The sequence below is a fragment of the Taudactylus pleione genome, unplaced genomic scaffold (assembly GCF_031769625.1).
Source record: "Taudactylus pleione unplaced genomic scaffold, aTauple2 ptg000579l, whole genome shotgun sequence".
NCBI lineage: Eukaryota > Metazoa > Chordata > Amphibia > Anura > Myobatrachidae > Taudactylus > Taudactylus pleione.
This window is the reverse complement of record NW_028284981.1, coordinates 1-141,007: the sequence shown is the minus strand read 5'-3', so window position 1 is coordinate 141,007 and position 141,007 is coordinate 1. Positions and strand designations below refer to the sequence as shown.

Sequence of the window (141,007 nt, the reverse complement as noted above, 5' to 3'; positions counted from 1 at the left end):
GCTATCCCTGCTAGAAAACTGTGCAATGTCATTGAGGAGGCTCAGCTAGCCCTGCTAGGATGCTGTGCAATATCGTGGGGAGGCTCAGCTAGCCCTGCTAGGAAGCTGCGCAATATGGTGGAGGCTCAGCTAACGCTGCTAGGATGCTGATCAATGGCATGGAGGAGGCTCAGCTAGCCCTGCTAGGAAGCTGCACAATATTATGGAGGAGGCTCAGCTAGCACTGCTAGCAAGCTGCTCAATATCGTGGAGGAGGCTCAGCTAGCCCTGCTGGGAAAAAGCCCAATATCGTGGAGGAGGCTCAGCTAGGCCTGCTAGGAAGCTGTGTAATATCGTGGAGAAGGCTCAGCTAGCCCTGCTAGGAAGCTGCGCAATATCATGGCAGAGGTTCAGCTAACGCTGCTAGGAAGCTGCACAATATCGTGGAGGAGGCTTAGCAATAACTGCTAGGAAATAGCGCAATATTGTGGAGTGTAGAGGAGGCTCAGCTAGGAAGCTGTGCAATATCATGGAGGAGTCTCAGCTGGCCTTGCTAGGGAGCTGCGCAATATTGTGTAGGAGGCTGAGATAGCCCTGCAAGGAAGCTGCACAATATCATGGAGAAGGCTTACCTAGCCCTGTTAGGAAGCTGCTCATTACCGTGGAGAAGGCTCACCTAGCCCTCCTAGGAAGCTGCTAATTACCGTGGAGGAGCCTCAGCTAGCCCTGCTAGGAAGCTGTCCAATGTCATTGAGGAAGATCAGCTAGCCCTGCTAGAATGCTATGCAATATTGTGTAAGAGGCTCAGCTAGCCCTGCTAGAAAGTTGCACAATATTGTGGAGGAGGCTCAAGTAGCCCTGCTCTGAATCTGTGAAAATCACGGAGGAGACTCAACTAGCCTTGCTAGGAACCTGAACAATATCGTGGAGAAGGATTACCTAGCCCTGCTAGGAAGATGCGCATTACCGTGGAGGAGTCTCAGCTAACCCTGCTAGGTAGCTGCTCATGATTGTGGAGTGTGAAGGAGGCTTAACTAGCCCTGCTAGGAAAATTCAAAACCCTTTTTAATTACCTTATGTATAGTATTGTATAAAGTAATTGAATCACAGTTTTAATAAACCTCAGCCTGAGGCTGTTCTATGGTCTGCCGTTATGGTAACACTGGAGAAATCTGGCTGACAGGAGACATTCGAATAAGGGAGAGCAGGAAACGCGGTCGCCACTAGACTCAGCTAGCCCTGCTAGGAATTTGCGCAATATTGTGGAGAAGGCTCAGCTAGCCCTGCAAGGAAGCTGAACAATATTATGGAGGAGGCTCAGCTAGACTTGCTGGGAAAAAGCCCAATATCATGGAGAAACCTCAGCTAGCCCTGTTAGGAAGCTGCAATATATTATGGAGGAAGCTCAGTTAGCACTGCTAGGAAGCTGTGCAATATCATGGAGGAGGCTCAACTAGTCCTGCTATGGAGTTGCGTAATATCGTGGGGAGGCTCAGCTAGCCCTGCTAGGAAGCTGCGCAATATGGCGGAGGCTCAGCTAACGCTGCTAGGATGCTGATCAATGGCATGGAGGAGGCTCAGCTAGCCCTGCTAGGAAGCTGCTCAATATCGTGGAGGAGGCTCAGCTAGCCCTGCTGGGAAAAAGCCCAATATCGTGGAGGAGGCTCAGCTAGGCCTGCTAGGAAGATGCGCAATATTGTGGAGGAGGCACAGCTATCCCTGCTAGGAAGCTGTGCTATATCGCGGAGGAGGCTTAGCTAGCACTGCTGGGAAAAAGCCCAACATCGTGGAGGAGGCTCAGCTAGCCCTGCTAGGAAGCTGTGCTATATCGTGGAGGAGACTCAGCTAGGCCTGCTAGGAAGATGCATAATATCATGGAGGAGGCTCAGCTAGCCCTGCTAGGAAGCTGTGCAATATCATAAAGAAGTTTAGCTATCCCTGCTAGAAAGCTGTGCAATATCGTGGAGGAGGCTCAGCTATCCCCACTAGGAAGCTGAGCAATATCTTTGGGGAGGCTCACCGAGCCCTGCTAGGAAGCTGTGCAATATCATGGAGGAGGCTCAGCTAGCCCTGCAATGAATCTGCACAATATTGTGGAGGAGGTTCAGCAAGCCTTGCTAGGAAGCTGTTCTACATCGTGGAGGAGGCTCAGCTAGCCCTGCTAGGAAGCTGCACAATACCGTGGGGCATGCTCAGATAGGCCTGCTAGGAAGCTGCGCAATATCATGGCAGAGGTTCAGCTAACGCTGCTAGGAAGCTGCACAATACCGTGGAGGATGCTCAGCTAGGCCTGCTAGGAAGCTGCACAATATCGTGGAGGAGGCTCAGCAACACCTGCTAGGAAATGGCGCAATATTGTGGAGTGTAGAGGAGGCACAGCTAGGAAGCTGTGCAATATCATGGTCTTCCTAGGGAGCTGCGCAATATTATGTAGGAGGCTGAGATAGCCCTGCAAGGAAGTTGAACAATACCATGGAGGAGGCACAGCTAAGCCTGCTTAGATGCTGCGAAATATCATGGAGAAAACTGTACTATCCCTGCTAGGAAGCTGCGCCATATTGAGGAGAAGGGTCAGGTAGCTAAGCTAGGAAGCTGCACAAAATCGTGGAGAAGGCTCAGCTAGCCCTGCTAGGAAGCTGCGCAATATCATGTGGGAGGCTAAGGTAGGCCTGCTAGGAAGCTACACAATATTGTGGAGGAGGCTCAGCTAGCCATGCTAGGAAGCTGCGTAATTTCATGCAGGAGGCTCACTTAGTCCTGCTAGAAAGTTGCACAATATAATGATGGAGGCTCAGTTAGGCCTGCTAGGATGCTGAGCAGTATCATGGAGGAGGCTCAGCTAGCCTTAATAGGAAGCTGCACAATATCATGGAGAAGGCTCACCAAGCCCTGTTAGGAAGCTGCTCATTACCGTGGAGAAGGCTCACCTAGCCCTGTTAGGAAGCTGCTCATTACCGTGGAGGAGGCTCACCTAGCCCTGCTAGGAAGCTGCTAATTACCGTGGAGGAGGCTCAGCTAGCCCTGCTAGGAAGCTGCACAATATTGTGGAGGAGGCTCAGCTAGCTCTGCTAGGAAGCTGCTCAATATCGTGGAGGAGGCTCAGCTAGCCCTGCTGGGAAAAAGCCCAATATCGTGGAGAAACCTCAGCTAGCCCTGTTAGGAAGCTGCAATATATTATGGAGGAAGCTCAGTTAGCACTGCTCGGAAGCTGTGCAATGTCATAGAGGAGGCTCAGCTAGCCCTGCTAGGATGCTATGCAATATTGTGTAAGAGGCTCAGCTAGCCCTGCTATGGAGCTACGTAAGATCGTGGGGAGGCTCAGCTAGCCCTGCTAGGAAGCTGCGCAATATCGTGGAGGAGGCTCAGCAATACCTGCTAGGAAATGGCACAATATTGTAGAGTGTAGAGGAGGCTCATCTAGGAAGCTGTGCAATATCATGGAGGAGTCTCAGCTGGCCTTGCTAGGGAGCTGCGCAATATTGTGTAAGAGGCTGAGATGGCCCTGCAAGGAAGCTGAACAATACCATGGAGGAGGCACAGCTAGGCCTGCTTAGATGCTGCAAAATATCATGGAGAAAACTGTACTATCCCTGCTAGGAAGCTGCGCCATATTGAGGAGAAGGGTCAGGTAGCTAAGCTAGGAAGCTGCACAAAACCGTGGAGAAGGCTCAGTTAGTCCTGCTAGAAAGTTGCACAATATAATGATGGAGGCTCAGTTAGGCCTGCTAGGATGCTGAGCAGTATCGTTGAGGAGGCTCAGCTAGCCTTTATAGGAAGCTGCACAATATCATGGAGAAGGCTCACCTAGCCCTGTTAGGAAGCTGCTCATTACATTGGAGAAGGCTCACCTAGCCCTGTTAGGAAGCTGCTCATTACCGTAGAGGAGGCTCACCTATCCCTGCTAGGAATCTGCTAATTACCGTGGAGGAGGCTCACCTAGCCCTGCTAGGAAGCTGCTAATTACCGTGGAGGAGGCTCAGCTAGCCCTGCTAGGAAGCTGCACAATATTGTGGAGGATGCTCAGCTAGGCCTGCTAGGAAGCTGCTCAATATCGTGGAGGAGGCTCAGCAACACCTGCTAGGAAATGGCGCAATATTGTGGAGTGTAGAGGAGGCACAGCTAGGAAGCTGTGCAATATCATGGTCTTCCTAGGGAGCTGCGCAATATTATGTAGGAGGCTGAGATAGCCCTGCAAGGAAGTTGAACAATACCATGGAGGAGGCACAGCTAAGCCTGCTTAGATGCTGCGAAATATCATGGAGAAAACTGTACTATCCCTGCTAGGAAGCTGCGCCATATTGAGAAGGGTCAGGTAGCTAAGCTAGGAAGCTGCACAAAATCGTGGAGAAGGCTCAGTTAGCCCTGCTAGGAAGCTGCACAATATCATGTGGGAGGCTAAGGTAGGCCTGCTAGGAAGCTACACAATATTGTGGAGGAGGCTCAGCTAGCCATGCTAGGAAGCTGCGTAATTTCATGCAGGAGGCTCACTTAGTCCTGCTAGAAAGTTGCACAATATAATGATGGAGGCTCAGTTAGGCCTGCTAGGATGCTGAGCAGTATCATGGAGGAGGCTCAGCTAGCCTTAATAGGAAGCTGCACAATATCATGGAGAAGGCTCACCTAGCCCTGTTAGGAAGCTGCTCATTACCGTGGAGAAGGCTCACCTAGCCCTGTTAGGAAGCTGCTCATTACCGTGGAGGAGGCTCACCTAGCCCTGCTAGGAAGCTGCTAATTACCGTGGAGGAGGCTCAGCTAGCCCTGCTAGGAAGCTGCACAATATTGTGGAGGAGGCTCAGCTAGCCCTGCTAGGAAGCTGCTCAATATCGTGGAGGAGGCTCAGCTAGCCCTGCTGGGAAAAAGCCCAATATCGTGGAGAAACCTCAGCTAGCCCTGTTAGGAAGCTGCAATATATTATGGAGGAAGCTCAGTTAGCACTGCTCGGAAGCTGTGCAATGTCATAGAGCAGGCTCAGCTAGCCCTGCTAGGATGCTATGCAATATTGTGTAAGAGGCTCAGCTAGCCCTGTTATGGAGCTACGTAAGATCGTGGGGAGGCTCAGCTAGCCCTGCTAGGAAGCTGCGCAATATGGCGGAGGCTCAGCTAACGCTGCTAGGATGCTGATCAATGGCATGGAGGAGGCTCAACTAGCCCTGCTAGGAAGCTGCACAATATTATGGAGGAGACTCAGCTAGCCCTGCTAGGAAGCAGCTCAATATCGTGAAGGAGGCTCAGCTAGCCCTGCTAGGAAGCTGCTCAATATCGTGGAGGAGGCTCAGCTAGGCCTGCTAGGAAGATGCGCAATATCGTGGAGGAGGCACAGCTATCCCTGCTAGGAAGCTGTGCTATATTGTGGAGGAGGCTTAGCTAACACTGCTGGGAAAAAGCCCAACATCGTGGAGGAGGCTCAGCTAGCCCTGCTAGGAAGCTGTGCAATATCGTGGAGGAGGCACAGCTAGGCCTGCTAGGAAGCTGTGCTATATCGTGGAGGAGACTCAGCTAGGCCTGCTAGGAAGATGCATAATATCATGGAGGAGGCTCAGCTAGCCCTGCTAGGAAGCTGTGCAATATCATAAAGAAGTTTAGCTATCCCTGCTAGGAAGCTGCACAATACCGTGGAGGATGCTCAGCTAGGCCTGCTAGGAAGCTGCACAATATCGTGGAGGAGGCTCAGCAATACCTGCTAGGAAATGGCGCAATATTGTGGAGTGTAGAGGAGGCACAGCTAGGAAGCTGTGCAATATCATGGTCTTCCTAGGGAGCTGCGCAATATTATGTAGGAGGCTGAGACATACTTGCCGACAATCAGCTCCAGCCTTCCGGGAGGGAGCTGATTGTCGGCTAATAGCAGGGGGCGGGGCCGGCCATTGGGGGCAGAAGCGGCCATTTGGTGGCACACTGGGGGCGGGGACGGGGGCGGGGACGCACAATCGTGTCATCGTGACTCCGCCCCCTCTTCACAATGCTGTTATTTTCAGCATTGTGAAGCGGGGGGCGGGGCCACGATGACGCGAATCTGCGCGAATCGCGTCACCGGGCCCCCCGCTGCGGGGGTTTCCGTTTTTGAAAGGGGGGAGGGTCTCAAGCTTCCGGGAGGCTTGCCTGCCTTTCCGGGGGGCCGGGAGCGGCACCCGAAAATCGGGAGGCTCCCGGCCAAATCGGGAGGGTAGGCAAGCCTGGGCTGAGATAGCCCTGCAAGGAAGTTGAACAATACCATGGAGGAGGCACAGCTAAGCCTGCTTAGATGCTGCGAAATATAATGGAGAAAACTGTACTGTAGCTAGGAAGCTGCACAAAATGGTGGAGAAGGCTCAGCTAGCCCTGCTAGGAAGCTGCGCAATATTGTGGAGGAGGCTCAGCTAGCCATGCTAGGAAGCTGCGTAATTTCATGCAGGAGGCTCACTTAGTCCTGCTAGAAAGTTGCACAATATAATGATGGAGGCTCAGTTAGGCCTGCTAGGATGCTGAGCAGTATCGTGGAGGAGGCTCAGCTAGCCTTAATAGGAAGCTGCACAATATCATGGAGAAGGCTCACCTAGCCCTGCTAGGAAGCTGCTAATTACCGTGGAGGAGGCTCAGCTAGCCCTGCTAGGAAGCTGCACAATATTGTGGAGGAGGCTCAGCTAGCCCTGCTAGGAAGCTGCTCAATATCGTGGAGGAGGCTCAGCTAGCCCTCCTGGGAAAAAGCCCAATATCGTGGAGAAACCTCAGCTAGCCCTGTTAGGAAGCTGTGCAATATCGTGGAGGAGGCACAGCTATCCTTGCTAGGAAGCTGTGCTATATCGTGGAGGAGGCTCAGCTAGGCCTGCTAGGAAGATGCGTAATATCATGGAGGAGGCTCAGCTAGCCCTGCTACGAAGCTGTGTAATATCGTGGAGAAGGCTCAGCTAGCCGTGCTACAAAGCTGTGCAATATCATAAAGAAGTTTAGCTATCCCTGCTAGAAAACTGCAATGTCATTGAGGAGGCTCAGCTAGCCCTGCTAGGATGCTGTGCAATATCGTGGGGAGGCTCAGCTAGCCCTGCTAGGAAGCTGCGCAATATGGTGGAGGCTCAGCTAACGCTGCTAGGATGCTGATCAATGGCATGGAGGAGGCTCAGCTAGCCCTGCTAGGAAGCTGCACAATATTATGGAGGAGGCTCAGCTAGCACTGCTAGCAAGCTGCTCAATATCGTGGAGGAGGCTCAGCTAGCCCTGCTGGGAAAAAGCCCAATATCGTGGAGGAGGCTCAGCTAGGCCTGCTAGGAAGCTGTGTAATATCGTGGAGAAGGCTCAGCTAGCCCTGCTAGGAAGCTGCGCAATATCATGGCAGAGGTTCAGCTAACGCTGCTAGGAAGCTGCACAATATCGTGGAGGAGGCTTAGCAATAACTGCTAGGAAATAGCGCAATATTGTGGAGTGTAGAGGAGGCTCAGCTAGGAAGCTGTGCAATATCATGGAGGAGTCTCAGCTGGCCTTGCTAGGGAGCTGCGCAATATTGTGTAGGAGGCTGAGATAGCCCTGCAAGGAAGCTGCACAATATCATGGAGAAGGCTTACCTAGCCCTGTTAGGAAGCTGCTCATTACCGTGGAGAAGGCTCACCTAGCCCTCCTAGGAAGCTGCTAATTACCGTGGAGGAGCCTCAGCTAGCCCTGCTAGGAAGCTGTCCAATGTCATTGAGGAAGATCAGCTAGCCCTGCTAGAATGCTATGCAATATTGTGTAAGAGGCTCAGCTAGCCCTGCTAGAAAGTTGCACAATATTGTGGAGGAGGCTCAAGTAGCCCTGCTCTGAATCTGTGAAAATCACGGAGGAGACTCAACTAGCCTTGCTAGGAACCTGAACAATATCGTGGAGAAGGATTACCTAGCCCTGCTAGGAAGATGCGCATTACCGTGGAGGAGTCTCAGCTAACCCTGCTAGGTAGCTGCTCATGATTGTGGAGTGTGAAGGAGGCTTAACTAGCCCTGCTAGGAAAATTCAAAACCCTTTTTAATTACCTTATGTATAGTATTGTATAAAGTAATTGAATCACAGTTTTAATAAACCTCAGCCTGAGGCTGTTCTATGGTCTGCCGTTATGGTAACACTGGAGAAATCTGGCTGACAGGAGACATTCGAATAAGGGAGAGCAGGAAACGCGGTCGCCACTAGACTCAGCTAGCCCTGCTAGGAATTTGCGCAATATTGTGGAGAAGGCTCAGCTAGCCCTGCAAGGAAGCTGAACAATATTATGGAGGAGGCTCAGCTAGACTTGCTAGCAAGCTGCTCAATATCGTGGAGGAGGCTCAGCTAGCACTGCTAGGATGCTGATCAATGGCATGGAGGAGGCTCAGCTAGCCCTGCTAGGAAGCTGCACAACATCGTGGAGAAGTCTCAGCTATACCTGATAGGAAACTGTGCAATATTGTGCAGTAGTATCAGCCAGCCCTGCTAGAAAGTTGCTCAATATTGTGGAGTGTGGAGGAGGCTTAGCTAGCCCTGCTAGAATGCTGCGCAATATTATGGAGGAGGCTCAGCGAGCCCTGCTGGGAAAAAGCCCAATATCGTGGAGGAGGCTCAGCTAGCCCTGCTATGAAGCTGCGCAATATCGTGGAGGAGGCTCAGCTAGCCCTGCTATGAAGCTGTGCAATATCGTGGAGGAGGCCCAGCTAGCCCTGCTAGAAAGCTGTGCAATATCGTGGAGGAGGCTCAGCTAGCCCTGCTATGAGTCTGTGCAAAATCATGGTGGAGGCTCAGCTATCCTTGCTAGGAAGCTGCACAATATCGTGCAGGAGGCTCAGCTATCCCTGCTAGGAAGCTGCATAATATCATAGTGGAGGCTCAGCTAGCCCTGCATGAATAAGCTGTGCAATATCGTGGAGGAGGCTCAACTAGTCTTGCTAGGAAGCTGCACACTATCATGTAGAAGGAACAGCAAGCCCTGCTAGGAAGTTGTGCAATATAGTAGAGGAGGCTTAGCTAGCCCTGCTAGGATGCTGCGAAAAATTATGGAGAAGGCTCAGCTAGCCCTGCTAGGAAGCTGCACAATATTATGGAGGAGGCTCAGCTAGCCCTGCTGGGAAAAAGCCCAATATCGTGGAGGAGGCTCAGCTAGGCCTGCTAAGAAGCTGTGTAATATCGTGGAGAAGGCTCAGCTAGCCCTGCTAAGAAGCTGTGCAATATCGTGTAGGAGGCTCAGCTAGCCCTGCTGGAAAGCTGTGCAATATCGTGGAGGAGGCTCAGCAATACCTGCTAGGAAATGGCGCAATATTGTGGAGTGTAGAGGAGGCTCAGCTAGGAAGCTGTGCAATATCATGGAGGAGTCTCAGCTGGCCTTGCTAGGGAGCTGCGCAATATTGTGTAGGAGGCTGAGACAGCCCTGCAAGGAAGCTGAACAATACTATGGAGGAGGCACAGCTAGGCCTGCTTAGATGCTGCGAAATATCATGGAGAAAACTGTACTATCCCTGCTAGGAAGCTGCGCCATATTGAGGAGAAGGGTCAGGTAGCTAAGCTAGGAAGCTGCACAAAATCGTGGAGAAGGCTCAGCTAGCCCTGCTAGGAAGCTGCGCAATATCATGTGGGAGGCTAAGGTAGGCCTGCTAGGAAGCTACACAATATTGTGGAGGAGGCTCAGCTAGCCATGCTAGGAAGCTGCGTAATTTCATGCAGGAGGCTCACTTAGTCCTGCTAGAAAGTTGCGTAATTTCATGCAGGAGGCTCCGTTAGTCCTGCTAGAAAGTTGCACAATATAATGATGGAGGCTCTGTTAGGCCTGCTAGGATGCTGAGCACTATCGTGGAGGAGGCTCAGCTAGCCTTAATAGGAAGCTGCACAATATCATAGAGATGGCTCACCTAGCCCTGTTAGGAAGCTGCTCATTACCGTGGAGGAGGCTCACCTAGCCCTGCTAGGAAGCTGCACAATATTGTAGAGGAGGCTCAGCTAGCCCTGCTAGGAAGCTGCTCAATATCGTGGAGGAGGCTCAGCTAGTCCTGCTGGGAAAAAGCCCAATATCATGGAGAAACCTCAGCTAGCCCTGTTAGGAAGCTGCAATATATTATGGAGGAAGCTCAGTTAGCACTGCTAGGAAGCTGTGCAATGTTATTGAGGAGGCTCAGCTAGCCCTGCTAGGATGCTGTGCAATATTGTGTAAGAGGCTCAGCTAGCACTGCTAGGAAGATGTGCAATATCATGGAGGAGGCTCAGCTAGCCCTGCTAGGAAGTTGCGTAATTTCATGCAGGAGGCTCCGTTAGTCCTGCTAGAAAGTTGCACAATATAATGATGGAGGCTCAGTTAGGCCTGCTAGGATGCTGAGCAGTATCGTGGAGGAGGCTCAGCTAGCCTTAATAGGAAGCTGCACAATATCATAGAGATGGCTCACCTAGCCCTGTTAGGAAGCTGCTCATTACCGTGGAGGAGGCTCAGCTAGCCCTGCTAGGAAGCTGCTCAATATCATGGAGGAGGCTCAGCTAGCCCTGCTGGGAAAAAGCCCAATATCATGGAGAAACCTCAGCTAGCCCTGTTAGGAAGCTGCAATATATTATGGAGGAAGCTCAGTTAGCACTGCTAGGAAGCTGTGCAATGTCATTGAGGAGGCTCAGCTAGCCCTGCTAGGATGCTGTGCAATATTGTGTAAGAGGCTCAGCTAGCCCTGCTAGGAAGATGTGCAATATCATGGAGGAGGCTCAACTAGTCCTGCTATGGAGTTGCGTAACATCGTGGGGAGGCTCAGCTAGCCCTGCTAGGAAGCTGCGCAATATGGCGGAGGCTCAGCTAACGCTGCTTGGATGCTGATCAATGGCATGGAGGAGGCTCAGCTAGCCCTGCTAGTAAGCTGCACAATATTATGGAGGAGGCTCAGCTAGCCCTGCTAGGAAGCTGCTCAATATCGTGGAGGAGGCTCAGCTAGCCCTGCTGGGAAAAAGCCCAATATCGTGGAGGAGGCTCAGCTAGGCCTGCTAGGAAGATGCGCAATATTGTGGAGGAGGCACAGCTATCCCTGCTAGGAAGCTGTGCTATATCATGGAGGAGGCTTAGCTAGCACTGCTGGGAAAAAGCCCAACATCGTGGAGGAGGCTCAGCTAGCCCTGCTAGGAAGCTGTGCAATATCATGGAGGAGTTTAGCTATCCCTGCTAGAAAGCTGTGCAATATCGTGGAGGAGGCACAGCTATCCCCACTAGGAAGCTGAGCAATATCTTTGGGGAGGCTCACCGAGCCCTGCTAGGAAGCTGTGCAATATCATGGAGGAGGCTCAGCTAGCCCTGCAATGAATCTGCACAATATTGTGGAGGAGGTTCAGCAAGCCTTGCTAGGAAGCTGTTCTACATCGTAGAGGAGGCTCAGCTAGCCCTGCTAGGAAGCTGCACAATACCGTGGGGCATGCTCAGTTAGGCCTGCTAGGAAGCTGCGCAATATCATGGCAGAGGTTCAGCTAACGCTGCTAGGAAGCTGCACAATACCGTGGAGGATGCTCAGCTAGGCCTGCTAGGAAGCTGCTCATTACCGTGGAGGAGGCTCACCTAGCCCTGCGAGGAAGCTGCGAATTACCGTGGAGGAGGCTCAGCTAGCCCTGTTAGTAAAGTTTAGCAATACTGTGGAGAAAGCTCAGCTAGCCCTGTTAGGAATCTGCAATATGTTATGGAGGAAGGTCAGCTAGCCCTGCTAGGAAGCTGTGCAATGTCATTGAGGAGGCTCAACTAGCCCTGCTATGGAGCTGATCAATGACGTGGAGGAGGCTCAGCTAGCCCTGCTTGGAAGCTGTGCAATATATTATGGAGGAAGCTCAGCTAGCCCTGCTAGGATGCTGTGCAATATTGTGTACGAGGCTCACCTAGCCCTACTAGGAAGCTGCGCAATATCATGGAGGAGGCTCAACTAGCCCTGCTATGGGGCTGATCAATGACGTGGAGGAGGCTCAGATAGCCCTGCTTGGAAGCTGCACAATATCGTGGGGAAGGCTCAGGTAAGCCTGCTAGGAAGCTGCACAATATTGTGGAGGAGGCTCAGCTAGCCCTACTAGGATGCTGCACAATTTTGTGGAGGATTCTCAGCTATCTCTACAATGAAACTGCGCAGTATCGTGGAGGAGGCTCAGCTAGCCCTGCTAGGAAGTTTCACAATACTGTAGAGAAAGCTCAGCTAGTCATGCTAGTAAGCTGCAATATATTATGGAGGAACCTCAGCCAGCCCTGCTAGGAAGCTGTGTAATATCGTGGAGCAGGCTCAGCTAGCCCTGCTATGGAGCTACGTAAGATCGTGGGGAGGCTCAGCTAGCCCTGCTAGGAAGCTGCGCAATATGGCGAAGGCTCAGCTAATGCTGCTAGGATGCTGATCAATGGCATGGAGGAGGCTCAACTAACCCTGCTAGGAAGCTGCACAATATTATGAAGGAGACTCAGCTAGCCCTGCTAGGAAGCTGCTCAATATCGTGGAGGAGGCTCAGCTAGCCCTGCTAGGAAGCTGCTCAATATTGTGGAGGAGGCACAGCTAGCCCTGCTGGGAAAAAGCCCAATATCGTGGAGGAGGCTCAGCTAGGCCTGCTAGGAAGATGAGCACTATCGTGGAGGAGGCACAGCTATCCCTGCTAGGAAGCTGTGCTATATCGTGGAGGAGGCTTAGCTAGCACTGCTGGGAAAAAGCCCAACATCATGGAGGAGGCTCAGCTAGCCCTGCTAGGAAGCTGTGCAATATCGTGGAGGAGGAACAGCTATCCCAGCTAGGAAGCTGTGCTATATCGTGGAGGAGGCTCAGCTAGGCCTGCTAGGAAGATGTGTAATATCATGGAGGAGGCTCAGCTAGCCCTGCTAGGAAGCTGTGTAATATCGTGGAGAAGGCTCAGCTCGCCGTGCTACGAAGCTGTGCAATATCATAAAGAAGTTTAGCTATCACTGCTAGAAAGCTGTGCAATATCGTGGAGGAGGCTCAGCTATCCCCACTAGGAAGCTGAGCAATATCTTTGGGGAGGCTCAGCTAGCCCTGCTAGGAAGCTGTGCAATATCATGGAGGAGGCTCAGCTAGCCCTGCAATGAATCTGCACAATATTGTGGAGGAGGCTCAGCAAGCCTTGCTAGGAAGCTGTTCTACATCGTGGAGGAGGCTCAGCTAGCCCTGCTAGGAAGCTGCACAATACCGTGGGGCATGCTCAGTTAGGCCTGCTAGGATGCTGTGCAATGTCATTGAGGAGGCTCAGCTAGCCCTGCTAGGATGCTGTGCAATATTGTTTAAGAGGCTCAGCTAGCCCTGCTAGGAAGCTGTGCAATATCATGGAGGAGGCTCAACTAGCCCTGCTATGGAGCTGCGTAATATCGTGGGGAGGCTCAGCTAGCCCTGCTAGGAAGCTACGCAATTTGGCGGAGGCTCAGCTAACGCTGATAGGATGCTGATCAATGGCATGGAGGAGGCTCAGCTAGCCCTGCTAGGAAGCTGCACAATATTATGGAGGAGGCTCAGCTAGCCTTGCTAGGAAGCTGCTCAATATCGTGGAGGAGGCTCAGCTAGCCCTGCTGGGAAAAAGCCCAATATCGTGGAGGAGGCTCAGCTAGGCCTGCTAGGAAGATGCGCAATATCGTGGAGGAGGCACAGCTATCCCTGCTAGGAAGCTGTGCTATATCGTGGAGGAGGCTTAGCTAGCATTTCTGGGAATAAGCCCAACATCATGGAGGAGGCTCAGCTAGCCCTGCTAGGAAGCTGTGCAATATCGTGGAGGAGGCACAGCTATCCCAGCTAGAAAGCTGTGCTATATCGTGGAGGAGGCTCAGCTAGGCCTGCTAGGAAGATGCGTAATATCATGGAGGAGGCTCAGCTAGCCCTGCTAGGAAGCTGTGTAATATCGTGGAGAAGGCTCAGCTAGCCTTGCTACGAAGCTTTGCAATATCATAAAGAAGATTAGCTATCCCTGCTAGAAAGCTGTGCAATATCGTGGAGGAGGCTCAGCTATCCCCACTAGGAAGCTGAGCAATATCTTTGGGGAGGCTCAGCTAGCCCTGCTAGGAAGCTGTGTAATATCGTGGAGAAGGCTCAGCTAGCCGTGCTACGAAGCTGTGCAATATCTTTGGGGAGCCTCAGCTAGCCCTGTTAGGAATCTGTTCTACATCGTGGAAGAGGCTCAGCTAGCCCTGCTAGGAAGCTGCACAATACCGTGGGGCATGCTCAGCTAGGCCTTCTAGGAAGCTGCGCAATATCATGGCAGAGGTTCAGCTAACGCTGCTAGGAAGCTGCACAATACCGTGGAGGATGCTCAGCTAGGTCTGCTAGGAAGCTGCACAATATCGTGGAGGAGGCTCAGCAATACCTGCTAGGAAATGGCACAATATTGTAGAGTGTAGAGGAGGCTCATCTAGGAAGCTGTGCAATATCATGGAGGAGTCTCAGCTGGCCTTGCTAGGGAGCTGCGCAATATTGTGTAGGAGGCTGAGATGGCCCTGCAAGGAAGCTGAACAATACCATGGAGGAGGCACAGCTAGGCCTGCTTAGATGCTGCAAAATATCATGGAGAAAACTGTACTATCCCTGCTAGGAAGCTGCGCCATATTGAGGAGAAGGGTCAGGTAGCTAAGCTAGGAAGCTGCACAAAACCGTGGAGAAGGCTCAGTTAGTCCTGCTAGAAAGTTGCACAATATAATGATGGAGGCTCAGTTAGGCCTGCTAGGATGCTGAGCAGTATCGTTGAGGAGGCTCAGCTAGCCTTTATAGGAAGCTGCACAATATCATGGAGAAGGCTCACCTAGCCCTGTTAGGAAGCTGCTCATTACATTGGAGAAGGCTCACCTAGCCCTGTTAGGAAGCTGCTCATTACCGTAGAGGAGGCTCACCTATCCCTGCTAGGAAGCTGCTAATTACCGTGGAGGAGGCTCAGCTAGCCCTGCTAGGAAGCTGCACAATATTGTGGAGGAGGCTCAGCTAGCCCTGCTGGGAAAAAGCCCAATATCGTGGAGAAACCTCAGCTAGCCCTGTTAGGAAGCTGCAATATATTTTGGAGGAAGCTCAGTTAGCACTGCTAGGAAGCTGTGCAATGTCATTGAGGAGGCTCAGCTAGCCCAGCTTGGATGCTGTGCAATATTGTGTAAGAGGCTCAGCTAGCCCTGCTAGGAAGCTGCACAATGTTGTGGAGGAGGCTCAGCTAGCCCTGCTAGGATGCTGCTCAAAATCGTGGAGGAGGCTCAGCTAGCCCTGCTGGGAAAAAGCCCAATATCGTGGAGAAACCTCAGCTAGCCCTGTTAGGAAGCTGCAATATATTTTGGAGGAAGCTCAGTTAGCACTGCTAGGAAGCTGTGCAATGTCATTCAGGAGGCTCAGCTAGCCCTGCTAGGATGCAGTGCAATATTGTGTAAGAGGCTCAGCTAGCCCTGCTAGGAAGCTGTGCAATATCATGGAGGAGGCTCAACTAGCCCTGCTATGGAGCTGCGTAATATCGTGGGGAAGCTCAGCTAGCCCTGCTAGGAAGCTGCGCAATATGGCGGAGGCTCAGCTAACGCTGCTAGGATGCTGATCAATGGCATGGAGGAGGCTCAGCTAGCCCTGCTAGGAAGCTGCACAATATTATGGAGGAGGCTCAGCTAGCCCTGCTAGGAAGATGCTCAATATCGTGGAGGAGGCTAAGCTAGCCCTGCTGGGAAAAAGCCCAATATCGTGGAGGAGGCTCAGCTAGGCCTGCTAGGAAGATGCGCAATATCGTGGAGGAGGCTCAGCTATCCCTGCTAGGAAGCTGTGCTATATCGTGGAGGAGGCTTAGCTAGCACTGCTGGGAAAAAGCCCAACATCGTGGAGGAGGCTCAGCTAGCCCTGCTAGGAAGCTGTGTAATATCGTGGAGAAGGCTCAGCTAGCCGTGCTACGAAGCTGTGCAATATCTTTGGGGAGGCTCAGCTAGCCCTGCTAGGAATCTGTTCTACATCGTGGAGGAGGCTCAGCTAGCCCTGCTAGGAAGCTGCACAATACCGTGGAGGAGGCTCAGAAATACCTGCTAGGAAATGGCGCAATATTGTGGAGTGTAGAGGAGGCTCATCTAGGAAGCTGTGCAATATCATGGAGGAGTCTCAGCTGGCCTTGCTAGGGAGCTGCGCAATATTGTGTAGGAGGCAGAGATAGCCCTGCAAGGAAGCTGAACAATACAAGGGAGGAGGCACAGCTAGGCCTGCTTAGATGCTGCGAAAAATCATGGAGAAAACTGTACTATCCCTGCTAGGAAGCTGCGCCATATTGAGGAGAAGGGTCAGGTAGCTAAGCTAGGAAGCTGCACAAAACCGTGGAGAAGGCTCAGCTAGCCCTGCTAGGAAGCTGCGCAATATCATGTGGGAGGCTAAGGTAGGCCTGCTAGGAAGCTACACATTATTGTGGAGGAGACTCAGCTAGCCATGCTAGGAAGCTGCGTAATTTCATGCAGGAGGCTCAGTTAGTCCTGCTAGAAAGTTGCACAATATAATGATGGAGGCTCAGTTAGGCCAGCTAGGATGCTGAGCAGTATCGTGGAGGAGGCTCAGTTATCCTTAATAGGAAGCTGCACAATATCATGTAGAAAGGCTCACCTAGCCCTGTTAGGAAGCTGCTCATTACCGTGGAGTAGGCTCACCTAGCCCTGTTAGGAAGCTGCTCATTACCGTGGAGAAGGCTCACCTAGCCCTGCTAGGAAGCTGTGCTATATTGTGGAGGAGGCTTAGCTAACACTGCTGGGAAAAAGCCCAACATCGTGGAGGAGGCTCAGCTAGCTCTGCTAGGAAGCTGTGCAATATCGTGGAGGAGGCACAGCTATCCCAGCTAGGAAGCTGTGCTATATCGTGGAGAAGGCTCAGCTAGGCCTGCTAGGAAGATGCGTAATATCATGGAGGAGGCTCAGCTAGCCCTGCTAGGAAGCCGAGTAGGCTCAGCTAGCCGTGCTACGAAGCTGTGCAATATCATAAAGAAGTTTGGCTATCCCTGCTAGAAAGCTGTGCAATATCGTGGAGGAGGCTCAGCTATCCCCACTAGGAAGCTGAGCAATATCTTTGGGGAGGCTCAGCTAGCCCTGCTAGGAAGCTGTGCAATATCATGGAGGAGGCTCAGCTAGCCCTGCAATGAATCTGCACAATATTGTGGAGGAGGCTCAGCAAGCCTTGCTAGGAAGCTGTTCTACATCGTGGAGGAGGCTCAGCTAGCCCTGCTAGGAAGCTGCACAATACCGTGGGGCATGCTCAGTTAGGCCTGCTAGGAAGCTGTGCAATGTCATTGAGGAGGCTCAGCTAGCCCTGCTAGGATGCTGTGCAATATTGTTTAAGAGGCTCAGCTAGCCCTGCTAGGAAGCTGTGCAATATCATGGAGGAGGCTCAACTAGCCCTGCTATGCAACTGCGTAATATCGTGGGGAGGCTCAGCTAGCCCTGCTAGGAAGCTACGCCATATGGCGGAGGCTCATCTAACGCTGATAGGATGCTGATCAATGGCATGGAGGAGGCTCAGCTAGCCCTGCTAGGAAGCTGCTCAATATCGTGGAGGAGGCTCAGCTAGCCCTGCTGGGAAAAAGCCCAATATCGTGGAGGAGGCTCAGCTAGGCCTGCTAGGAAGATGTGCAATATCGTGGAGGAGGCACAGCTATCCCTGCTAGGAAGCTGTGCTATATCGTGGAGGAGGCTTAGCTAGCATTTTTGGGAAAAAGCCCAACATCATGGAGGAGGCTCAGCTAGCCCTGCTAGGAAGCTGTGCAATATCGTGGAGGAGGCACAGCTATCCCAGCTAGAAAGCTGTGCTATATCGTGGAGGAGGCTCAGCTAGGCCTGCTAGGAAGATGCGTAATATCATGGAGGAGGCTCAGCTAGCCCTGCTAGGAAGCTGTGTAATATCGTGGAGAAGGCTCAGCTAGCCGTGCTACGAAGCTTTGCAATATCATAAAGAAGTTTAGCTATCCCTGCTAGAAAGCTGTGCAATATCGTGGAGGAGGCTCAGCTATCCCCACTAGGAAGCTGAGCAATATCTTTGGGGAGGCTCAGCTAGCCCTGCTAGGAAGCTGTGTAATATCGTGGAGAAGGCTCAGCTAGCCGTGCTACGAAGCTGTGCAATATCTTTGGGGAGCCTCAGCTAGCCCTGTTAGGAATCTGTTCTACATCGTGGAAGAGGCTCAGCTAGCCCTGCTAGGAAGCTGCACAATACCGTGGGGCATGCTCAGCTAGGCCTTCTAGGAAGCTGCGCAATATCATGGCAGAGGTTCAGCTAACGCTGCTAGGAAGCTGCACAATACCGTGGAGGATGCTCAGCTAGGTCTGCTAGGAAGCTGCACAATATCGTGGAGAAGGCTCAGCAATACCTGCTAGGAAATGGCACAATATTGTAGAGTGTAGAGGAGGCTCATCTAGGAAGCTGTGCAATATCATGGAGGAGTCTCAGCTGGCCTTGCTAGGGAGCTGCGCAATATTGTGAGGTAGGCTGAGATGGCCCTGCAAGGAAGCTGAACAATACCATGGAGGAGGCACAGCTAGGCCTGCTTAGATGCTGCAAAATATCATGGAGAAAACTGTACTATCCCTGCTAGGAAGCTGCGCCATATTGAGGAGAAGGGTCAGGTAGCTAAGCTAGGAAGCTGCACAAAACCGTGGAGAAGGCTCAGTTAGTCCTGCTAGAAAGTTGCACAATATAATGATGGAGGCTCAGTTAGGCCTGCTAGGATGCTGAGCAGTATCGTGTAGGAGGCTCAGCTAGCCTTTATAGGAAGCTGCACAATATCATGGAGAAGGCTCACCTAGCCCTGTTAGGAAGCTGCTCATTACATTGGAGAAGGCTCACCTAGCCCTGTTAGGAAGCTGCTCATTACCATGGAGGAGGCTCAGCTAGCCCTGCTAGGAAGCTGCTAATTACCGTGGAGGAGGCTCAGCTAGCCCTGCTAGGAAGCTGCACAATATTGTGGAGGAGGCTCAGCTAGCCCTGCTGGGAAAAAGCCCAATATCGTGGAGAAACCTCAGCTAGCCCTGTTAGGAAGCTGCAATATATTTTGGAGGAAGCTCAGTTAGCACTGCTAGGAAGCTGTGCAATGTCATTGAGGAGGCTCAGCTAGCCCTGCTAGGATGCTGTGCAATATTGTGTAAGAGGCTCAGCTAGCCCTGCTAGGAAGCTGTGCAATATCATGGAGGAGGCTCAACTAGCCGTGCTATGGAGCTGCGTAATATCGTGGGGAGGCTCAGCTAGCCCTGCTAGGAAGCTGCGCAATATGGCGGAGGCTCAGCTAACGCTGCTAGGATGCTGATCAATGGCATGGAGGAGGCTCAGCAAGCCCTGCTAGTAAGCTGCACAATATTATGGAGGAGGCTCAGCTAGCCCTGCTAGGAAGCTGCTCAATATCGTGGAGGAGGCTCAGCTAGCCCTGCTGGGAAAAAGCCCAATATCGTTGAGGAGGCTCAGCTAGGCCTGCTAGGAAGCTGTGCTATACCTTTGAGGAGGCTTAGCTAGCACTGCTGGGATAAAGCCCAACATCGTGGAGGAGGCTCAGCTAGCCCTGCTAGGAAGCTGTGCAATATCGTGGAGGAGGCATAGCTATCCCTGCTAGGAAGCTGTGCTATATCGTGGAGGAGGCTCAGCTAGGCTTGCTAGGAAGCTGTGTAATATCGTGAAGAAGGCTCAGCTAGACGTGCTACGAAGCTGTGCAATATCATAAAGAAGTTTAGCTATCCCTGCTAGAAAGCTGTGCAATATCGTGGAGGAGGCTCAGCTATCCCCACTAGGAACCTGAGCAATGTCTTTGGGGAGGCTCAGCTAGCCCTGCTAGGAAGCTGTGCAATATCATGGAAGAGGCTCAGCTAGCCCTGCAATGAATCTGCACAATATTGTGGAAGAGGCTCAGCAAGCTTTGCTAGGAAGCTGTTCTACATCGTGGAGGAGGCTCAGCTAGCCCTGCTAGGAAGCTGCACAATACCGTGGGGCATGCTCAGCTAGGCCTGCTAGGAAGCTGCACAATATCGTGGAGGAGGCTCAGCAATACCTGCTAGGAAATGGCACAATATTGTGGAGTGTAGAGGAGGCTCAGCTAGGAAGCTGTGTAATATCATGGAGGAGTCTCAGCTGGCCTTGCAAGGGAGCTGCGTAATATTGTGTAGGAGGCTGAGATAGCCCTGCAAGGAAGCTGAACAATACCATGGAGGAGGCACAGCTAGGCCTGCTTAGATGCTGCGAAATATCATGGAGAAAACTGTACTATCCCTTCTAGGAAGCTGCGCCATATTGAGGAGACGGGTCAGATAGCTAAGCTAGGAAGCTGCACAAAATCGTGGAGAAGGCTCAGCTAGCCCTGCTAGGAAGCTGCGCAATATCATGTGGGAGGCTAAGGTAGGCCTGCTAGGAAGCTACACAATATTGTGGAGGAGGCTCAGCTAGCCATGCTAGGAAGCTGCGTAATTTCATGCAGGAGGCTCAGTTAGTCCTGCTAGAAAGTTGCACAATATAATGATGGAGGCTCAGTTAGGCCTGCTAGGATGCTGAGCAGTATCATGGAGGAGGCTCAGCTAGCCTTAATAGGAAGCTGCACAATATCATGGAGAAGGCTCACCAAGCCCTGTTAGGAAGCTGCTCATTACCGTGGAGGAGGCTCACCTAGCTCTGCTAGGAAGCTGCTCATTACCGTGGAGGAGGCTCACCTAGCCCTGCTAGGAAGCTGCTAATTACCGTGGAGGAGGCTCAGCTAGCCCTGCTAGGAAGCTGCACAATATTGTGGAGGAGGCTCAGCTAGCTCTGCTAGGAAGCTGCTCAATATCGTGGAGGAGGCTCAGCTAGCCCTGCTGGGAAAAAGCCCAATATCGTGGAGAAACCTCAGCTAGCCCTGTTAGGAAGCTGCAATATATTATGGAGGAAGCTCAGTTAGCACTGCTCGGAAGCTGTGCAATGTCATAGAGGAGGCTCAGCTAGCCCTGCTAGGATGCTATGCAATATTGTGTAAGAGGCTCAGCTAGCCCTGCTATGGAGCTACGCAAGATCGTGGGGAGGCTCAGCTAGCCCTGCTAGGAAGCTGCGCAATATCGTGGAGGAGGCTCAGCAATACCTGCTAGGAAATGGCACAATATTGTAGAGTGTAGAGGAGGCTCATCTAGGAAGCTGTGCAATATCATGGAGGAGTCTCAGCTGGCCTTGCTAGGGAGCTGCGCAATATTGTGTAAGAGGCTGAGATGGCCCTGCAAGGAAGCTGAACAATACCATGGAGGAGGCACAGCTAGGCCTGCTTAGATGCTGCAAAATATCATGGAGAAAACTGTACTATCCCTGCTAGGAAGCTGCGCCATATTGAGGAGAAGGGTCAGGTAGCTAAGCTAGGAAGCTGCACAAAACCGTGGAGAAGGCTCAGTTAGTCCTGCTAGAAAGTTGCACAATATAATGATGGAGGCTCAGTTAGGCCTGCTAGGATGCTGAGCAGTATCGTTGAGGAGGCTCAGCTAGCCTTTATAGGAAGCTGCACAATATCATGGAGAAGGCTCACCTAGCCCTGTTAGGAAGCTGCTCATTACATTGGAGAAGGCTCACCTAGCCCTGTTAGGAAGCTGCTCATTACCGTAGAGGAGGCTCACCTATCCCTGCTAGGAATCTGCTAATTACCGTGGAGGAGCCTCACCTAGCCCTGCTAGGAAGCTGCTAATTACCGTGGAGGAGGCTCAGCTAGCCCTGCTAGGAAGCTGCACAATATTGTGGAGGATGCTCAGCTAGGCCTGCCAGGAAGCTGCACAATATCGTGGAGGAGGCTCAGCAACACCTGCTAGATAATGGCGCAATATTGTGGAGTGTAGAGGAGGCACAGCTAGGAAGCTGTGCAATATCATGGTCTTCCTAGGGAGCTGCGCAATATTATGTAGGAGGCTGAGATAGCCCTGCAAGGAAGTTGAACAATACCATGGAGGAGGCACAGCTAAGCCTGCTTAGATGCTGCGAAATATCATGGAGAAAACTGTACTATCCCTGCTAGGAAGCTGCGCCATATTGAGGAGAAGGGTCAGGTAGCTAAGCTAGGAAGCTGCACAAAATCGTGGAGAAGGCTCAGCTAGCCCTGCTAGGAAACTGCGCAATATCATGTGGGAGGCTAAGGTAGGCCTGCTAGGAAGCTACACAATATTGTGGAGGAGGCTCAGCTAGCCATGCTAGGAAGCTGCGTAATTTCATGCAGGAGGCTCACTTAGTCCTGCTAGAAAGTTGCACAATATAATGATGGAGGCTCAGTTAGGCCTGCTAGGATGCTGAGCAGTATCATGGAGGAGGCTCAGCTAGCCTTAATAGGAAGCTGCACAATATCATGGAGAAGGCTCACCTAGCCCTGTTAGGAAGCTGCTCATTACCGTGGAGAAGGCTCACCTAGCCCTGTTAGGAAGCTGCTCATTACCGTGGAGGAGGCTCACCTAGCCCTGCTAGGAAGCTGCTAATTACCGTGGAGGAGGCTCAGCTAGCCCTGCTAGGAAGCTGCACAATATTGTGGAGGAGGCTCAGCTAGCCCTGCTAGGAAGCTGCTCAATATCGTGGAGGAGGCTCAGCTAGCCCTGCTGGGAAAAAGCCCAATATCGTGGAGAAACCTCAGCTAGCCCTGTTAGGAAGCTGCAATATATTATGGAGGAAGCTCAGTTAGCACTGCTCGGAAGCTGTGCAATGTCATAGAGGAGGCTCAGCTAGCCCTGCTAGGATGCTATGCAATATTGCGTAAGAGGCTCAGCTAGCCCTGTTATGGAGCTACGTAAGATCATGGGGAGGCTCAGCTAGCCCTGCTAGGAAGCTGCGCAATATGGCGGAGGCTCAGCTAACGCTGCTAGGATGCTGATCAATGGCATGGAGGAGGCTCAACTAGCCCTGCTAGGAAGCTGCACAATATTATGGAGGAGACTCAGCTAGCCCTGCTAGGAAGCAGCTCAATATCGTGAAGGAGGCTCAGCTAGCCCTGCTAGGAAGCTGCTCAATATCGTGGAGGAGGCTCAGCTAGGCCTGCTAGGAAGATGCGCAATATCGTGGAGGAGGCACAGCTATCCCTGCTAGGAAGCTGTGCTATATTGTGGAGGAGGCTTAGCTAACACTGCTGGGAAAAAGCCCAACATCGTGGAGGAGGCTCAGCTAGCCCTGCTAGGAAGCTGTGCAATATCGTGGAGGAGGCACAGCTAGGCCTGCTAGGAAGATGCGCAATATTGTGGAGGAGGCACAGCTATCCCTGCTAGGAAGCTGTGCTATATCGTGGAGGAGGCTTAGCTAGCACTGCTAGGAAGCTGTGCAATATCATGGAGGAGGCACAGCTCTCCCTGCTAGGAAGCTGTGCTATATCGTGGAGGAGGCTCAGCTAGCCCTGCTAGGAAGCTTTGCAATATCATGGAGGAGGCACAGCTCTCCCTGCTAGGAAGCTGTGCTATATCGTGGAGGAGACTCAGCTAGGCCTGCTAGGAAGATGCATAATATCATGGAGGAGGCTCAGCTAGCCCTGCTAGGAAGCTGTGCAATATCATAAAGAAGTTTAGCTATCCCTGCTAGGAAGCTGCACAATACCGTGGAGGATGCTCAGCTAGGCCTGCTAGGAAGCTGCACAATATCGTGGAGGAGGCTCAGCAATACCTGCTAGGAAATGGCGCAATATTGTGGAGTGTAGAGGAGGCACAGCTAGGAAGCTGTGCAATATCATGGTCTTCCTAGGGAGCTGCGCAATATTATGTAGGAGGCTGAGATAGCCCTGCAAGGAAGTTGAACAATACTATGGAGGAGGCACAGCTAAGCCTGCTTAGATGCTGCGAAATATCATGGAGAAAACTGTACTATCCCTGCTAGGAAGCTGCGCCATATTGAGGAGAAGGGTCAGGTAGCTAAGCTAGGAAGCTGCACAAAATCGTGGAGAAGGCTCAGCTAGCCCTGCTAGGAAGCTGCGCAATATCATGTGGGAGGCTAAGGTAGGCCTGCTAGGAAGCTACACAATATTGTGGAGGAGGCTCAGCTAGCCATGCTAGGAAGCTGCGTAATTTCATGCAGGAGGCTCACTTAGTCCTGCTAGAAAGTTGCACAATATAATGATGGAGGCTCAGTTAGGCCTGCTAGGATGCTGAGCAGTATCATGGAGGAGGCTCAGCTAGCCTTAATAGGAAGCTGCACAATATCATGGAGAAGGCTCACCTAGCCCTGTTAGGAAGCTGCTCATTACCGTGGAGAAGGCTCACCTAGCCCTGTTAGGAAGCTGCTCATTACCGTGGAGGAGGCTCACCTAGCCCTGCTAGGAAGCTGCTAATTACCGTGGAGGAGGCTCAGCTAGCCCTGCTAGGAAGCTGCACAATATTGTGGAGGAGGCTCAGCTAGCCCTGCTAGGAAGCTGCTCAATATCGTGGAGGAGGCTCAGCTAGCCCTGCTGGGAAAAAGCCCAATATCGTGGAGAAACCTCAGCTAGCCCTGTTAGGAAGCTGCAATATATTATGGAGGAAGCTCAGTTAGCACTGCTCGGAAGCTGTGCAATGTCATAGAGGAGGCTCAGCTAGCCCTGCTAGGATGCTATGCAATATTGTGTAAGAGGCTCAGCTAGCCCTGTTATGGAGCTACGTAAGATCGTGGGGAGGCTCAGCTAGCCCTGCTAGGAAGCTGCGCAATATGGCGGAGGCTCAGCTAACGCTGCTAGGATGCTGATCAATGGCATGGAGGAGGCTCAACTAGCCCTGCTAGGAAGCTGCACAATATTATGGAGGAGACTAGGAAGCAGCTCAATATCGTGAAGGAGGCTCAGCTAGCCCTGCTAGGAAGCTGCTCAATATCGTGGAGGAGGCTCAGCTAGGCCTGCTAGGAAGATGCGCAATATCGTGGAGGAGGCACAGCTATCCCTGCTAGGAAGCTGTGCTATATTGTGGAGGAGGCTTAGCTAACACTGCTGGGAAAAAGCCCAACATCGTGGAGGAGGCTCAGCTAGCCCTGCTAGGAAGCTGTGCAATATCGTGGAGGAGGCACAGCTAGGCCTGCTAGGAAGATGCGCAATATTGTGGAGGAGGCACAGCTATCCCTGCTAGGAAGCTGTGCTATATCGTGGAGGAGGCTTAGCTAGGCCTGCTAGGAAGATGCATAATATCATGGAGGAGGCTCAGCTAGCCCTGCTAGGAAGCTGTGCAATATCATAAAGAAGTTTAGCTATCCCTGCTAGGAAGCTGCACAATACCGTGGAGGATGCTCAGCTAGGCCTGCTAGGAAGCTGCACAATATCGTGGAGGAGGCTCAGCAATACCTGCTAGGAAATGGCGCAATATTGTGGAGTGTAGAGGAGGCACAGCTAGGAAGCTGTGCAATATCATGGAGGAGTCTCAGCTGGCCTTGCTAGGGAGCTGCGCAATATTATGTAGGAGGCTGAGACATACTTGCCGACAATCAGCTCCAGCCTTCCGGGAGGGAGCTGATTGTCGGCTAATAGCAGGGGGCGGGGCCGGCCATTGGGGGCAGAGCCGGGAGTGGGGGCGGCCATTTGGTGGCACACTGGGGGCGGGGACGGGGGCGGGGACGCACAAACGTGTCATCGTGACTCCGCCCCCTCTTCACAATGCTGTTATTTTCAGCATTGTGAAGCGGGGGGCGGGGCCACGATGACGCGATTCTGCGCGAATCGCGTCACCGGGCCCCCCGCTCCGGGGGTTTCCGTTTTTGAAAGGGGGGAGGTGGGGAGGGTCTCAAGCTTCCGGGAGGCTTGCCTGCCTTTCCGGGGGGACGGGAGCGGCACCCGAAAATCGGGAGGCTCCCGGCCAAATCGGGAGGGTAGGCAAGCCTGGGCTGAGATAGCCCTGCAAGGAAGTTGAACAATACCATGGAGGAGGCACAGCTAAGCCTGCTTAGATGCTGCGAAATATAATGGAGAAAACTGTACTGTAACTAGGAAGCTGCACAAAATGGTGGAGAAGGCTCAGCTAGCCCTGCTAGGAAGCTGCGCAATATTGTGGAGGAGGCTCAGCTAGCCATGCTAGGAAGCTGCGTAATTTCATGCAGGAGGCTCACTTAGTCCTGCTAGAAAGTTGCACAATATAATGATGGAGGCTCAGTTAGGCCTGCTAGGATGCTGAGCAGTATCGTGGAGGAGGCTCAGCTAGCCTTAATAGGAAGCTGCACAATATCATGGAGAAGGCTCACCTAGCCCTGTTAGGAAGCTACTCATTACCGTGGAGAAGGCTCACCTAGCCCTGTTAGGAAGCTGCTCATTACCGTGGAGGAGGCTCAGCTAGCCCTGCTAGGAAGCTGCACAATATTGTGGAGGAGGCTCAGCTAGCCCTGCTAGGAAGCTGCTCAATATCGTGGAGGAGGCTCAGCTAGCCCTGCTGGGAAAAAGCCCAATATCGTGGAGAAACCTCAGCTAGCCCTGTTAAGAAGCTGTGCAATATCGTGGAGGAGGCTCAGCTATCCTTGCTAGGAAGCTGTGCTATATCGTGGAGGAGGCTCAGCTAGGCCTGCTAGGAAGATGCGTAATATCATGGAGGAGGCTCAGCTAGCCCTGCTACGAAGCTGTGTAATATCGTGGAGAAGGCTCAGCTAGCCGTGCTACAAAGCTGTGCAATATCATAAAGAAGTTTAGCTATCCCTGCTAGAAAACTGTGCAATGTCATTGAGGAGGCTCAGCTAGCCCTGCTAGGATGCTGTGCAATATCGTGGGGAGGCTCAGCTAGCCCTGCTAGGAAGCTGCGCAATATGGTGGAGGCTCAGCTAACGCTGCTAGGATGCTGATCAATGGCATGGAGGAGGCTCAGCTAGCCCTGCTAGGAAGCTGCACAATATTATGGAGGAGGCTCAGCTAGCACTGCTAGCAAGCTGCTCAATATCGTGGAGGAGGCTCAGCTAGCCCTGCTGGGAAAAAGCCCAATATCGTGGAGGAGGCTCAGCTAGGCCTGCTAGGAAGCTGTGTAATATCGTGGAGAAGGCTCAGCTAGCCCTGCTAGGAAGCTGCGCAATATCATGGCAGAGGTTCAGCTAACCCTGCTAGGAAGCTGCACAATATCGTGGAGGAGGCTTAGCAATAACTGCTAGGAAATAGCGCAATATTGTGGAGTGTAGAGGAGGCTCAGCTAGGAAGCTGTGCAATATCATGGAGGAGTGGCAGCTGGCCTTGCTAGGGAGCTGCGCAATATTGTGTAGGAGGCTGAGATAGCCCTGCAAGGAAGCTGCACAATATCATGGAGAAGGCTTACCTAGCCCTGTTAGGAAGCTGCTCATTACCGTGGAGAAGGCTCACCTAGCCCTCCTAGGAAGCTGCTAATTACCGTGGAGGAGCCTCAGCTAGCCCTGCTAGGAAGCTGTCCAATGTCATTGAGGAAGATCAGCTAGCCCTGCTAGAATGCTATGCAATATTGTGTAAGAGGCTCAGCTAGCCCTGCTAGAAAGTTGCACAATATTGTGGAGGAGGCTCAAGTAGCCCTGCTCTGAATCTGTGAAAATCACGGAGGAGACTCAACTAGCCTTGCTAGGAACCTGAACAATATCGTGGAGGAGTCTCAGCTAACCCTGCTAGGTAGCTGCTCATGATTGTGGAGTGTGAAGGAGGCTTAACTAGCCCTGCTAGGAAAATTCAAAACCCTTTTTAATTACCTTATGTATAGTATTGTATAAAGTAATTGAATCACAGTTTTAATAAACCTCAGCCTGAGGCTGTTCTATGGTCTGCCGTTATGGTAACACTGGAGAAATCTGGCTGACAGGAGACATTCGAATAAGGGAGAGCAGGAAACGCGGTCGCCACTAGACTCAGCTAGCCCTGCTAGGAATTTGCGCAATATTGTGGAGAAGGCTCAGCTAGCCCTGCAAGGAAGCTGAACAATATTATGGAGGAGGCTCAGCTAGACTTGCTAGCAAGCTGCTCAATATCGTGGAGGAGGCTCAGCTAGCACTGCTAGGATGCTGATCAATGGCATGGAGGAGGCTCAGCTAGCCCTGCTAGGAAGCTGCACAACATCGTGGAGAAGTCTCAGCTATACCTGATAGGAAACTGTGCAATATTGTGCAGTAGTATCAGCCAGCCCTGCTAGAAAGCTGCTCAATATTGTGGAGTGTGGAGGAGGCTTAGCTAGCCCTGCTAGAATGCTGCGCAATATTATGGAGGAGGCTCAGCTAGCCCTGCTGGGAAAAAGCCCAATATCGTGGAGGAGGCTCAGCTAGCCCTGCTATGAAGCTGCGCAATATCGTGGAGGAGGCTCAGCTAGCCCTGCTATGAAGCTGTGCAATATCGTGGAGGAGGCCCAGCTAGCCCTGCTAGAAAGCTGTGCAATATCGTGGAGGAGGCTCAGCTAGCCCTGCTATGAGTCTGTGCAAAATCATGGTGGAGGCTCAGCTATCCTTGCTAGGAAGCTGCACAATATCGTGCAGGAGGCTCAGCTATCCCTGCTAGGAAGCTGCGTAATATCATAGTGGAGGCTCAGCTAGCCCTGCATGAATAAGCTGTGCAATATCGTGGAGGAGGCTCAACTAGTCTTGCTAGGAAGCTGCACACTATCATGTAGAAGGAACAGCAAGCCCTGCTAGGAAGTTGTGCAATATAGTAGAGGAGGCTTAGCTAGCCCTGCTAGGAAGCTGCACAATATTATGGAGGAGGCTCAGCTAGCCCTGCTAGCAAGCTGCTCAATATCGTTGAGGAGGCTCAGCTAGGCCTGCTAAGAAGCTGTGTAATATCGTGGAGAAGGCTCAGCTAGCCCTGCTAAGAAGTTGTGCAATATCGTGTAGGAGGCTCAGCTAGCCCTGCTGGAAAGCTGTGCAATATCGTGGAGGAGGCTCAGCAATACCTGCTAGGAAATGGCGCAATATTGTGGAGTGTAGAGGAGGCTCAGCTAGGAAGCTGTGCAATATCATGGAGGAGTCTCAGCTGGCCTTGCTAGGGAGCTGCGCAATATTGTGTAGGAGGCTGAGACAGCCCTGCAAGGAAGCTGAACAATACTATGGAGGAGGCACAGCTAGGCCTGCTTAGATGCTGCGAAATATCATGGAGAAAACTGTACTATCCCTGCTAGGAAGCTGCGCCATATTGAGGAGAAGGGTCAGGTAGCTAAGCTAGGAAGCTGCAAAAATCGTGGAGAAGGCTCAGCTAGCCCTGCTAGGAAGCTGCGCAATATCATGTGGGAGGCTAAGGTAGGCCTGCTAGGAAGCTACACAATATTGTGGAGGAGGCTCAGCTAGCCATGCTAGGAAGCTGCGTAATTTCATGCAGGAGGCTCACTTAGTCCTGCTAGAAAGTTGCGTAATTTCATGCAGGAGGCTCCGTTAGTCCTGCTAGAAAGTTGCACAATATAATGATGGAGGCTCAGTTAGGCCTGCTAGGATGCTGAGCAGTATCGTGGAGGAGGCTCTGCTAGCCTTAATAGGAAGCTGCACAATATCATAGAGATGGCTCACCTAGCCCTGTTAGGAAGCTGCTCATTACCGTGGAGGAGGCTCAGCTAGCCCTGCTAGGAAGCTGCACAATATTGTAGAGGAGGCTCAGCTAGCCCTGCTAGGAAGCTGCTCAATATCGTGGAGGAGGCTCAGCTAGCCCTGCTGGGAAAAAGCCCAATATCATGGAGAAACCTCAGCTAGCCCTGTTAGGAAGCTGCAATATATTATGGAGGAAGCTCAGTTAGCACTGCTAGGAAGCTGTGCAATGTCATTGAGGAGGCTCAGCTAGCCCTGCTAGGATGCTGTGCAATATTGTGTAAGAGGCTCAGCTAGCCCTGCTAGGAAGATGTGCAATATCATGGAGGAGGCTCAACTAGTCCTGCTATGGAGTTGCGTAACATCGTGGGGAGGCTCAGCTAGCCCTGCTAGGAAGCTGCGCAATATGGCGGAGGCTCAGCTAACGCTGCTTGGATGCTGATCAATGGCATGGAGGAGGCTCAGCTAGCCCTGCTAGTAAGCTGCACAATATTATGGAGGAGGCTCAGCTAGCCCTGCTAGGAAGCTGCTCAATATCGTGGAGGAGGCTCAGCTAGCCCTGCTGGGAAAAAGCCCAATATCGTGGAGGAGGCTCAGCTAGGCCTGCTAGGAAGATGCGCAATATTGTGGAGGAGGCACAGCTATCCCTGCTAGGAAGCTGTGCTATATCATGGAAGAGGCTTAGCTAGCACTGCTGGGAAAAAGCCCAACATCGTGGAGGAGGCTCAGCTAGCCCTGCAATGAAGCTGTGCAATATCATGGAGGAGTTTAGCTATCCCTGCTAGAAAGCTGTGCAATATCGTGGAGGAGGCACAGCTATCCCCACTAGGAAGCTGAGCAATATCTTTGGGGAGGCTCACCGAGCCCTGCTAGGAAGCTGTGCAATATCATGGAGGAGGCTCAGCTAGCCCTGCAATGAATCTGCACAATATTGTGGAGGAGGTTCAGCAAGCCTTGCTAGGAAGCTGTTCTACATCGTAGAGGAGGCTCAGCTAGCCCTGCTAGGAAGCTGCACAATACCGTGGGGCATGCTCAGTTAGGCCTGCTAGGAAGCTGCGCAATATCATGGCAGAGGTTCAGCTAACGCTGCTAGGAAGCTGCACAATACCGTGGAGGATGCTCAGCTAGGCCTGCTAGGAAGCTGCTCATTACTGTGGAGGAGGCTCACCTAGCCCTGCGAGGAAGCTGCGAATTACCGTGGAGGAGGCTCAGCTAGCCCTGTTAGTAAAGTTTAGCAATACTGTGGAGAAAGCTCAGCTAGCCCTGTTAGGAATCTGCAATATGTTATGGAGGAAGGTCAGCTAGCCCTGCTAGGAAGCTGTGCAATGTCATTGAGGAGGCTCAACTAGCCCTGCTATGGAGCTGATCAATGACGTGGAGGAGGCTCAGCTAGCCCTGCTTGGAAGCTGTGCAATATATTATGGAGGAAGCTCAGCTAGCCCTGCTAGGATGCTGTGCAATATTGTGTACGAGGCTCACCTAGCCCTACTAGGAAGCTGCGCAATATCATGGAGGAGGCTCAACTAGCCCTGCTATGGGGCTGATCAATGACGTGGAGGAGGCTCAGATAGCCCTGCTTGGAAGCTGCACAATATCGTGGGGAAGGCTCAGGTAAGCCTGCTAGGAAGCTGCACAATATTGTGGAGGAGGCTCAGCTAGCCCTACTAGGATGCTGCACAATTTTGTGGAGGATTCTCAGCTATCTCTACAATGAAACTGCGCAGTATCGTGGAGGAGGCTCAGCTGGCCCTGCTAGGAAGTTTCACAATACTGTAGAGAAAGCTCAGCTAGTCATGCTAGTAAGCTGCAATATATTATGGAGGAACCTCAGCCAGCCCTGCTAGGAAGCTGTGTAATATCGTGGAGCAGGCTCAGCTAGCCCTGCTATGGAGCTACGTAAGATCGTGGGGAGGCTCAGCTAGCCCTGCTAGGAAGCTGCACAATATTATGAAGGAGACTCAGCTAGCCCTGCTAGGAAGCTGCTCAATATCGTGGAGGAGGCTCAGCTAGCCCTGCTAGGAAGCTGCTCAATATCGTGGAGGAGGCACAGCTAGCCCTGCTGGGAAAAAGCCCAATATCGTGGAGGAGGCTCAGCTAGGACTGCTAGGAAGATGAGCACTATCGTGGAGGAGGCACAGCTATCCCTGCTAGGAAGCTGTGCTATATCGTGGAGGAGGCTTAGCTAGCACTGCTGGGAAAAAGCCCAACATCATGGAGGAGGCTCAGCTAGCCCTGCTAGGAAGCTGTGCAATATCGTGGAGGAGGAACAGCTATCCCAGCTAGGAAGCTGTGCTATATCGTGGAGGAGGCTCAGCTAGGCCTGCTAGGAAGATGTGTAATATCATGGAGGAGGCTCAGCTAGCCCTGCTAGGAAGCTGTGTAATATCGTGGAGAAGGCTCAGCTCGCCGTGCTACGAAGCTGTGCAATATCATAAAGAAGTTTAGCTATCCCTGCTAGAAAGCTGTGCAATATCGTGGAGGAGGCTCAGCTATCCCCACTAGGAAGCTGAGCAATATCTTTGGGGAGGCTCAGCTAGCCCTGCTAGGAAGCTGTGCAATATCATGGAGGAGGCTCAGCTAGCCCTGCAATGAATCTGCACAATATTGTGGAGGAGGCTCAGCAAGCCTTGCTAGGAAGCTGTTCTACATCGTGGAGGAGGCTCAGATAGCCCTGCTAGGAAGCTGCACAATACCGTGGGGCATGCTCAGTTAGGCCTGCTAGGAAGCTGTGCAATGTCATTGAGGAGGCTCAGCTAGCCCTGCTAGGATGCTGTGCAATATTGTTTAAGAGGCTCAGCTAGCCCTGCTAGGTAGCTGTGCAATATCATGGAGGAGGCTCAACTAGCCCTGCTATGGAGCTGCGTAATATCGTGGGGAGGCTCAGCTAGCCCTGCTAGGAAGCTACGCAATTTGGCGGAGGCTCAGCTAACGCTGACAGGATGCTGATCAATGGCATGGAGGAGGCTCAGCTAGACCTGCTAGGAAGCTGCACAATATTATGGAGGAGGCTCAGCTAGCCTTGCTAGGAAGCTGCTCAATATCGTGGAGGAGGCTCAGCTATCCCTGCTGGGAAAAAGCCCAATATCGTGGAGGAGGCTCAGCTAGGCCTGCTAGGAAGATGCGCAATATCGTGGAGGAGGCACAGCTATCCCTGCTAGGAAGCTGTGCTATATCGTGGAGGAGGCTTAGCTAGCATTTCTGGGAAAAAGCCCAACATCATGGAGGAGGCTCAGCTAGCCCTGCTAGGAAGCTGTGCAATATCGTGGAGGAGGCACAGCTATCCCAGCTAGAAAGCTGTGCTATATCGTGGAGGAGGCTCAGCTAGGCCTGCTAGGAAGATGCGTAATATCATGGAGGAGGCTCAGCTAGCCCTGCTAGGAAGCTGTGTAATATCGTGGAGAAGGCTCAGCTAGCCGTGCTACGAAGCTGTGCAATATCTTTAGGGAGCCTCAGCTAGCCCTGTTAGGAATCTGTTCTACATCGTGGAAGAGGCTCAGCTAGCCCTGCTAGGAAGCTGCACAATACCGTGGGGCATGCTCAGCTAGGCCTTCTAGGAAGCTGCGCAATATCATGGCAGAGGTTCAGCTAACGCTGCTAGGAAGCTGCACAATACCGTGGAGGATGCTCAGCTAGGTCTGCTAGGAAGCTGCACAATATCGTGGAGGAGGCTCAGCAATACCTGCTAGGAAATGGCACAATATTGTAGAGTGTAGAGGAGGCTCATCTAGGAAGCTGTGCAATATCATGGAGGAGTCTCAGCTGGCCTTGCTAGGGAGCTGCGCAATATTGTGTAGGAGGCTGAGATGGCCCTGCAAGGAAGCTGAACAATACCATGGAGGAGGCACAGCTAGGCCTGCTTAGATGCTGCAAAATATCATGGAGAAAACTGTACTATCCCTGCTAGGAAGCTGCGCCATATTGAGGAGAAGGGTCAGGTAGCTAAGCTAGGAAGCTGCACAAAACCGTGGAGAAGGCTCAGTTAGTCCTGCTAGAAAGTTGCACAATATAATGATGGAGGCTCAGTTAGGCCTGCTAGGATGCTGAGCAGTATCGTGTAGGAGGCTCAGCTAGCCTTTATAGGAAGCTGCACAATATCATGGAGAAGGCTCACCTAGCCCTGTTAGGAAGCTGCTCATTACATTGGAGAAGGCTCACCTAGCCCTGTTAGGAAGCTGCTCATTACCGTAGAGGAGGCTCACCTATCCCTGCTAGGAAGCTGCTAATTACCGTGGAGGAGGCTCAGCTAGCCCTGCTAGGAAGCTGCACAATATTGTGGAAGAGGCTCAGCTAGCCCTGCTGGGAAAAAGCCCAATATCGTGGAGAAACCTCAGCTAGCCCTGTTAGGAAGCTGCAATATATTTTGGAGGAAGCTCAGTTAGCACTGCTAGGAAGCTGTGCAATGTCATTGAGGAGGCTCAGCTAGCCCAGCTTGGATGCTGTGCAATATTGTGTAAGAGGCTCAGCTAGCCCTGCTAGGAAGCTGCACAATGTTGTGGAGGAGGCTCAGCTAGCCCTGCTAGGATGCTGCTCAAAATCGTGGAGGAGGCTCAGCTAGCCCTGCTGGGAAAAAGCCCAATATCGTGGAGAAACCTCAGCTAGCCCTGTTAGGAAGCTGCAATATATTTTGGAGGAAGCTCAGTTAGCACTGCTAGGAAGCTGTGCAATGTCATTGAGGAGGCTCAGCTAGCCCTGCTAGGATGCAGTGCAATATTGTGTAAGAGGCTCAGCTAGCCCTGCTAGGAAGCTGTGCAATATCATGGAGGAGGCTCAACTAGCCCTGCTATGGAGCTGCGTAATATCGTGGGGAAGCTCAGCTAGCCCTGCTAGGAAGCTGCGCAATATGGCGGAGGCTCAGCTAACGCTGCTAGGATGCTGATCAATGGCATGGAGGAGGCTCAGCTAGCCCTGCTAGGAAGCTGCACAATATTATGGAGGAGGCTCAGCTAGCCCTGCTAGGAAGATGCTCAATATCGTGGAGGAGGCTAAGCTAGCCCTGCTGGGAAAAAGCCCAATATCGTGGAGGAGGCTCAGCTAGGCCTGCTAGGAAGATGCGCAATATCGTGGAGGAGGCTCAGCTATCCCTGCTAGGAAGCTGTGCTATATCGTGGAGGAGGCTTAGCTAGCACTGCTGGGAAAAAGCCCAACATCGTGGAGGAGGCTCAGCTAGCCCTGCTAGGAAGCTGTGTAATATCGTGGAGAAGGCTCAGCTAGCCGTGCTACGAAGCTGTGCAATATCTTTGGGGAGGCTCAGCTAGCCCTGCTAGGAATCTGTTCTACATCGTGGAGGAGGCTCAGCTAGCCCTGCTAGGAAGCTGCACAATACCGTGGAGGAGGCTCAGAAATACCTGCTAGGAAATGGCGCAATATTGTGGAGTGTAGAGGAGGCTCATCTAGGAAGCTGTGCAATATCATGGAGGAGTCTCAGCTGGCCTTGCTAGGGAGCTGCGCAATATTGTGTAGGAGGCAGAGATAGCCCTGCAAGGAAGCTGAACAATACAAGGGAGGAGGCACAGCTAGGCCTGCTTAGATGCTGCGAAATATCATGGAGAAAACTGTACTATCCCTGCTAGGAAGCTGCGCCATATTGAGGAGAAGGGTCAGGTAGCTAAGCTAGGAAGCTGCACAAAATCGTGGAGAAGGCTCAGCTAGCCCTGCTAGGAAGCTGCGCAATATCATGTGGGAGGCTAAGGTAGGCCTGCTAGGAAGCTACACATTATTGTGGAGGAGGCTCAGCTAGCCATGCTAGGAAGCTGCGTAATTTCATGCAGGAGGCTCAGTTAGTCCTGCTAGAAAGTTGCACAATATAATGATGGAGGCTCAGTTAGTCCAGCTAGGATGCTGAGCAGTATCGTGGAGGAGGCTCAGTTATCCTTAATAGGAAGCTGCACAATATCATGTAGAAAGGCTCACCTAGCCCTGTTAGGAAGCTGCTCATTACCGTGGAGTAGGCTCACCTAGCCCTGTTAGGAAGCTGCTCATTACCGTGGAGAAGGCTCACCTAGCCCTGCTAGGAAGCTGTGCTATATTGTGGAGGAGGCTTAGCTAACACTGCTGGGAAAAAGCCCAACATCGTGGAGGAGGCTCAGCTAGCTCTGCTAGGAAGCTGTGCAATATCGTGGAGGAGGCACAGCTATCCCAGCTAGGAAGCTGTGCTATATCGTGGAGAAGGCTCAGCTAGGCCTGCTAGGAAGATGCGTAATATCATGGAGGAGGCTCAGCTAGCCCTGCTAGGAAGCTGTGTAATATCGTGGAGAAGGCTCAGCTAGCCGTGCTACGAAGCTGTGCAATATCATAAAGAAGTTTGGCTATCCCTGCTAGAAAGCTGTGCAATATCGTGGAGGAGGCTCAGCTATCCCCACTAGGAAGCTGAGCAATATCTTTGGGGAGGCTCAGCTAGCCCTGCTAGGAAGCTGTGCAATATCATGGAGGAGGCTCAGCTAGCCCTGCAATGAATCTGCACAATATTGTGGAGGAGGCTCAGCAAGCCTTGCTAGGAAGCTGTTCTACATCGTGGAGGAGGCTCAGCTAGCCCTGCTAGGAAGCTGCACAATACCGTGGGGCATGCTCAGTTAGGCCTGCTAGGAAGCTGTGCAATGTCATTGAGGAGGCTCAGCTAGCCCTGCTAGGATGCTGTGCAATATTGTTTAAGAGGCTCAGCTAGCCCTGCTAGGAAGCTGTGCAATATCATGGAGGAGGCTCAACTAGCCCTGCTATGCAACTGCGTAATATCGTGGGGAGGCTCAGCTAGCCCTGCTAGGAAGCTACGCCATATGGCGGAGGCTCATCTAACGCTGATAGGATGCTGATCAATGGCATGGAGGAGGCTCAGCTAGCCCTGCTAGGAAGCTGCTCAATATCATGGAGGAGGCTCAGCTAGCCCTGCTGGGAAAAAGCCCAATATCGTGGAGGAGGCTCAGCTAGGCCTGCTAGGAAGATGTGCAATATCGTGGAGGAGGCACAGCTATCCCTGCTAGGAAGCTGTGCTATATCGTGGAGGAGGCTTAGCTAGCATTTTTGGGAAAAAGCCCAACATCATGGAGGAGGCTCAGCTAGCCCTGCTAGGAAGCTGTGCAATATCGTGGAGGAGGCACAGCTATCCCAGCTAGAAAGCTGTGCTATATCGTGGAGGAGGCTCAGCTAGGCCTGCTAGGAAGATCCGTAATATCATGGAGGAGGCTCAGCTAGCCCTGCTAGGAAGCTGTGTAATATCGTGGAGAAGGCTCAGCTAGCCGTGCTACGAAGCTTTGCAATATCATAAAGAAGTTTAGCTATCCCTGCTAGAAAGCTGTGCAATATCGTGGAGGAGGCTCAGCTATCCCCACTAGGAAGCTGAGCAATATCTTTGGGGAGGCTCAGCTAGCCCTGCTAGGAAGCTGTGTAATATCGTGGAGAAGGCTCAGCTAGCCGTGCTACGAAGCTGTGCAATATCTTTGGGGAGCCTCAGCTAGCCCTGTTAGGAATCTGTTCTACATCGTGGAAGAGGCTCAGCTAGCCCTGCTAGGAAGCTGCACAATACCGTGGGGCATGCTCAGCTAGGCCTTCTAGGAAGCTGCGCAATATCATGGCAGAGGTTCAGCTAACGCTGCTAGGAAGCTGCACAATACCGTGGAGGATGCTCAGCTAGGTCTGCTAGGAAGCTGCACAATATCGTGGAGAAGGCTCAGCAATACCTGCTAGGAAATGGCACAATATTGTAGAGTGTAGAGGAGGCTCATCTAGGAAGCTGTGCAATATCATGGAGGAGTCTCAGCTGGCCTTGCTAGGGAGCTGCGCAATATTGTGTAGTAGGCTGAGATGGCCCTGCAAGGAAGCTGAACAATACCATGGAGGAGGCACAGCTAGGCCTGCTTAGATGCTGCAAAATATCATGGAGAAAACTGTACTATCCCTGCTAGGAAGCTGCGCCATATTGAGGAGAAGGGTCAGGTAGCTAAGCTAGGAAGCTGCACAAAACCGTGGAGAAGGCTCAGTTAGTCCTGCTTGAAAGTTGCACAATATAATGATGGAGGCTCAGTTAGGCCTGCTAGGATGCTGAGCAGTATCGTGGAGGAGGTTCAGCTAGCCTTTATAGGAAGCTGCACAATATCATGGAGAAGGCTCACCTAGCCCTGTTAGGAAGCTGCTCATTACATTGGAGAAGGCTCACCTAGCCCTGTTAGGAAGCTGCTCATTACCATGGAGGAGGCTCAGCTAGCCCTGCTAGGAAGCTGCTAATTACCGTGGAGGAGGCTCAGCTAGCCCTGCTAGGAAGCTGCACAATATTGTGGAGGAGGCTCAGCTAGCCCTGCTGGGAAAAAGCCCAATATCGTGGAGAAACCTCAGCTAGCCCTGTTAGGAAGCTGCAATATATTTTGGAGGAAGCTCAGTTAGCACTGCTAGGAAGCTGTGCAATGTCATTGAGGAGGCTCAGCTAGCCCTGCTAGGATGCTGTGCAATATTGTGTAAGAGGCTCAGCTAGCCCTGCTAGGAAGCTGTGCAATATCATGGAGGAGGCTCTACTAGCCCTGCTATGGAGCTGCGTAATATCGTGAGGAGGCTCAGCTAGCCCTGCTGGGAAAAAGCCCAATATCGTTGAGGAGGCTCAGCTAGGCCTGCTAGGAAGCTGTGCAATATCGTGGAGGAGGCATAGCTATCCCTGCTAGGAAGCTGTGCTATATCGTGGAGGAGGCTCAGCTAGGCCTGCTAGGAAGATGCGTAATATCATGGAGGAGGCTCAGCTAGCCCTGCTAGGAAGCTGTGTAATATCGTGAAGAAGGCTCAGCTAGACGTGCTACGAAGCTGTGCAATATCATAAAGAAGTTTAGCTATCCCTGCTAGAAAGCTGTGCAATATCGTGGAGGAGGCTCAGCTATCCCCACTAGGAACCTGAGCAATGTCTTTGGGGAGGCTCAGCTAGCCCTGCTAGGAAGCTGTGCAATATCATGGAAGAGGCTCAGCTAGCCCTGCAATGAATCTGCACAATATTGTGGAAGAGGCTCAGCAAGCTTTGCTAGGAAGCTGTTCTACATCGTGGAGGAGGCTCAGCTAGCCCTGCTAGGAAGCTGCACAATACCGTGGGGCATGCTCAGCTAGGCCTGCTAGGAAGCTGCACAATATCGTGGAGGAGGCTCAGCAATACCTGCTAGGAAATGGCACAATATTGTGGAGTGTAGAGGAGGCTCAGCTAGGAAGCTGTGCAATATCATGGAGGAGTCTCAGCTGGCCTTGCAAGGGAGCTGCGTAATATTGTGTAGGAGGCTGAGATAGCCCTGCAAGGAAGCTGAACAATACCATGGAGGAGGCACAGCTAGGCCTGCTTAGATGCTGCGAAATATCATGGAGAAAACTGTACTATCCCTTCTAGGAAGCTGCGCCATATTGAGGAGACGGGTCAGATAGCTAGGCTAGGAAGCTGCACAAAATCGTGGAGAAGGCTCAGCTAGCCCTGTTAGGAAGCTGCGCAATATCATGTGGGAGGCTAAGGTAGGCCTGCTAGGAAGCTACACAATATTGTGGAGGAGGCTCAGCTAGCCATGCTAGGAAGCTGCGTAATTTCATGCAGGAGGCTCAGTTAGTCCTGCTAGAAAGTTGCACAATATAATGATGGAGGCTCAGTTAGGCCTGCTAGGATGCTGAGCAGTATCGTGGAGGAGGCTCAGCTAGCCTTAATAGGAAGCTGCACAATATCATGTAGAAAGGTTCACCTAGCCCTGTTAGGAAGCTGCTCATTACCGTGGAGGAGGCTCACCTAGCTCTGCTAGGAAGCTGCTAATTACCGTGGAGGAGGCTCAGCTAGCCCTGCTAGGAAGCTGCACAATATTGTGGAGGAGGCTCAGCTAGCCATGCAAGTAAGCAGCATAATCTCATGCAGGAGGCTCAGTTAGTCCTGCTAGAAAGTTGCACAATATAATGATGGAGGCTCAGTTAGGCCAGCTAGGATGCTGAGCAGTATCGTGGAGGAGGCGCAGCTAGCCTTAATAGGAAGCTGCACAATATCATGTAGAAAGGCTCACCTAGCCCTGTTAGGAAGCTGCTCATTACCGTGGAGAAGGCTCACCTAGCCCTGTTAGGAAGCTGCTCATTACCGTGGAGAAGGCTCACCTAGCCCTGCTAGGAAGCTGTGCTATATTGTGGAGGAGGCTTAGCTAGCACTGCTGGGAAAAAGCCCAACATCGTGGAGGAGGCTCAGCTAGCCCTGCTAGGAAGCTGTGCAATATCGTGGAGGAGGCACAGCTATCCCAGCTAGGAAGCTGTGCTATATCGTGGAGAAGGCTCAGCTAGGCCTGCTAGGAAGATGCGTAATATCATGGAGGAGGCTCAGCTAGCCCTGCTAGGAAGCTGTGTAATATTGTGGAGAAGGCTCAGCTAGCCATGCTACGAAGCTGTGCAATATCATAAAGAAGTTTAGCTATCCCTGCTAGAAAGCTGTGCAATATCGTGGAGGAGGCTCAGCTATCCCCACTAGGAAGCTGAGCAATATCTTTGGGGAGGCTCAGCTAGCCCTGCTAGGAAGCTGTGTAATATCGTGGAGAAGGCTCAGCTAGCCGTGCTACGAAGCTGTGCAATATCTTTGGGGAGGCTCAGCTAGCCCTGCTAGGAAGCTGCACAATATCGTGGAGGAGGCTCAGCAATACCTGCTAGGAAATGGCGCAATATTGTGGAGTGTAGAGGAGGCTCATCTAGGAAGCTGTGCAATATCATGGAGGAGTCTCAGCTGGCCTTGCTAGGGAGCTGCGCAATATTGTGTAGGAGGCTGAGATGGCCCTGCAAGGAAGCTGAACAATACCATGGAGGAGGCACAGCTAGGCCTGCTTAGATGCTGCAAAATATCATGGAGAAAACTGTACTATCTCTGCTAGGAAGCTGCGACATATTGAGGAGAAGGGTCAGGTAGCTAAGCTAGGAAGCTGCACAAAACCGTTGAGAAGGCTCAGTTAGTCCTGCTAGAAAGTTGCACAATATAATGATGGAGGCTCAGTTAGGCCTGCTAGGATGCTGAGCAGTATCGTGGAGGAGGCTCAGCTAGCCTTTATAGGAAGCTGCACAATATCATGGAGAAGACTCACCTAGCCCTGTTAGGAAGCTGCTCATTACATTGGAGAAGGCTCACCTAGCCCTGTTAGGAAGCTGCTCATTACCGTGGAGGAGGCTCACCTATCCCTGCTAGGAAGCTGCTAATTACCGTGGAGGAGGCTCAGCTAGCCCTGCTGGGAAAAAGCCCAATATCGTGGAGAAACCTCAGCTAGCCCTGTTAGGAAGCTGCAATATATTTTGGAGGAAGCTCAGTTACCACTGCTAGGAAGCTGTGCAATGTCATTGAGGAGGCTCAGCTAGCCCTGCTAGGATGCTGTGCAATATTGTGTAAGAGGCTCAGCTAGCCCTGCTAGGAAGTTGCACAATATTGTGGAGGAGGCTCAGCTAGCCCTGATAGGAAGCTGCTCAAAACCGTGGAGGAGGCTCAGCTAGCCCTGCTGGGAAAAAGCCCAATATCGTGGAGAAACCTCAGCTAGCCCTGTTAGGAAGCTGCAATATATTTTGGAGGAAGCTCAGCTAGCCCTGCTAGGAAGCTGTGCAATATCATGGAGGAGGCTCAACTAGCCCTGCTATGGAGCTGCGTAATATCGTGGGGAGGCTCAGCTAGCCCTGCTAGGAAGCTGCGCAATATGGCGGAGGCTCAGGTAACGCTGCTAGGATGCTGATCAATGGCATGGAGGAGGCTCAGCGAGCCCTGCTAGGAAGCTGCACAATATTATGGAGGAGGCTCAGCTAGCCCTGCTAGGAAGCTGCTCAATATCGTGGAGGAGGCTCAGCTAGCCCTGCTGGGAAAAAGCCCAATATCGTTGAGGAGGCTCAGCTAGGCCTGCTAGGAAGATGCGCAATATCGTGGAGGAGGCACAACTATCCCTGCTCGGAAGCTGTGCTATATCTTGGAGGAGGCTTAGCTAGCACTGCTTGGATAAAGCCCAACATCGTGGAGGAGGCTCAGCTAGCCCTGCTAGGAAGCTGTGCAATATCGTGGAGGAGGCACAGCTGTCCCTGCTAGGAAGCTGTGCTATATCGTGGAGGAGGCTCAGCTAGGCCTGCTAGAAAGATGCGTAATATCATGGAGGAGGCTCAGCTAGCCCTGCTAGGAAGCTGTGTAATATCGTGAAGAAGGCTCAGCTAGACGTGCTACGAAGCTGTGCAATATCATAAAGAAGTTTAGCTATCCCTGCTAGAAAGCTGTGCAATATCGTGGAGGAGGCTCAGCTATCCCCACTAGGAACCTGAGCAATGTCTTTGGGGAGGCTCAGCTAGCCCTGCTAGGAAGCTGTGCAATATCATGGAAGAGGCTCAGCTAGCCCTGCAATGAATCTGCACAATATTGTGGAAGAGGCTCAGCAAGCTTTGCTAGGAAGCTGTTCTACATCGTGGAGGAGGCTCAGCTAGCCCTGCTAGGAAGCTGCACAATACCGTGGGGCATGCTCAGCTAGGCCTGCTAGGAAGCTGCACAATATCGTGGAGGAGGCTCAGCAATACCTGCTAGGAAATGGCACAATATTGTGGAGTGTAGAGGAGGCTCAGCTAGGAAGCTGTGCAATATCATGGAGGAGTCTCAGCTAGCCTTGCAAGGGAGCTGCGTAATATTGTGTAGGAGGCTGAGATAGCCCTGCAAGGAAGCTGAACAATACCATGGAGGAGGCACAGCTAGGCCTGCTTAGATGCTGCGAAATATCATGGAGAAAACTGTACTATCCCTTCTAGGAAGCTGCGCCATATTGAGGAGAAGGGTCAGATAGCTAAGCTAGGAAGCTGCACAAAATCGTTGAGAAGGCTCAGCTAGCCCTGTTAGGAAGCTGCGCAATATCATGTGGGAGGCTAAGGTAGGCCTGCTAGGAAGCTACACAATATTGTGGAGGAGGCTCAGCTAGCCATGCTAGGATGCTGCGTAATTTCATTCAGGAGGCTCAGTTAGTCCTGCTAGAAAGTTACACAATATAATGATGGAGGCTCATTTAGGCCTGCTAGGATGCTGAGCAGTATCGTGGAGGAGGCTCAGCTAGCCTTAATAGGAAGCTGCACAATATCATGTAGAAAGGTTCACCTAGCCCTGTTAGGAAGCTGCTCATTACCGTGGAGGAGGCTCACCTAGCTCTGCTAGGAAGCTGCTAATTACCGTGGAGGAGGCTCAGCTAGCCCTGCTAGGAAGCTGCACAATATTGTGGAGGAGGCTCAGCTAGCCATGCTAGGAAGCAGCGTAATCTCATGCAGGAGGCTCAGTTAGTCCTGCTAGAAAGTTGCACAATATAATGATGGAGGCTCAGTTAAGCCAGCTAGGATGCTGAGCAGTATCGTGGAGGAGGCGCAGCTAGCCTTAATAGGAAGCTGCACAATATCATGTAGAAAGGCTCACCTAGCCCTGTTAGGAAGCTGCTCATTACCGTGGAGAAGGCTCACCTAGCCCTGTTAGGAAGCTGCTCATTACCGTGGAGAAGGCTCACCTAGCCCTGCTAGGAAGCTGTGCTATATTGTGGAGGAGGCTTAGCTAGCACTGCTGGGAAAAAGCCCAACATCGTGGAGGAGGCTCAGCTAGCCCTGCTAGGAAGCTGTGCAATATCGTGGAGGAGGCACAGCTATCCCAGCTAGGAAGCTGTGCTATATCGTGGAGAAGGCTCAGCTAGGCCTGCTAGGAAGATGCGTAATATCATGGAGGAGGCTCAGCTAGCCCTGCTAGGAAGCTGTGTAATATTGTGGAGAAGGCTCAGCTAGCCATGCTACGAAGCTGTGCAATATCATAAAGAAGTTTAGCTATCCCTGCTAGAAAGCTGTGCAATATCGTGGAGGAGGCTCAGCTATCCCCACTAGGAAGCTGAGCAATATCTTTGGGGAGGCTCAGCTAGCCCTGCTAGGAAGCTGTGTAATATCGTGGAGAAGGCTCAGCTAGCCGTGCTACGAAGCTGTGCAATATCTTTGGGGAGGCTCAGCTAGCCCTGTTAGGAAACTGTTCTACATCGTGGAGGAGGCTCAGCTAGCCCTGCTAGGAAGCTGCACAATATCGTGGAGGAGGCTCAGCAATACCTGCTAGGAAATGGCGCAATATTGTGGAGTGTAGAGGAGGCTCATCTAGGAAGCTGTGCAATATCATGGAGGAGTCTCAGCTGGCCTTGCTAGGGAGCTGCGCAATATTGTGTAGGAGGCTGAGATGGCCCTGCAAGGAAGCTGAACAATACCATGGAGGAGGCACAGATAGGCCTGCTTAGATGCTGCAAAATATCATGGAGAAAACTGTACTATCTCTGCTAGGAAGCTGCGACATATTGAGGAGAAGGGTCAGGTAGCTAAGCTAGGAAGCTGCACAAAACCGTGGAGAAGGCTCAGTTAGTCCTGCTAGAAAGTTGCACAATATAATGATGGAGGCTCAGTTAGGCCTGCTAGGATGCTGAGCAGTATCGTGGAGGAGGCTCAGCTAGCCTTTATAGGAAGCTGCACAATATCATGGAGAAGACTCACCTAGCCCTGTTAGGAAGCTGCTCATTACATTGGAGAAGGCTCACCTAGCCCTGTTAGGAAGCTGCTCATTACCGTGGAGGAGGCTCACCTATCCCTGCTAGGAAGCTGCTAATTACCGTGGAGGAGGCTCAGCTAGCCCTGCTGGGAAAAAGCCCAATATCGTGGAGAAACCTCAGCTAGCCCTGTTAGGAAGCTGCAATATATTTTGGACGAAGCTCAGTTAGCATTGCTAGGAAGCTGTGCAATGTCATTGAGGAGGCTCAGCTAGCCCTGCTAGGATGCTGTGCAATATTGTGTAAGAGGCTCAGCTAGCCCTGCTAGGAAGATGCACAATATTGTGGAGGAGGCTCAGCTAGCCCTGATAGGAAGCTGCTCAAAACCGTGGAGGAGGCTCAGCTAGCCCTGCTGGGAAAAAGCCCATTATCGTGGAGAAACCTCAGCTAGCCCTGTTAGGAAGCTGCAATATATTTTGGAGGAAGCTCAGCTAGCCCTGCTAGGAAGCTGTGCAATATCATGGAGGAGGCTCAGCTAGCCCTGCTAGGAAGCTGCGCAATATCATGGAGGAGGCTCAACTAGCCCGGCTATGGAGCTGCGTAATATCGTGGGGAGGCTCAGCTAGCCCTGCTAGGAAGCTGCGCAATATGGCGGAGGCTCAGCTAACGCTGCTAGGATGCTGATCAATGGCATGGAGGAGGCTCAGCTAGCCCTGCTAGGAAGCTGCACAATATTATGGAGGAGGTTCAGCTTGCCCTGCTAGGAAGCTGCTCAATATCGTGGAGGAGGCTCAGCTAGCCCTACTGGGAAAAAGCCCAATATCGTGGAGGAGGCGCAGCTAGGCCTGCTAGGAAGATGCACAATATCGTGGAGGAGGCACAGCTATCCCTGCTAGGAAGCTGTGCTATATCGTGAAGGAGGCTTAGCTAGCACTGCTGGGAAAAAGCCCAACATCATGGAGGAGGCTCAGCTAGCCCTGCTAGGAAGCTGTGCTATATCGTGGAGGAGGCTCAGCTAGGCCTGCTAGGAAGATGCGTAATATCATGGAGGAGGCTCAGCTAGCCCTGCTAGGAAGCTGTGTAATATCGTGGAGAAGGCTCAGCTAGCCGTGCTACGAAGCTGTGCAATATCATAAAGAAGTTTAGCTTTCCCTGCTAGAAAGCTGTGCAATATCGTGGAGGAGTCTCAGCTATCCCCACTATGAAGCTGAGCAATATCTTTGGGGAGGCTCAGCTAGCCCTGCTAGGAAGCTGTGCAATATCATGGAGGAGGCTCAGCTAGCCCTGCAATGAATCTGCACAATATTGTGGAGAAGGCTCAGCAAGCCTTGCTAGGAAGCTGTTCTACATCGTGGAGGAGGCTCAGCTAGCCCTGCTAGGAAGCTGCACAATATCGTGTGGCATGCTCAGCTAGGCCTGCTAGGAAGCAGCGCAACATCATGGCAGAGGTTCAGCTATTGCTGCTAGGAAGCTGCACAATACCGTAGAGGATGCTCAGCTAGGCCTGCTAGGAAGCTGCACAATATCGTGGAGGGGGCTCAGCAATACCTGCTAGGAAATTGCGCAATATTGTGGAGTGTAGAGGAGGCTCAGCTAGGAAGCTGTGCAATATCATGGAGGAGTCTCAGCTGGCCTTGCAAGGGAGCTGCGTAATATTGTGTAGGAGGCTGAGATAGCCCTGCAAGGATGCTGAACAATACCATGGAGGAGGCACAGCTAGGCCTACTTAGATGCTGCGAAATATCATAGAGAAAACTGTACTATCCCTGCTAGGAAGCTGCGCCATATTGAGGAGAAGGGTCAGGTAGCTAAGCTAGGAAGCTGCACAAAATCGTGGAGAAGGCTCAGCTAGCCCTGCTAGGAAGCTACACAATATTGTGGAGGAGGCTCAGCTAGCCATGCTAGGAAGCTGCGTAATTTAATGCAGGAGGCTCAGTTAGTCCTGCTAGAAAGTTGCACAATATAATGATGGAGGCTCAGTTAGGCCTGCTAGGATGCTGAGCAGTATCGTGGAGGAGGCTCAGCTAGCCTTAATAGGAAGCTGCACAATATCATGTAGAAAGGTTCACCTAGCCCTGTTAGGAAGCTGTTCATTACCGTGGAGGAGGCTCACCTAGCCCTTCTAGGAAGCTGCTAATTACCATGGAGGAGGCTCAGCTAGCCCTGCTAGTAAGCTGCACAATATTGTGGAGGAGGCTCAGCTAGCCCTGCTAGGAAGCTGCTCAATATCGTGGAGGAGGCTCAGCTAACCCTGCTGGGAAAAAGCCCAATATCATGGAGAAACCTCAGCTAGCCCTGTTAGGAAGCTGTAATATATTATGGAGGAAGCTCAGTTAGCACTGCTTGGAAGCTGTGCAATGTCATTGAGGAGGCTCAGCTAGCCCTGCTAGGAAGCTGCCCAATATCGTGGAGAAGGCTCAGCTAACCCTGCTGGGAAAAAGCCCAATATCGTGGAGAAACCTCAGCTAGCCCTGTTAGGAAACTGTGCAATATCATGGAGGAGGCTCAACTAGCCCTGCTAGGATGCTGTGCAATACTATGGAGGAGTTTCAGCTAGACCTGCTAGGAAGCTGCGCAAAATAATGGAGAACGTTCAGCTAACCCTGCTAGGAAGCTCCAATATTGTGGAGGAGTCTCAGCTACCCCTGATAGGAAGCTGGAGGAACCTGGACGCTTATCTGGCCCTGCTAGGAAGCTGTTCTGTATCGTGTATGATGCTCAGCTAGCCCTGATAGGAAGTAGAGCAATATTATGTAGGAGACCCAGCTACCCCTGATAGGAAGCTGGAGGAACCTGGACGCTTATCTGGCCCTGCTAGGAAGCTGTGCTGTATCGTGTTTGATGCTCAGCTAGCCCTGCTAGGAAGCTGCACAATATCATGTAGGAGGCTCAGCTAGCCCTGTTAGGAAGCAGCTAAATGTTGTTAAGGAGGCTCAGCTGGCGCTGCGCATTACCTTGGAGGAGGCTCAGCTAGCCCTGCTGGGAAGCTGCGCAATACTGTGGTGGAGTCTCAGTTAGGCCTGCTAGAAAGTTGCGCAAAATAATTGAGAAGGATCAGCTAACCCTGCTAGGAAGCTCCAATATTGTGGAGGAGGCTCAGCTAGCCCTGCTGTGAAAATGCGCAATATTGTGGAGGAGGCTCAGCTAGCCCTGCTAGGAAGCTGAACAATATTATGGAGGAGGCTCAGCTAGCCCTGCTAGGAAATTTTGCAATGTTGTGGAGTGTGGAGGAGGCTTAGCTAGCCCTGCTAGGAAGCTGCACAATATCGTGGAGGAGGCTCAGCTAACCCTGCTGGGAAAAAGCCCAATATCGTGGAGAAACCTCAGCTAGCCCTGTTAGGAAGCTGTAATATATTATGGAGGAAGCTCAGTTAGCACTGCTTGGAAGCTGTGCAATGTCATTGAGGAGGCTCAGCTAGCCCTGCTAGGATGCTGCCCAATATCGTGGAGGAGGCTCAGCTAACCCTGCTGGGAAAAAGCCCAATATCGTGGAGAAACCTCAGCTAGCCCTGTTAGGAAACTGTGCAATATCATGGAGGAGGCTCAACTAGCCCTGCTAGGATGCTGTGCAATACTATGGAGGAGTTTCAGCTAGACCTGCTAGGAAGCTGCGCAAAATAATGGAGAACGTTCAGCTAACCCTGCTAGGAAGCTCCAATATTGTGGAGGAGTCTCAGCTACCCCTGATAGGAAGCTGGAGGAATCTGGACGCTTATCTGGCCCTGCTAGGAAGCTGTTCTGTATCGTGTATGATGCTCAGCTAGCCCTGATAGGAAGTAGAGCAATATTATGGAGGAGACCCAGCTACCCCTGATAGGAAGCTGGAGGAACCTGGACGCTTATCTGGCCCTGCTAGGAAGCTGTGCTGTATCGTGTTTGATGCTCAGCTAGCCCTGCTAGGAAGCTGCACAATATCATGTAGGAGGCTCAGCTAGCCCTGTTAGGAAGCAGCTAAATGTTGTTAAGGAGGCTCAGCTGGCGCTGCGCATTACCTTGGAGGAGGCTCAGCTAGCCCTGCTGGGAAGCTGCGCAATACTGTGGTGGAGTCTCAGTTAGGCCTGCTAGAAAGTTGCGCAAAATAATTGAGAAGGATCAGCTAACCCTGCTAGGAAGCTCCAATATTGTGGAGGAGGCTCAGCTAGCCCTGCTGTGAAAATGCGCAATATTGTGGAGGAGGCTCAGCTAGCCCTGCTAGGAAGCTGAACAATATTATGGAGGAGGCTCAGTTAGCCCTGCTAGGAAATTTTGCAATGTTGTGGAGTGTGGAGGAGGCTTAGCTAGCCCTGCTAGGAAGCTGCACAATATCGTGGAGGAGGCTCAGCTAGCCCTGCTAGGGAGCTGCGCAATATTGTGTAGGAGGCAGAGATAGCCCTGCAAGGAAGTTGAACAATATCGTGGGGGAGGCACAGCTAGGCCTGCTTAGATGCTGCGAAATATCATGGAGAAAACTGTACTATCCCTGCTAGGAAGCTGCGCCATATTGAGGAGAAGGGCCAGATAGCTAAGCTAGGAAGCTGCCCAAAATCGTGGAGGAGGCTCAGCTAGCCCTGCTAGGAAGCTTTGCAATATCATAGGGGAGGCTCAGGTAGGCCTGCTAGTAAGCTACACAATATTGTGGAGGAGGCTCAGCTAGCCATGCTAGGAAGCTGCGTAATTTCATGCAGGAGGCTCAGTTAGTCCTGCTAGAAAGTTGCACAATATCATGATGGAGACTCAGTTAGGCCTGCTAGGATGCTGAGCAATATCGTGGAGGAGGCTCAGCTAGCCTTAATAGGAAGCTGCACAATATCATGGAGAAAGCTCACCTAGCCCTGTTAGGAAGCTGCTCATTACCGTGGAGGAGGCTCACCTAGCCCTGCGAGGAAGCTGCGAATTACCGTGGAGGAGGCTCAGCTAGCCCTGTTAGTAAAGTTTAGCAATATTGTGGAGAAAGCTCAGCTAGCCCTGTTAGGAATCTGCAATATGTTATGGAGGAAGGTCAGCTAGCCCTGCTAGGAAGCTGTGCAATGTCATTGAGGAGGCTCAACTAGCCCTGCTATGGAGCTGATCAATGACGTGGAGGAGGCTCAGCTAGCCCTGCTTGGAAGCTGTGCAATATATTATGGAGGAAGCTCAGCTAGCCCTGCTAGGATGCTGTGCAATATTGTGCACGAGGCTCACCTAGCCCTTCTAGGAAGCTGCGCAATATCATGGAGGAGGCTCAACTAGCCCTGCTATGGGGCTGATCAATGACGTGGAGGAGGCTCAGATAGCCCTGCTTGGAAGCTGCACAATATCGTGGGGAAGGCTCAGCTAAGCCTGCTAGGAAGCTGCACAATATTGTGGAGGAGGCTCAGCTAGCCCTACTAGGATGCAGCACAATTTTGTGGAGGATTCTCAGCTATCTCTACAATGAATCTGCGCAGTATCGTGGAGGAGGCTCAGCTAGTCCTGCTAGGAAGTTTCACAATACTGTAGAGAAAGCTCAGCTAGTCCTGCTAGTAAGCTGCAATATATTATGGAGGAACCTCAGCCAGCCCTGCTAGGAAGCTGTGTAATATCGTGGAGCAGGCACAACTAGCCCTGCTAGGAAGCTGTGTAATATCGTTGTGGAGGCTCAGCTAGCCCTGTAAGGAAGCTGTGGAATATTGTTGTGGAGGCTCAGCTAGCCCTGTAAGGAAGCTGTGCAATATCGTTGAGGAGGATCAGCTAGCCCTGCTAGGAAGCTGCGCTATTTTGTGGAGGATTCTCAGCTAGCCCTGTAAGGAAGCTGTGCTATATCGTGTAGGAGGCTCAGCTAGCCCTGCTAGGAAGTTTCACAATATTGTTGAGAAAGCTCAGCTAGCTTTGGTAAGAAGCTGCACAATGTTATGGAAGAGGCTCAGCTAGACCTGCTAGGAAGCTTCGCAATATTGTGGAGTGTGGAGGAGGCTATGAAGTTTCACAATATTGTGGAGAAAGCTCAGCTAGCCCTGATAGGAATCTGTGCAATATAGTGGAGGAGGCCCTGCAGGAAGCTTCTCAATATTGTTGAGTGTGGAGGATGCTCAGCTAGCCCTGCTAGGAAGTTGCACAATATTGTGGAGAAGGCTCTGCTATCCCTGCTAGGAAGTTTTGCAATTTTGTGGCGTAGGCTCAGCTAGCCCTGCTGGGAATCTGCGCAATATCGTTGTGGAGGCTCAGCTACCCTGTTACAAATCTGTACAATATCGTGGAGGAGGCTCAGCTAGCATTGCTAGGAAGCTGCACAATATCGTGGAGGAGGCTCAGCTAGCCCTGCTAGAAAGCTGCGCAATATCGTGGAGGAGGCTCAGCTAGCCCTGCTAAGAAGCTGCGCAATATCGTGTAGGAGGCTCAGCTAGTCCTGATAGGAAGCTGCTCAATATTGTGTAGTGTGGAGATTGCTCATCTAGCCCAGGTACGAATAAGCTGTGCAACATCGTGGAGGAAGCTAAGCTAGCCTTGCTAGGAAGCTGCACACTATAATGTAGAAGGCTTAGCAAGCCCTGCTAGGTAGCTGTGCAATATAGTAGAGGAGTTTCAGCTATCCCTACTTGGATGCTGCGCAAAATTATGGAGGAGGCTCAGCTAGCCCTGCTTGAAATCTGCACAATATCGTGGAGGAGACTCAGCTAACCCTGCTAGGAAGCTGCGCATTACTGTGGAGGAGATGCAGCTAGCTCTGCTAGGATGCTGTGCAGTATTGTGGAGGAGGCTCAGCTAGCCCTGCTAGAAAGCTGCACAATATTGTGGGGGAGGCTCAGCTATGCCTGCTAGGATGCTGCGCAATGTTGTGGAGGAGGCTTATCTAGTCCTGCTAGGAAGCTTCGCAATTTTGTGGAGGAGGATCAGCTAGCCATGCTAGGAAGCTGCACAATATTATGGAGAAGGCTCAGCTAGCCCTGCTAGGAAGCTGCACAATATTATGGAGAAGGCTCAGCTAGCCTTGCTATAAAGCTGCACAATATCGTGGAGGAGTCTCAGCTAGCCCTTCTATGAATCTGTGCAAAATCATGGAGGAGGCTCAGCTAGCCTTGCTAGGAAGCTGCACAATATCGCGGAGAAGGCTCAGCTAGCCCTACTAGGAAGCTGTGCAATATCGTGGAGGAGGCACAGCTACCCCTTCTATAAAGCTGTGCAGTGTCATTGAGGAGGCACAGCTAGACCTGCTAGGAAGCTGTGCAATATCGTGGAGAAGGCTCAGCTAGCCCTGCTAGGAAGCTGCGCAATTTTGTGGAGGATTCTCAGCTAGCCCTACAATGAATCTGCGCAATACTATGGAGGAGTCTCAGCTAGACTTTCTAGGAAGCTGCGCAAAATAATGGAGAACGCTCAGCTAACCCTGCTAGGAAGCTCCAATATTATGGAGGAGGCTCAGCTACCCCTGATAGGAAGCTGGAGGAACCTGGACACTTATCTGGCCCTGCTAGGTAGCTGTTCTGTATTGTGTATGAAGCTCAGCTAGCCCTGATAGGAAGTAGAGCAATATTATGGAGGAGACCCAGCTACCCCTAATAGGAATCTAGAGGAATCTGGAGGCTTATCTGGCCCTGCTAGGAAGCTGTGCTGTATAGTGTTTGATGCTCAGCTAGCCCTGCTAGGAAGCTGCACAATATCATGTAGGAGGCTCAGCTAGCCCTGTTAGGAAGCAGCTAAATATTGTTGAGGAGGCTCAGCTAGCCCTGCTAGGAAGCTGCGTAATACTGTGGAGGAGTCCCAGTTAGGCCTGCTAGAAAGTTGCGCAAAATAATGGAGAAGGATCAGCTAACCCTGCTAGGAAGCTCCAATATTGTGGAGGATGCTCAGCTAGGCCTGCTAGGAAGCTGCACAATATCGTGGAGGAGGCTCAGCTAGACCTGCTAGGAAATGGCGCAATATTGTGGAGTGTAGAGGAGGCTCAGCTAGGAAGCTGTGCAATATCATGGAGGAGTCTCAGCTAGCCTTGCTAGGGAGCTGCACAATATTGTGTAGGAGGCTGAGATAGCCCTGCAAGGAAGCTGAACAATATCGTGGGGGAGGCACAGCTAGGCCTGCTTAGATGCTGCGAAATATCATGGAGAATGCTGTGCTATCCCTGCTAGGAAGCTGCGCCATTTTGAGGAGGAGCGTCACAAAGCTAAGCTAGGAAGCTGCACAAAATCGTGGAGGAGGCTCAGCTAGCCCTGCTAGGAAGCTCCAATATTGTGGAGGATGCTCAGCTAGGCCTGCTAGGAAGCTGCACAATATCGTGGAGGAGGCTCAGCTAGACCTGCTAGGAAATGGCGCAATATTGTGGAGTGTAGAGGAGGCTCAGCTAGGAAGCTGTGCAATATCATGGAGGAGTCTCAGCTAGCCTTGCTAGGGAGCTGCACAATATTGTGTAGGAGGCTGAGATAGCCCTGCAAGGAAGCTGAACAATATCGTGGGGGAGGCACAGCTAGGCCTGCTTAGATGCTGCGAAATATCATGGAGAATGCTGTGCTATCCCTGCTAGGAAGCTGCGCCATTTTGAGGAGGAGCGTCACAAAGCTAAGCTAGGAAGCTGCACAAAATCGTGGAGGAGGCTCAGCTAGCCCTGCTAGGAAGCTGCGCAATATCATAGGGAAGGCTCAGGTAGGCCTGCTAGGAAGCTACACAATATTGTGGAGTAGGGTCAGCTAGCCCTGCGAGGAAGCTGCGAATTACCGTGGAGGAGGCTCACCTAGCCCTGCGAGCAAGCTGCGAATTACCATGGAGGAGGCTCAGCTAGCCCTGTTAGTAAAGTTTAGCAATATTGTGGAGAAAGCTCAGCTAGCCCTGTTAGGAAGCTGCAATATATTATGGAGGAAGGTCAGCTAGCCCTGCTAGGAAGCTGTGCAATGTCATTGAGGAGGCTCAGCTAGCCCTGCTAGGGAGCTGTGCAATATCATGGAGTAGGCTCAACTAGCCCTGCTAGGGAGCTGATCAATGACGTGGAGGAGGCTCAGCTAGCCCTGCATGGAAGCTGTGCAATATATTATGGAGGAAGCTCAGCTAGCCCTGCTAGGATGCTGTGCAATATTGTGTACGAGGCTCAGCTAGCCCTGCTAGGAAGCTGCGCAATATCATGGAGGAGGCTCAACTAGCCCTGCTATGGAGCTCATCAATGACGTGGAGGAGGAGGCTCAGCTAGCCCTGCTTGGAAGCTGCACAATATCGTGGGGAAGGCTCAGCTAAGCCTGCTAGGAAGCTCCACAATATTGTGGAGGAGGCTCAGCTAGCCCTACTAGGAAGCTGCACAATTTTGTGGAGGATTCTCAGCTAGCCCTACAATTAATCTGCGCAGTATCGTGGAGGAGGCTCAGCTAGCTTTGCTAGGAAGCTGTGCTATATCGCGGAGGAGGCTCAGCTAGCCCTGTAAGGAAGTTTCACAATACTGTAGAGAAAGCTCAGATAGCCCTGCTAGTAAGCTGCAATATATTATGGAGGAACCTCAGCCAGCCCTGCTAGGAAGCTGTGTAATATCATTGAGGAGGCTCAGCTAGCCCTGCTAGGAAGCTGCGCAATTTTGTGGAGGATTCTCAGCTTGCCCTACAATTAATCTGCGCAATATCATGGAGGAGGCTCAGCTAGCCTTGCTAGGAGGCTGTGCTATATCGTGTAGGAGGCTCAGCTAGCCCTGCTAGGAAGTTTCACAATATTGTCGAGAAAGCTCAGCTAGCTTTGCTAGGAAGCTGCACAATATTATGGAAGAGGCTCAGCTAGACCTGCTAGGAAGCTTCGCAATATTGTGGAGTGTGGAGGAGGCTATGAAGTTTCACAATATTGTGGAGAAAGCTCAGCTAGCCCTGATAGGAATCTGTGCAATATAGTGGAAGAGGCTTATCTAGCCCTCCTAGGAAGCTGCACAATATTATGGAGGAGGCTAAGCTAGCCCTGCTAGGAAGCGTCTCAATATTGTTGAGTGTGGAGGATGCTCACCTAGCCCTGCTAGGAAGTTGCACAATATTGTGGAGGAGGCTCAGCTAGCCCTGCTTGGAAGTTGCGCAATATTGTGGAGAAGGCTCAGCTAGCCCTGCTTGGAAGTTGCGCAATATTGTGGAGAAGGCTCAGCTAGCCCTGCTAGGAAGCTGCTCAATATTGTGGAGTAGGCTCAGCTAGCCCATCTAGAAAGCTGCGCAATATCTCGGAGGATGCTCAGCTAACCCTGCTAGGAAGTTTTGCAATTTTGTGGAGGAGGCTCAGCTAGCCCTGCTAGGAAGCTGCACAGTATCATGGAGGAGGCTCAGATAGCCCTGCTAGGAAGCTGCTCAATATTGTAGAGTAGGCTGAGCTAGCCCTGCTGGGAATCTGCGCAATATCGTTGTGGAGGCTCAGCTAGCCCTGTTACGAATCTGTACAATATCGTGGAGGAGGCTCAGCTAGTCTTGCTAAGAAGCTGCGCAATTTTGTGGAGGAGGCTCAGCTAGCCCTGCTAGGAAGCTGCACAATATCGTGGAGGAGGATTAGCTAGTCCTGATAGGAAGCTGCTCAATATTGTGGAGTGTGGAGAATGCTCATCTAGCCCTGCTACGAATAAGCTGTGCAATATCGTGGGGGAGGCTCAGCTACGCCTGCCAGGATGCAGCGCAATGTCATGGAGGAGGCTTATCTAGTCCTGCTAGGAAGCTGTGCAATATTGTGAAGGATGCTCAGCTAGCCCTGCTAGGAAGCTGAACAATATCGTGGGGGAGGCTCAGCTACGCCACGCAATGTTGTGGAGGAGGCTTATCTAGTCCTGCTAGGAAGCTTCGCAATTTTGTGGAGAAGGCTCAGCTAGCCCTGCTAGGAACCTGCGCATTACTGAGGAGGAGGCTCAGCTAGCTCTACTAGGAAGCTGAGCAATACTACAGAGGAGTCTCAGCTAGCTCTGCTAGGAAGCTGCACAATATTGTGGAGGAGGTTTAGCAAGCCCTGCTGGGAAGTTGGACAGTATTGTGGAGAAGGCTCAGCTAGCCCTGCTAGGAAGCTGCACAATATTATGGAGGAGGCTCTGCTAGCCCTGCTATAAAGCTGCACAATATTGTGGAGGAGGAACAGCTAGTCCTTCTATGAATCTGTGCAAAATCATGGAGGAGGCTCAGCTAGCCTTGCTAGGAAGCTGCACAATATCGCGGAGAAGGATCACCTAGCTCTGCTAGGAAGCTGCGCATTACCGTGGAGAAGGCTCAGCTAGCCCTACTAGGAAGTTGTGCAATATTGTGGAGGAGGCTCAGCTAGCCCTGCTAGGAAGCTGAACAATATTATGGAGGAGGCTCAGCTAGCCCTGCTAGTAAGCTGCAATATATTATGGAGGAACCTCAGCCAGCCCTGCTAGGAAGCTGTGCAATATCGTGGAGGAGGCACAGCTACCCCTGCTGGGAAGCTGTGCAGTGTCGTTAAGGAGGCACAGCTAGACCTGCTACGAAGCTGTGCAATATCGTGGAGAAGGCTCAGCTAGACCTGCTAGGAAGCTGTGCAATATCATGGAGAAGGCTCAGCTAGCCCTGCTAGGAAGCTGCGCAATTTTGTGGAGGATTCTCAGCTAGCCCTACAATGAATCTGCGCAATATCATGGAGGCGGCTCAGCTAGCCTTGCAAGGAGGCTGTGCTATATCGTGGAGGAGGCTCAGCTAGCTCTACTAGGAAGCTGTGCAATATCGTGGAGGACACTCAGCTAGCCCTGCTACGAATCTGTGCAAAATCATGGATGAGGCTCAGATAGCCTTGCTAGGAAGCTGCACAATATAATGGAGAAGGATCACCTAGCCCTCCTAGGAAGCTACAGAATATCGTGGAGGAGGCTCAGTTAACCCTGCTAGGAAGCTCCAATATTGTGGAGGAGGCTCAGCTACCCCTGATAGGAAGCTGGAGGAACCTGGAGGCTTATCTGGCCCTGCAAGGAAGCTGTGCTGTACCGTGTTTGATAGTCACCTTGCCCTCATAGGAAGCTGCACAATATCAGGTAGGAGGCTCAGCTAGCCCTGTTAGGAAACTGTGCATTACCGTGGAGGAGGCTCAGCTAGCCCTGCTACGAATGTGTGTAAAATCATGGAGGAGGCTCAGCTAGCCTTGCTAGTAGGCTGTGCTATATTGTGTAGGAGGCTCAGCTAGCCCTGCTAGGAAGCTGAACAATATCGTGGGGGAGGCTCAGCTATGCCTGCTAGGATGCTGCGCAATGTCATGGAGGAGGCTTATCTAGCCTTGCTAGGAGCTGCGTAATTTCGTGCAGGTGGCTCAGCTAGCACTGCTAGAAAGCTGCACAATATCGTGGAGGAGGCTAAGCTAGGTCTGCTAGAAAGCTGCACAATATCGTGGAGAAGGCCCTGCAAGGAAGCTGCGCATTACCGAGGAGGAGGCACAGCTAGCCCTACTAGGAAGCTGCACAATATTATGGAGGAGGCTCAGCTAGTCCTGCTAGGAAGCTGCACAATATTATGGAGGAGGCTCAGGTAGCCTTGCTAGGAAGCTGCGCATTATCGAGCAGAAGGCTCAGCTAGCCCTGCTAGGAAGCGGCGCATTACCATTGATGAGGCTCAGCTAGCCCTGCTAGGAAGCTGCACAATATTGTAGAGGAGGCTCAGCTAGCCCTGCTAGGAAGCTGCACAATATTGTGGAGGAGGCTCAGCTAGCCCTGCTAGGATGCTGCACTATATTATGGAGGAGGCTCAGCTAGCCCTGCTGGGAAGCTGTGCTATATCGTGGAGGAGGCTCAGCTTCTTCTGCTAGGAAGCTTTGCAATATTGTGGAGGAGGCTCATCTACCCCTTTTAGGAATCTGTGCAATATCATGGAGGAGGCTCTGCTAGCCCAGCTAGCAAGTTGCCCAGTATTGTGGATGAGGCTCAGCTAGCCCTGCTAGGTTCTCATTATATGAACTACAACTCACATTGAGAAGAAAGGTTCCTGCATTACAGCACAGCAATCTATAACTGTATAGCAAATAAGATACAACGTGCATAATTGGTAACAAATGTTTCAACATATCACTGCGAATAGAAACTATGTATCCCAATGATTACTGCTGATATGATGTGATGTGCGTAGAAGGAAGAACAGTACAAGCCACAAGCAATCTGTTCAATATGGGCTTTGCTTGGAATTTAACAATTAGTGACTGATAACCCAGAAAGAAACTATGCAGCATTCGGTGTTTGTTTACAGCATTGATTATACCAGGGGTGGGGAACCGCCATTTTGATATATATAACATTATTCACGGGCCCGGTGCATGCCACGCTCCCACATTGTGATGACACACGGGGGCGGGGCCACAATTGCCAGTGATTACAGCGATGCCCGGGGCTTCCTGAGGATGCTCTGGGGAGCTGTAAGGGCATCGATGTGACTGTCTGCAGTGTCCTAAGGATGCTCCAGGTGGCACTGCTGCATTGCTTTTGGCTGCAGGGTGACATTCTAGGCACCTTACTAGCCAGATGAGGCTAGCAGAGAAAAAGCTCAGAGGACCAGACCAAACGATTCTGGGGGCCAAATACTCAAAATAAAAAATTTAAAGTCAACAAAAGTTATATTTTATTTATGATAGCGTCCTTTTGTGCGCCATCATAGGACACTTCTTTTCCTTTCTTTGGACATATCTTTTCCTTTCTTTGGACTGTGTCTTTGCATATTGTCCTTGGCAGCACCCCCCACTCAATACTAAAAATCGGTAAATTTGGCAGCATCGCTTCCCTATAGAAACCTATGGGGATGGCGACTACCAGCGGCATTGGAGGGATCACAACAGGTATCGGAGATGCCTGATGCGTTCCCTATTGCATACATACGGGGGATACTTAGTATTTGAGGTTAACCCCCGAAAACTGGTGTTTTCAGGTATTTTACCTCAAATACACTTTGATAAATGGGCCCCTTAGTGAGTGCGTGCCATGGGTTGTGCCAGCTGGAAATGGACATGTGCTGGAGAGACCTGACCTATAATACAGAGAGCGATGCAAACATCTCTGCAGGCTTCTGGGATGGTTGTGCTGTGGAGCTGATAACCAGACTTATTCTCCAGCAATATGATGTGAAGGAAGTTAGTGTTGTGTCTCAGCAATATATTATATGGTCTCTGTGCACGTTCTGTGGCTTTAGGAGAGTCACAGGTGTCCCTTATGATATGGAATATTACTGTCACCTCAGAGAGAAAACATCCATAGACAGTAGATGGACAGTGTGACTAGAGACTGCATTGTGAGCAGAGAGAATGTGTGTTATCAGCGATTCTCCAGCCCAGTCCTCAGGTACCACCAGCAAGCCATATTTTCAGGATCTCTACCTGTGTGATCAGGTGGGATAATTACTGTCCCAGCAAACAAGATTGACTGAAATCCAGAAAACATGACCCGTTGTGGGTACTTGAGTACTGGAGTTGAGAGCCACTGATCTAGATTATTACATTTATTTCAGAGGTTCCCAAACTCGGTCCTCAAGGCTCCCCAACAGTTCAGGTTTTAGCGATATTCATGGTTGACTACAGATTTAATTAGTACATCAATTTGTTTTAACCACCTGTGCTCATCCATGGATATCTCTAAAACCTGGGGGCCCATTTACTGTATTAATGATCGCATTTTGCAATGCGATCAGGGCATGCATTGCGATCCTATCTGCCGGATGTATTATCCAGGACATGCAGGGAGACGGGCTCCGAAAGGAGCCCATCCCTGCGATGTCTCCGGAGGTCAGTCGGGGCTGCTGCGCATGTGCAGTCCCGCGGACTGCGCATGAGCGGCGCCCATTGCCGGCGGAGGGATCTCTCAGGCTGAAACGCCTGTAGGCTACAGTGGCTAACGCTATTTTCAAATGACGTTAGCTGCTGGGGCCAATATCAGGAATGCGAAGCATTCCTGATATTGATACATTTGGCAGCACCGCATCCCCCATAGAAACCTATGGGGGAGGCGGCTGCCGGCGGCAATACCTGCTGCGGATCGCAGGTATAGTCTTCATACATCCAGGGGATACTTAATATTTGAGGTAAACCCCCGAAAACAAATTTACCTCAAATTCACTTTGATAAATGGGCCTCCTGAACTGTTGGGAAGCCCTGAGAACCTTGTTTGGGAACCTCTGATTTATTTCACAATAGTGACATCTAGTGGAGAACATACAAATTACAACTTGTGAACAACAGAATTTTATCATAGCAAGCAAATGTATGTGTAATGTAGGAAATGCTGTACGCAGGGCTATTTTTCTGGAAAAATAGGTTCAAGAACTGTGGGAGGAGCTAATGGGGGTGGAGCTATAGAAAAACAATTTATATATATATATATATATATATATATATACACACACACATAGTCAGGTGCATAAATATTGGGACATTGACAGAATTCTCATATTTTGGCCTCTATTCACCACAATGGATTTGAAATGAAACAAACAAGATGTGCTTTAACTGCAGATTTTCAGATTATTTAATTTGAGGGTAATTACATCCAAATCAGGTGAACGGTGTAGGAATTACAATGGTTTCTATATGTGCCTCCCACTTTTTAAGGGGCCAAAAGTAATGGGACAAACTAAACAATCCTAAATCTGACTTTCACTTTTTAATACTTTGTTGCAAATCCTTTGCAGGCAATTACAGCCTGAAGTGTGGAACACATAGACATCACCAGACGCTGGGTTTCATCCCTGGTGATGCTCTGCCAGGCCTCTACTGCAAATGTCTTCAGTTCCTGCTTGTTCTTGGGGCATTTTCCCTTCAGTTTTGTCTTCATCAAGTGTAATGCATGCTCAATCGGATTCAGGTCAGGGGACTTGGCCATTGCATAACATTCCACTTTTTAGCCTTAAAAAACTCTTTGGTTGCTTTTGCAGTATGCTTCGGTCATTGTCCATCTGCACTGTGAAGCGCCGTCCAATGAGTTCTGAAGCATTTGACTGAATATGAGCATATATTGCCCGAAACACTTCAGAATTCATTCTGCTGCTTTTGTCAGCAGTCACATCATCAATAAATACAAGGGAACCAGTTCCATTGGCAGCCATACATGCCCACGCCATGACACTACCACCACCACGCTTCACTGATGAGGTGGTATGTTTTGGATCATGAGCAGTTCCTTTCCTTCTACATACTCTTCTCTTCCCATCACTCTGGTACAAGTTGATCTTTGTCTCATCTGTCTATAGGATGTTGTTCCAGAACTGTAATGGCTTTTTTAGATGTTGTTTGGCAAACTCTAAACTGGTCTTCCTGTTTTTGAGGCTCACCAATGGTTTACATCTTTATGGTGAACCCTCTATATTCACTCTTGTGAAGTCTTCTCTTGATTGTTGACTTTGACACATATACACCTACCTCCTGGAGAGTGTTCTTGATTTGGCCAACTGTTGTGAAGGGGTTTTTCTTCACCAGGGAAATAATTCTTCTGTCATCCACCACAGTTGTTTTCCATGGTCTTCCAGGTCTTTTGGTGTTGCTGAGCTCTCCGGTGCGTTCTCTCTTTTTAAGAATGTTCCAAACAGTTGATTTGGCCACACCTAATGTTTTTGCTATCTTTCTGATGGGTTTGTTTTGATTTTTCAGCCTAATCATGGCTTGCTTCACTGATAGTGACAGCTATTTGGATCTCATATTGAGAGTCGACAGCAACTGATTCCAAATGCAAATGTCACACCTAGAATCAACTCCAGACCTTTTACCTGCTTAATTGATAATGAAATAACAAGGGAATAGCCCACACCTGTCCATGAAATACAGTATATATATTAGTATATAGAAAAGAAGGCACTCATAATAGCCTTTAAAATAAAACTTATGAAAATTAATTCTGGCCCATTATAGATAATGAGAGGTTCAGGAACTGAGTTCCTGTTAGTTCCTGCTAAAAAATAGCCCTGGCTGTACATGTTTGTTTCCTGTACTCTCAGCCCCCCATACTAAGGATTCTTTAGGCTGTATTCGATTGTTTTGCCCCTTTACACGCCTGACAAGAGCTATTGAATTGTTGCTCCTGTCGTGTGCGATCAGCTGCCGGCGCACCATTTCAGCTCGCAGCCTCAGGGGGGTGCGAGCTGAAATGGGCGAAAAGTGACCTGTTTGAGTGCCCATACAGCACTTTTCGCGATCGAGCCCAGAACTTTGGTTGGGGGTAGCCGTTTTATTCGGCTAAACCCGACCACTTTGGGCATGATCAGCGTGAAAAACGGCAACTGAATAGCGCCCCGTGATCTCCTGTCACTTTAAACGCGAGATTGGGTGCGCTATAACAATTTAATACCGCCCTTTATCTCTGCAATTCATGGCAATAAGGAATCCTTATTCGCCTAAATGTATTATGACTATGTTACCAGGACAGGGGCTCCGATAGGTGCCAATCCCGGCGATCAGTGCTAGTAAAGTGATAGTTCTGTTTCGGCCTTTCTACGGATCCCTCTCCCAAATAAGGCTGAGGAGTGTAGCCCATTGGCAGCGATGGGTTAAAGCCATATATAGATGACATTAGCTGCCGGGGCTAACCTCTGAAATGCTTGGTAAATGTGACAGCTTTGCAGCCCCATAGAAATCTGCTGTCATAAATGGAGGAGGCACACCAGATATGGAGATACTTGCTGCTACATGCATCCTCCCTGTCTATACCATCTGTGTCACACCTGTTTGCCCCTCCCTTTTAGAATGTAAGCTCTTACGAGCAGGGCCCTCTACCCTCTTGTGCTTCTCCTTACTCTACTTTCATCTACTTCTTACTCCCCACTAGGGCACCTAACACTTGGTTGCTTATGCTCTGCTGCTTATGTGGGTTTTATGGTCACAAATGTAGCTATGTATATCATCCATGTCCTTGTCACTGGTCACCTATTTGTTTATGTACTTTGTAAGGCGCTGCGGAACATTTATGCCGCCATATAAATTATAATAATAATAATAATATCTGCTGCAACCCCTCTATGGTACATTGGGGTGATACTTAATATTTGCAAAACACCCATTTTCAGGGGATATCCCGCAAAAAATATTTTTTAAATAGGCCTATAGCAAACCTCCTCTACTACTGACACATTTTCCAGTTTACTCATATTTGCGTCCGACAGTAGTTACTAAGGGGGGAGGATGTACTAAGCCTTAGGGGTAAATTTACTAAGCTCCGTGTCGATCTGAATTTGCAGTCACGAGTGTATTTTGGCATTTTTATAAACAGGGATGGCCAAAATGGGTGTATTTTCTGAGGTGAACACGGCTGAATCCGAAGTTAAAATGCACCCGTAAATACAAATAGAAAATACACCATTGTCTAAACATGGCAGTACTTTTCATAGATAGTAATACAACACAGGAATTTACTAAGAATCGTGCTTATAATCACAGGTGCAAACTTGGTTAAAAAATTGATTTTTAAATAAACACCCTCCTGAGCAGTGCGTCTTGCAGAAACATCCTGTACACAGATCAGTGTGATCCATGTATGTTTTTGCCTCTAATGAATAAAATAATAAAAAAAAATTATATGGGGTTCCCCCCCCCCCAAAGCATAACAAGCCCCCCACTCCAGGTTCTTAAAATACAGGGGACAAAATGTGTGGGGGTCCCCGATGTTTTATCCTGGTTCTTAAAATATGGGGGACAAAATGTGTAGGGGTCCACTGTAATTTATGAACCAACACTGGGCTCTGTGAGCCAGTCCTGGTTTAATAAAAATACAGGGAAAAAATGGTGTGGGGGTTCCCCGTATTTTAAAAACCAGCACCAGACTCAAACTAGCCGGAGTGTAATGCCACAGCCAAGGGACCCTTTCACCGGGTCACCCCAGTCAAAGCATTAACACCCCAAACTAGTCAGCCCAGTCCAGGGATCCAAGGGGAGGTGGGGACTCCCCAAATAAAGGGGTCCTCCCTCTCCTGAGCCCCTCAGACCTGGGCTGAAGACCAGGGATCTTCCCTGCACCCCTGGACGAAGGATGCAGGTAATATTATTTAATGTATACTATTGTTTTTTACAATGGAACTACGGGTGCCAGCCCTTTAGCACTTGTGGAACTACAAGTGCCAGCAGGAGGCAGGCACCGGTATCCCCACTGTAAAAAAAAATGACAGTACACTGTAAAGTATAAGTTTATTACACACAAAACACACACATACATACACAACTTGGCTCTGGTGATCAGTCCCTTTCTCCAGTAGTAATCCACGATTATGAATGTTTTCACATACATCTCTTTCCCGGCAAGTGACGGAGATCTCGTGGTTAATGTAATTTGTCTGGCTGCCAACAGATCTAGAGTAAGCGGCAGCTGATTGGCTGTGAGCCGTGTGGCTGTCAAGATCTATTATACTAAAGCTGAGTGTCTATCTCCCCAGCATTTTGTACACCACTATTAATGCTGACTACTATAAACGTGTAATATTCTACCCTTTCTCAGAGCCACATCTAGGCAGGGGCCTGATGGAGACTCCTGGCTCTTCCAGTGTGAGCTTCACCGATGATTTCTGTCACTCACTCCAGTCATGCAGGCCTGGCGACGGGGGACTAGGAGCAGCCAATGCAAAGGTACCAGGGGGCCCTGGAGGAGCCCGCAGATAAACCTCACTCTAACCTCTGCCTGCGCCATGCAGTGATCAGCAGGGTGCAGACATGTATGGATGGAGCCCTTCCGGGAAACTGCTGCTTTATTGCACTGGCGGCAGTTGCTACAATAAAGTTTTTGTTGTTTATTGCAGCGTATCATGCGTGTAGCACCGCTGAATGATAGACCAGAGGAGCTGGAGCGGGCAGCAAAAAGACATATAAGGAAAGTGTGGGGCTAGAGAGACACTGTGAGCCTGGGCTGAAGGGACACTTTGGGGTGCTGAGGGACACTGTAGGGTCTGGTGAGAGACTGTGGGCTGGAGAGACAGAAAGGGGGCTGAAGAGACATAACGTGAGATGAGGCTGAAGAGAATTGGGGGGGTTGTGGTTGGAGATTATCCACAACTGGCAGGAGTACAAGGAAGGACTCAGAGACAATCAAATAAACCTTACTAATACAAAAGGTACCAAATACATTTTAATAATATATAATTGTTTGATCAAGGATGTTCACATTTTGGCCTGCATTAAAACTTGTTACTATGTATTACCTGGTTGAACCTCTGCTATATGACGATGACATTGGTTATATTCCTATGCAAACAGGCATCATCCGGATTATGGGCGTGATTCAGGTTTGGGAATAGAGAAAGAGCACGTACAGTAACTTTGAACCAGGACAAACCATGTTGCAATGCAAGGGGTGTAAATACATACATTATTTTGCATGCAGTGTAAATACTGGCTGCTTTTGCATGCAGCCCACAAATACTGCACAGCTTTATTTTTACACTGCAATTTAGATGTTAGTTTGGACACCCCCCCCCAAATCTATATCTCTCTGCACATTATACATCTGCCCCCCCCCTGCAGTGTTACCAAGATGATCAGTTACGTGCGGTTTCACACAAAGCTGGATCAGGCCCTCTGTAATCTCCTACGTATATACTGAATACCGACTGAAGTCACCATCTGCCCAGAGAGAAACAATATCTTCAGAGGTTCCCCACTGCAGAGAAACCACATATAGGCAATGCAAACTCTCAAGGTCCTGACCTAGATGGGGGGACCCTACAAATTGGGTGCACCAGGGCCCACGATTTCTGTTGCCGGCCCTGGTTTCACGTTATTGTGTCTCACTTGTTTGCTATATAAAGTGGTTTTCTCTCCCGTTATTTGATTTAAATATTTGGAAAGTCATTAAAAGATTTTCGTCTGGAGCCTGTAACAAGGGCAAAGTAATTATTCAGCTACTTCTTTTCCCCCCTTGTTATACCCCTTTTACACAAGAGCTAAAACCTGGTTTATCGCTGGGTCTACCCGGGTCTCAGCTCAGTGTAAAAGGGTAATGGTGCAGTGTAAACGGCGCAACCCAGGTTACCCGACCTGGGTCATGCCTAAAATGAGCTGATTGGTGGTTGTGGTGCAGTCACCGCCCACTTTTTATGACCTCACAAGTTCAGCAGGGCAGACCCAAGTTCAGTGTGAATGGGGCTGACCTGAGAATAACCCAGATCAATGGTGATGTGTAAACAGTGTCTGACCCTGGACTTTGGTGGAAAAGCAGTATCATTCAATGCTGGTAATTAGCCAGGAGTTTAGGGGTTGTTGTCGGGGAAGAACATTTTCTCTGATTCTTGTCAGCACAAGATGAGAGATCTCATTGGATCAGGTGCAACTGTGATCAGACAACAGCTGGTGGCACTAGGGATAAACACATTTACACACATTGCTATATTATACAGCGAGGGAGCACGGTGGTAGCTTTATGTACAAAATTATATGCATTTTAGTTGTCATTTAACCCCTGTGCTGCTGAGGCTTTTCTCCTTCCACCAATTGTGGCTCTTTTTGGACTAATCATATTCCAACATCAATATCAGTTATATTTTTCTGTGTAATACCCACACACATTGCACTTTGTTCTTTTCAGAAGTCGTTGAATCTTCCTAAAACAGCTTGGGGGGGGGGGGGGGGGGGGGGGGATTCAATTAGCAGCAATAATGCTATTTTTTTGCACCCTTCACGGGATCGGTATGAAATACGGCCGGACCTATGTCCGGCGGTTCAAATCCCAACGCCAGAAGACCGGCAGCAGTAAAGATCCTGACAGCTAAAAAGGTAAGTATAACTTAACCCTATTCTCCCCCCTAAACTTCCTGTAGGGGTGCCTAACCCCTCCCGTCCCTACAGCCTAAACCTGTCTCCGGGGGTATGCCTAACCCTAACCTCCCCCCGGGGGTGCCTAATCCTAACTCTCCCCCCCCCTAGCCTAACCCTAAGTCCCCCCTGGGAGCCCCTAACCTAACCCCTTCCCCCCCCTTCGTTCAGTATGCCGGGCGTCGGGCTCGCGGAGTAGGCATAATGAAAGGCATCAGGATTTCGACGCCTATCATTAGACCCCTGCCGGGATTTGACAGTCGGCTTCCTGACTGCATCCCATAGAAAACAATATAGAAGTCTATTAGTGGCCCCAATAAAAATATCTGGGATTTTTAAATTGCGTCAGATGGCTGCTAAATGAATATTTCTCAAAGTCAACTAATGATAGAAAGCAAATAATTGGGGGAGCATAAAAATGCCTAGAAGTATAATTTGCCACTTTTTTTTTTAAAAGCTTCAAAATACGCCTCTAACACGCACCTGCAATCATAAAAACACCTTCCACCCCCCCCCCCTCATGCAGCACCCCCATATACAGTACCTGTCCCACATCAATTAACTAATTTTCCTGCACTTTTTCACCCCAAAAATGACATGTCATTATTGGCTAAATTTAGCAAATTAGAAAAAAAATAAAATCTTTTTGCCCAATTAGTCTTAAGAAGGGTGTCCCAGTGGTTCTGAGCCAAGTCGAAAACCAATTCTCACAAACTGCATGTCAAAAAAACGCACCCTCGCGAAAGCCGCGCTAATGTTAGTTCCTTATAGGTTAAAACATGTATAAGAGCAGAGACTGTTCTCCTACAGGAAACTTGGTCTAGATGGGGTATTTGGAGGCAATGACAGTTTCATTTAGACAGTACACATTCTCCATATTTGTCAAGTAGATAGATAATAGCCGAAGTGTTACCACGGCTCTGCCCGCCATGTTGTGAGTGGTGTGCGGCTGACACATTTGCACGGTGGTGGCATGCAGGTTTGTGGGTGCAGGGTATGTTACATAACATTTATGGGAAAACTGTTATGCCTAGCAATTCCATATATACGGGGTATTGTATATTATCCAGGAAGTTTTATCTAGGGGACTGATTCAGCAGCGGATGCAAATGCAATCGCAACTAATTTATGCACGCCCAGGAAACGGCATTCAAAACGGACAGACACGCCTGCTTTTTTTCCGACCATCGCCACCCCAAACGCTGACAGCCTGTCACTCTTTTTGCAATGAATTCCTCTGTACGCCCGTAACCGCAATGCGATCACTGTGCACGCACTGTGCTGCTTATACGCACGTGCGAAGCAAATAATCACTCGATCTGCGTCTGTAATCGCCATTGCGTCTGCTACTGAATCAGACCACGAAACTTGCATATCCTTGTACAGTATAGAAAACATTAAGCCATATAATAAACATTGATTTTTAAATAATGGAAAAATAAATAAAAGCAATTTATGCTGCAGGATTCTGTCTTTCGGTGCCGGTCTCATGTCTTGTAACAAAGCATGAGTGGAGGAGGAGGTTCCCCGATCTGCCGATCCGATGATCACCGGCCATCAATAATCGGACATCTGACGGCAGATCGGGGAAAAACAACATGTTAGAAATCCCAGACTTGCCCATACTGATCATTTTTTGGTCGGGACGGGCGAATCGAGGATTTACAATACGTTAGGTTTTCTCGGTTCCCTGGTGGCGGCAGAACGAGGAATTTCTAGCAATCCATCGCAGGCTTCTAAAGAGGACAAATGGCGTTTCTCATTGCAACCAATAGTGATCTAGCTACCATTTATAAAATGGTCTGGGTAAATGATAATTAGAAGCTGATTGGTTGGTATGGGTAACTCCTCCCCTTGTCACTTTAGAAGGTCTGATAAATCTGCCCCTAAGAGTGATAATTAGGAATATGGTCTTCCAGGCTATATACAGTATACAGCGCTCTCTTGATTCATAGCTTCTCAATCATTTTAACAGCATTCACAGAGAGCACAACCAGGCGGGTAGTGGGTTGAAGACTCATCTGCAGGAGAATACTGTGTGGGACAATTGTCTCTCTCAGCTTTATATCAGACATAACCTGGTCGGATCACACACAGACAGACAGGAGCCAGCACAAGTTTATAATATTAGTTTATTTCCAGCGGTACAGCAGTTCTCAGAACTGAATGGCAAATTGTATCATGCTTATGGTAGTGGGTATTCCATAGTTTCTCTGTGTCCATCCAGCCCACAGCCAGGGTGCACAATTCGTGGCCGGAGGTACGTGACTACGCCTTGTGGTTGTCCAATCATTTTCCTTTCTGTCCACGTATACAAACTGCGCAGTCGTTGCCAGAGTTGGTTTCAGACATCACATGACACAGTTACAGGAAACGTTTCAGACTGAATAACAGGGACACTACACGGCGATTTTGCAGAACACATAAGCGGATCTAGAACCTACAAGTCATACAATCCCAATGCCATCACCACCGTAGTCTACGCCTCAGCATGTGTGAAAAGTCACAGCTCGCCGCGCCGCCATACTTATTGATGGAGAATAGACAGTAGGGTTACGGTCATTTACATAAAGAGACCTGTCAGTAATCCATAAGTCTAAGTACACTCCTGGCTTGTATTTCTAGTAATAATACCGTCCTGTTTCCTATATCTTACTTAAAACAGCGGGCATCTCGCCCAGCGATGTTGGCACCGAAACACCGAACACCAGAGTTGGCTGTTATGGCACATGGGTGATTAATAATAAAAAAAAATAAAATACACAGGATAAAACATAGGGAAGATGGGGCACAGGACGCCCTAACACATGTAGTTTAAAATAGAACTATACAATTTGGCAGTTATTTCTTTTTTTTAACCTTTAAAACACTTAAGAAGAGTGGCGGGAACAAAAAAATGTTAATTAACCTATAACAGTGCATCAAAGTTCTTCTCTGAAAAATATTAACGTAACAGCTTTGGCGAGGAAATCCGTTTCCTTATATTTACAGAGGTTTTAACGGAGTTCTTGCAGTGCACAAAAAATATAGCGGGGAGCAGGATGGGGGGGATTTTTTTTAATGAATGACGTTAATATTCTATTATTTTTTTATTACACTTTTTACATTCTCATCATGAGGAAGCAGCGGTTGAGTTAACGACACACGAAAAAAAATAAAATAGTTTTCCTTTAATAGACTTTTTTTTTTCTTATTTCCATGACACGAAGAAAGCTTGGATATGCCGCCAGTGCTGACAATAATATACTGTCCACCGAGACTAAAATCTACAAAAAGCTCTAGGTAATTTCATTTTGCCACGTGAAAACACAAAAACACTATAGTCACTCCGTAACAGCGCAAGGTGACTGGACAGCGTGGAGACTACAAGGAGAGTCAACGCCACCTTTGGCAAGCTTTTAGCAAGACTCCAGAAAACCGGGCCGGTTTAGGACGACGGGACAATGGGTTCTACCACAGCTGCTGTGCCAAAGGTGGCCTACGTCCGCCTTATGATCTTCCAGCCAAGAAACGGTAAGTGGCCGTCTTGCCTTAGACTGATCACTGATGACTGGACAGAACTGCAGGAAAAGGACAAGCACACAGACACATGCAGCTCCTTATTGTAAATGATACAGAAGTCTTTTTCTTCACAGGAAACAAAGAATAGTGGTTCGTATAAGGAGCACAATCTACACAACTGCTACTTGGACACAAGACTGTAGTTCTCTCGTTTCATTATCGGAGAGAGAAAATAAGTTGCAGATTGCCGTAAAGGTCCATCCAGGCTACCCAAAAGCTTGATTCCGGATATATAACCATTTTTTCGGTCTGATGAGATTAGTACTCCCTTAATATAAATAGGACGAGGAGAAGGATCACCGTAAACCAGTATTATTAAAAAAAAGGTCTCTTTCTCCCAAATACCTACTAACCCCACCCTATAAATTAGAAACATCTACTGGAAGATGGTGATGCCTTTTAGCACTCATGCAGCAGGAAGTGGTTAAAAACAACCCAAGATAATTTAGGGTGCCCCTTAGCTGGACATAAGGCAAGGAGACAGGGCGAGCATGCAGGCAGAAAAAAAAGAGAGAGAGAGAGAGTGACCAGGTGTGATCGGCCCCGGGGGCCCCCAAGTAGACAGTAAGTGAGGAACCAAAGAAGGAGGGAAGGCCTAGTCAGAAAGGATTGATGGGGATAGGGACAACCACAGGCAAGGGAGTGAGGAAGGTGGGAGAGTGCAATAAGAATTAATAAAAAAAAAACATTAATGTGTAAATATAGCCAGGGAAATCTTTTTTTTTTTTTATCATACAAGTGCTACCAATTGAACAGGTCTCAACCAGGCAGGATAGCAGAGTCTGGAATGAGGTCAGTCAGTAATACTTAGCTTCGTAAGAAAGACCTGTAAAGCTGTATTTTGCTGCTAGTGATAACAGATGTTTTCATAGTGAGAGTTCTATCCTCTGTTACATAGTACACTGGGCTCCAGAAGTCTCCCACACAGTCATCCACATTCATAGGACGATTCTATGCCAGGATACTTTGTAATATTGATAAAATTGTCAGTTATACAGTATCACTGGTTGCCGTGACTGTAAAGACTGACTGTCAAGCCCGCGGATCACAACACGTTCATGTTTGGGTTGCATTTATGATATTCAGGTAAAAAAAAAAAAAAATGTGCCTATAGATTTCGACTGTATGGTTGATATGAAGGGTTTAGGGGGGGGGTGTCTAATTTTCCTCCTGTATAAAGCTCGCCCCGACGTCCTTACACCAGCGCACCTCTAGGAATCTAGGACAAAAAAAATATATGAAATAATCAAAATTAGAGATTAAACTCAGTTAGCGATTCAGAAACTCAGAATTGTCCCATATTTTCATTTAAGGAAACGAAACGATAATAGTAGATTTTTTTTTTTCTTTTTAAAGAAAATAAACTAATAATTTAAATTTAGAACATTTACCACTTTGATATGTTCTGCACTTGGGTTCGACTATTGCCGTCTGCCGGCTTACGTGTTGGATGCCTGTTCCCTAAATGAATCTGCAGGAGCAGTAAGCAGCCACGACCACATGCATAAGCTATACAGAAAGCGGGTAATGTAAATGAAATCAAACTTTTTATATTTACTATAATGCAGTTGCTTAGTGGGATTTCCCACCATCAGGCAAATTCAATTAACTGGATCATACATGAAATCCACACAAGGCTACTAAAATTCATAATTATTTAAAGGAGACGGAGCAAGAACCACATTTTCTTAATGAAAAATTACTCATTCATTATAAACTATGACTTTCGATCTGTTATATAATTATTTACAGAAGTTTATACATTTATTGAAACAACTTTGTTTCATAATTCCATCCATACAGACACAAAAACAATGGCACTCTACCGAATGGCAAACTCTGCAAGCAGCCATGTAAAATGTTGCATGGTGCTATGTGGGCATCTCCTAATTCTGTTTGTAAGATAGATATAAGAGGCTGCAAACTAAGGCCCTCATTCAGAGCCACTCGCTATTTGTGGTCGTTCGTTCTAAAACTAGGGGTGGCTATTCAAATGAACCGTTCGCTGTTTGCGGTCTGTTCACGCCTGTCTGAACGAGCGAACAAAACTTGCGTTCATTTTTTGGAAAAATACGCCCCCTGGCCGCTCGCATCCTACGTCATGTCCGCTATTTATTAGATTAATCGAGTACATCGACAAGGGTATGAACTGCTCGCTATTCTTGGGGTTGGTGTTTGCTACCACAATTTTGCGAGCAGTTCTGACTATAAAATAACCCACTGACGTGGTCCATGACGCTGCTGTTTTAAATATGCACACCCATAAAACGCCCGTTTTGACCTTTAAGCGCGCCTGCGTTCTGATTTCCACTCCCCATTTTCAAGCACCTTCCCCTGTTACCACCCACATACGCCTCTTTCTGTCACTCAAAATAGCAGGCATTCGCTATTTTGCGAGCACATGAATTTCGGCCGCACTGACTGGTTCGCGCATGCGTATAACGATCCGTACGCATGCGCAGTTGGGCAAACATCGCTCAGAGCGAACGAGCTGCCGCTTACGAGTGGCTCTGAATCAGGCCCTAAATCGGCATTAATAGAAAAAGTAACACTTTATTAAATGTATAATACACCCAAATATATATTACAATAGTAAAGTGTTTATTTTATGTTGTTATCACTCCCATAGGCAGTTATTTATCACTAACGTCTGAACTGTAATATATTTCGGGTGCTAAGAATATTTAGTGAAATCATCTCTCAATTAGGGGTCGTGGGATTAGCAATGTCCCCGAGTGCACTAAATCAACGTCTTTCAGCCAAAATATACGCTTTATAGATGCAATAAACTACAGACATATGAAAAAATAATGTTATTTATTGTGGAAAGAGGCATTGGCTCTTGTTAAAAAATAATATATGAGCAACGATATTACATATAACACACCGTAATGATATGCTAAATATCTAGCCACATACAGTTAAAAACAAAGATTTTCTGTGCTTAACAACCCACTGTATTGGAACATGCTGCAAACGGTTATGGTAGTAGTGTTATACACATCTGGCAGCTCCTCGCCAGTTTATCTTGTGTTCTCTTATAAATAGCTTCTTTCTGTACAGTTTATATTTTCTCTGAAGTTTACATTTACGTACATTAGCACTCAAGACACATATAGGCTCCCTGGCTGACAGTGCATGGCCGGACTTCCTTCCACTATAGCTGGAGAGCCGTAGGTTAGCCGACTAGATTGTTACAATTATTTATATATCAGTTCTAAGGACGTAATCTCTGGGATTTTGTGTAGAGTCAAAAAGGTATTATGGGGGAATTATGGAGAAGCTATCCAATCAGATTCTACCTATCATTTTATAGAATGTACTTGATAAATGCTAGCTCGAAGCGGATTGGTTGCTAGGGGCAAGGTTTGATACATCTCCCCTTAAGTCAGTGTAACAAATTCCCATGGGATGGACGGAGCCCACAGAATACTGCACAGGCGGCTAGGGAAATTCGGCAGGGGTACGACCTGTGCATAGTGTCCAGGACACCATGGCCACCAGATCAAGTCGGTGTATGGTTTCAGGGCAGCCATTACTAATGACCGGATTCATTTAAAGCGAAACTCCGCCTTTAGGGAATTCTTGTCATTGTCCTCATATACAACAGACATGAATAGAAACAAATGTATCGCTAGCACAAAAATTAAATAACGGTCGTATCCAATGGCAACTAAAGTAAACAAATTTGCCTGGATGATAACATCCACTGGAGGTGAGGTCCTCCTTTACCCATTTGTCTGGCGTGGTCACATAATATGTGACCAAACCAGGCTGAGCGTTACCAGACACAGCTGTCGAACAACGCGACCAGTCAGAAACGCACACTGGGCTGCTGCCGGGAGATAATCTTACAGTAGCCGCCAATCGAAGAGGGATCTCCCAGCCCCCTGTATCCCTGCACCCTCCCCCAGTGTCTGCCGCGCAGCCGATCACTGCTGGTCAGGAAGCCCAGCAGGACCCTCCACCCGGCGGCTGCAGAGAGGAGCAGCCACCGGGGGAATATAAACGTAACAGTCCTCAGCTTCCCAAGTGTGTACCTGGCAACTGCTCAGATCATCGATAGTGTGATATATATCGATGAACGATATGTTTAAAAAAAAAAAAAAAAGATTGTATACGATGTTATGTGCTTAAAAAATAATACAAAAAATAAAAACGTAAATAAAATTGTGTTGGATAAGTTATAAGTAGATGTCCTAGATCTAGTTCAATCACAAAAAAAGGCAATTTGAGTTTTTTTTTAATTTGAGCGTGTTTTTTGGGGAAAACATATTAGCCAGGTAGGTGGTTATCTCCAGAACTTCAGGATGAAGAGTTATGGACGAATGTAAGAGGGTATGGGATACACAGGGAGAGAAGTTTCTGCGGTAGTAATTCCATAATACCATATCATCGGTCTCCTATAAGAGGAGTATTAGGAGGTGATGGGAATATATAACAGGCTCTTCCGCTGGGAAGCCGCTAATATCCTCCTAGCTGGAATGCTCTTCATATGCACCATGCCAACTCCCCCCGGCTGCCCGGAGCTAGCCATTGACTCGCATAAGCAGAGACCACGGGACAGAGACACATCGCGGGCGTAGCATCAATCACACAGACAAGCAGAGGAGGTTAGATGTAAGTCTTAGCACCTTTGGCATTTTTGTCCAAATAAACTTCAATGTAGGATGTTGGGACATAACCCTCCTCATCCTCGTTCCTACGGATCCGTGTCCAGCCGTCTCCTTTGTCCTCCTCTATCACGTTCAGCACTTCACCTTCTGTTACCGATATGGTTCCTTCATTTTCACCTAGGATAACAGTAAGAATCAGATCCTCTCCGCGAGTACCCAGACGCCTGGCGTCACACACAGCGGTGACCAGGTCAGGGAGCGGCAAACCTACCGTCAAAGGGGTATAAGGCTTTACATGTTCCTATTGTGGGGAGGGGCTCTTCGTCATCGAAGTCGTCATCGAACTCTGTCGGCGTCACCTTCACTTCCGTCTCCTGGCTCTGATCTTCTGTGTAACTGCCATCTGGGCTGCTCAAGAGATAAAACCACAGAACCACTATAGCAACACACTCCGGAACAACCAGGGGGCACTGCAGCCTGGGATATGGCTCATAATGGTTACAGTGCTAAAATACATTTCCCACGTACCTATATATCTCTCAACAAATATCTATATAGCAATTGGCTGTATTGCCATATAAGCAAAGTGGCAAATGCTGGCCGAGATCTTATTTTTGTCCAGTAATTTGACACGGATGTGACACAACCGTAAGGAACATTTGCTCAGTGAAACATTTAAATGAATCCTCAGTCGTGCTGCAAATTCAGTGACACACATATATATATATATATATATATATAATGTGTGTGTGTATACACACATATATACACGCACACACACACATATATAATATGAGATATGGTAAGAACTTACACTTGTTATCTCTATTTCTACGAAGTCCATAGGGTTCCACAGGATACCTTGGGGGTATAGGTGTGACGTCAGTCGCTGGGCACCATAGAGTTAAGCTTTTCAGCCTCCTAGGATGCACTAGGGTCCCCCTCCTATACCCCGCCCCCGAGCCAAGGCACCTCAGTTAGTTATCAAGCCATAGGCCGGAGGAGGAGAAGGAAGAGAGAGAAAAAAAGATCTGGACACATACAAGAATCACATTCTCACCAGAAGGAGACGGAAAACCGGTGACCAGAGCAAAGCCCATCTGCAGCACAGGTGCGACAGGGCGGGAGTCCTGTGGAACCCTATGGACTTCGTAGAAATAGAAATAACAAGGGTAAGTTCTTACCATATCTCATATTTTCTACTTCAGGGTCCATAGGGTATCCACAGGATACCTTGGGGATGTCCCAAAGCAGTATCCTTTAAGGGTGGGGACGCTCCTGTGCAGAAAGGAGAATCCGCCGCCCGAAGGAAGCATCCTGAGAGGCGAAGGTGTCAAACCTGTAATACCTCACGAAGGTATGGACAGAGGACCACGTAGCAGCCTTGCAGATCTGAACTGCCGAGGCACCACGTCGAGCTGCCCACGAAGGACCCACAGACCTAGTGGAATGAGCCTTCAGAGAAGGAGGGACCGGTAGGCCTTCATGAAGATAAGCTTCAGAAATAGCCATACGGATCCAGGCTGCCAAAGTTTGCTTTGAAGCAGGCCAACCCTTTTTACGGAAGCCATAGAGGACAAACAAAGCGTCCGACTTCCTAAACGAAGAAGTGCGGTCAACATAAGTCCTTAAGGCCCGCACAACATCCAAAGAGGCCTCACCCACGGAAAGACCCGGTGAGTTAAAGGCCGGAACAACTATTTCCTCGTTAACATGAAACTGGGAAACAACTTTGGGAAGAAACTCGGGCCGAGTGCGGAGCACTGCCCTGTTCCCATGAAAAACCAAGAAAGGGGGTCTACAAGAAAGAGCCCCTAACTCAGAAACACGTCTGGCCGAAGCAATGGCCAGAAGGAAAACAGTCTTAGCTGTTAGCCATTTAAGATCCACTGAGCCCAGTGGTTCAAACGGCGGTCCTTGGAGAGCCCTCAGGACCACAGCCAAATCCCAAGGCGCCACAGGTGGAACAAAGGGCGGCTGAATGCGGAGAACACCTTGCAAAAAGGTGCGCACATCCGGGATTGTAGCAATCCTACGGTGAAACCAGACAGATAGGGCCGAAACCTGTACCTTCAAAGAAGCAAGGCGAAGCCCATGATCTAGTCCCGCTTGCAGGAAGGCGAGAATCCGAGACAGATGAAACTCCCGCGGTGCATAACCTCTCGGTCGACACCACTGGAAGAACGTATGCCACACACAATGGTATATCCTCGCGGAAGACGGTTTCCGAGCTCGTAACATGGTACGCACCACAGAGCTGGAAAACCCCCGGGACCTCAGCATGGCCGTCTCAACAGCCACGCCGTCAAAGACAGCCGAGTCAGGTCCGGGTGAAGGCAAGGACCCTGAGACAGAAGGTCCGGTCGTAGCGGCAACCGCAGAGGACTATCCACGGACAGACCCTGAAGGTCTGAGAACCAGTGCCGTCTGGGCCACGCGGGAGCTATCAACAGGAGCGTCCCTCCTTCCTGTTTGAATTTCCGGATTACCCGTGGAAGAAGGGAGACCGGAGGGAACAGGTATGCGAACCGGAACGTCCACCGGACGGACAGAGCATCCACCAGAGACGCCCCTTCGTCTCTTGTGCGAGACCCGTACACCGGCAACTTGTTGTTGTGCCGGGATGCCATGAGGTCGATTTCTGGTAGACCCCACCTGTCCACCAGTAGTTGAAAAACGTCCGGTTGCAGGGACCATTCCCCGGATGAACGTCCTGGCGACTTAGAAAGTCCGCCTCCCAATTTAGCACTCCCGGGATGAAGACCGCTGATATGGCCGGAAGATTGCGCTCCGCCCAAACCAGGATCCGAGAGACCTCTACGAGAGCCGCCCGACTGCGAGTTCCTCCTTGCCTGTTTATGTAGGCCACGGTGGTAGCGTTGTCCGACTGGACCTGCACCGGGTGACCCTGGAGAAACCGCTGTGCCTGCTGGAGAGTATTGAAGACTGCACGGAGTTCCAAGATATTTATTGGAAGCTCCGCTTCTGTCGGCGTCCACCTGCCCTGGAACAAGTGTGGACCCGAAACTGCTCCCCAGCCCCGAAGACTGGCGTCCGTTGTCAACAGGACCCAATTTGGAACCCAGAACGGACGTCCCTTGTTGAGGTGGGTCGTCTGTAACCACCACGCAAGGGACAGGCGAACATCCGGGGTGAGCACAATCGTCTGGGACTTCAGAGACTGAGGCAGCCCGTTCCACTTGGACAGGATCAGGTGCTGCAGAGGTCTGGAGTGAAACTGGGCGTATTCCACCATGTCGAACACCGACACCATGGAGCCCAGTAACCTCATCGCCGAGTGTAAGGACACCCGGCGGCTATGCAGACAACTGCGCACCCTTGACTGTAAAGCAGAGATCTTGTCCTCCGTCACGAAGATGCTTTGCTGTCCCGAGTCCAATAAGGCTCCAAGATGCAGAATCCTCCGAGACGGGATTAGAGTGGACTTCTGCCAGTTGATTAGCCAGCCGTGCCGTTGCAGCAGTGCAATGGTCAGGTCCAAGTGGCGTAACAGGAGCTCTGGAGATCCTGCCACCAATAACAGGTCATCCAAATACGGCAACATGCGGACTCCCTGCAGCCGCAGAGAAGCCGCCATGACCGCCATCACCTTGGTGAAAACACGTGCTGTCGCCAGGCCAAAAGGTAACGCCCGAAACTGGAAGTGGTCGCTGCGGATTGCAAACCTGAGGAACTGTTGATGGCGCAAAAGAATAGGGACATGCAGGTAAGCGTCCTGTATGTCCAATGACACCATGTAGTCCCCAGGTTCCAGCGCCAGAATGATGGACCGTAGGGTCTCCATCCGAAACTTCGGGACCCGCAAAGACTTGGTGAGTGCTTTGAGGTTGAGAATCGGACGATATGACCCATTGGGTTTCTGTACCAAAAATAGATTTGAATAGAAACCCTGGCCCCTCTGGGAGAATGGAACAGGCACTATAACTCCAGCCTGGAGCATAGTGTGCAATACCTTCCGCAGCTCCGTAGCCTTGTTCCGGTCTGATGGTAGACCCGTGGGTGAAGAATCGAGCAGGGGGCTGTGCCGGAAGGAGAGGGCGTATCCGTGGGAAACCACTTCCAGAACCCAAGTGTCTGTCGTAGTGGTCGACCAACACTGGGCGAACTGTAGCAGGCGGCCTCCCACCCTGGGATCCCCCAAAGGGAGGCCCGGACCGTCAGGCCGCATGCTTGTCATCTGGCTTGGGGGCCGGACGTCTGGTACTCCATGCCTGCTTCCGGGGCTTGGCCGATTTCTTAGGACCAGCCTGTCGAGGAAACGACTGTGGTTTGGGCCTGCCCTGGGCCCTAGATGACCGAAAGGACGATGGTCCAGAACCAGAAGGAGCAGCGGCCGACGGGAAACAAGCCCAATTGGCTGCCGCCAGCGTGGCCACAATCTTATCCAGATCCGGACCGAAGAGAACTTCTCCGGTAAACGGCAACGCCTCCAGACCCTTTTTGGAATCTGCGTCCGCCTTCCAGGATCGCAGCCACAAGGTGCGACGAGCAGCTACTGCTGCTGAAGAAATCCTAGACACCAGAGTACTAATGTCTAGGGCTGCCTCATTGATGTAGGTGGCCGAATCACGGAGATTGCCAATCAACTCCGCCTGTTCGGCCGGACAGTCGGAATCAAAAGAAGCCTCTAATGAATCCGCCCAGCGCTCCATCGCTCTGGCAACCCAGCAAATGGCCATAGCCGGCCGTGCTGCCCCCCCCGCAAGGGAATAAGCGGACTTCAGGCAGATTTCCACCTTGCGGTCCGTAGCATCCTTAAGGGAGGACATGGATGGCATCGGCAATGTGGCACTACGGACAAGACGGGTCACGTGAGAATCCACCTGTGGAGGGGATTCCCACTTTGCAAAATAATTATCCGCGAATGGATAAGCCACCGCCAGGCGTCTCTGCGGCTGGTATCTTTTGCCAGGCTGTTTCCACGCCTCCTCTAAATGGTCCACCAACTGACCCGAAAGAGGAAAGACTGTGGCATCGCCCTTCACATCCTTGAAAAAGGCATACTTAGATTTAGCCGCTGGGGGAACTTCGTCCTCAATCACCAAGGCTGTGCGGACCGCCCGAATAAGTCCAGGAATATATACTTTGGACTTAGCATCAGCGTCCTTAGTATGGAGAGGTTCCTGATCGTAAGGATCCAGAATCTCCCCATCATCAGACGTCCCCTCGTCATCCTCATAAGGAGCCGACAGAGACGCCACCGGCCGTTTATGCGGCCGCACCACAGACTCCCCTTGCAACACATCCGACAAGTGCTGTACAGAACTCGTCAGGGAGTTAACCCACGCTGGCTCCTGAGAAACCGGGAGCGGGGAAATAGGGAGACTGTGGGGTACCACCAATTGTCGTGGGAAACCCTGCATGGGTGACGACACCACTGACTGCTGGGATAAACCCATCGGTGTAAACGCAGGCTGCGGAGCTAACTGGCCCACTAAGGCTGTAAGCGCCTGAGCGAAACAAGCCCAGGGCGGCTCCTGTACCGGTGCTGTAACCGTAAGAGGCCGCGCCATGGACAAACACTGCCGGCAAAGGCCCTCCGCGCTACCCTCCCCCTCCGCTAACGGTACTTTACACGTAGTACACTGTAGCCGGAGGGGAAAATCACTTTCGGACATGATGGCACCACGTATGTGACCTCTCTCACCAATTATAACTTAAAGAGACGAGAGACCACCCTGCAGCACCGCACCGCAAGGGCTTAGCAGAAAGAACAGGGACAGTAATAAAGCTGACAGTTTAGAGAAAGTTACAGGCAGCAGCGCTAGCACAGTCACATACAATGCAAAGAAAATCAATTCCTGCACTAACAGCGCTGATCACTCAACTACGCAGACACAGGGCCTGGTAGGACACAGCGCTGCATACACAGACCTGACCACAGCGAAGGAGAGGTATGCGGGGGGACCCAGACCACGATGCTTCCGTCCAGCGCTTCCAGCAGCGTTCACCATGCGTTCTGGAGAAGATGGCCGCCGAGGAGCAGAGAGGAGGCTGGCCTGGGGGAGGAGCGCTGACACAGGACCAGTCGGCAGCATGCAGAGAGGGCTGTGTGCAGCGGGGGAGGCGCCGGCTGTGAGACAGGGAAGGCGCGCTCCCCTGGCATGCATTTAACCCCTGGGGCGCCGCAGCGCTACCGCTCTGCTGCGGTCCGCTGTCCCAGGGGGTAGTGGAAAGCGCAGGTTGGTCGCCTGGCTCCACGCTGCAGCCAGTCCCCAGGGAGCCCCCTGCCTGGGGACTTAGGACCATGTGACCAGCGGGGACCCACCGCGGGACCCCGCTGCTTACCTTTGTCCCCCTTGGATCCGGCCATGGTCCGGAACATCTGGGGTCACCGCTAGCTGTGACCCCAGATGCTCACCAGCATCCCCGGATCGGTACCGGCGTTCTGGTACCGGCGGGGGTGTAGGGAAGACAGCATGGACGTCAGGACTGACTGTCCATGCTGTACATCCAGATGTGCAGCCACAGCTGCACTGAAGAAAGCTTCAGGGGCTCTTCTAGCCCCCACTCCGACAGGTGCACCCGACGCCGGCCGGGCACCAAACTAAACTAAGGTGCCTTGGCTCGGGGGCGGGGTATAGGAGGGGGACCCTAGTGCATCCTGGGAGGCTGAAAAGCTTAACTCTATGGTGCCCAGCGACTGACGTCACACCTATACCCCCAAGGTATCCTGTGGATACCCTATGGACCCTGAAGTAGAAATATATATATATATACACACACTAGCAAGCATATAAATCTATATAGGCCAGGGTCACCTATCAAACAGCCTCTGCCATCATCCATGTGCATTACAGCCAAGTAGGACAGCGTTGAAAGGGGACATCTGATTGGTGGATAAGGATAACACCTCCTTTTCCCTGTGCATCACTTTCAGATAAATGTACGTGATACGCCCCTCACGCCCAGTATACTGTACCTCTCCCGGTCCTGTGCACAGTTATTGACCGGTGCGGCGTTCTGGGTTTCATACAGCCCACTTTGCCGGCGGGAGCTGTCGTTCCGGACAGGAAGCCTTCCTTCTACTTCTGCCAGCCAGCTCTGTAAAGAATCCATGTTGTACCGTTTTATTATTATTAATCGCTGTATCTGCAAAACGTGTTGTGTACGGCTGGTAGAGTTTGCAGCAGGGGGTAATAGATACAAGGGTCATTGTAAGGTTTGTGTGTATGGGGTAGTTGTGTGTGGTAGCACTTATCAAGCGGGCATTATGTAAATGCAGAAAACACCATTCAAAATGGAGCCGGTTCAACTAAACACGCGGTCCTGTAGTAGCCCTGCGCAATGTGCATCAATAATAAACACACTACAATTAGAGTGCAGAACACATCACTCTCTAAGGTGCAAAGCACAAGAATAACAAATGTTATTACCATAAACATTCAACGTATACACATTGTGCCCGGATACTACTGAACATTGCAGTCAATTGAATCGGCCTAGTTTAGTTATTTGCATTATTTTGTAATTATTTGTGAAAGAAAAACAACATTTGATATCAGATATTGACCCCTCGATATGAGTTGGGCCAAAGCGCCCTGATGCGATAAATGAAGGGAGCTACGAGCACCTGTATTTACCAGCCTAGAGGAACTCATAGGTGCTCATAGACTATGGGGTCTATTTACTAAGCAGTGTTAGGAGACAGAGTGAAAAGTGATAAGGTGCCAGCCAATCAGCTCCCAACTGTCATCTCACAGGCTGTGTTTGAAAAATGACAGTTGGGAGCTGATTGGCTGGTACCTTATCACTTTTCACTCTGTCTCCTAACACTGCTTAGTAACTAGACCCCTATAAGTTCATTCATTCAACTGGAAGCGAAGTACGGGCAACACGTCATTGTGACAGCGCCTAAACGCAGCAACAGCACCCTACATTATGCATAGGGGTACATGCACGATGTAAGCCTACTGTATGTATGGGATCTGCGTTCACTGTACATTTCCCATAGATGGCGCCGGCCTGCATGATGTCACCGCTTCTAACTGAACTGACCTTTATGCGATGTCATGTTACTGGCGGATTACGCATGGCGCTCCAGGCACATTATTACAGTGCGTCAGATACTTGGCGCTTATACGACTTACTCTGTGCAGGCACTTGGAAACGCATAAGTGCGCCGATCTCAGGGATAAAACAGAAATAATAAAACAATACAAAGTGGCGGAGAGATGTTTACCCCGAATACCTAATCTCTATTTAGGTGTCTGGATGTAGCAACGAAATGTACATTTTAAGATTCCCTTTCTGTGGGTTATGCACAGCAGATTTGAATGAATAATTCTACACCAACCTAAACATTACGTTTCGGGCAGCCTTAGCGGTTACAATAAATATAAAATCATAGTTACACTGGATTTGCTGTACACCGGATGTCATTGCCAGGCCCCTATGTCACTCTAATATCTCCTCTCACTGTCAAATCAGTTTAAAGAAGACTGAGCAGTTGTCAATGCTCCTCCTTCCTGAAACTCTAAGAGGAGGGGGTGTCGACAACCACAACAACCAGTCTGAAACAGGATGAGCAATAAGACATCAAGACAGCACTGGGCTGTTAAAGCCATCAGAGACCACAGGGTGTCTTGTAAATGACACATCAAAATGTAACTTTTTAGTGTTAGAGACAGTAGCATAACTAGGGCAGGGCAAGTGGGGCACGTGCCCTGGGCGCCGAGGCATGTCCAGCAGAGGGGGTGCCACTGGCAAGGACATCGTACACACACCGCCCGCCCCCCCACCATTGCACCCGGGCTGAAGACTGAACGAGCAGGCACGTGTGCCTGTTGGTGGGGATTACTGTAGGGGAAGCTGCAAAATAAGCACGCAGCCCTTCCCAGGCAGTCTTCTCGTTCCATCTATACTGGCTGCCGACGGAGGCGATGGTGTGACTGACAGGGTGAATCTCCTTCCCCAGTGCTCTCTCTGCTCCGGACCAGCCAGGTAACTATTTTTTTTTTTTTTCCTGGGGGGGTCGTCGGACTGCCACAGGGGGGGGATGGGGATCGACTGCCGCATGGGGGAGGGGGGGGCGGACTGCCACGAGGGGGAGGGTGACTTTCAATTGATGTCAGCAATGTTTTTACTTGGATGGAGGCATATGTGTGAAGGGTGTGTGCGTGTGTGTGTATCTGTGTCAGTGTCTGTCAGGGGAGATGAGGGTGTGGCTGAGAGACGACGCGGGGGGAGCAATGGTATGCTGAGAGACGACACAGGGGGGGAGGCGATGGTGTGCTGAGAGACGATGCGGGGGAGAGACGGTGGTTTGGCTGAGAGACGATGCGGGGTGGAGGTGATGGTGTGCTGAGAGACGACGCAGGGGGCTAGGCGGTGATGTGGCTGAGAGACTATGCAGGGGGAGGCAATGGTGTGCTGAGAGACGACGCAGGGGGGTAGGCGGCCATGTGGCTGAGAGACGATGCAAGGTGGAGGTGATGTGTGCTGAGAGACGATGCAGGGGAGGGTGATGGTGTGCTGAGAGACGACTCAGGGGAGTAGGCGGTAGTGTGGCTGAGAGACGATGCAGGGTGGAGGTGATGGAGTGCTGAGAGATGATGTGGGGGGGAGGCGATAGTGTGGCTGAGATGATGCAGGGTGGAGGTGATGGTGTGCTAAGACGACGCAGGGGGGTAGGCGGCGGTGTGGCTGAGAGACGTTGCAGGGTGGAGGTGATGTGTGCTGAGAGACGTTGCAGGGTGGAGGTGATGTGTGCTGAGAGACGTTGCAGGGTGGAGGTGATGTGTGCTGAGAGACAACGCAGGGGAGTAGGCGGTAGTGTGGCTGAGAGGCGATTCAGGGTGGAGGTGATGGTGTGCTGAGAGACGACGCAGGGGAGGGTGATGGTGTGCTGAGAGACTACGCAGGGGAGTAAGCGGTAGTGTGGCTGAGAGACTACGCAGGGTGGAGGTGATGGTGTGCTGAGAGACGATGCAGGGAGAGAGGTGATGGTGTGCTGAGAGACTATGTAGGGGGGTAGGCGGCCGTGTGGCTGAGAGACGATGCAAGGTGGAGGTGATGTGTGCTGAGAGACGATGCAGGGGAGGGTGATGATGTGCTGAGAGACGACGCCGGGGAGTAGGCGGTAGTGTAGTTGAGACGATGCAGGGTGGAGGTGATGGTTTGCTGATAGACGAGGTAGGGGGGTAGGCAGTGGTGTGGCTGAGAGACAATGCAAGGTGGAGGTGATGGTGTGCTGAGAGACGACGCAGGGGGGTAGGCGGCGGTGTGGCTGAGAGACGATGCAGAGGGCTAGGCGGTGGCGTGGCTGAGAGACTATGCAGTGTGGAGGTGATGGTGTGCTTAGAGACGACGCAGGGGTGTAGGCGGCCATGTGGCTGAGAGACGATGCAATGTGGAGGTGATGTGTGCTGAGAGACGATGCAGGGGAGGGTCAGGGGAGGGTGATGGTGTGCTGAGAGACGACGCAGGGGAGTAGGTGGTAGTGTGGCTGAGAGACGATGCAGGGTGGAGGTGATGGTGTGCTGAGAGACAATGCAAGGAGGGAGGTGATGGTATGCTGAGAGACGGTGCAGGGGGGTAGGCGGCGGTGTGGATGAGAGACGATGCAGGGTGGAGGTGATGTGTGCTGAGAGACGACGTACGAGAGTAGGTGGTAGTGTGGCTGAGAGGCGATGCAAAGTGGAGGTGATGGTGTGCTGAGAGACGACGCAGGGGCGTAGGTGGTGTTGTGGCTGAGAGACGATGCAGGGGGCTAGGCGGTGGTGTGGCTGAGAGACTATGCAGGGTGGAGGTGATGGTGTGCTGAGAGATGACGCAGGGGAGGGTGATGGTGTGCTGAGAGACGATGCAGGGAGAGAGGTGATGGTGTGCTGAGAGACTATGCAGGGGGGGAGGCGATAGTGTGGCTGAGAGGCGATGCAGGGAGGGAGGTGATGGTTTTTTGAGACACGACGCAGGGGGAGATTGTGTGGCTGAGAGACGTAGGGGGAAGGAAGTTACACAGGGGGGAAGGAGTCAGGTTGAACCGCTATCGTATGATGATGACCTTGTTAATATTCCTACACAAACAGGCATCTTCCGGACGATGCGACCTACATGAATAGTGAATACCGACTGAAGATGCCATCGTCCCAGGGAGGGTGCATCTCTTCAGAGGTTCCACATTGTAAGAAACTACCGTATAGGTAAGGTACATATGGAATGGAAAGGAATGTTCCCAAAGTGACGAAAAAAAGGGTGGTGTGCCATGTTGGCACACCCCATTTGCAATGACCACGCCCAATCTTTTGCACAATTTTTTTTTTATGCGTGTGTGGGGAGGTGGTGGGGGGACGCCATTCATCAACTTGCCCTGGGCTCCAAAAACCCTAGTTACGCCACTGGTTAGAGACTATGGATTCCACAACGCTGTTTGACGAGCGAGGCAAACTCACTCTCATGGATGGCAAATAGACTTCTGTCATTTATTATGGGAATGTGGTGAACAGATGGGGCCGGTATCTTTTTCTTCCCATTTAACATTTATAGAAATATACAGCGAATATAAAATTACTGCTGCTGGCGACTAACGTTCCGACAAACTCAGCGCAGCTTGAAAACCTCACTAAATAAAGGCCGATTACACTCACTTCAAACTTGTGCACCTCCACGCGTAGCTTTTCCATGTTATTCCCGATCTCCACTAGTTTTTGGGTGACGCTGGCAGCATCTCCCATCTGTGGGTTCTTCATATACACATCCTTCATCTTGGTCAGGGCATCTCTGGGGAGAAATGAAAGTGGAATAAGGTGGGTGACACGCTGCCCACAGGGGCAGGCGCCCGCACTGTGGGGGGAGCAAGGTGGTAAGTAGCCATGGGAATCTGTAAGCAGCAATCCCATAGGGATCTTATAATGTCAAAGAACATTGCTTACAGGAAAAGATAGGATTTGTACAGTCCCGTATATTTACATTAATTTTACTAAACACAAACAAGATAACGATAAAAAACGGACAACAAAGTTCAGTGACCACAACTAACATAGAGCAACGCTTTACACGTAATAGATTATCCAATGCTCGCCGCACAGGAGGCTGTATTAAGAGTGAGAGGAAAGGGCTGTTAGTAAAGAGAAGGTTATGGGAAAAGTTATGTTTAAAAGTTGAAACGGGAACTGTGACCTCGTTAGGGTCTTCTCCGCATGGATTTATTTACATGTAAAATAAACAATTTGTGGATATCAAAAGCAAAAAAACAAATGTATGTAATTAGATTTGTTCTTTTAAATAAAAGAAAAATAAAAACTATTAAACCTACCAATATATTTTTGGAGTCCAGGAGGAAACTGGAGTACCGTTACCTACAAAGCCCTCAAAAACCTCATCCCCTTTATACATCACAGATCTCATCTGGATAGAGTCACCCACCTGACCCGCGACTCGTCTCCAGTGCCCACCTGTCACTGCCGCCTACAAGGCTTCTCCCGTGACGCTACCCTCTATGCCATTCCATACCATGCCCAATCAGGCTTTCCCACGGCCATCAAATACTTAGCTAACCGTACCCCCAACTATACTATTACCCATTCAGCTCTCCCAATCTCCTCCCTAGCCACACCCCCTTCTCTGATCTCCGCTGTGCCCTCTAACCTCGGGTGAGCAGGGCCCTCCCTACTACTTTTTGTAGCTTGCATGCCCTGCTCTCTCCACTGCCAGATATGTCAATGATCATACTTTTTAAAGCATGAATTTTAAAACCGAAAACTGTATATGGGCTATCCAAGTTAAAATAAAAATGAACTCCTCTCTAAACATACACAGAGTACATTATAAATGCCTCACTATTGCTTACCTTTGATCAATTTCCTTCTGAATATCTTTATTTAATTCATCGACCTTTTGCTGCAGCTTTTTCCGTCTCTGCTCGGGTGGCAGGTTGCTGAAGTCCTCGGGTGTCGCCCCCTGGTGGAAGCCAAAACACTAGAATGTCATGTATACCATCCGTTCTAGCTGCATGCACTCGCTACAATCATGCATGTCGTGCCAAATAATGAGGCGTAAAAGAAGGTAAAAAATATGATTTCCCACAGAACCACAGGCTAGCGATTTTCACACCCAAAATAGGCGACTTATTGGGCCAATTGTACATACTGGAAGAAGTGTTGAAATATTAGAGAGACAAAGAAAAAAACTACATTATTAAATAATGAAAAAATATGAAACCTCCACAATGATCTTATTTGATATTGAATAAGACTTTTAAAGAAGGCCTGTGGTCTTGAAGTACAAGGAGCCATTTTGTTTTCTGACCTGGGAATATTGTGTTCTACTAATGCACTAGGAAATAGCGACGTTACTGAGGTAATTCTATTTTGCAAAGCAGACCAGTCACCTAAATGCAGTGGAAGCACATATTTTGTCAGCTGAATCCGTACCAGTATTGATGATAATGAAGCCTACGTCCTTCGCTAGACCACATCACTGGGGCTCAAACACTGCGTCTCAGCTGTATTTTCATTACCTCATTGGCTCCTAGTTTCCATGAATATCGGTTTGGCCCAAAAAGTGTCCCTCCGCCGAGTGTAGGCAACGGGGGCGCTTTCGAGTAAAGACCAACGAAAAGCTTAACCCGAAGCCCACATATCAAATTAGGTGGAAGTGTTGGGGCTGCTAATATCTTAAGAACATGAAACTGATTTTTTAGGTCTGTTTTATTGTGTGTGGCTGAGAGGTGACAGAAATAATAATTCACCATGAATGGGAGAAGCCAATTTCAACATTATGCCACCTATTTGCATGGGACCTATCTTGTTACTCACCTGAGCACAGCTGGAGATATTTCTGTGAGAAAGGATCTGGTCATCACAGTTGGAGCAAATGTAGTAACACTCAACGTAAATGGTGGAAAACTCTAGGTAAATTAGCAAACACCTATACAGTGTATAAGTGCCAGCATGCCCGGACGTTAAGTGCCCGCTGGCACCTGTAGTCCGTCTGTATTGAAAAAATTAAACAGTACTCACACACTGACTGTGGTAATCCTTCATTGAAAAACCCTATTTCATACAGATGTGTCATACATCTTACCACAGTGCACTACACATAACGCGGGAGCACCGTGCTACTCACAGTGCTAGCAAGAAACGGCAGGTCACTAGCGGACACTGTCATAGGAATGAATGGGGAAGTGCTGATTGGCTGAAAACGGACACTGCCATAGCAACCGTCCACGCTCTCGGCAAATCAGTGCTTCCCCATTCAATCCTATGACAGTGTCCCGGGATGTCCTGCCATTTATCGCTAGCTCTGTCACAAAGTGTACAGTGTGTGTCCGTGGGGTTCAGTATTCAATTTTTTCCAAAGATCACTGGATGCCTACATGGACCAAAGAGGAGGCCACCCAAAGCTTTGTTTTTACATTTTATTTATTCAGTAAAAGATTAAAACATCCGGTGTGTGAGGACTCTGGGCCTGATTCAGACCCGCTCACGAGCGCTCGCAAGCGGGTCTTTGTTAGCCCAGTGCGCATGAGGGAGCCGGCTCCGTCATGCGCATGTGCGAGACCCGGATAGCGACGGCCAAGCCGTCGCTCCGGGTCTCGCTACAAAGGGGGCGTGCTGTCGATGGTGAGTGACAGCACGCCCCCTTTGGTGGGCGTGCCGGGGGCGTGGCTGCCCAGACGGAGGCGTTCCCATGGGAACGCCTACCGTCTGGAGCCGGTCCCACTGACATCACAAGTGATGTCAGTGGGAGTGCTCTCGGCTCTGATAGAGCCGAAAGCACTCCAGAGCTTGCGGCAACGAGACCCTACCACAAGGGTCTCGTCGCAAGCCCGATGGTCGCGATGGTCTTGACCATCGCGACCATCTTTTTGGCCGCTCGCTATAGCTATGGGTGGTCACCCACAGCTATGCGAGCGGTCAGGAGGCCGCTCTTAAAAAAGATAAGGACGGCCCTGATTCAGAGCGAGCACTCTGTCAGAGCGTCCGGCTCTGAATCAGGGCCTCTGTTTGTTTTAATATTTTCTTTACAGGTGGACTAGAAGTGCCAGCTTAATGTCCAGGCATGTTGGCACTTGTTATTCCACAAACCGCCGGCATGCCAGGGCAGGCTGCCTGGTACTTATAGTCCACCTGTAACAAACAATATTAACTGTTTTAATACTATTAACCCCGCGTCCAGCGCCACCAGGGGTGTGGGGTATAGCCCCGGGCTGATTTTATGGGCTGGGCTGACCAGTTTGGCGCTGGTTAATGTGATGGCAGAGGGACCCCATGATGTATGTCTCCTTGTTGTGTCATTATCCCCCCCAGCTGGTTCAGCTCAGTGCTGGTTATTGGAAAATAGTAATTCCCCCCCCCCCCCTATTTTCCAATACCAGGTGAGGCGGAGAGGTCCGGGGCTGGTTACTGATTGTGGAAAGGGGGGCAGGGATTGATCACGCTTTTTGTTTTTTATTTTTAACCTAACGAAGCCTGCACAGCTCATAATGATATATGCAGTGTTTCTCCCAAATTAGCCTGCCTCAGGCAGGTCTATTGTTTGGACAGGTTCCCATTGTTTCGTGGTAGGTTGTACAACTGACCATTAGTAAATCTGTGTATCCTACTCATCTCTAGAACATCGGAACAATAATTAATTTTTCCACATAAAGTCAGGTTTTTGCCCTTTTTGCCTACGGTTTTGACTTTAGTAAACGGTTGGCTTGCAAAACAGATTAGAGAAAAGACCAAAACCGACCATTAGTAAATTTAGCCCATAGAGTCACATGTAAAAAAGTGATTCTTTGTGGTATAATACATTGATATATTGTATTAGGACAGGTACAGATGACAAAAAGCAAACTAATGATTAAACACGCAAGATTAAAAAGCAAAACGAAAGCGTATATATTTGTATCCAATTCTGAGTCTCTCTTCCTTCCAAGATACCACTCCATAACTAATCACCACACAACAGAACTCTATTTGGCAGTAACACCTTCTGACCTCTAGGTGGTGCCCTCCATCCTTTTATAAAGAAGTTTGTAATTGCGGCTTCAGAGCTGCATCACAATTCTAGACACAAAGCAGAGCAGAGAACAATGCCTTTGTCTTACCATCAGGCTCAAACGCAAAGGGAAAACTGGAGCTCTAGAACAAGTCAACCATTTTGTAATGAAATGCAATCAGCTCGGCAGGATTATTCTTCTGCCTATAAGACAATAAGCAGACGTAAAATAGAATAATCTTGAGCTAGAGATCTTATTGCCTCAAATAGCATCGTGTCTGTCACTCTAGACTTACTATTCACTACTACTATTCTATTCTCATTCAACTACGGCATCAACTGGTCAGTTTATTATCCCGCCACATCAGGGCGAACCCTGTGACCTCTGCCTGCTGGAAAACGCCCTACTATAGCTCCCCCTGGTGACCGGGAGTCACACATACGGATGTGCCCGCTACATTTTTGCTGCTGCTGCAACTTACCGGACGTGGCTTTTATTACGGCAAGTTATGCGCATCGTATATAGACTCGGATACATCACAGGGCCATAAATTCATCTACACAGATATACAAGTGACACACATGAAATTAATCAGGGCAGTCTCATGAAGCGGCTAGTTGCACCTGATTTGCGAATAAGATGCATTTTTGGAGCGAAAAAGACGCTCTGTGCAAGCCGAGGTGCATAGGACCTGGTGGCTCATCGCACCCGTTCTCTTGCCCCACATGGCGTATTGAGGCTAGGTATATGAAAACTAAGGATGTGCAGGCTCGGATAGGTTCGAATCTGTACGCAGAGTTCGGATTTTTCCCTCCAAAAATCGGGTGTCAGAAAGAGGCAAAACGTCATCTTTCATGGACAAACATCATCATTCCTGGACAAAAGACCATGGAAGATGATGTTTGTCCATGAAAGATGACGTTTTGCCTCTTTCTGAGACCCGATTTTTGGAGGGAAAAATCCGAACTCGGCGTGCAGATTCGAACCTATCCGAGCCTGCACATCCCTAATGAAAACCAATCTGTACTCTCTTTGATGGGTCACTTAAAGAAGCAGTGAAGAATATGCTTTGTACTACCTGCACAGGATAACTACGGCCTTCCAAGTGGTTATGGAATAAAATCCATTATTGTAAATAAGCCAGAAGACTCTTGGATGTAGTGAGTCCAGGGTCCAATATATACCGACTGTACAGGGAAAATGATCCCGTGGTACAGCTACATGTTTCTGCTACAAAGTGCTGAAAAGAAACAGACGCTGACCACCTGGTTACTTGTTTTTGAGACCTTTATCTCGGGCCCAGCCTCAAACGCTCTTCGAAGGTGTGTGTCACAGAACACACGATCAGGGTCCTAGGTTTTGTACCTCCAGACAGTATACAGCTATAAAGAATGACTGGTGTTTTATATTCTGCTGCTATCACCTCAATACAACTCACAGCCTCACTGACTGGGTGCCCGTGAGGACTTGGGCAGCTACTGGAATCTCCGAAGAAGCTAAATTTATAAGCTACCATTCCCTCACCGAGAAACTTTGTCAATCATGTTAGATACAAATGTTAATTTCCAGAACTGGACACTTTGGCCACACACGGAATTGAAGTTAATTTGCATTTAATCATTCAGTGGATTAATTCAAGTGATTTTTTTTTATTTATTTTTTAGAATTTGGCTAAATCACAATTTAGAACCACAGAAATACCCAAATCATCCCATAATTATTGATTATACACTAATTTGTGACACTGGGGATGGGGAAAAACACACACACACAAAACGCATGCAATCTATGGATGACATGTAGGGGGCGTCACCAGAGGCACAAACAGAGCAGGATACTTAAGGGGTATTTTGTGGCTAAAATTAAAAAGGAAAGGGGCTAAGGTCAGGCCTGGACGATCTAGTGCTGTGCCAGCATACCATGCCAGCCATCAAAGCATGCTGGGGCTTGTAGTTTCACAAATCCTGGAGTGTAACAGGATGTCCAGGCCTGATGTAAAGTATTATTAGGTTACCCGTGGCTGTTGCGGGACTAGCAGTACGACGACAGCGGGACAGACCCAAGTTGCCCATTTCAGACTAAGGGGTCTAGTTACTAAGCAGTGTTAGGAGACAGAGTGAAAAGTGATAAGAAAGTGATAAGGTGCCAGCCAATCAGCTCCCAACTGCCATCTCACAGGCTGTGTTTGAAAAATGACAGTTGGGAGCTGATTGGCTGGCACCCTATCACTTTCTTATCACTTTTCACTCTGTCTCATAACACTGCTTAGTAAATAGACCCCTAAGAGGGAAATTCAATTGTTTCCTTGAGCAGGCAACTCCCGTCCGAACGATATTCAAATGTTTGTGCCATTGGGCGTGAGTACCTGGTCGGCCATAACTTATCATGCCCAAATGCACCGGGATTAGCTGAATAAAGCGACTAAACCCAAGCAAACTACTGGGCACACTGCCCATGCGGCAGCTAAGGCGCCTAAAATCCCGACTTTGGGAAGATATCTGCTCGCCACATCACAAGCGTACGAGTAGAAACTCGCGCCCAGCGGCACAAACAATTGAAGCTTCAGCAGCGCAAAACAACTGAATTCCCCCCTAAAACTACAACCTTAAAATTCTCCGTCACCGTGTTGCAAACACTTGTTGGCACACGTATGAATTTCCATTTAATTATAGCGCTAATTATTCTGTCTAAAATCAGATAATTGCTTTTAGACCAGGACAGACTTCTGCTGCCTCCATGCAATATAGTCATATACTAATGAGGAACTTATTACAGCCGTCTGAAGTGATGGGAGGACAAGCAGGGCATCCTAGGAGGGTAAAAGTCTCTGGTTGTGCCTCTAGGGAAGAACACAGGAGAGTGAGCACATGCTGAACAGTTCTTACCAGCTTCAGGGAAAGCTTCATGGCATAATTGGAGATTCAAAAGAAAAAAAAACAAAATATAAGAGAAAGGAGAGAAAGAGGTAGGGGGGGGGAGAAAACATGTATATCAGCAGAGGGTGGATGTTGTGATGTCATTCTCTACAGCGGAACTGTAAGTAATCTAAGACCATGACGCTGTAACTACACGGGTACAATGTAACATCTAACAACCTGTGCAAAAGTTCACAAGGGGCCCAAGTTGCCGAAATACGCACCCCACACATTTGCTATGGCAGCTACTCGCTGAGGCGTTGGTTTTAAACTATTGTGCTTGGCTTAGCTACATTAGATTATTATTTTTGTTTTCATTAAACTGGCCTGTTTTATTTGGACAGTTTTCTTACAATAATCTTTACAATAGCTAATAGAGGTGAAAGCAGGTAAACAGTTTCCTTTATGCGTGGCATCAATTAAGACACACAAACACACTCGTATACACACACACCACATCTCACACTTTCAGATGGCCTATTAATAAGTAACAAATTTAAATATATAAATAAACTGACACTTGTTAATTATAAGGGCACTCCGTCTTCTTGTCATTTTGGTTATGATTGTAATCCAACAATCTATGCCCCCACCCACGATCAGGCCTCTCAGCCGCCCTGACGCATTTATCGTGATTTTGACAGTCAATTCGTACATGTGAGGCCCTAAAAAAAAACAAAATACACAATCTCTCAAATGTGGGGGAAAATTGACCATATTGGTCTCTGTGTTCTCGGGTCATTGGCTGATCGAACACATAGGACTGTAGTCACCTGTTCATTCCATGGGGTAGATTTACTAAAGCTTCTAAAACAGTCACAGTGTTGCCCATAGCAACTAATCAGATTATCTCTGTCATTTTCTAGACTGCAATAGAGAAATGATAGGTAGAATCTGATTTTTTTTTATTTTAATTATTTCATTTTTTATTATAGCGGAGTTGGAATCCCAGACATGTTTTGCATTATTTAAAGCAACCTTCTTTTAACCAGGTCACGCCCACAATATGTTTATTAAATGGCGTCATCTGATACTGGCTATCACACAATGATGATCATATGACCGGTTTACAATGTAATTGTCTGAGACCTAGAAAACTCTACATCTTTGGTGTCAATCCAATTGATTGCGAAAGGTGGGAGTTGCCATTGCCATGGCGTTGAAACGCCGGCAACGGCGCGGCATCTCGCAACTCTGGCTTGGAGCCCTAAATTGCATAAGCGCTTTTATGCAAATTTCGGGCAGCCGTTCAATAAGGCCATTGTCGTCATGACTCTTCCCATGAGTACATTGCGTGTAATTGGATTGACCCCTATATTTATATTCTTGCTAGCTACTCTGGTAGCACTGAAAGGATTGAAATAAATAGATTAATTATATACATAGAAAGCTACAAATATCATTCACAAATACGGAATATAAGCAATCTCATACTGTTACAGAACTTGAGCTATTTAACATTGTATTTAAATTTGCTAAGCAGTTAAGTGCAGACAATTGTTCTCAGCCATTTCAGTGTAAAGGGGTTAACTATCTGATTCTACTAAAAGTGTCCCCTCCACGTAGGCAGAACCCTGGTGGAGTCATTTTCCTCGGGTCCCTGACATTCATATAATACAGAGCCAGTAAATCAATTTAATTAACTGTAATTAATAATGATGGTGGGGGGGGTGGGCTGGAAAAGCAGGACTGATATAGAGATTATGGCTCGTGATTGGTTCTCCCATTCTCACTCACTACCCCCTGATGGACAGCAGTACTGGATCAGACTTGGCCATACAATGCTAGGGCCAGGCATATGGATTACTTCCAGGTCACACCAACAGTTTGGTGCCTTTAGCAATAAACTCCACAATGACTCGATTACAATAGGATTATTATTGGCGTTGGTTGCCACATATACCATAATATTAGGTCAAGTGCCCAATTCTGCAGCATACCCCCAACACTCGGCACAGGATGATAACCCGACACTATCCTACCTGCACTCCGCACAGGATGGTAACTCGACACTATCCTACCCGCACTCAGCACAGGATGGTAACCAGACACTATCCTACCCGCACTCGGCACAGGATGGTAACCAGACACTATCCTACCCGCACTCAGCACAGGATGGTAACCCGACACTATCCTACCCGCACTCAGCACAGGATGGTAACCCGAACTATCCTACCCGCACTCGGCACAGGATGGTAACCAGACACTATCCTACCCGCACTCGGCACAGGATGGTAACCAGACACTATCCTACCCGCACTCGGCACAGGATGGTAACCAGACACTATCCTACTCGCACTCGGCACAGGATGGTAACCCGACACTATCCTACCCGCACTCGGCACAGGATGGTAACCAGACACTATCCTACCTGCACTCAGCACAGGAAAGGATGTGGCAAATGGAGACACTTGTACATGTATGAAAGCTAATACTGGAACCCACAGAGCAGCTAAATGTCCTTTTTTTTTTATTTAAAATATTTTACTTGCCATGGCATGTGTTCTGCATGGGATACTAGAATAGGGGCTAAATGGGCCTTTATATAGCACCTGTCGACTATACACAGTGAATGCAGACATTTTGTGCATGTAACCACCATACCCAACTGTGGAACCAGTTCTTCATGAATGTTTTCAGATCTCCTGGATACTGGTCATAAAGTATCTCAGTGATACATCTAGTTCCTTGCAAATGTATAGTTCAGACCACAAAATGGCTGTGAGCAGGTCTGAGGTGCTCAGTACAAATCCAATGTCAACTTCTCACAAGATACTGAAACCCCGCAGTGTACTACACATGTTAATGTGAGCAAAATACAATGTATTACTAAATAACAGCCTACATTGGTAATATAAAAAGAACTATTAATTATGACATGAAGAGCACAGCTGCATTCATGGGCTGACAACTATATAAAATATACAGAAAACATCAGTCTACACTACACTATTCTAAGTGGGCCACAAATCTGAACTTCAAAAACACCAAATCGGTAGTGCTCAATAGGATGGGGTACAGGATGTCGGCGCTCGGGACACCAGCGGTCAGAATCCAGACAGGGTTACAATACCAACACTTGTCGGCCAGTATTCTAACCCTCCTCCTATTCCTACCGCTACCACTCCCCGATGCCTGACCCTATCCTCCCCCCCAGTGCCTAAACTTAAGCTTCCCCCACCCCGCACCCTAACCATCCCCCCTAGTGCCTATCCCTAACCGTCCCCTTAGTGTCTAACCCTCCCCCCAACCCCGCTACTTACCTTCGGGATTCCGGCGGTCGGGATGACGGCACTGGGATACTGACAAGTGTCGGGATTCCAGAGCCAGCATTCTGACCCCCTGGAATTGGGATATTGGCTGCATCCCATGCAAAATGTGTCTATAGGGTGTACAAACAAACTGTAGTGAGAACGTAGTTTCTATATTCATATTGTTTTAACTTGTTCGTGTGGGGATTATATAATCTTTATATAGAAATTCATGAGAGGTCACTAAAAAGGTTTTCTTAAAAATGTACATATTTGATGTTCAGATAAGTGTACTATCCTCACCTTGCGCTAATCGCACAATGTTGGTACCTGATAATCGGATTGAAAAGGATTGGGAGATTATGGTGAGCTCAGAACTTCAGTTAAAAGATGGCCGCCATTGTGTGCATCCATTTTCCTCAGACGATCAAAATATGATCTGGTTGCTCGGTCACAGCACCAAACCGTCGGATCTGGCCCACCTGTGTGTGCGATTGGTCGCTCAGCTCCTGTTTCGCTGATGCTGCAAAAAGGAATTCAGGCTCCGTAGACCATAGATATGACATCTGATATGATTTAAACAGCTATCTAGAAGCTGATAGCAGTGATGTGAGTGTCTACAAGACAAAGGTGTTTGGTATTACATGCGGAAGGTGAAAAGGTGGGCCTCACGTAGAATGATAGGGATAAGCTGACTGGTTGCTATGGGCAATGTCTCTACTTAGGAGTCTTGATACATCTCCCCCTAAATGTTGTATTTTCTGTTTATGTGAGAAAATTCTAGACAAATACCACAAAATGATGGTCAGTAACGCATTACACTGACAGAAGGCATTTGTATGTTAATTTGGCAATTCATAAGCATTCTTGTAACTGGTGTCTAATAAACGTGCCGGCTGTAAGACTGTATTGTCAGCAGTGAACTATTAATAAGGCAATATAACAAGTGCACATTGTGGTGCCAGTGTTACAGCTACAGTACCAGTGAGTGATCGCTCTGCAAGGTGTGGGCTGCACTGTAGGAAATGACAGTGCTTGTGTGACCTTATCTGTACTGCAATGCGTGTGATGGGGAGAAGGCATTGGCTTGGTACAATAAGCGGGCAGGGTGACAGATGGCGAGCAGTTACTGCAGTGACATGAAGAAGAGCATACAAAGCACAGAAGCTGAATGCTGAGTGCTAGCACACAGGCTCCTAGGTGGAAGCAGAGAACAGGCAGTCTCCCTGTGACCTTTATTTCAGTGGCTGAGAGCTCAGGAGGCATGAACGGTGTAAAAGGCTGTGGATGTAGCACATAACGGTGGTGTGGATTAACAGATAGACAGTAAAAAGGTAGACAATGTCTAGATAGACACCAGATGTCAGACAGTCAATAGGTTGACAGGGACAAAAGGTCGACATGTAAGAATGTCGACAGGTACGATTGGTTAACATGAATATGGTCGACACAATTTTTTTTGTTTTGCCCTAATCTTCACCCTAACCCTTCCCTTGGTGCCTGACCCTAACCCTCGCTCCTGGTGCCTAACCATAACCGTCGGGGTAGGTGTCTGGCCCTAACCCTCCATTCTAGTGCTTAACCCTAACCCTTCGGTAAGAGCCTCATACTCTCTGCTGGTGCCTAACCCTAAAAAGCTGAAATATTCACGTGTCGACCATTTTTGTGTCTATCATTTTCGAGTCAACCATTTGGCACTGTCGACCATTTGTACCGGTCGACTTTCAGTGTGTCGACCTTTTGTTCCTGTCATCCTTTTGTCCCAGTTAACCTATTGACTGTCTAACATCTGGTGTCTATCTAGACATCATCGATCTATTTACGGTCTATCTATAGTCTGGCACCGCCACATAACGGTCCCCCCTGCACACAGCGTTCCACACAATGCAACTATCACCCACAACGCTCAGCTTTTCAAATTATTTAAATAGGAGTCATTGGCGCTAATACAAAACAGTATTACAATACAATACAGTCATTTATCCCCCCTCCCCTTCTCATGCAGGCACAAGGCAAAGCTCTGAATGGATCCCAACTGGGACCTACAGTATCTTCAGCCACCCGCCAATGAATGTTTATAGAGCGCACACCAATATACACTACGGCTCAAGAGTCCTCAAGGAGCTCTAGCAGTGCATGCTTCACAGATATCCTCAGTATCACAAGTGAAATACTTACCACCACCTGCACCAATTAGGAGATCTGGAAAACATGCACTGTTCAAGGTCCCCGAGGACTAGAGTTGATGAACTTCTGCTGCAGTTACCATGGACATAATAAGCCTCTGCATGAGAACGGTAATGACACTAATATACAGTAGGGGTATTCAACATACAGCCCCTCTCCATCTGTTGAGGAACTACAAATCCCAGCATGACCTGCCACAGGCATACTATTAGGGCATGATACAACTGTGGCAGGGCATGATGGGATGTGTAGTTCTACAACTGCTGGAGGGCCACATATACAGTACAGTCCATATAATTATGGCTGCCGATTTCATTTAGGGTGGGGTCTGCTTTTATCCATCATCCGCTCAATGCCAGCTTCTTCTGCAAACCACGGGTTCCCAGGGCAACCTGCTTGTGAACTTTCGCATAGATAACACATACAGTTTTGGATTCAGATACAGATGTATACAGACACATGACCAGGAACAGTTCCTGAGGATCATCTACAAAGCCATCACTATGTTCTATATGGAACCTACATCTAACCAGCATACAGCAACATGACTACGGCTACTGTAAGGTTCACACAGATGCCACACAAAACACATTAATAGGCACCACAGAGCACTGTCATCCACAGCTGGACGTCTATGTGATATATAATGTACAGTGGTGTAAAACTGAATGTAAGATGAATGCAATGATCGGGAGTCGATGGAATTGTGGCAAAGCTAGGCCTCACACGGAAGCATGTATGTATGCAGATGTCTAACACGTATGCCACGAGCCGTGAAATGTAGCCTCTATCCCTTCTCTGGTAGAGAGTCGTGGAACAGTCTCTAGCAGTTTAGGAAGCACGGGGGATGCGACTGGCGAGTTCTGATGCGGAGTGGAGACATTAAAAGGCTGATCGGCTGGCTAATCTCTGTCCAATGTGACAGCGGAACCATAGGCCAAATCCTGAGGTGGAAACTGGGCCACAGACTCTTTTTGTTAATTTCTGTACAGTTAATACAAAATTTGCCAGAAACCAAAGTTCTAGGTTTGAACTTTGAAGCAATAATAAAATAAATGTAAAAAAAATAAAAATTCAGTCACCTTGGTAACAGACAACCTGTAACTCTCCAGAGGTGGCGGAATGATAAATCCCAGCATGCTCTGGTTAGGTTGCTGCATAAGCCTATCAGTGTCTGCCTTTCCGGCTGTCACTTTGGGACAGTGATTTCAGCTGGGTGTGATAGGACTGGAGCCTGGAACAGCTTTGCACCTTCAGTAACACAAGATGAAGAGCAGGGAAATGATGCTAGCATGTTCACGGACAGTGTTTGCCAAGGACGGCAGCGCCTGCAATAACGCCTGGTCCGACATGTACTAGGATTCAACCAAACAGAGGAAATTTTATCAATCGCTGAATAACAGAGACTGAAGACAATATACCATTCTTAGCAACTGATCAGTCCCAGAATGAACTACTGCTGGCAGAAACCAAATGCGCAACACCAAAAATGTCCTTGATCCTGCTGACGCAAAAATACATACATTTACTAGTGTTAACGCTTAACAACCAAATACACTGGTCTTTAAATGTCAACCAACCATCAGTGGGTATAAGGTATTGGTGACAAGTTAAGAGCTCATCACAAAAGCGAACACTATCCTCCCAAATATTTTTCTAAAGGCTTTCAGGCAGGAAGTATGGTATGCATAGAAAACTATACATTCCCCCCTTCTTCACCCAATAAGCTGCCTAAGTGTAGCCACACTTCTGATTGGCTCCTAGAGCATGTACATACTATCTGTGAATGTTTTTACAGGTCCCTCCTGCATTGCAGATTAATTTGCTACCCAACAACAAAAACCTTCAGAGTGAAGTGATGGACTGACAGATCTCAGATCTCTCCCTGCGACGGATCACCAGATTGGATCTTAGTACACATCGGCTTTTCAGTCTGCATTTGAAATGCTGCAAATTTTATACAGGGGAAATTGTCATTATTTTTTTTTTAAATCAGCTCATCGCCTCTCACCAATGACTTGTTGGCTTCTTCCCAATGACATGACAGGCAGAGGCTATGAGCTGCGCTGGGCACAATCGTGCGCTCTGCTCTGGTTATCTGGTGTTAGTGAGTGCAGGAGCCGGATTCCAGTCTATCACAGAGAAACTTACAACATAGTCCCTAGCCTCAAAGGCGCACGTGGGTTTCCCTATAGTCCTCTTCATCATCGCTTTGTGAAAATACACAGACTGAGTCTGCGGGTGAGCCAGCAAGAAAACAAAAGAACAGGTTGTTAAAGTGGACGCTGGTGCGGAGCCTGGCATTCCTGTAACATGGGGCTGATATTGGAACTGTAGTCTATTGCCTGCATACAGTGGGGGGAACATATCTGTGGCTGAACCAACACGAATGACACCTAGAACCATCGCTTCACGCCTCAGTGATGTCACTAGTTCCTGATGGATGGATAGGCTGCTTATTGGTTCAGGCTGCCTCTACAGTGCACAGATACGGTGTTGGAACACACACTGCGGAGACAGATGACCGTGACGGATGCCTAACACTAACTACAATTCCCAGCATGCCCTGATGGCCATCAGAATGCTAAGGCTTGCAGTTAAACAGCAGGTGGGGTGCTGCAGGCTGCCTAGGGCATCTATCATGAGTTTGACTTTCAGAACCTTTACAGGGCAATGTAGAATCAGTTCTGTGCAGCCCCAGTCATGCTTTGCAGACGAGTAACCTTTCCAGTGACACGGAAGCTGGCACACAAGAGGCAGGAGGCTTTTACTGGAAAATTCTCTCATTGCTAAAGTGCTTCTCCCTCCGTACGCTGCTCTTTATTATATCTGCCTTTTAGACGCTGTGCAGAGTAATGGAGTACGCCCAATTAATTACCAGAAAAATAAGAATTACTTGCCTTAAAGGACATACTACCAGCCAGAATTGTGACCTATTTTTTTCTAGCATCAGACATGTAAGTGTGTTTTATCTCCCTAGAGCAGTGCTTTGTTGTGGAGCTTCAGGCCATAAATGTAAAGAATTCCCTGCGCTACTAGATAAAAGCCACATTTTACCTCCCAGAATGCCTTGCTGCAACAGCGGTACACTACGCTCAGCGTCAACCAGGTTTACACATGCTGACATACAGCAGTATCCTAAAATAGGGGTGGGCAATAAGCCCCCCCCCCTCACCCAGCAGTTGTAGAACTACACATCCCTGCATGCCCTGCCACAGTTTTGCTATTTGGCCATGCTAAAACTGCTGCAAGGCATGCTGGGATTTGTAGTTCAACAACAGCTGGAGGGGTGCTTATTGCTCAGCCCTGTTATAAATAGTAAATACAGATATCAAGGGAGCAATTCGATCGAATGCGATTTTGGGACGTAACGTGCGGCTGTGCACACTGCATAAGCTGTCCGTAGCCTAATACGCGCTCCCCTATAGAGGGGAAAGGTAAAGTAACCGATGTTGCGGTGTGCTGTCATTCCGATGGCTCATTGCCATTCCTCAGGGGCACGGCATTGGGACAGCAAATCCCTATTTAGGCTTTTAGTTGCGGATCTCAAAGCCGAAGCGTGACTTCACTGCAGGTGTGCCGGCCCTGTACATGAGCCGGGTCCCTGCCAGCTGATGGGATGGCATAGCTGGATCCCCCTCACTTCCACGCTCCAATAGCCATGCCACTCTGCCCGGGACATCCACTCTTTCTAATTCTGTGATATTGAACAACTGATGAGTCATTACCCACATAAGATGTCCACAAATGAGAATACACAAATGGACATAGTGGGTAAATGTTTACCAGATGACCACTATCAAATGCTTTGGCTGCTCAATCTAAGCAACGATCGACCATACCTCATCCAATTTACCTATCCTCGGGAGCGGGCAAACTGTACTGTGATCGTGTTGCGTGGCCCACAGAACTGCCTAGCAAGAACTAGAAGAATCCAACCTTCTCTTAGTTGTCAATGTGTGGGTAAGACCGTATACAGCATTGGGCAAGGATGGTTCTCCTGGAGAACAAGGATCCTAGGCATGGAACAAGCTTGGCTTTGCCACTTAGGGGAGGCTGGATTTTGGGTGAAAAAATTAAACTTAAGAACAGCTAAAGTTTACAAGAGACTAGAATCAACAGTATATTAAAATTATGCTCATAAATGTCACTACCTCTATAAATAATTCTTCTGGGGGGCGAACCTAAAGCTTCAAACAATAAACCATTGGTTTTGATAGCTATGACGAAAGATTAGAAGTCACTGTACCCCTTGCCACCCTTGAAACCAATCCAGAAGAGAAGCAGATATAGGGCGAGCCTGGACTTTTAATCAAGGTGAAGCTATTCTCAAAGTATAAAATGTTTGCTGTTAGAATGAGCTTTCATTTAAAAATAAACCCGTTTCAGACAAATGGGAATCCGAATACCCACGGGTACCGGTTCAGGACATGAAATCGCCTCCTTAACTGTGTGCAATCTCCATGTACAGCAGAATCTAGGCCAACTCCCCAAGTAATCAGCTAGCCAGTGGCTACAGTGATGAGCTTTCAGCAGTCATGAGTGTTATGGACACAAAATAAAGATTCACAGAATGACAGGGAAAAAAAACGTCAAAAAAAAAAAAAAAAAGCATTTTTTTTTTTTTAAATAAACTGTTCGTGCAACAAGGGTGCAAGGGCGAAACGAACAGCAAGAGCTAGAAAACCAGAGCACCACTTACCCCGCGCTTTAAACTTCGGAAGCAGTGGATTTTGGGTTTGGAGGTCATGAAGTCGTTGAAGCGATGAGAGAGGGGTTCCTTTTGCTGCTTGGGAGACTGGGGGCCGTTGGGAACAGCACAGGGTGAGCCAGAGGCAGGGGGAGGAGGAGGGGGCTGATGAGGGGATGTTAAAAGGGACATAAGCTATGTATAAGAAAAGGAGTAGTGATAGAATATAAACCAAATTAAAAAGATATAGGAGAAGGAAAAAAAAACAAAAAAACACAAAATCGAAATAAGGATTAAACAACATTTATTCCAAACCAAATGGTATAAAAAAGCAACATAAGAAAAAAAAAAAATCTAAGAAAAATAAATAAAAAATAAATAAATAAATAAATAAATGAATCTGAAAAAGATTGAATATCCATGTGTGACGCCCATGGACAGAAATGAAGGAAGCTAGATGACGTTAGGAGAGGATGAGTGAAATATACAGTTTCGCAGATGCTTTATCTACCATCTGAGGGAAGAAAGAAAAGCCATGCCAACCCCTGCCATGCAAATCATTAGCAGCACTCACCGGCCTTCTTCCTGCCTCTTGTATGATGCCCAAAGCAGTGGCAGCGGACAATGGCTCACTTATGCCCCACACGCCACACTTCCGGTCTCTGCAGTGACCGCGTGCAGAAGTCACATGGAGTACGAAGCCTGGCATACAGGCTGTGCCAGCACGCAGTCAGCTGAGCCGTATTACAGTGGCATTAATGGCACCTTTATAAAGGCAACTGGCTATTTCTGGCTTTGTGGCCCATTAACATGCAAATTCAACGTTGCCACTTTTTCTCCAGTGTTAAATTTGGTGGTTTATTATATGTCACTTTGCAATTTATCATCCATCAAGCTATTGTATTCTGCTTCTCCTCAAGATAGTCTCCTCTTGTATTCCAAATGGAACTAAGGGCCTGATTCAGAGCCGTTCGCTATTTGCGGTCGTTCGTTCAAAAACAAGGGGTGGCTATTCAAATGATCCATTCGCAAATTGCAGTCTGTTCACACCTCTAAGTCTGAACGAGCGAGCAAAACATACGCTCGTTTATTTGATAAAAACGCCCCCTGGCCGCTCGCACCATACGTCATGTCCGCTATTTATTAGATTAATCGAGTACATCGTACAAACTGCTCGCTATTCTTGTGGTTGGTTTTTTCAACCGCTATTTTGCGAGCAGTTCTGAGTTAAAAAAAAAACAAGTGACGTGGTCAATGACGCTGCTGTATTAATTATGCACTCCCTTAAAACGCCCGTTTTGACCTTTAAGCACGCCTGCGTTTGAATTCCACTCCCCCGTTTTCAAACACCTTCCCCTGTTACCACCCACATACGCCTCATTCTGTCACTCAAAATAGCAGGCACTCGCTATATAGCGTACAAACGATTTTAGGCCGCACTGACTGGTTCGCGCATGCGTACTAAAAACCGTACGCATGCGCAGATGTGCGAACATCGCTCGGAACGAGCGTACGGCCGCTAGCGAGCGGCTCTGAATGAGGGCCTAAATGCAAAGAAATCACCAAGGAAATCTCACGGTATCGATTATCGATGGTCCATATGGATAGAGATGAATGGCTCTGGATACATTTTTTGAGTTTAAGTTCCATTTAGAAGACACCTCTCCTGTGGATGAGCTGGACGGCCGAAAGTATGTAAAAAGAAAAAAGTTGTCCGCCATGATGAAAGATTGGCTGAAATACCTCCCATTCTGTCTGCTTCACATATATTCGCTCATCTACCCAAATATCGCTGTGCTCGATTAATGATCCGCTAAGATCTGGTATATTAAACCCAATCGTACATGGGCGCATTATCAGGTAGCGGATAATAAAACACGTTACCTGGTGTGAAAGAAGCCAAAACGGCACCAGGTTACTAATGGAGCACAATGACGCTTGTGTATAAGAGCGCTATGTAATAAGCAGCCATTTTGTTCAAAAACAACTTGTATTTTAGGATTAGTAGGTCTATAAAAGCTAAATAAATTATCTAACTGTTTCTCTGTTGTTAAAATTTGATCATTTGTTTATCTTTCCTAATAAATAAATGTGACACAAGTAATTCGAAGTAAAAATTGTATTTATATTGTCATACACTTGGATATTAGTTAGAAAATTTGGAATCGTTATTTTAATCCTATATTTTCATTGCAAAATATACATCCTGAAGATCCATTCAATTTATCAAATAACTTAAAGCTTTACTATTTGTGTTGGCTTACACCCTTCTGTACATGTGTTTATTAAATCAGCGAGAACGCAATATTGAAATCGCTTTTGGGGTAGGGAGGGTGTTTTTGGTGGAGGTATCCTCTGGACTGTACTTCCTGACAGAGACTCATCTATTCCATGTACTAGAGACAAGACCAGATGGGATAGGAACGGTACACCATGGCACCCCACTACCTCCCAAATCATTGGATAGCTTACAGAGCACCAAAGCGGGTCAAGTAATTATTCATAAATTCTCCTTTTCTAACAACTTGAAGAACAACCCTATAGAATCCCCATCATATTATATCATGTTTCTGGCTAAACCTGAAGGCAAGTGAATGGTAAGCACCAGCATGCACTGCAGGAAATGCAATTGTCCAAAGTTAATGAGTGAAGTGAACAAACACTCAATAAATCGGAAATTCAACGATTTGGTTAAGTCAACTTGTAATTCTGGCTCATTCGTTTATTAGGCCAGAAAGCAAAGAGTAACCCAGGAAACCCAAGAACACCACAGCTAAAGTGGACTTGTCACCAATAGACAGCCATTTTGTGGGCTGAACCAAGACCCAGCCTATCAAATTCACCAGGTACCAGTGACATCACTGAGGAAAGGCGGACATTTTGTTGACTGAACCAATATTCACTGTGTATAAGTGACAATTCCACTTCAAAAAGTATTTACTCCTTTAGCCCTGAATCCAAATTGTATATGCCAATGGACTGCACAATGCTTGAGAACAGATTTTAAATCTTATAGCGGAAAAACCTCAATTTTGCCTGTGGCTCAAAAAGCATGGTGCAGGGAATTATTGCAAGGACAGTGCACTGACTGGAGTGAGGGAATCAGGGCTGAAGGCGTAATCGCTATTGTACTGTATTATGGCAGCAGTTCAAGCATTAATAACCAAATGGAAGGTTTGATAATAAAGTTCACTCAGAAGTATGGATTGTTTATAACCATTGGTATAAACAGTGGCCTGAAGTGAGAGCTGTTAGCATGCAGTATATGAATGGTGATTAATCAAGTGATATATAAAAATAAAAAAAAAGAAGTAAATGCATAATAATACATATATATATATATATAATTCACAAAAATTATAGAAACAAAAATAACTCAATATTTATAAAAAAAGAAAGACACATGAAAACCAGTTAAAGTAAAAAATTTGGGGGGATTAAGTAATAACGGTCCTTATTAGCACTGGAAATCGGTACCTTATTTTTCTTGATGAAAGGCCACAGTTTGCCACGAGACTTGCCAGGAACTTTGGGATCCGTCTTCCCCTCCGGCTTGGTGTTGGTGAGGCTCGTGTCGGACACTGTACGTTTTATTGACTGGGTGAAATCCTCAAAGTCAATATCTCCGGGAGGCTCAAACCCAGATTTAAAGGCTTCTATGACGGTTTGGGTGTCCTGAAATAACAAACAAAACCAGTTTCCAGAAACATTTCCGATAAAAGCATGTCTAACCCGTATGGCCTTATTAATAGCACTTGTGAAAAAGCATAGTTTACTAGAAATTGTTCAAAATTAATGGCAAATAAGCTCACATACAATTAATATATTGTGTGAACTTTATACTTTTGGAATGTCAATGCTTGTGTTATATTATGTCATTATTTATTTTACTTGGAGCTTTCGTTCAGTTACTATGCTGACGGAATGTTTTATAACACAACAGAGGTGATTTACTAAAGTGGTGCAAATATTTAGCAAGCAATCGGCAGTCAGCTTTGTATGGTCCAGTGCTACTTACACAAATGAGAGCAGTTATCTGATTAGATAACAATAAAAAAAGCATCATGTTTCTAAGGGACTGCCAAAGATCCTCAAACTTATCGAGACTCTATGGGGGTACATTTACTAAAGTGCAGGTTTTTAGAAGAGAATATGCTGCCTATAGCAACCAGAGTCTATTTAACATTTATCTAGTACCTTATAGAAGATAATAGCTGGAATATGATTGGTTGCTAGGGGCAACATCTCCACGTCTAAAAACCTGCACTTCAGTATATATACCTCCAACTCTAAACTCTAGTCTAAACTGTTTGAGGCTATACCTATAATAATGACCACAGTAAACCCGTAAAATTATGCTTTGTGCTCCGTCCATCCCATGCTAATTTGTAGCACTGACTTAAGTGGGAAATGTATCAAACTTTCCAAAGAGGAGATGGTGCCCAAACTAACTTTAATAAATCTGGTTTGGTAAATCTCCCCCTTAACCTGTTACGTTCCCTCCCCAAGCTTCATCCCAATGCCAGTGGCATTTAAGAGTTGAGCCATAACCCCTTTAGCACTCACTAAATTGGTCATGAGCTACGTTCTGTAGCAATCAGTGGAAAGCTTGGCTTACTGCAAACTGCTGTCTGTGACTGCACCGCTTGAGCCATATCTATAGCAATAAGGACCCAGCAGAAGCCTTCCTGGCTTTGCCAAGTCCCTGCCGGCAGATGGTGCCATGTAGCCGTCCTGCATGTGCATTACTCAGCAGCCCATCGCTGGTAGCGGTCGTCTGCCAGCGACACAGCGGAGGATAATGCGGAACCTCATCACACAGGTATGTCATGTTAAATACCAGCAGCATATTCGTTAGTGTCACTGTGATACTAAGGGGTCTAGTTACTAAGCAGTGTTATGGTGCATACACACAGTCAGATTTTTCCTTCAGATCTGAACGATAACGATTTAAAAATCGTTCAGTCATTCATATCTGAAGGAAAATCTGACATGCCTGAACGATGGACGATGAACGATGCGCGTTCCCGTTTGTCAGATAACGATGTCTGACATCTGATGTGTTTGCAGTCAGACTTGGACGATTCCATTCATTTTAAAGCAGTCAAAAATCGTTAAAATCGTTCAAAACTTTGGTAAAATCGTTTAAATCGTTCATCTGACAAATCTGACCGTGTGTGTACGCTCCATTAGAAGACAGAGTGAAAAGTGACAAGGTGCCAGCCAATCAGCTCCCAACTGTCATCTCAAAGGCGGTGTTTGAAAAATGATAGTTAGGAGCTGATTGGCTGGCACCTTATCACTTTTCACTCTTTCTCCTAACACTGCTTAGTAAATAGATCCCTAAATGAAATATGACGACGGCAATAAGGACCAGTCTTAAATAGAGTCCTGTAAATCAGAGAAAAAAAAAATGTGGTTTATTATAAAAATAAATCAGACATATCCACTTTAATCCAAGTCCATTTAACTGCAGAGGTAAGCGCCATCACCGTGAGGCTATCCACACAAAGTTATTCCCGGGGAGCGATGTGAGGCGTGATAGATACTGAACACCCAGTGACCAGAACAATGGCAGGAGCAGTGCGGGGGTGCCGGCCACAGACCCATCACACTTGGAGAGGTGCTCGGATAAAGACAGCTTACATTCAGCGCTCCTCTTGACTGGAGGGCTGTGCCTCGTGCTGTGGTCGGATTAGAAACCTCTGCCCTATCATTACGCTTTCAGCGCCGGGCACTGGTGAGGAATACAAACAACCGAGAAGTGTGGTTATTAAGGCTCGGAGACCACAGGGAAGTCGTCACTTTAAACAAACTCAAGTTTTACAGCATCCGCAATAATCAGTCACAGGAGTATAAAGTAACAATTAGGATTTAACCTGTTGCTGGCTTATTAAATCTGCAGCAGGCAGAGTGACTTATGGTCACCTCAAAGGACAAAGGGCCACCAGGAAAATAAAACTATTTTCAAACCCACTCGTGGCAGAAAACTACCACAAATCCCCCCCCCCCCTCCTCCAATCATCAGTCACTGTAGCAAAAATAAATATTTATAGTAGTGTTATGGGTTTAATATGGGCCTTTATAGTACATCATTACTTTATTTTCATTGCCTTTGTATAAGACGTAGATTAGCTGTACACATTGGACACTATAGTATCCCCAAAGCATCTTGGGGGGAGATGTATCAAACCTTGAAAAGGAGAACAGGTGAAGTTGCCCACAGCAACCAACTTCTAGCTATTCTCGTATAGATTGTACTTAACAAATGACAGCTAGGAGCTTATTGGTTGCTATGGACAACTCCACCATGCCTCCAAGGTTTGATATCTCTCTCCCATTGTGTCACATACAATACGTTCCAAACTAAAAACAACTGCTCTGATGCTGTAAAGGTTGTGGTGAAAAACACAGACTGATGCAAAATGAATAAAGCAATGATTCGGTAAATGCTCCAGGGGGACATGAACAGAAGAAGGCGCTAATGTCGCCTGAATGACATGTATGCGCGATGCAGCTTTGCCGCAGGAGATCTGTTTAGGAAGTGGCACATGACCGCAGAGGCGCAGTAAGTTACTTTCTGCGCCACCATACAAAATCGAAGACGCATTTTACCACCACGCACCGAGCCACAAGAATGATGTAACTGTGCAGTGATCCTATATAGAGAACCCAACAAGTGCTGGAACCCTGCATCACATCTAATCCTTTCCATGTGATAGACACAAGATGAAAGCTCCGCATGGCGTCCAAGTGTCCCAATTATGAGCTAATATAACTGGGAAACCCATAAGACACATCTGCTGCTTTCTGTGTGGTTAGGAAATAAGGATTTTGATACTACACATATGTAGCACAGCGTCATCCCAGTATAAAGGGAACATATACCCCATGGGCATCTTTGCTTAAAGAGGATATACCCCACGTGGGGACTGAATTACAAGGCAGCACGGCAGTGTAATGTATGTGCATGTCTGTCTGTATTATGGACCTCATTCAGAGGCGCTCGCAAAAAGCGAGCACTCACTCTGAATCAGGACGGAAGCTTTGTTTTTTAACCTGGCCTCCTGGCCGCTCGCTAAGCTGTGGGTGACCACCCACAGCTTTTGCGAGCGGCCAGCTGATGGTCGCGATTATCGTGACCATCGGGCTTGCGACGAGACCCTTGTGGTAGGGTCTTGTCTGCCGCAAGCCCCAGTGAGCTTCCTGCTGAAATAGAGTAGGAAGCTCACTACTGACATTACAAGTGATGGCAGTAGGGCCGCCCACAAACGGCAGGCGGTCTTCAGGAATGCCTCCGTTTGACCAGCCACCCCCCCCCCCTCCCCGCCTACAAAACGGGGCGAGTTGTCGATCAAGTTATTAAGTTAGGCATCCCAGAGCAATTGCCACCCCTCTGTGACGTTTTAATCAAAATCAATCCAGTGGAAGGCCCAGAACAGGCTCCCCGGGTCAAAATTCTACCCAGCGTACACCAATGGGAGGTCCGACCTGGACCCTAACTACCCCTAAAACCTGCCCAGGATCCAACTGGATTACCTCGCGTTGGTTTCATCCCAATCGGTGCATATTTCCTGAACAGAACTTGCCACCTGTCTTAATGTTGCTAGCCATTTAAGTGCTGGTCTATGGCACAGAGCCGTCATAGCTTGGAAGGAAAATGCTTGGTCGCCTACGGCAGCCAATCAGAGTTCACTGCAGGATGAGCTATTTAGTGCCACAACCCAAACACAGCGCGGTTTGTTACCAAAGGTCCACCAATCAGCTGGCCAAATGAATGACAGCACAGGAGGTATTAATAAGGGCTGGATTGGGGAATTTATTGTACAATAGCCACCGGACTGGGATTCCTGCTGTAAATCAAATCACCAGTTTTCTATAAAAGACATCACATACTGTACACTATTCAGCCCGCTAATAGCATTGCAAATCCAACTGATGGCATCCTTAAGGGGCCTATCCACTAGGCGACCTGAAAGACTGAACGTCTAGCGTTCAGTCCTTCAGGTCGCCGAGGTGCGGTGCCCACACTGAACTGGCGTTCACTGATCATCATTCAGTGCAGGAGCCCGACCTCCTATCTCTGAACATGCCGAACCTGACTAGCGTCGCCCGGTTGATGGGCATGTTCAGTAGATAGTCGGGGTTGGCAAGGACCCAGCGTGCACGTGCATCGCTGGTCCTTGCCGGCTATCCATTACCCGACTTTGTGAACAATGCGACCAAAACCTCCTAGTTTTGGTCGCATTGTCACAAAGTCAGGTAATGGATAGGCCCCTTTAGTCTGCTGATCACTGTGTTAGACATTTTCATATTACAGACGATGTTGGTAATAAGTTGCGAAAACTGTTAATTAAATAGTATTCTTTAGAGTTACCGTGGTCCTGCTACAATTCTCTAAACGCGTAATATGAGTTTATGGCGTCCTAGACCTACAGTATAAGGCCGCTGAAGGTATATGGCCCTCCGCTGACCTAGGTAATAACTCATCTGTTACTGTGGCAGGAAAGGGAGATGTGGAAAATATATACATACAAAGAAAACAGCTACATAACAATCCAAACCAGAGAAGAAAGTCTGACCCTGTGCTCGCTGACCGTGATAGCAGGAAGGGACAGCTGCTGTTGCAACAAAAATAAAACATTGTGTGTTTTTTTATTTTTATCAAAAGCATCGGCTTCCTCGGAGCGGCGTCCTCCCCACCCGGCAGGATTTCCCTGTACTAGGCAACAGATAACGCAGACTGCACAGATATCAGGCCTGGACTCAGGAAGGAAGCTTGGGGCCTGGCAGAGATACAGGTGTCCCTGTGACAGTGATGGAAGCCCTGCTTGGGAAGCTGCCCAGGATGTACAGGATTGGGGGATGGAGGTATATAGGCTTATAGAGGCTCTATAAGAGCGCACTGCGGAAAGATGAGGGTGATGATACAGGTTACAATTACGGGATGCTGGGAATTAAAAGGAGGGAGAGAGGGGGAAGCTTGGCGGTGATTTGTGACTGCCTAATTCATGGTGAGATTTCGGTGGTTGCGCAGTTTGACCAAAACTCTGTACTGGGTTTGGGCTACAAAGCGATCGTGTGTTAACCCCAAACTACCTGTAAGCCCCAGACATTTTGGCAAAGTGCGCCCATCCAGTCACAATACTGTACAGTACAATGCAATATATGGAACCAGCATCTCCCATTTTAATACAGCGTTGATTGTATAGTATATGTTTTAGGGTCATTTAACAATTTGTAATAGGTGAGAGCATAGGACAAAAGGTTTGTATAATAACACTCACTAAATATGGCATTTACACACGTGTTTGCTTGCTCATAATAATACCCCAACACATTAAATGCCAACGTCACTTAAGCTGGGTACACATTTGTCCAATTCTCATCCAATCCAACTTCAGACCAACTGGTTTGTCAGACATTGGTAGAGTGTGTGCGCTCACAAGACCTCTGGTTTCATACAATCTTGGTCTTCTGAAAAGATTTTTAAACCTGCTGAAAAATCAGGAGACCAGATCACCAATCACCAGACCAGTTTAGAAGTGTGTGATGCTGCCCATCCACTAGACGACAGGCAAAAGACTGCACGATTATGACATTGCAATTGTGCAGTCGTTTGTCAGTCTGTGATGAGCCTGCACTGAATGAGCAGTCGTTCAGTGCAGGGTCATCAATCATCTGCAAACCTGCTCAACCTGACAATATCGCCAGGTTGTCCAACATGTTTGCCCGATGATAGGTGTCTAAACGACCAGCGGGAGCGTGCATCGCTAATCGTTTTGGACATTTTTGCAAACGATTTGCAAACTATTGAACGATATCGTTATCGTTCAATTTAATCTTCTAGTGGATGGGCACCTTAACGCTCCTGAGACTGGTTTGTCCAGTTATTCTCCCAATTCATCCCAGTGAGTAGCAGCCAGTCTGCCAAAGATTGGAAGAGCGTGTATGGTGACACAATCCTTTCATCAGACTGTTTCAGCAGATGGAGATTGGAGATGTGCGGCAAAATTGGACAGGTGTGTGGGCATAGATTGGATTTAGAATCTGCAATGAGGTCTGCAGTAGAATTGCGTCAACAATCTGATCTGGAGTTGGATCCTCAGAGGATTAGACGAGTGTGTACCCAGCGTTATTTATAAAAGATCATTGTTTTGGAGAGTTGGAAAGAAACAAAAACAAAAGAATCAGTTCACAGGCCACAAATATACGTTTGTGAGTTTTTTGTCTTGTATTTTTTTTTGTATTTGTTTTTTGAAAAAAAATCAAGACAGAGTTAAACGTCTGGTTTCAAATAAACTAAAATACATCCAGGCAATATAGAAATATCTAGCACCTTACAGAAAAAACAGCCCGTTATTTCCTCCTGAGATATGGAATCATTAAGACCCGTGCACCATTATTGGCTTACATCTTGCGGTCACCGATGCACATTACCATCAGAGAATGACGGCGTTTTGCCCGATACTGGCAATCAGATTGTTCTGCTAGCAGCAAAGTCCACTAAACAAATCATCAATCAAACTAGTTACGTTGCGTAAAACCCTCATAGGTGTGTTTGGCTTTCATTGGACTTACACTCACAAGGGGTTATTCATCCGGGATGTAGTTTGGAAGCCGACGGTCTAAATCCCGACCGCCGGCTTCCAGATGTTCTAATCCCGGCGTGGTACTAATGACAGGCGTCTAAATCTAGACGCCTGTCATTAACCAGACGTCGGAAGACCGACCATCCCAATCGAAGTGATGCCAGGCGCGGACAGCCGCGTGGGGGGAGTGTTCGGTTTAGGGCTCCCTGGGGGGACTTCGGGTTAGGCACCGGGAGGTTTGGGTTAGGCTAGGGGAAGGGATCGGTTAGGGTTAGGCACCCGCAGGGGGAGGTTAGTGTTAGACACCCCCCCGGGGGACTTAGGTTAAGGCGGCAGGGAAGGGGGGGGGGGGGTTAGGTTTAGGCACTTAAGAGGGATTAGGGTTAGGCACTTGGGGGGGGGGGGGGGGAGGATAGGGTTAGGCACCCCTAAGGGAGGGTTAGATGGGGGAATTAGGTTAGCGATACTTACCTTAGGGACAGTCGGGATTGCATTGACCGTAATGCAAACTCAGCTTAAGGTGACCGCAGAGCAGTGGTCTATTAATCAGTATGAGGAAGGCTTTGTCTATACTGGCTGGACCGGTGGATGGATCATAAAAAGAACAAGATGCAATTTGGGGGGAGAGGGGAGTACAGATAAAGAATTCCACGTACTGGTCAGCAGATGACAATACAGGGTGACGCACTGCTCTTGGGTGTATAACCAACCCATAAGTACACACACAATGTTATAGAAACCCATTTCAGGACGCTTAGAGTGATATTACGCAAGAGGGCGGGGTCGGTTTAATAACACAGGAATAGCAGACACCGATATGCTTGCACCTTTTGGCAGAACGGGAATAAACACAAGACACAGGCCTGGGAGAACCACACGGGTAAATATCTCTTACTTGCTTTTCGTTGATGGACTCTGCGGATTTTGTGATTCCGTCAAGACATTTGCCAATGATTGGGATGACTTGGCGGTCTATATCGGCATATGTTTTCAGCGACTCCCCCATCCTCGCTATCCTCTTTTCCTCCATGTCTTGCAGTTTCTAAGGAAAATATTACACTGTGAGTGGAGGACACCTTACTGCTGACACATTACGGCAGCCAATCACAATTCACGCTTCTGAGAGTGGGCAATCAATACGGCCATTTTGTTCTGAGTATTATCATAATTTATTTTCTTAACACTAAAACCCTGGATCATAATACACACATGACATACAATGACATGAAACAAGATACCCCTGCCAAAATGAGAAGAGGCGTGGGGTGCACATGATACAAAGGGAAGCAGGATAACAATGGTATCTGTTATTGTTGATACATGCTCACGGATACAGGCCCTGTGCTACACATATACGTAGGAAAGCAGAATAACTAATTCTATCCCCCAATGTTCTACCATGGACAGAGAGATGCATAAACCATTGTGTTCTGTTTTTCAGAAGTACAGCATGCTTGTTTCTAGTGGTGGGACTACAAGTCTCAGGATGTTCTGCTGGCCAAAGGCTGATGAGGCAAGAACGGACTTGTAGTTCATCCCCAAAACTGGCTGATCACTGGTGGCCCAAGCCTAGTCTACAGAACAGAATGGGAAGAAACCCCCAAAAAGTGCGGTGGAACATCAACAAAATGACATGGGCCCAAACTGCCAAGCCCCAAGTGTGGAAAAGGCATGATCTAAGCAGATTACTTGGGTATTTATAGGTAACGTACAGTATTCCTGTAACTTCACCTGAAAGATGGCCGGGATGTGTGTGTGGTAATGCTCGTGCTGCTCACGGTTAAACTTTAGTAACACTGACGAATAATCTCCTTTACTGTCGTCCGCCATTTGGTGACGTATCTGAGCTTGCTGTCGTGCCTGCGGAACAGAAGAAGATGGTTTATTCCAAGTACTTAAATATGTTACATTCAGAACAATTCACCACATGCCTCCCACGATTAGGCCACGCCCCTTCACCCTGGCCGGCTCTAGGCAGCCTGCATCGATCCACACATTTAATTGGCCATCCCTACTGCAAAGCCAAACAGTCACCCCACATTTTAAGACACAAAGGCCCCCATTTACTAACGAGTTTTATCACCAAAACGCGTGATAAATGTCACTATGTGTGATAAATGCTGCTCCAGCCAATCAGCTCCCAACTGTCACTTTTCTAACAGATGACAGTTGGGAGCTGATTGGCTGGAGCACCATTTATCATACACCGTGACATTTATCATTCATTTTGGTGATAAAACTCGATAATAAATGAGGCCCTTACTTTGCTCTTTGTGATGTTGATTGGTCAATATTTTAAAAGCATTAAAAAAAAAAAAAACCTCCACCACTGGTTTCTTGCTCATCAAACTAAATGCTGAATAAAGTTTATTGTGATGTACTATACAATGTGCACATAATATCCACAGCTGGACTGCCTATTCCTAATTCTGCAGCGAAGAAAATTAAATGATTCAGTTTATGGGAAGAGAGAGGGATAATAGTTATATTCTTAAGAAGAGCCAGTAAGCCTATAAGGGTGCATACACACCTGTATGATATCGGCCCGATTTGGCCGATTTAGCCAAATTGGAACGACAAATCGGGCATATCGTGCAGTGTGTATGCCCAATTTGCGCGTACCCGCGGTCGCATGCGATATCGTGCGATTGGCTGTGCTGCACAGTCAATCATACGATATCGCATGTGAGCCTGTACAAGTTAATGATGGACGGAACAGTGATTGTTCCGTCTTTCGTTACATCTTTCAAGTGTGTACCGGCAATCATGCGATGTCCAGGGTCAAGGCAAATCGCCCTGAACATCGGCACGATTGCCGGTCGTTTAGGTGTGTACCCTGCCTAATATGAAAGAACTGGTCAGACGCTACCTGTGACACCAGATAGGATGTATTTCACAGAGACCCATCAGGAACATACAGTAGTATGAAACTTTCCACATGAGAAATGCAGGGAGAACAAATGAGGTTACACATATGGGTAGCACACACTTAGCATCAGGACCATGTTCATTAACTGAACAAGCTGGCATTGATTGTACTCTTGGCCATTCCTTATCTTCCATGGAACGGTCTAGACAGTGTAGGCCTAAAATAAATTCCATTCCGATCCCCATCTGATAGGGCTGGATCAGCTGTCAGTCGGAACTAGAGCAATTACGGTCATCTGATTGTGCGACACTAACTTTGACTTGTTGGGCTTAAATCAGTTATAGGGAAGAGGTGGCCCCTCGAAGCCCTCACCTGTGACCCTTCACTCTGTTCTGCTTTGGTGGCAGATGTGTTTGTTACAGCTTGTAACACTTGTGCACAATGACTGCTGATATTACAGATGTCTGTTTCTTGGATTAAATCTCTTGTTTAAACTTATCACTGAGATAAATGGTAACTTGGGGCCCTTTTTGACAGTCAGAAGCCCGTCCACGGGCCCCTTAAGTGTATCAGGTTGCCGATCAATGCAGTCGGCATCCCGACGCACATAATGCCGGCTCCGGAATCCCGACAGGAGTCAGAATCCCAGTTCCAGAATCCCGGGGGCTGCGATCCCGACGGGGAGTACTGGGGTTAAGGAATTACAGCGCCGGGTTTCTGACCGCCGGCACTGTGTGCACAGAGATCGGGTACCCAACCTGTCCTCATTCACCCATCATTTTGGCGCCATATGAGACAAGAGGCAAGGCAAGACTTAGACGTTCCGCCACGGGTAGCGATTTTCGGACTTGTACCTTAATTCAGCGTTGAAGTCGCACACAGCGTCAGTTTCCAGTGTACCCATGCAATGTACTCTTGTCGCATTAGTGGTGTGACTAGGATGGATATACAAAATAATACATGTACATAACCGTGTGGTGGCACGCATGGTGCGGCTCCATAATCTGTGGTGTGCCAAATGGCACTATTTGGTGCGATTTGTCGATAGGTTAGCGTGGACATCTCTGTACCATTTTAATTGCTCAACATGCTCAAAAAAAATCATCAAAAGAATTAAATTGTTGTAAAACAGGAGACATCAAATATTAGCAATGCCGGAAAAACACAAACTACATTGTGTTATTTTAATGATGAAGTGGCCACTCTTTGCTGGCAGGTGGCTAGTTGTGCACACAAATATAAACGTTCAGTGGGCATACGTGTGCCAATGCAACCGGCTGCATTTATAGACGCGCAGCTGCAAGATTAGGAGTCCGTGGTCAGGCAGAGACACTGCACCCTACCGTAGGGCTGGTGTAAGATTCGATGGTGCGACCAATGCTGACGTCTAAGGATGCACCCGTCGATATTACAGCATGCATGAATGCTAAAAGCGGTGGTCTCAGGCCGTGCACATTCAGTCGCATGGACATACACAGGGGGAGGACTTTGTAGTGGCCTTTGCATAACGTCAGGCGACCACGAATAGAAGCTGTTGCGTGCGCTTTTGTGAGCGATTCACAAATCGGGCACTAAGTCCTGCCACGTGCACAAAGCTGCCCAGGTAAACAGTAGCGCTTAGAGCCAATGTGCCAGTCTTTGCCTTGTGCTGTGATCTTCACAAGCCCCAAACTGGGCCAGATCCATAACCTGGAAACAACAGACAAACAACTAATCCGTGAGACAGCAGCGGATGGAACAGTTTATTAATGACGAGGGGAAACTTGTGGTTGGGGCCAGGAGGACTTAGGGCCTGATTCAGAGCCACTCGTAAGCGGCAGCTCGTTCGCTCCGAGCGATGTTTGCCAAACTGCGCATGCGTACGGATCGTTATACGCATGCGCGAACCAGTCAGTGCGGCCGAAATTCATGTGCTCGCAAAATAGCGAATGCCTGCTCATTTGAGTGACAGGAGGAGGCGTATGTGGGTGGTAACAGGGGAAGGTGCTTGAAAACGGGGAGTGGAGATCCGATCGCAGGCGTGCTTAAAGGTCAAAACGGGAGTTTTATGGGTGTGCATAATTAATACAGCAGCGTCATTGACCACGTCACTGGGTTATTTTATAGCCAGAACTGCTCGCAAAATTGTGGTAGCAAAAACCAACCACAAGAATAGCGAGCAGTTCATACCCTGTTCGATGTACTCGATTAATCTAATAAATAGCGGACATGACTTAGGATGCGAGCGGCCAGGGGGCGTAGTTTCCCAAAAAATGACCGCAAGTTCTGTTCGCTCGTTCAGACCTAGAGGCGTGAACAGACCGCAAACAGCGAACGGTTCATTTGAATATTGAATAGCCACCCCTATTTTCTGGACGAGCAAGCGCTAATTGCGTCCGGCTCTGAATCAGGCCCTTATTACTCTGCTACAGTAGAAGTGTCCAAAGCACCATTTCGCCAGTGAGACTTTGTGCTGGTCACAGAGAGAAGCCCACACAGATAATGAAATCAGGTCACACGCACTCAGCAGCCATTTGTGACAGTAACGGGTCTATTCTGAATGTTATCCCCAGACACGTCAGGGAGCGGTGAGATCGGGAGGAGAGCGGCCACAACACGTTCTGTTCCCTTAAGACACATTCGCATAGGCTTATAATTATGAGTGGTGGAAGAATATGTCATCACAAAATATTAATTAGGATCCCTATTAAGCCACTGATATCATTAGTTAGCTTGAAATAACTGCTCAGCTGTCATTAGGTAAATGTATGCACTGTAAAGAAAGCGCTTTGTGATTGATTACATTTATGTGTGTGCTATAATTGTGTTTATAATCTTATTTATATATAGTGTCATATTATGCTGCGCTTACCAGAGAACACAATCTTTTGCATCAGTCCCTGCTCCATTGAAGCTCGCAGCCTAAATTCCCTAGCACACAACCGCACGGAGAACATACAAACTCCACACATATAAGGAAATAGTCTGAGTTCAACCCATAACCCCAGAGCGGTTACCAGCTAACTACTGTACTGCATCCTGTGTGTGTTACAAAAATAGCTTATATGTGGACTATATTTCATATACAATCAAATATATTTTTATATATATATATATATATATATATATTTCTGCGTAAAATGCTGACACCAATGGATTTCCCCATGCGCTAATGACCAGAGGTGCATTTTTACAAGGGGAAGGGGGGGGAGGGGGTTGTTTGCTGCAAGAACAAAGACTTTTCTGACACTGTCTGTGTCAGAAACTGTGTGTGTGTGTCAGAAGTTGAGAACGTGTGTGCGCCAGTACGGGTTATCGGTCAGGAAGTGGTATCTGTGTCAGTAAGTTGTATCTGTGGGGTGTCTGTCAGTATGTATGTATGATAATGTGCCAATAAGTGGTGTCAGCGGTGTCTTTCAGTATGTGGTATCTGTGTGTGTGTCGGTAAGGTGTGTCAGTAACTTTTCCTATGTCAGTAAGTGTGTCTGTATCAGTGTCAGTAAGGGGTCCGTGTCAGAAAGTGGGATCTGTCAATAAGAGGCGTCAGTGAGGCAGTGTGTGTGCTTGCAGCTACTGCAGGAGGGTAGTGTGTGTGTGTGCATGTGTGCGGCTATGGGGGCCGTGTGCATGTGTGCGGCTATGGGGGCCGTGTGCATGTGTGCGGCTATGGGGGCCGTGTGCATGTGTGCGGCTATGGGGGCCGTGTGCGGTTATGGGGATAATGTGTGTGTGGCGCTATGGGAGCAGTGTGTGTGTGGCTATGGGCAGTGTGTATGTGTGTGGCTATGGGCAGTGTGTATGTGTGTGGCTATGGGGCAATGTGTGTGTGTGTGGCTATGGGCAGTGTGTATGTGTGTGGCTATGGGGCAGTGTGTGTGTGTGTGGCTATGGGGCAGTGTGTGTGTGGCTATGGGCAGTGTGTATGTGTGTGGCTATGGGGCAGTGTGTGTGTGTGTGCGGCTACTGCGGCAGTGTTTGTGTGTGGCTATGGAGCAGTGTGTGTATGCGGCTATGGAGCAGTGTGTGTGTGTGGGTGGGTGTGTGTGTGCGGCTACTGCGGCAGTGTTTGTGTGAGGCTATGGAGCAGTGTGTGTGTGCGGCTATGGAGCAGTGTGTGTGTGTGTGTGTGTGTGTGGGGCTATTGGGGCAGTGTGTGTGTGGCTATGGAGCAGTGTGGGTGTGTGTGTGCGCGGCTATTGGGGCAGTGTGTGTGTGTGGCTATAGGGGCAGTGTGTGTGTATGGGGCTATAGGGGCAGTGTGTGTGTGTGGGGCTATTGGGGCAGTGTGTGTGCGGCTATGGAGCAGTGTGGGTGTGTGTGTGCGCGGCTATTGGGGCAGTGTGTGTGTAGAATTGCATGCTGTTGAGGGAGTGGGGCCCCAAACTGATATCTTGCTTAGGGCCCCATGAGGTCTAAATCCGCCACTGAGTTAAACCAGCACTAAATCTAAAATACGGGACGGTCTATCACAACATCCAATGGCTCCAAAGGATAGCCGCCTGGTCATTGTGCTGGTTATGGGGGAAAGGTAAAGTCCTGCATCACTGTTCCTGTAACACAGACAGGATAGGACAGACCATATTAATTCCAAAACAAAGCAAACAGACTGCTGCTGGCTGCTTTATATGCTGGAATGATGAGGTCATATAAAATAAAACTCCCACCTATCCAGACAAGTACATGGCCTTTATGCTGCACATTCCATTCCTAGTGAGAAGAGACAAAACTCTTGGAACAGTTTAAAACACCCAAAGCGACCCAGACGGCAGAAAAGCAAAATGTGCATACCTGGGAGAGGCCTGGAGGGAGGACTCGGACCTGTACTTTTCATACTGGGGGAATCAGACTTAGGGCTCAATCCAATTAGGTGCAAATGGCGAATAGCGAGTTTGTTTCTTGAAACTCACACTTTGCAGCAAAGCGCGCTCCCGAGAATTCTCCAGTCCAATTAAAATTGCCTATTCGCGGTACTCGCAGCGGAGGGGTGCGAATTGACCGCCAAATGAGATTAGCGAGACCATCCCAACATTATAACCTTAAAATAAAGATTTTCCATTCCATCTCTCACCCTCAGGGAGGTGCGAATGGAAAGATGTGAATTCAGTTTGACTGATTCAGTGCGAGTTGCTAATTGGACTGCAAAATGAATTCGCTATGCAAATTCAAAGTGAAAATAGCAATTTGCACCTAATAGGATTGACCCCTTAGAACAAATTGCTACCAGGTTGCACGAGCTTAGATAACTGCAAGGCGTCCACGGAAAAGCACTAGATAAGGCCTGGCCAACCTGTGGCTCTCCAGCTGTTGTGAAACTACAAGTCCCAGCATGCCTTGCCAGAATTTTAGCATTCCCTAATAGCAAAACTGTGGCAATGCATGCTGGGACTTGTAGTTTCACAACAGCTGAAGAGCCGCAGGTTGGCCAGGCCTGCACTAGATGGTTGTGTGACCTGTACCAGTATGGAATGTAAGCTCTTACGAGCAGGGCCCTCTACCCTCTTTGTGCTTCTCCTTACTTTACTTTCATCTACTTCTTACCCCCCACCAGGGCACCTAACACTTGGTTGCTTATGCTCTGTTGCTTATCTGGGTGTTATGGTCGCTAATGTAGAAATATATATTATCCATGTCCTGGTCCTGTATTGTATTGTTCTGTAAGTCACTTGTCAAATTATTTATGTACTATGTAAGGCGCTGCGGAACACTTGTGGCACCATATAAAGGATAATAATAATAATAATAATACTGGTTAGGTTGTCACAGGGTACCCAGCAGCTACTCAGTCATTTTGTGGGTGAGGCCAACGTTTGTGAGTTGGCAGCCTAACGCTGCATTGGCAGATAGTGACATCACACGGGGCTTGGTCGTTAATTACTAGTGAATAGATAGAATGGATTCTCATAACCATTGGTCCAGACCCCAGAAAGCCTACATCAAGTGTGCCTAAGTGAGCAGTTACTTTAATAGTAATTAGTTTAATAAGAATATACATTTTTAAATATTCGCTTTAGTAGACTGATCAGTCTCAGTATCTTGTATAGTTAATGGCTATAGCATAGTAATCAATGCTCAAACATCCTTTACACATGTGGTCTGGAACAATCAGGTCTCGTTAGAATGAAAGGATGAGCAGACAGTCATTATATACAAACGGGACGCGGTTAAAATACAGACAGAGGGGATTCCGGCGGTCAGAATGCCGACGCCGGTATCCAGACACCTGTCAGAATCCCGGCGCTGGCATCCTGACCGCCGGAATCCCGAAGGTAAGTACCAGGATTAGGGAGAGGGTTAGCATTAGGCAATAGGGGGAGGTTTAGGGACTAAGAGGGGAGTTTTAGGTTTAGGGTGCGGGGAGGGGGAGATTAGGTTTAGGCACTAGGGGGGAGGTTAGGGTCAGACACTGGGGAGGGAGGGTTAGGGAGAGGGGGAGGTTTAGGATACCGACCGACAAAGTGTCGGTATTATAACCCTGTCGGGATTCTGACCGTCGGGATCCCAAATGCCAGCGTCCCGTACCCATCCCTATACAAACTATACCAGCTATTAGGGACACAGAGATATCTCAGAGGCAAACGATTTACTTTGGCTCCAGAACTTCGCTCTCAACTGAGGCAAGGAGAACCCTGCATATTTAACATGATCCAAAGTATCCAACGCGTGCGACAGGAATATGTGCCCTTGCAGCGTATAACAGCTACCTGTTAATTGTTTGTGCCGCTGGGCGCGAGTGCCCATTAGTTATCACAGATTTCTGCTCTCAGCCTTCTGAGGTACGGGCACAAATCTTTCAGCACAGACGGTGTAATGGTTAGCATTACTGAATCACAGCTCTGAGGTTCTGGGTTCAATTCCAACTACAGCCCTAACTGTGTGGAGTTTGTATATTCTCCCTGTGCTTGCGTGGGTTTCCTCCCACACTCCAAAAATATAGTGGTAGGTTAATTGGCTCCCAACACAAATTAACCCTAGTGTGTATGTCTGTGGTAAGGAATATAAATTGTAAGCTCCACTGGGGCAGGGACTGATGTGAATGGCCAAAAATGATCTGTAAAGCGCTGCAGAATATGTGTGCGCTATATAAATAACTGGTAATAAATAAATCCACCCAAAGTAAGGCTTTTGGGCGCCTTAACCGCATCACGCTCAACTTTTGGGTGCCTTAAGGTTTACGCAGCTAATCCGCTGCATTTTGGGCATGACACCCCCCATAGTAATGGGAACTGCGACCACGAGAAACACTTGAGTTCACCCCCATATGTTTAATAGAGAATGACTACTAATGCAGGCTTTAACTACTTGCATATTAGTGGTTTAGCTTTTATTCTAGTTATATGACCATAATGCTATATATCCATTCCCTGTTATTATGCATGTACTTATTGAATGGATATACTGTACATATATAAGGGAGCTCAGTGTTATCCCCAGGCTGTTTTCTGTGGGCGCATCGCCCAGCATAAACAGCCTGCCGCCCGGCACTTTCCCCCGCCGACCCCCGCTGTGGAACGCTGGCCTCTGAAGTGACCGGACGCTTCAGAGGCAAGCGTTCCCAGTGATGCAGTGCATGGGTAATGTCATTATGTCACCCGCGACGTGAGGAGCCTGCCCCGCGCGCCTGCTGGATCTAGTTAGATCCAGTCAGAGCGAGGCAGCCGGAGTGGGAGCGCGAGCGGCAAGCAAGTGAAGGTAAGTTCTGGGCTTGGATCAGGAAGGGTCTGGGAGCACTGCCTAAGGGACACTATTTAAACCTGGGGGCACTGCATAAGGGGCCAGCCTGGGGGCACTGCACAAGGGACACTATTTAAGCCTGGGGGTACTGCATAAGGGGCCAGTCTGGGGGCACTATTTAAGCACAACATAAGGGACCAGTCTGGGGGCACTACATAGGGGCACTACTTCAGCCTGGGGGCACTGCATAAGGGCAAAGCTAAACTACAGTGGGCAATGCTACAGGGGGCACTGTATAAAGGGGACAAATACAGGGGGCACTGCATAATGGGCACTTTTGACAAAGCCAGTGGGGGAGCAGCCTGAGGCCTGTCAGGCTGGATTGGTAAGGGAGTTACCCCTTTTCCCAGCGCGCGCATAATTACGAAGGCCCCCACCCGGCTACTGTTTGATGCCACCCGGCTGGAAAAAATTTCTGGGGAGAACACTACAGCTCATCTCATTTTTAACATATATAAGCAATTGCTACATTTCATGTTTACACTGTTTAATAGTTTATGACCAAGTATTTGTGTTATTTAATCAGACAACACAGTAGTTAGTATGCCTCACTGTCCTGAGGTCACTAGGCTCTATATGTGTGGAGTTTGTACGTTCTCCTTGCGTTTGCGTAGTTCCTCTCCAGGTGCTCTTGTTTCCTCCCACACTCCAAAAACATACTGGTAGCGTCTGACAAAAAAAAAAATAATCCTATAGATTTCAATATACACAAATATTACAACAATTTACCACAGTGAACTTTTAGCGCTGCCAGATGGGCCTGCGAGCTGGGGAAAGGTTAACTTAAAACCGTTCCTCTCTTTTTCTTATAACTTGGTATTCACCTTCCCCCCTCATGTGGTCCTGCTAGCCTCCTATTTTATCTCCCCTCCCATTTACTTATGATGCCAGGCTCTTCTGCCCGGCAACATCTTCCCATTGGCTGGCCGTAGTTTTATGCCATTCTTTATCCGCCATCTTGGCTTGTCAATGTTACACACATCTTTGTCGCCATTTGCGCAGCTTCTGATAAGAACGCTGCTGTATGGACATAAAAAGCCACCCTGGACATGGCAAGACAATTGCATCCAACATGCATGTAAACCAAGTCTAAGAAGCAGGGAAAAATACTCCTTAGATATATACAGTACTTGGATTTAACTGTAACTGCATCAGCAACAGACTGAAAAGGGGAAAAAAAAAAAATCATTAAAAAAAAAAAAAAAAGGTTGAAATTTTACCGCTGCTGCCAAAGCAAGGTCTTCTGGGTAAATCACCATGGCAACTGCTGTAATAAGCATAGAGTTCCACACAAGCCATATGCATAGACAGGTGCAACATTATCACGCCAAAGTTTATAGCCCAAATATTTACAGTTCTTCTGCCGGCAGATGTCATGATGAGTGTAAGCAGAACGGGACTTCTGCCATGTTATTGATCCGGTTACTCATTACCTCTGTTGCTCTGCTAATAAATCGCCTTTGACTCTCACATGGAGCATTTATTAGATTGCTTATCGCTAAATGCTGCTTAATTATGACTATGTGCATCTCAGCTAAGAGAGAGCACTCTGGAGCAGCTCAATGGGGCTCATTATCCGCAGGACGGAATGAAGGCTTTGTCCATTCACTTAATGCTGCGAGCGGTGGCCGGTTTCCTGATCTCTGATCAAGGAATTCACAGCCCTAAATCCTGCTTTGTGAAATCAGCCTCCAGCTCCCAGTCTGAAAAGGCAATACTGCAGGGAGGGAGAAAGCAATATGGGCCTGTGGAGTGGGAATTTGCATACTCATCTGCATACCAATGCCCAGTGTGCCCACCGTGTGCGCCAACTTTGTGATTTAGTGGTATCCAAGCCAACATCTGGCAGGCCACTTAAAAAGACTGCTGTAGATTTAAATGACATAAGATCAGCGGTAGGGAAGGCTTCCCAAAATTCTGGATGGCAGGGGTGTGGGAATTAAGAGGCTTGGAGGAAACGCTTAAGCAATTGACATTTTGTGGTTATATAACAGATACCAGCTACTTGCTATTACAGCTGAGTAACCTTCATGGGGTTAAGTCTTCTGGAACCATTCAGAGTGAACATTTAAATAGGAAGACTGCTCTCCCTCTACTGCCCCCTAGTGAAAAGAAAAGTGCTCAAACACACAAGTGCAGAAAGGCAAAAATTTGAAAATGGTGTGGTCAGGACTTCAGGCCTTCCTCAAAATGCCCAACCCCTAGAGCCAAAAGGACTCTTAGGGGGAAAAGATTCTTCAGATCCTTCTCTTCCGCAAGGTTAGGGAGGGTCCTTTTTCCCCTGGGATACACCGAAGCTTCACCCGGGGACCGGAATCTTCTGCCCTCCCATGGATGTACCATGAATTGCATCAACATGGAGGAAGGCAGCGAGTTACATGGGGTCCTTTAAGATGCTATAAAACAGTCAACACATGGGAAAACATGTCAATTATTATATATATATATTTTTTTTTTTTAGATGTGCCAAACTATGTAACTGGTTTGGCATAGTTTGGACGTAATTCCATTTTATGACACGTCTCTCATACTAAGCAGTACACGGCATCTTCAGCGCAATGTGTATAGGTGTTGCTTTCATAATCTCCCTGAAATGCATTTTCAAAAGTAGGTAGGTATGGTTTAAGTACAACTGACAAACGTCCATTATATTCTACTTTACCCCTCTGCAGAGGACAGCTATGTTACTAGGGTGGTGCTTCTGTCTGAGCCAGCAGGGAAAGAGATACAGGGCTGTAGGCTTGGGAGAAGGATTGTGGGGGCCGAGCGGGGTAGGGGGGGGGAATCAATGAGCCTGTACTCAACTAATGGGCCTACTTATCAATGAGTTATCATATGCAATGAGTTTTAAAACTTGCGGTGTATGATAACGGTGCTCCAGCCAATCAGCTCCAACTGTCACCTGTTTGAAAAATGACAGTTGGGAGGTGATTGGCTGGAGCACCATTTATCATATGCAACAAGAGTCTTGAGGGTTCTTTTGGAAATGTGGACACTTACAGTAATGGTGCGTACACACTGGGCGATAAAGTGGATGACTGAACGATAACGATATCGTTATCGTTCAGTTGTCCACATTATCGTCAATTTTTAACCCCAAAAAGATGAACGATAACGACGACGCGCGTTCCCGCGGGTCGTTCGTCATTATCGTTCATCGGGCTGACATGCAGGCCAACCTGACGATCTCGTCAGGTTGCTGCATGTCAGGGAATGGGGGAGAGAGCCCGGCGCTGAACGATATCGTTAATGATATCATTGTTCTCAATGTCATGAACGACATTGAGCACAGCCTGCCGGGGACAACATTACACGATATCGCTCAGGGAGCATATCGTGTAGTGTGTACCCACCATAAGTGTCCATCATCGTCATCCACTGAAAACACGGCAACTGTATTTGTAAAGAAACCATTTCAAAGATGTGTGTAATCCAAAATAGGATCAACTCTGATGGACCTTCTTAAGTTGTGCCTTTCTGCTCTTACTGTGCTCCCCTTGCTTGGGAGTCACGGTAAGGCGCGCAGGGAGCTTCAAGTGTTCGATGCACGCAGCTCAAAATACGGATAAGTCTTTTGCAGCACAGAAACGCACACAAACTGCTTTTGTGAGGGAAAAGTACATAAATTATAGAATTTCAAAATGACGTGCTTTCTATGACCGTTTCATGGCATCATGAGGTCTCAGAAACTGTTGTTGTTAGATAGCTTTCAATGGCAGACATTCCCTTCATCATCTGCAGAGCAACAAAATGGCAACTACCAACGAAATATGCACAAAACAAGAGCATGTGCTTATCTGTGTATTACTGTGAATGTGACTGCATGCCATATACCTGAGGGATACAAGTAACAATATAAATCATTGGACCATAAGGTGACTGTACTAAAAATATATGTACTTTGTTCAGTCTTAAGTGTTAAAGGCATTGTCACTATAAAAAAAAAATATTGATTATATATTGCTATGCTTCTCCTCATGACAAAGTTTACAAGCAATAAGAAATGCATGATGGAGGCAGCCATTTTGAGGGCTTAGAATGAATCTTATCAAGTCACTAGGGACCAGTACAATACTGAAGCAGTAGAAGCAGCCATTTCATGGATAAAACCACGATTACCGAGACTGCAGCCTAGAAATTCAGGGTTATCACTTAGTGTCTCATTTACAGGCTTCATCATGAATACTGGTTCAGCAATCAAAATGGCTGCCTCCATGATGCCTAAGTAATGGAGTGCAATGCCATCTGGGAAAACAGTAATGCCGGCAGGCTTTATGCTAAATGTTCTTACAAACATATTCACAGTTTTTGTTTAATAATGAATCCCTCAACTATTGTAGTATTCATGATTATTATTTTTTATTTTAGGTACAGGCCAATACAAATTGTAGAAAGCAGGCATTGACAATGAGAATAAGTTCTGTCGTATCTGCAGGGTACAGTATAATGGCACTGTCTCTTAGGATATAGTCAACTGAATTAATAAAGTTCATTAATAAATAAGGATGAAACTGTGAATGACAGGTCTATAAGTTTGAGTCACTATTTAAGTATGGGGGGGGGGGGGGAGAAGATTTATCAAACCTTCTATAGAAGGAAAGTGGAAGAATTGCCCATAACAAAAACAGATTATAGCCATAGATTGTCTAATCATTTTAAAGACCTAGAACTTGATTGGTTGCTATGGTGCCGAAAATGTGACTAAAGAATGGTGTGCGCAATCCATGCGCACACCTCAGAATAACACTGTACATGCCCACAGGACACCTCTTACGTGAGAAGCTTGGAGCCGATCTAAATTGCGTATGCTGGCTGCAGCGAATGCAGTTTTTCTAAAAATTCTAGCCAGAATCGCGCCAGTTCCCGCATATCGCAGTCTGCTACATTTGACCCCCAGTGTGTGTTAAATAAAAAAAACTACCACATTGGAAAACCAAATAATTCTGGGCCTGATTCAGAGCTGGACGCTATTTGCGGACGGTCGTTCCAAAAAAGGGGCCGGCTATTTAAATTGAGCGCTCGCTATTTGCGGTTTGTTGACGCCTCTAAGTCTGAGCGAGCGAACGAAAAATGAGCTCGCTATTTTGTAAAGACGCCCCTTTGCCGTTCGCATCACATGTCATCTCCAGTATTTATTAGATTAATCGGGAACATCGAAAGGCATCTGAACTGCTCACAGTGCTTGTGGTAGGTTTTTCTTCCCGCTATCACTGCGAGCAGTTCAGGCTAAAAGACAACCAAGTGACGTGGTCGATGACGCTCCTTTACTAATTATGCACTCCCATTAAACGCCCTTTTGACCGTTAGGCACACCTGCGTTCGGATCTCCACTCCCCCGTTTTCAAGCACCTCCCCCTGTTACCACCCACAAACGGTACATTCTGTCAATCAAATTAGCAGCCCCTCGCTGTTTTGCGAGCGCACGATTTTCGACCGCAATGACTGGTTTGCGCATGACAACCCATACGCATACGCAGTTGTGCGAACATCGCTCTGAGCGAACGAGCGGCCGCTTACGTGCGGCTCTGAATCAGGCCTTCTGTTTCATTTTGTACTCCTAATGATGACAAACTGCTAAATATACCTTTTCGGAAATGATTGTGCACCAACATACTATTGCTGGTCTATACATTTTTTAGTTGTGTTAAGCAGGCCATACATCAATGGCCCGAATCCCCGTTCGCCAAATGCTGATCGGTGATAAAAAACGCGCCAATTGGCGGACATGGATGACCGGAGATCTGCTGGGGAATCGGGGAACTTCGATAAAAATCCCTGACTCACCGATTACACCTTTTTTCCAGTCGGAATACGGGAATTGAGATTGTCGAACGTGCTGGATTTCTCCGATCCCCAAACCCCGGCAGAACAAGGTATTGCCCGGATACAGGCTAGATGCATGAGCCCCATTACTTGTAAAAAAATGATCATTCCATTTTTTTATTCGATGATTAAACGCGTGCTGAGCTTCTACCAGTTAAACAGATGTTAGGTCCTTGGCTTGATTAGAATGACGTTCATAGCTAAAACCATAGAGAAGTCACACATTCTATTTGTGGCCTTTTAGATTATTGCAGGCAACATCCGGTTGCTAATTACTGCCATGTTTTTAATTAGGCAGACTTCGTTTTGGAAGTGCTGCTAACAAGATAACTCACACTGTAGCAGTATCAGTGAGATTAGAGAATGAAAACTTGCAATTACACGAAAGCACGTTCCTCCCACCCCGGGGCATATTGCTATCAGTATAAACAACAAAGAGTCTGTTTGACAGAGATATAAAACAAAACTAATGCTGGGTACACACTGGCCAATATCAATTGAGCGGCCGATACATCGTGTGTGCGTCAGCCAGTGTGTACCAGCGATCGTTCACAGACATATCGCGACGGCTGTGCAGCACAGTTGATGGCCTATATATCTGCAGCTATATCGGCACACGTGTTTACAGGCGGTCAGTCGAACAACAGTACACTTGCTGCAAAGGTCGCCGATGACTGGCAGTGTAACTGGGCGGGCGCATGTAAATGCCCGCCCAGTTGTGACATCAGGAACCACACACATTGCTGACGATTGTTTAGTGTGTATGCCCTTACCAATCGTCAGATCGGCCGGTCCGTCGTCCTAGTGCGACCCAGCGTATGGACATAATTTAAAGGGTACCTGTCATTCACTTAAAGTGAAGGCCATCATTTTGCTGAGTGAAATGATAATTAGCCTACAAATGCACTATAGAATAGTGATCAGTATGGCATGAGGCATAATCTGAAAAGCGCTACGTAATATGGGGACACTATGCAAACAAATGATAATAATGACAGCAGCATGACAAACGGTGCTGTCCCAGCAGCCAGAGGCGCAATATAATGAAGCAATATGCAGCTTGGGCTAAAGTAACGCGTTTCACCTAGGATGAGAAAAGTTACCCAATGAAAACACTGGAGAATGTTTACAGCTCTCCTAGTTGCCCTGGTCCCCCAGGGTTTGTGCCAGCCCAGTAGTAGGTGATATATAATATCAGTAGCCAGGAATATATTTCATGCAGTGCTGGTTGCAATGATAACTGCATACAGTAAAATGATTAGGCTGTAACTCCACACCTGAAGCTGGCCACACAGGGTGCAATCTAACTGGATCTGTAAGAAACTAGAAACACACGTGGATGTGCACATTGCAGCCTCCTCCAATCTGTGCAATGAATCAATCTACTTGTATTCTGACTGCAAAAGATACTGGCTGCACAAACTTCCCTACCACGGCTTACAGCAGGGATGGGAAAGCTCAGGCCCAGGGGCTGTAATAAGGCCCCCGGAATCATTTGGTCCTGGCCCTCTGGAATTGGTATGAAATACCGCCGGCCGCATTTCCGTCAACGGCAGCCCGACAGAAGCAGAGTGCGACGCAGCGGAAGCCCGACAGCGCTGGAAATCCCGATCGTGGATAGGTAAGTATCCACTAACCTAACCCCCCTAACCCTAACCCTCCTTAGGGGTGCCTAACCCTAACCACCCCCTTCCCCGCTGCCTCAACCTAAGTCCCCCGGGGGGGTGGCTAACCCTAAGTCCCCCCGGGGGTGCCTAACCCTAACCCTCCCTCCCCCTAGCCTAACCCTAACCCTCCCGGGGGGGTGCCTAACCCTAAGTCCCCCCCGTGAGCCCTAAACCTAACCCTCCCCCCCCCCGCGGCTGTCCGCTCGCGGCGCCTGGCATCACTACGATCGTGATGCCGGGCGCCGTCTCCCGGCGTCGGGGAAATGCGGGCGTCTACATCTAGACGCCCGGCATTTCACCCTTGCCGGGATAAGACAGTCGGGAAGCCGGCTGCCGGTATTTAGGCAGTCGGCTTCCCGATTGCCTCCCGGCCCTCTTAGCTATTTTTTTTCTGCTAGCCTCGTCTGGCTAGCAGGGTGCCTAGAATAGCAGACTGCAGCCAGAATCTATGCAGCAGTGCCACAGGGGTGTCCTTAGGACGCTTCAGACGGTCACAGTGCTGCCCCTTACAGCCTTACAACGGGCATTGCTGTTATCACCAGCGATTGTGGCCCCACCCCCATGTGACATCACACGGAGGAGGCGTGGCCTGCATCCGGCCCGCAAATGTTATATAGATCAAATTGGCCCTCGGCAGAAAAAAGGTTCCCCTCCTCTGGCTTACAGGCTCTTATGTGCTGGGCAAAGCAGGCTTTCGGTTGGATAAATTTAATTTAAATCTGAATTGATTATTTAGGATGGGGCACACACACACAATGCAATAGTCAGGCTTACTCAAAAACATAAACAGCCAGTCCAACTCTGCATAAGTGCCGAGCATCGATGTATCGATGTATAAGTGTACTATGACAGACATCACTAATTGTATTGACATTAACAAGCCCGCTGCATAAGTGCCGAGCATCGATGTATCAGTGCACTATTACAAACATCACTAATTGTATTTACATTAACAAGCCCGCGTGTCAGGGCAAATTGTGCATTTATGGATGTTGCAATAGGAAGTGTTGCGAGGTGAGAGTTTGGAAAGGTTACAGGAGGTGCAGGAAACTGGCAGCGGGGTAACATACTGTACAAGGAATGTTATTTGAGCTCAGAAGTCACAGACCCGCAGTGTAAAATGAGAAAGGTGATTGCAGCCTTGTGACTGAGAGAGCATGACAGGCTAAGATTAGCTTCCAATGAGAAGCTTTGCAGGCTGCAGATTCACTGGTGTCTCCGAGGAAGCCTTCAGTGGTGTTGGGTCTACTGGATAATTGTTGCCAATAAATTCTTAATGAAATGAGCGGGAGAGCCCAACTGTGCGCTGTGATGCTGCAATGTACACGCTGAGGACTGTCCAGGCACCAGCAGACTCCTATGTCAGTGCAGGATCTAACATGTCTACGGTTAATCAGTTGCTCTCACAAGATAGCCTCATCCTGGTAATTACTGTTACATGAGGCAGAAGCGAGAGTCACAGGGCGGTTATCTCATTACATCCCAATAGCACATCGCTCTTTTCCCATTAATAATTCAGTGACAACAAAACGCTGTCATCCCTGTTTACACGGAGCGTCGCTCAGCTATAACCGCTTATTTCTGGGTGGTGATGTAAACTTATTTTTATGCTTTAAAAAGTGGCAATATTGTTCTTTATTTTTCCATAAACATGGACATTTTGAATTCCTAGGAAAATGTTTCAATAAGTTATAATATAAAGGGGATTCAGTCATAAAAGTTATTTACAATGTCGACAATCATGCCGACACAACAATGTCAACAGACATGACATCTGACATGTTGACAATCTTAGAATACAGACAATTAGGTGTAGGCTGTGGAAGGGGACGAGTAGGGAATAGCGGGAGGGTTAGGGCTGGGCACTAGGGGGAGAGGTGGTTCTGTTTCGGTACTACAGGTAGGGTTAGGGGTTAACGATAACCACCACCAGAACCACCCAGGAACAGCCAGAAGTCACCGTCAGCACCAACGGAGACGCCAGACCTACCGAACCATGTAAGTCACCAGTGGACCACAAGGAACATTATGTCAACATTTTAATCATATCGACATTTCATTCGCGTCGACTTGATAAATGTCAACATAACGACCATGTCGATATTATGAATGTCGACAAGATATATTGAACCCAATATAAAGTGTAACTGTATTTTTATCACCTGTCTCTCAAGAACCAGCAACTTCTCCCCATTGTGCCACCAATGCATATGGCTGGTGCGAATGGCCAATTATTATATGTAAAGAGCTAAATAACTGCTAATAAGTTAATTAATAAAATCACCATTAGAAGATTAATTCAACGCTGGTCAGACATTTTAGCCTTTTGCGAGGTCTATAATAATTGGAAAACTAACTAAACTAACTAACTAAAAAAAAAAAAAAAACATCCATAAAAGAGTTTTTGCTCAAATTAGAATTTGCAACCAGCACCCACTGCGTGGCAGAGGCTAGTGCCAGCTACCAGCAAGAACATGTTCTTATAGCGTATCTCATCTATATTGAAAACTGGCGTTGCCCGTGATGGCAAACATTTTATCAGAAGCCTCACAAATGGCCCTGCCAATGTTATCCTATAGTCAGGCTGGTGAAGGCAGTGTAAATACCCTGTCTTACTCTGCTACATCACTACAAGGCCAAGGACAGGCCTATCTATTGCCCATCAATGGTGTATGCCATGTATCCAGCCGGTAGCCCATAGTCCCAATGCCATGAAAAGCACAGACGGTGTAATGGTTAGCATTACTGCCTAACAGCATTAAGGTCGTGGGTTCAATTACCACTACCGGCCCTAACTGCATGGAGTTTGTATATTCTCCCTGTGCTTGTGTGGGTTTCCTCCCACACTCCAAAAATATACTGGTAGGTTAATTGGTTCCCAACACAAATTAACCATAGTTGTGTACAGTATGTGTGTATATGTGGTAGGGAATATAGATTGTAAGCTCCACTGGGGCAAGGACTGATGTGAATGGCCAAATATTAATATGTAAAGCTCTGCGGAATATGTGTGCGCTACATAAATAACTGGTAATAAATAAATAATTATGGACTATTAACTCAAGAACAGATTGGAAAATAAGAGCCAACATCGGACAGAACATAGGATCTATCTGTGCAGTCACCTTCCCACCGTTCTTCATAAATACTGCTGATAATTCTACGACCGAGAGGGGAAACCAACAGTGGTTCTACCTTACGTCGGAAAATCTTCCCGTAATAACTACCTGTTCAGAAGGTCTCCAGGACGCGAGAACAAAAGGCCTAAATTAGGGGTGAGCGGGTTCGGATTTCTGAAATCCGAACCCCCCGAGCCCCCCCGATCCGAGTCCGATCCGAGTCAAGCTCGACTTTTCCCGCCTGACTCGGATCTGAAATCGAGGCAAAACGTCATCATCCCGCCTTCCGAGTCTCGCGGGTTTTTGGATCCTATATAAGGTACCCGCGTCGGCGCCATTTTCTCACTCGGCTGTGGACAGTGAAGAGGGAGGGTGGAGTTAGGGCTGGCTGGGCTGTGTAGTGTAGTGCAGAGTAGTGTTGTGCTGTGCTGCTATTGTCCACTACTTCAAAGTCCATAGGGGCTGGCTGTGTTGTGCTGTGCTGCTGTTGTTAATAGGGGCTGTGTCCACTACTTCAAAGTCCATAGGGGCTGGCTGGACTATGTTGTGCTGTCAGTTCTCCATAGGGGCTGTGTCCACTCCAAAGTCCTGTGCAGTGTCCCAGTCCTAAAGGGGTGCTGTAGTGTTGTCCAGGGGGTGCTCTGTCCATCAGGGGTGCTCCCCCCAAGTGCTAAAAAAATAATATATTTTCTGTGTTTGTGAATTGTGTGCGCAGTAGCCGCACGTGCATCAACAAAGTAGTGCCAAGCGTGCGCCTGTGTCATAAGTAAAGGGCCGGCTGGCTTGACCGTTAAAGGGTGCTGTAACCCCCAAAGTACACTCCAGTCCAAACCAAAAAAAAAATTATTTTCTGTGTTTGTGAATTGTGTGCGCAGTAGCGCACGTGCATCAACAAAGTAGTGCCAAGCGTGCGCCTGTGTCATAAGTAAAGGGCCGCTGGCTTGACCATTAAAGGGTGCTATAACCCCCAAAGTAACACTCCAGTCAAAACCAAAAAAAAAATAATTTTCTGTGTTTGTGAATTGTGTGCGCAGTAGTCGCACGTGCATCAACAAAGTAGTGCCAAGCGTGCGCCTGTGTCATAAGTAAAGGGCCGGCTGGCTTGACCGTTAAAGGGTGCTGTAACCCCCAAAGTACACAGAAAAAAATATTTTCTGTGTTTGTGACTTGTGTGACTGTGGCTGCACGTGCATCAACAAAGGAGCAGCGCCAAGCGTGCGCCTGTGTCCCATAAGTAAAGAGCCGGCTGGCTCATTTCTTAAAGGGTGGTGTAACCCACAAAGTGCACTACTCTCCAGCAAAAATCAAAAAATATTTCTCTGTGTTTGTGTGCGCTTTAGCGCACGTATATATATCAATATAACATAAATGGAGGACCAAACTTTCTCCGATAAAAATAAAATAGGGAAAGATCAAGAACCACTTCCTCCTAGTGCTATTGCTGCTGCTGGGAGTTGTTCATCATCCCAGAGAGGAAGTAGGAACATCACTACTTTTACTAATCAATTGACCCTCCAACAGTCCCTAGCGATGAGGATGAAGTACGACAGCAGTCATCCTGAAGCAAATCGTATAACTGAGGCCTTGACTGCTATGTTGGTGTTAGACGTGCATCCGGTATCCGCCATTAGTGCAGTGGGATTTAGACAATTGATGGAGGTAGTGTGTCCCCGGTTCCCAAATCCCGTCTAGATTCCACCTGCATCCTCAAAGCAGCAGCGACAAGCGTGCGTCTGTCTGTTAAAGGGTGGTGACACCCTCAAAGTGTGCTACACAAACAATAAAAATATTATTCTTTTTTTTTCTGTCTTTGTGAATTGTGTGGGCTGTAGCCGCACTTGCATCCTCAAAGCAGCAGCGACAAGCGTGCGTCTGTCTGTTAAAGGGTGGTGACACCCTCAAAGTGTGCTACACAAACAATAAAAATATTGTTCTTTTTTTTTCTGTCTTTGTGAATTGTGTGGGCTGTAGCCGCACTTGCATCCTCAAAGCAGCAGCGACAAGCGTGCGTCTGTCTGTTAAAGGGTGGTGTAACCCTCAAAGTGCTCCAAAAAATAAAAAACTATTTTTTTAATGTGTTTGTGACTTGTGTGCGATGTAGCCGCACGTGCATCAACATAGCAGCGCCAAGCGTGCGCCTGTGTCATAAGTCAAGGGCTGGTTTGGACATCTGGTCCAGACTGAAGGACGTGCCAACAATTTCTGACAAGTCTACTGTCACTGCATATGATACTGTCCTCAAAGCAGCAGCGACAAGCGTGCGTCTGTCTGTTAAAGGGTGGTGACACCCTCAAAGTGTGCTACACAAACCATAAAAATATTGTTCTTTTTTTTCGGTCTTTGTGAATGTGTGGGCTGTAGCTGCACCTGCATCCTTAAAGCAGCAGCGACAAGCGTGCATCTGTCTGTTAAAGGGTTACATCGGTGACAGCATCCAAGTAGGCATGTCAGACAGTCCGTATCTGTACTGGCAGGAAAAAGAAGCAATTTGGAGGGTCCCTGTACAAACTGGCTCTATTTTACCTGAGTTGCCCCCCCTCCAGTGTGTACTCCGAAAGAGTGTTTAGTGCAGCCGGGAACCTTGTCAGCGAAAGGCGTAAGAGGTTGCTTCCACAAAATGTGGAGAAGATGATGTTCATAAAATGAATTATCAACTCTTCCAGGGAGACCAGCCTCCAGAATGTACAGAGGGACCTGTGGTTCCAGCGGGGACGAATTAATACTCTGTGAGGGATGAGGATGTACACACTGAAGAGGGTGAGGAATCGGTGGATGAGGAGGATGAGGATGACATCTTGCCTCCGTAGAGCCAGTTTGTGCAGGGACAGATTAATTGCCAGCTTGTTTTGTGGGGGCCCAAACGAACCAATCATTTCAGCCACAGTTGTGTGGCAGACCCTGGCGCTGAAATGATTGGTTTGTTAAAGTGTGCATGTCCTGTTTATACAACATAAGGGTGGGTGGGAGGGCCCAAGGACAATTCCATCTTGCATCTCTTTTTTTCTTTGCATTATGTACAGTTTGGGGCCTAGTTTTTCAAACTGCCATCCTGTCTGCCACTGCAGTTTCACGCCTAGATGGGTCACGTGTTTGTGCCGCCCACTCGTGTCGCTTAGCATAGTCATCCAGCTACCTCGGTGCAACCTTTTGGACATAAAAACACTATTGTGAGGTGTGAGGTGTTCAGAATAGACTGGAAATGAATGGAAATTAAGGTTATTGAGGTTAATAATAGCATAGGAGCAGAAAAAACCTACAAATTCTGTGATTTTAGCTGTTTTTATGCTTTTTTTCAAAAAAATACAGATCCAAAACACAAAACCCAGAACCCAAAACACGGAAGGGTGGTTTTGGCAAAACCAATCCAGATCCAAAACACGAAGAAAGATCCAGATCCAAAACCAAAACACGAAAAGTGGCCGGTGCACACCCCTAGCCTAAATAAATGGTTTAGAAAAACATAATACTAATGTGGCAGATTCCCCCAGGGAATACACACTTAGCTCTGATCTTATGTAATGAGGTGTAGAGCTGTACACCATTTGCCTACAGCACGCATCTATTCAATGTCAGTGCAGCGTTCTCTGTTCTATTGAAAGGCCCCCATACATCAGGCGTCCGATCTTGCGACCCTGTGATCGGATACACCGAAACGCCAACCATCGATTTTCCGCGATCATTCGCAGGACCAGTGAAATTACACATGTTAAATTTCACCGATGTGCCAATCACGATAATTTTTTTGATCGTGATCGGCATTATCTGTGAAATCCAACATGTTGGATTTCACCGATCCTGCGATGTCGGGTTGTAGGATCGCAGGAATGCAGCGATCCGTCGCTGATGTATGGGGGCCTTAAGTCATCTTATAATGGGTCATTGTACCTCCGATGTCTCATAACCACTAGTTTTTGTAAATGTTTGGGCAGCCCTGGTTAGGTTTGCATGTTACACTGTATCTCTAAGTAGACCGAACAGAACATGGACTCTACGGGGGAAGGTGGTATAATGTGTCGACATTCATTATGTCGACATGAATGTCATCATAGTAAGAGTCGACAGTCAACGTGTCGACTATAACTTTAGCTTAAACCCTACCCTAATATTAATTGCAGCCTAAACCTAGCTTCATGTGTCAACTTTCTGGATGTCGAAATTCTGACAATGCCGACATGCTAGCCAGTAACACTTCCTTTGACAGAAAACAAGGTTTCCAAATGTTTTTCACAGTAAAGAGTCTTTCTACTCCTTTTTTAGGCTCACCCCATCCTATTATTTCCCGTAGAACTCTCCTAGCAGAGACATATCTAGGTCTATGTATGTGCACGGCATACCTAACATCTGCCGGAGTTTTAATCATATTCAAGTCTGGGTCCTGTGAAGGCCGATCCATCTTTCATCCCTGTATGTACGCCACGGTTTAGTTTGAGGCATGTTTTGAATCGCGGTGTTGCGGATATATCCCACCTCTATTCAGCTTCAATTTCTTCACGGGCTCTGGGATTTTATTGATATGTATTTGAATTCATCCAGACAGTATTTACTGTGCCACTGAATCCCAAAGCTGAACAGAGCCCACCCACATGCGTGGCGCGGGTGTTCTTTTCTCTACAGGCGTCATCATCTTTTTTTTTTCAGCATCGTTTGTGATGTGGCCAAATAGTAAAATGTACTTTCATTATTCAGCTGCACTTTCAGGGTTGTATTTACTAAAGTGCGGGTTTTTAGAAGTGAATGTGTTGCCCACAGCAACCAGATTCTAGCTATCATCTTCTATAAGGTGCTAAGATAAGTAAAAAGTAGAATCTATGGTGTTCGGGGAGACCCAATATAAGATGATATCCCGCTGGACGTCTCCGGACGTCCTTTCAAAAATGGGATTAGGTGTGCCGAATACATGCTGGCGGTGCTCAAATGCCCCTGGGCAACCCGTTTCACATATGCTGGCAATGCTCTCTCCTTCGCCCGTTTTGGTCAGAAGTCCTTAAATTTTCTGCAATTATAATTGGGGAACCGGTTTCATCTGATCAGTTGTTCTGGCTGTTTCACCTATCCCCTGCCCCCATCTCGAGATACAAGAAGTCCCCGTTGTGCCATTTAAATAACGCGGCTAAATCAGTTATCACACCTTTAAGAACATTATTGCAGCACACCCTTCCTAGTTTGCAGCACCCTCGGGGTTCATAATTTGACCCTTAGATTTAATTAGGGGGGAGCTGCTTTTCTTTTGTTTGCTTTTGCTGAGCCCGGAGTTGTATTTATTTTTATTTACTTATTTCTTTATTTTATTTTTATATTCATTTTGGTTTGTCTGTTTTTCGTTCTTGTGTATTGTGTTTTTTGATTTTGTGTTATATTTTAATTTTATTTGTTTGTAATTGATGAAATGTATGTGATTTCTATGTTTGTTTCCTATTATAAGCAAATTAATCAATAAAAACCAATTTGCACTAAAAATTAGAATCTGATTGGTCGCTATGGGCAACATCTCCACTTAAAAAAACCCGCACTTTAGTAAATATGCCCATCGGAATCACAGGTTTTTGCTTGATCTAAGTATAGACTGTTTCAGCAGGGCGCTGTGCCCTGCCTGATTTGAAAACGCTGAAATGCGCACTGCCCTAATAGCGGCACCCTGCTGAAACAGCCATCCTCACTCGCGGGCCACAGAGTCCCGCAGGGTGGAAAGTTCTGGGGAAACTAACACTGGCGAGTGAACAGATGACGTGCACATGTGCACAGTATGATATCATCTCCAAGCACCTGCTCTTTCTATGCTGTGAACGTGACCCATTCACACTGCACCACGAGCCGGGTTACACCCGTGTTCAACCCTGCTCGTTACCAACCTGGTCCTTTCACACTGCAAAGTAACCCGGGTTGCTGCGTGTTCCCGAGCACTAACCTGGGTTATTGCTGGCAGTGTGAAAGGGTATTAGAGAGGTCTTATCAGAAAGAGAGTCGTCCAGTGGCTCCATTTAAAACCCGATGGGGAAATCAAAGTTTTTATGCCTTAAAAATAAATACAACCCGATTAATGAATAAACTGTAGGGCTATGAAATCATATACACATGTCATATTGACGGTTTTGTTTTTCAACCTGTTAAATCCAGCAAATAAATATTAACTGTCATTATACACAGGACGTGGCAAGGGCTAATTGAGTAACATGGAGGACGTGGGACTGTTCAAGCAGAAAGGTGGAGATCTTCCCCAGCGAATCCAGCGCCAAGCGGAAGCTTCAAACAACGCCAGCATGCGCGGAGGAAACCAAAACAGAGGAGAACATACAAACTCCACACAGACACTGCCTTGGTCAGGAGTTGAACTCATGGAACCAGGACTGTGAGGTAATAAATGGTAACCACTATGCCAACCATGCTATCAATACACCTAGTAGAGGGCTGCCCCTTTGTAAGGGACTACACTGAGTATGCTGCCACTAATTTTACGGTGTGCGCTTGGTGTCTGCCACGGCATGAAAACTCCCTTGTAGAATGGCAGAGCGGTTCCTGGAGCACATGTAATCACTGGGTGCCTTGTATGTCACAGACACGTTCTGCAATCTCATTCTTATACAGAACAAGTGTCTCTCCTGTGACATGAGGCACTGGGGCAGCTGCAGGGGGGATGGAAGCAGGAGCCTCTGTGTACTATATTTAGCACAAAACATACTGTATATACAAATGCAGTACAAGGCTCGTCAATACAGTCATTATATCTTGTAAGGGTCATTTAAAAGCAGT

The 141,007-nt window shown here is 48.3% G+C and overlaps 1 protein-coding gene across 1 annotated transcript; it reads right to left on the bottom strand.

Moving 5' to 3' along the window:
- Window positions 1–67,425: 67,425 nt before the first annotated feature.
- On the bottom strand, window positions 67,426–127,867 carry LOC148481415 (formin-binding protein 1 homolog). The gene is made up of 12 exons (XM_088453523.1): window positions 127,727–127,867; window positions 114,804–114,932; window positions 113,968–114,114; window positions 105,958–106,155; window positions 102,493–102,675; window positions 92,323–92,337; window positions 86,300–86,427; window positions 85,098–85,230; window positions 80,432–80,553; window positions 73,760–73,899; window positions 73,507–73,665; window positions 67,426–70,091 (listed from the first exon to the last, which is right to left on the bottom strand). Exons 1-12 carry the CDS (start codon window positions 127,865–127,867, stop codon window positions 70,084–70,086), a joined length of 1,503 nt encoding a protein of 500 aa, XP_088309649.1. The 3' UTR covers window positions 67,426–70,083.
- Window positions 127,868–141,007: the final 13,140 nt, after the last annotated feature.

Coding starts and splice junctions, on each gene's coding strand:
- LOC148481415 (XM_088453523.1), bottom strand. CDS start 127,867: ATGGAGGCAGCCATTTTGATTGCTGAACCAGTATTCATGATGAAGCCT. Junction 102,676..105,957: donor CTTTCATCAAGAAAAATAAG/GTACCGATTTCC, acceptor TCTTATACATAG/CTTATGTCCCTTTTAACATC. Junction 80,554..85,097: donor TGGAGGTGCACAAGTTTGAA/GTGAGTGTAATC, acceptor GATTCTTTACAG/AGCTGGCTGGCAGAAGTAGA.